We start from the raw sequence: 118,177 nt of genomic DNA, 5'->3' as shown, positions 1-118,177 counted from the left end.
CAACATAGAATACTTCCTGCACATGAAATACTTTACCTATGGCTTCCACTGAATTGCACCCAAAGAACACTTTCCCCTGTGCAAGCAGGGGATAAAAATTACTGCCTTGCAGGGTTATTGATGCAGACAGGCAGCAGGTGTCATTCCTGTCCACACACCCCCTGCTTTTTCTTCTTCCTTTGGAAAGTATGGATTTTTAATGGATACTTTTCCTTTGTATTTTAGCACCTTTGACTGTAGGAAGCAGAAACCGTGTCCTGATTAATATGTATTCTGCAAGAGCACTTTACCTGGCAGAACAAATCACTAGCATTGGAGCCAGCATGCAAATCTTGATTTACAACCACCATCAACGCCTGCCAAGTGACAGTTCTGATGGAGGCAGCCAGAACTACCTCAGTTTGTTGTTCTCACTTCAACACATCCTTTCTTCTCTCCTTTGCAACTTTCCTTCTGCACGGGTGTATTTGCTTTCACTAAGATTTGTGTTCCAGTTACTTATTCAGTTTCTATCACACAGTGATTGCTGCTGGTCCACAAGTGACATCTTTTTCTGGGTGCTGTTCTCCCACTCGCCTGGCTTTAGGTGACCTTGGCTTCATTGGTATTCAGTCAGTGTCAGAGATGGGCTTGCTTCAGCTGCCCGGGCCTCGGTGAGCAGGTGGAGAAATGACCGGCTGAAAATGAGTTGTTAAGACCAGTACAGCAAAAAGATTGATGCAATTAATTTTTCATTACGTACAGTGTCTGTGGATTGTAATCAGCTTGGATTGTTCTTCCTCTGAGGCACAAATAAAATGCAAATGGTTTTTGAATGAAAGGAAACGTTCTTTATGAGGCACTGTACTATTCAGAACTGCAAAATGGCTTGAAATAAATGGGGATTATGAGGAATGTTTTATGAATCCACCTAGGAGAACTTAATATTAAGTTTCATATGAGAAAACCACCGGTGAGTTTCCCATCAGATGAACATATTACTGCTCAAGCAACTAGAAACAAGAAAGAGCCAAAGGCTTTAAGCCTTATTTAATACTACTAATACCTAGCTCTTTCCAGGAGGAGATGTCAATGCTCTTCACAGCAAAAGTACTTGTCTTACAGATGGGTTTAAAATTAAGTATCTTTCCCAAGCCCTGCTCTCATCCCTACAGCAAGGAGTAGAAGGCATGTGTGCTGTGCCCTGCCAAGTGCTTTACCCCTCAGTGACACTTTGGATCATGGCAGCAATCTGTGCAGCTCTGAACCAGCCCCTGCACACTGCAAAGCATCCAGGTGCACAGAACTCTTGTATCGTGGAGTCCTTCAGAAGCTTGGCCAAGAGCCTTAACAGGCACATGCTATAGAGAACAAGATGGTAGATCTGGGAACAAAATAAAAATCAATTCTGCATTTTCCCCAAAACAGAGGGAGAGGGACATCTTGGTAGGAGAAATGGATCATTTCCTCACAAGCACATGAAGGATGAAGAGGAAGTGGGAGAGAATACAATGAGATTTTATTGCCTGCAAAACATGAATGGCTTTGTTGTCAAAGGAATTACCAGCAACGCCAAGACAAGGGTTTGCTAGATTTCCACTATATTTTGTGCAGTCAGTCTTTCCTTCTGGGTATTGCTATAATTTAAAGGCCTCATAAACTACTGGATAAAAGGCTGCAGTGACCACCCACCTATGGCAGGCAATAGAGGATAGCATTTCTGATCCTCTGCTATAGGAAGCCCTAACAGTGCCACTATCTCTTCAGAAGTATGAAGTGGCTGGCTCCCATAAATTCTACACAGGCACATGTGTTTTAAATCATCAATCAAATCCTGGTGATACCAGTGAGCCATACAACTTCATTCACAACTTGGGGACTGTTTTCTTCTTCTGTTGCTTTCTAAGAAATAAGCTAGACTGTCAGGCTAGGAGATGTAGTCTCTGACAGCTACATGCACCAGCAACTCCTGCTGGAGGAGCCCAAGTTGTGAGTGCCATTGCTCAGGTCAGCAGGGGTTGTTGGGCACTAATGGAGGGGTCTGCTCCACTGAAGTCAGTGTTAATTCTCTTGACATAATTCAAGAAAGGCTGCACCAAAGTTGACTGACATGGGGAAATCCCAGAAAAAATTTTCCTTTACTTTCATGTTAAGGCACTGCTGTTTGGTATCACAGTGCCTATTAGCTTAAACCTGATTAATTTCAGATGATTGTGGCAGAGGCTAACTATGTATCCAAAACCTGAGGTTTGTGTTTCAGAACAAAAGAAGAAACATTTCAATCCATGAGCATGATCCAGTCTTTTCTTTCTTTCTTTGCATTCTAGAGCTCTAACAAAAATGGGTGGATATCAGCTGATACCAGGAAGCACAATTCCGTAAGACCTTAATGCTACCTTTGAAAGATCTCACTCACCAGATTTATCTGGGCCCAGTGTCAGATTTACACAGCTCTTGCTAAAGTTTAAACACAATTCAGGAACTGAATTCTATCAAGGACATTTTAGCCCAATGAAGCCCTCTTCTGGCTTGGAACCTTTGCAAGACAACACAGCACAACAAAGATCACAATACCTTAAAAATTTTAAATATCTAAGCACTATGTTTTCAAATTTCATTTGGCTTATACAGTACGCATTTTCTAACACTCCAAGGAACATCATACTCAACAGCTAAAAACTATTTCTTGTCCTGCAGAAAACATGCATGCCAAAGTCAGTTCACTGCTAAAAAAGATGCACTTAATGTGCAGATTAGAAATGCAGATGAATAATCAGAATCTGGATTTCTTGGTATTTTGAAACAAAATTGAATGCAGACTTTTTTATTATACCATTGCTGGATATGTGGCATTGTTTTCATAGGAAGAAATGAACACTCAGGAGAGAATAGAGGCAGTATGAACCAAATTAAAACCTAAGTGGTTGGGAAGCTTGAAAGAAAGACTGTCAATCAGCCTGGGTCATGTAGGGCTGTGAAGTGCAACATAGCTCCACCTCTGCCCCACAGAACAATAAATATATCAGCAAGGACACTGGCCTTTTCTTCATGGTATGATTTTAATTCATAGTTTCTTTTTTTTTTTTTTTTTTTTTCCCCAAAATCTCTAACCTCATCTGAACTCTTTCCCTTCACTCTCCTCATTTTCTTTTATGGTCTCACTTTGCCCTTCAATATCTCATTTAATTAGTTTCTAGCCTTAGTTGGAGACACTTCGAATACTTTTTTTCTTGATCTACATTTTCTTGTTAGACTTCTTAGAAATAAGACTCTTTTGTCACAGTTTTTCTTTGCTCAGTATCAACTTAGAGCAAATGTGCCAACATACATAAGAGCCAAAGATCTGAAGAGCTAAACAGTTACAGACTAGGGAGAATATTTTGGGTGGAATTTCCTGCACATCAGAAAATCCTTGTGTCATTGCAATATTTTTTGGATTCACAAGATAAAAAGCAAATATTTCATATTTATATGTGCTTGATTTTAAAGGAAGCAGTATGTTATGTTGGAAGAAATAAATCATCCTGGGCCTACCACTGGTCAACTTTTGCAGTTTAAATGGAAATTTCCTGACTGACTGTGTGTAAAATTATGTTAAATGATGGCATAAGTGTTTGTGTAGTTTTAAGGATCTAACTGCAAAAGAAGCACCTGTGAAATTTATTCCTCTCCATAATGCAAAAAACTCTACTTGTTTTTAGGTTTTTTGGAGGATAGCCAGTAGCAGATGTACAAGGATAACACCAAAGCAAGATCAAAGTAGTATTTCCCAGGTACACTGAAGCTTACACTAATCCACGGCAGAGGGCCCTGTGAATGGGAGGTAGTGATGTGATTAGCACTCTCCAGTGATTTTTCTATTTCTCTTGAATTTATTCAGTCACTATTTGAGCCTTAGCACCCACACCATCCAATGGCAACAAGCTCTACAGATTAGGTGCATGTTTAGGTGCATGTTGTATTAGAAAGCATTTCCTTATATTTCCTTCAAAGCTGCTCATCCATTACATTGCTCCTCTTACAAAACCTGTTCTGTCCCACTGATCAGACTGCAGACCTTTTCCTGCATGCCAGATTTCAGAGGCTGGAATACCATGGCCAAAAACCCACAAGCTTCAAGTCAACACTGAGCTCCTGCTACACGCCTGGGCTCTTGATACAAGCTCGTATTACAGACATTTCTGATGGGGGTTGGCACACTTGTTCTCAGATGACAATTTGCCAACAGATGTTCCTGAAACACACAGAATAGGTTTAAGTGTCTTAACCTGATCTGAGTGTGTCTGCAACATAAAGCACAAAGAGAAATGATGCTGTCTGTGTGACAGCCAATTGCTGGCAGCTTTAGCCGTGAACATCTACATTAATATTTCTACTTTACTGCTTTGTGTGTATTTGTAGCCCTCAAAAGCAATAAAAGGAAAATTAAGCCCTCAATGTCAAAACCCATAAACTAATTTTGCTAACAAAGAACAGAAAAGGAGGGGTTCAAAAGGAGCAGAATTTCTCTTTCCACTCCTAGGAAGCAGCCGAGCAGCCACGTGGTATTACCCTGACCTTTCTTTAGCCATTTGTTCCTCTCTGCTTCTCCCTTGGATGTGTTTCTGTGTCACTTAGCAGTTGCATAAATAATGTCAAGAGGCCTCATGTGATGGAAAGCTGCAGTGAGCCATGAGACATTCCAGCTTTAATTAGGTACACAAACTAAACCCAGCAGTAATATGTCTGGGGTACCATGAATGTCACAGACACAAGTCCTTTCTTGGTGAGGGCAAAACATTGTTAGAAGGCATAACAAAAGCTACTATTTATTACCGAAGCCATTTTTCTCTCAGGTGTTCTGTTTCAATTGGCAGATATCCATTCTGTTGAACAAAGACCTCAGGGTATTCCTCTCTTCATACTGCTTTTTCTCACCTGCCAGTTTTTAAGGCTGGGTTTTTCTGGGAGGATATGGGGTCCAATGGCCACAACCAGCAGAGATACTGTCTTGAGGCAAACATAACTCTGTTGTCGGGGTCAGCTGGCAAGACCCCAACAGTGTGAGAGTCCTTTCTCCCCTAGCCCAGCAGCCAAAGGATAGGTCTGGAATGCGTGAATTTTAGTTTTCAAGGTTTTTTATTTTTCCTTAGCTATAATAGTTTCTCTCTGAGCTGCCGAGGTCTGGCTAGTACAGAAGCCATGGCAGTCTCTGTCAAGTCCCAGGCAGCTCCCTCGTTATATACTCAAAACTACAAATGTCATGTTACAGTTCCCATTCCAATACCTAAGATCTATGTTGGACAGTGTGTCCCTATCCTAAGCCAATAGAAAAGTGTCACCATCACACCAAAACATGGAGGACAAGAAGAAGGAGAAAAGGCTAAGACACACCCAGATTCCTCTATCTTGTACCCCTGAATTACATTCTAAAAAACCCCAAAATTCTACTTTTCCTCCCTGTGTCAATTCACCTATTACACTTCTCAAACCCTTTTGGCTTGTACAGAGTTGGCAGCCTCTCCCATGGGCTAAAATCAAAGCCACAGGTGTTTTTGACTTCTTGTCAAGGTCCTCGAGCACCCAAAGGGATGTTCTGGACTCTGACACTGTGTGAGCAGCTCAGGCAACATTCCTGCTGTAGGAAATACTTTGGAAGAGTTTCTGGCTTTCTAAATAATTAAGAGCCAGTCGAAGGTTCTTTGAAGCTTGAGGATATTTCAGGCTCTGCTCAGCTAGGCCCTGCTCTGCTCTCAGTGAAACAGGGAACTTGGTTCATCCCATGATCAGTTATTGCAGATGACAGCTGGTTTGAAAGCATGGCTCAGTGGCAGAGCACATCTTTAAAAGGGCAGGGATTGGGGGTACAAAAAAGGATTTTGGATTGTCATGTGCATGGCAGGCCACAGGCCAAACTGCTCTGAAGACAATCTATCAGAAGGCAATGATGCAAGCGAGGACAATCCAAATGCTTTCACAAAATATCCAGTTCTTTAAAGTGTAGAAAAAATTATTTCATAGGTATGGTTAATACTAGAACAAACCTAATGGTCCCCAGTAGAAGCAGCTGAAAACAATTTTCCTAAGCACTTTCATAACCATTGATAACCATTGATAACCATTGAATTTGTAAGCTATGATATTTTAGAGCTAGTTAAAGGCACAACATTTGTAGCTTCTATTAAAGTTACAGGCTTTTTCTTTTTAACTTGAAAAACACTGGTTATTTCAGTGTTTATTACAGCTATTTAAATAACCTAACAGATTTAGATTAATTGAGTTGAGACCTCATGACTCACCTTAAATAAACTAATGCTTCTTATCAACCAGGGTTAATTTAAATTTATCTTTTGTGGTTTGACCAGTCATTCATTCCTGCAGTCGAGAGAAATAGTTGAAGTTATAATTTTTTCCCCTTTGTTTTCCTGGCCAATTTGTCTCAGTTGTGTGTACCAGCTAAGTTTTCTGTACAAGTTTTCTATGCAGAGTATGTCTGCCCGGCCTGCTTCTCTGGAACTTGTCAGAGTATTTAGTGCTGCATAAAAAGGACGCAGGAGGGCCAGGTACATAAGGTAGGGAAGGAGAATCTACAGCTTCCACTGTGGTGTGAATCAGGTCACAGGAGGCTAGGTCATAAAATATATTTTTCAGTGAGGAAATATAAATATAATCTAAATAGTAGAGCTGCACATATCAGTGGGTTTCAGTGAAACAGGCAGCTAAAAATACTCCTATTGAAACAGTTTGGAGGAGGGAAGGCAAAGTTTTTTTTGACAGATGACAAAAGCACTACTTGATTATTCAATATTTGGAAAGCAACTATCTCTTTAATAAAGTATCAGAATGTAAACATTTCTTGTTTTCTTCCTTTGCAGAAAGTTCAAAAGTTTAATTTAATTTTGGAATTTTCTCTGAGCCCACTGAACAGATACACAGTATAGTAACTTAGCTGTGCCTTCTGTGTTGAAGTATAAACGTAATTTACTGTACAGTGCAGTCTCAAAAGCTGACCATATCTTACCCATTCTAGAAAATTTCCTACCTCTTCCATATTTTATGTTAAAGGATATTCTGATGTAGCAAGTCAATTCAAATATGTACAACTAAGCATATGCCAAACATGAAACATTTTTCTAAGTCCGATAGAAGAGTGCTGTACTTGGATTTCAGAGTATAAGCAAAATCTCTGATTTGACTAGAAAAAAAAAGTCTGTCCTTTAGCAGGACTTCTTATTCTTAAGTATAAGATCTGTTTGAAAATTAATTTGGATTTGTACACAAGCAAGTAGCAGGGTCTGCATCCTGATCTCGGTGAGACAGCAGTGTTTGGGATGAAGCCTCGCTGAGAGAATTTGGTGCAGCGAGCGAGGTCTGAGCTGCTTTTCCCAGCTTTGGCTGTGGCAAAGCTGCACTCTAGTGGAACTGAGGCAGAAACACGCTCTGCTCACAGCCCCTCGGCTCCACTACAGCTCTGCCGAGGGGTTCTGTGTGTCTGGAGGCCCTTAGGAAGCGCTCCAGGCTGCGACGACCCCAAAAGCAGACCTGATGTGTGGCTCAGAGAGGAGCTGCTCCATTCGCAGCTCAGCCGAGTGCGGCACGGAACAACGCGTTCCCCAGGCACACCGAGCAGCCCCGCATCTCCATGGGTGCAGCAGCATTACACCCCCAAACGTCCGCGGCTGTCAAGATTATGGACAGCTTATTTCCCCAAAATGTTTCATCTCTGCGGACCCCACTGGTTTTAGTGACCACCAGTGTCGTGTTGTTTTACATTTTCAGAGATTTTAACAGGACATGAGTTCTTTATAATGTGTCCCAAGAGCACCAGATCTTCAGGCTGCTTAAATCAGTGTTGATACACAAAAGTCAAGTAGTAGAGCCAAAGCTGGAGTTATTGCCAGTAAGTGAGGTAAAGTGAGGCTGAGATCAGTCCCTGTTGTCTGGAGAATACAAGATGTGCCTTGGAAAATGTCCAAACCTCACCTGACAGGAAAATTGATTAGAACTAAAGGGTTTTTGGTTGCTACATAGCAGTCAATAGCAACCAGAAGGAATACTTTGTGTTGTATTAATTTCACTTATGTGAACTCTATGTTCCGCACTAAAGTGATAGATGAGAAAAAAAAAAAAAAAAGGCATAAGAAAAACTAATTCAGATGTACAAACAACACAGTAATTACTGCAGAGTTATTAAAAAATACAAGAGGGAACATATTTGGTGGCTGAATATTATATACACGGAAATGAATTTGGCCTTACAAGTAGCACAGGTACCGCGGTAGGTTTTGCTGCCATCTTCTGTCACAGTATGGCCACAGGCAGGAGGTCTGGACTCTGGGCTGTGCCACAGGGAAGAGGTGAGGAGGCCAAAGAACCTGCTGTTCACAGATTAAAGAGGAGTTTGTGGACTCAGCAGAAATTAACTTTGTTTCTTCTTCCAAAACAAATGCAACATTTCGGTAGGATTTGCCAAATATTCTTGGCATGAGAACTAGAATTGAGGAAATGTTTCTTTTTGTGTTTTTAAAATGAAGTATTTTAAGACTTCCTGAGGTAAATTTTGTGCTACCCACGATCTTATTTTCATTTTTGCAGACTGAAAAAAATAACCAGGACTAAATATGGGAATCAGAAATGGATTGTGTGACCACTTGCTCTATAAAAGTACCAAGGGCTCTGGAGTTTGAGGTCTATGCTGTGTTTCTGTTGCACACCTCTTGGATGAAAGGTGCATCAGGCAGGTCAAGCTTACATCTCAGATATGCCCTTGCTGTGTGCACAGCAGAGAGCTTTTGAATCTTCCCTGCTATCTGCATGTGCAGCACTGTGAATCTGGTTTGATGATCTAGAATTCACACTAGTACTGCCAATAACAAAGAAACATTCTCTGTCTGAATATCAAGTCCGCATTTTCTGCTGAACATTTTAGCCTGCAAACTGAATTGCAGATTTTGTGATACAGGCAGCTCTTCAAGATGCTAGTTTCAAAAATACAAAGATCGTTTAAAAGCTGTTCACAGCTGATTTAGGGGGAAAAAAGAGACACACAAGGGACTTTATTTCCATGATAACTTGTGCCTTCATCTCAACTGTCAGTGATGTGATTCTGTCATAAGCTTTCTTTGCCAAACATCAAAATACCTCCCTTTGCAGGGGTAATGTTAGCTATCTCTTTTTGAAATGGCATCAAGGGAATGTGCTTTTCTAACTTCAGTTTCCAAAATGAGAAGCTAAGGTTTGAGCTCTTCTTCTTGCACTGAAGAACCCAAGTGGCTTAATACCTTCTGTTCCAGAGAACACTCTTCTTTTGTGCTTCATATACCACGGTCTCCATCATTACCATTTTTAAAAACAAATTTTAAAACAAAACAAAACAAAAACTAAAATTAAAAAAAATTAAAATACACAAAAGAAACAAAACAAAACAAAACAAAACAAAAAAAAAAACCAAAAGAGACAACAAATTTCTTTCTTTTTTTTCCAGTCATCATAAAGCTGTAGCCCATACATCATCAGTCAGGTGTATGAATAAAACATTACAAAGCAATTTTTCTTCTGCCTTGTCCTGTTTCAGTCCCGTTTCAAGTTGTTGGCTTCAGGCAATAATTTGTCAGTGCAGGAGTGCCATATTTTCTTGTGATTGCAGAAGCTGGAAAAGTGACTTTGAATAAGGAGGGTGGAAATTCTAAGGCCGTACCAGCACTGGGCCTAAAGGTAGAGCTGTGGACTGACAGGGACCATCATCTTACAGCCATGACCATAGAAAGAGATTTCTGCCTTCAGAGAATGGAGGAGAGTTATTCCAGAAACATACAAATTGGTTGAAACACAGTGATGTATTCAGTAAAGGCAATTAAGGTTAAGGGTTAAAGATGATTTTCATGTCTGTCTTATGCTCCTCTAAACATGGGCAATTCCACTCCCCTCTCACAATCCCATTCCATGGTTAGGCAGAGTAGTGAGGCAGAGCAAGGATTGGACCTGGAGCTATGAAAGCAACATCCTATTCAAATCAATTTGTCATAACAAGGCCATAAAATCACAGTCCAAAATAGAAAGCTGTCCACCTTTCCTGAGGTTTCTGGAGGACTGAAATCTCAAGAAAGATATGGATGGTTCTCCAGGTGCTGGCACTCTCCTAAATCTCCCCATTGCTCATTGGCTTTAAAATCTGGCATCAGCACACTTTGAATCAGGCTCTAAAATTCTACTTAAATGCTTTTGTTGTGAGCTTTGAGCAGGAGATGTTGCCTTTTGCAGGAAGGAAAATGTTGAAATAAAATAGAAGGAGGAATAGAGGGAGAATATAAAAAGATATTCAGATTTAAATAAAGCCTATTTTGCAGATGCTAGGGTTAAGGTGCTCAACAATCAATACAGCTGATGTTTTACTCTAATTGTCATCCTCGTTGCTCTTTTCTATCAAGCCCACATGCTATGAGAAGCAGTGAAGAGACAATTTCATATCTACTAATTATTATCATGATGTTATTAATTTAGACTAAGGATAATAATAAGATTGGGTGTGTATAGAAAGAATTCATTATGAAATTAATTGCACTGATTAGGGTCAACACATAAGATAAGGTTTATAAAGCATTTTAGAAACAATTAGTTTTGATGGCTATTTGGCACCCTAAGACATGTAAATCTAGAGCATGCATTTTACATTTCTCCCCCCTCCCCATTCATATGCTAAGTCCTCTGATAAATGCAGCTTGTTCAAAAGAAAATTGAAATCAGTGGATTGAAGCAAAGCTGGATAATGAGGTATTATTGATATATTCTGTAAATGCTTCAATTATTCCTGCTTTTGGGTTTGAAATTATTTCAAAGAAACAAAGAAATATATCAAAAATGGCTTTTTACAAAGTCAATTTTAATGTCTCCATTGCATTTGTGGCTGTTGTCTTTTCCCCTTAATAGATATAGAAAGGGCTTGATTATAGTTATCTTTCTGAATATACTGTTGCTTTTTGCAATTCCTTTCTCTTGACTCTCAAGGGCTCTCTCACAGAATGGTGGCCCTCAGTTATGTGAAGCACCTGTTCCCAATTCATCTCTGTAAATGAGACTTAACATGGCTTTGTCTCCTTGCATCCTAAATGCCCTTTCTTCTTTTCTTTCTTTCTCCTGAATCCTTAAAGAAAACAACTGACAGAAGGAGCTAGCAGAAACATCCTTTAAACCAAAGAGTGATTGTACATTCAGGATGGTCTGCGGGTCCACAAGGTCTGCAGTAGTCTACATTCCTCCCTAATGTAGCTGATTTTTGGCACTTGATTTCAGTGTGGCAATACTTGGTCAATCCTGACAGGTTTCATAGATCTCATCCTAAATACAAGGAGCCAGTTTAACTAAACTTAACTGCTTGTGCCCCAACAGAGATCTGAGCCTCGCTGCCACAACAGGTGGGCATTCAGAGGTTCATCAGCGTAGCTGCCCTGAAAGCAGACATACCCATGTAGGTCTTGCTCATCTCCCTTTCTCACTGTCCAGGCACTCAGACTGACCATGGAAACAACCAGCTCCTCTGTACAACAAATGAGAAGTCCTCAGGCACTTTTTTCCAAGAAGATGTTGTCATTATCTATATCTTTGTCCGTGGGGAAACTGAGGCCCTGAGGTGCATGACTAATGTACCCAGAAGACCAAAGTGCTGCTGGCATCCAGCCTGTTTCCCCAGAGCCCTGGCACAGAAAGGACACGAGGGAGCTGTGGGTACACAGGCACAGCATACTCAGTTTCCTGGATTCAAATCCCTGAGAAATACGGGAGGTGCAATTAGGAATGGAACCAGAGCTTACTGAAGTCAGTGGAAATCTTTCCAATTATTTCACCAGGTATCTGGCACCAGCCCCTGATGGATCCTCTGGGGTTGCCTGTTACCTGCTCTGTGTGGCTCCTTAACAACAAAACTCATGGTGAGCATGCAACTCCTCAACTGGCAGGTTTGCAGGTATCTGTGCTTATCTTTCCATTGCAAGCAGCAGCTAAAGAGACAGGATGGGGAAAAGAATGTAAGAGGGGAGAGATCAGCTATAGCAAGTCACAAGAGGAAGCAGCTTACAAGAGTGGCAGGACCCCTTGTTCATTTTTTTGTCCCCCAGGAGCCTGGCAGAAAGCTGACAGCTCTGTGGCAGTCAGTAGAGCAAACACCATTTCTCAGCTTATATTCTATTGAAAAAGTAGCTTGATCCAGTGACTGATCGATGCTCCTGGAGAGTCAATACTCAGATCACACGCAGTAAGTTCCACGAGCAGCACCAAAAATGCTGTGAGTGTCTCAGAACGCTGCCAAATTCTCTTTCCCCTCCCACACCAGAAACTCACCAAGCTGATGGAACCGAAGTGACATCAGTACACCAGAAGCTAGAGGCTGGCTCATTTCAGTCTCAGAGACATCATGACTGGATATACAGCTCCATGGGAAAGGTCTAGGAAAAGCAGCACGTTCTTTAAAAGAGAAAATAACACAGAGAGGAATTTTGGAGAGCTGCAGTAATGCAGTATAATACCCCAGGTGATATGCCACTCAAACAATGCCCTGCATCAGGGCAAGCTAGACTATTTCATTAGTCTAGTAGAAGAACAAAAAAGAAAATTAAAAAAAAAAAAAAAAACAGAAAAAAAAAAAAAAACCAGATTATACAACAGCAGGCAGCCCTGCCACTCAATACCAAGTGATAAAAATCAATTGTATGATCAATAGTCTTTTCTGTCCACAGGGCTTTGAAGATTCTGCTGTCATGCTCTCTGCTATAATTAGCACTTGATGAACTTAAAATGTTTGATGACTGTGAAATTGCATTCCTATAGAGACAATGCACATCTGGAATAACAGGATTCAATTCAGGGTCTATGGAGTCTCAAGCCATTAAACACAGAACTTTAAATAGTTTTCACTGTGAAAATGGGGCAGCCTCTTTGATGTGCTAACATCAGCTCTGGTCCACTTGCTCCTCAAATCACTGATGTAGCAGACAATCTTCAAAAAGCTCAGGATACACTTTTAAGCAACTACAACATTTGCTTGTTTAGGAATGAATGTACTCTCCCAGCAGAAGAGAGGCCGACTACCCTTACTTCAGTTTCACCTTCACAGTCAGAATGAAAGCAGAATGGGGTATATCCCTATAAATAGCAATAAATGTAGGGAGAGAGAAAGACTCATTAACAAATTAACCCATTCTAGCTTCCATACAAAATAAGCTGCTTTGTGATGCAGATCACAAACTCTTTTGTTGGAAGAAAAAAGAGAAAATGCATTGCAAACATGATTGACTCCAACTCACAATTTTGCAGGGCTGAGAATGCAATGGAGATGTAGAAGAGAACCAGAACCAGTATTTTTCACTCTAAGTGTTTCTGCTTTGCACACTAAATGAAAACAGCCCTCTCTAGCCTAGGCTGGGCACGCACACCTGAAAAAGAAAGCTGAACTGGCAAAGACAAGACAAAGGGTGCAAGGAGAAGCTGGTGTTTTCATTCCCAAGAGCAGCAAATTGCCACACCCTCAGTTTAGAAGAGACCTCTTCACAGGGTCAGGATAACCTGCAGTAATGTTTCCACCTGTGCTAGTCATCCTGGCAAATAAAAGCCCCAAAAGAAAAGGACCATTGTATCAGCCAGCTATTTCCAAAGGGCAGACACACAACGCAGATGAGGTGGTGTCACCAACCCTGCTGTAAGGGTTAACGCCAGAGTTTGAATGTGACTTTTAGAAGACATTGGGTGAGAAGCTGGCCCTCTCAGAGTGAGGGCCCACAACACAGGAGCAGTGTGTGGCTGGCCAAAGCTGCCTTTCACTCTACACAAAAGCCTAAAACCAGCAAAATAAAAAATGAAGACCTACAAATGAATCTTTTCCTTACAGAGGTGGTCAGGGCCAGTCTTCCCTCAGGAGCTTGAATTTATTGTGAGGAATGAAATGTAAAATTGTTAGCACTATTCTAGCATTCATTATGTGACAAGGTTAATGCATGATAATGTTTGAGGGCTGGATTTGAATCTATGGGGCTGATCTCAGACTTCAAGCTGAACCCTTTAAAGGTTTGCCCATGCTAACACTGCTAGAATTATCCAAGTAATTCCCATTTCTGATCTGTAAGGTCTGAAAGCTAACAGTTCCCTGCACATAAAAATACAGTGAAGAACACACATTGCTGAAACAGTGCAGCATCTCATATTTAAAGACATCTACAAAAATGTGTGAATATGAATCAAAAACAAACAAAAAAATCCCTTCATATATGACATAAGAAGTACCAGTGTGTATTTTCTGTCTGCTTTTGTAAGGTACCTATAGAATGTTTTAAAGGTAGGGGTTAAACATTCAACCTTTACTTTGAGCTTTCCTGCCCTTGAAGTGTTTCCATAGATACATAAAATATAAGACAACCTGACCTTTGATGATGCTCTATTGAGTTTTCAGATATTATCTGATTGTAACACTTTACCCCCAACCTATTCTTGGCTTCTGCTTTCTATTATCATGAATCTCCAGTTTGTACCCATAGGGGCAAGGTCTTAGGGTTTCTTCTTCAAACTTTAGTAGCACAGCACTGGGACCAGCTTTTGCTTCACCAATTCTTTGATCACAACAGAATGGCAGCAAAACCATAAAGACTAGAAAAGCTTTTTTTAAGTCCCTACTGCTCTTAAACTCCCCATCCCCCTCTCTATTTTCTTTTTTTCCAGAAAGTGTAGGTGTAATTAGCTGATATTTGCCACTTCAGCCATGACAGGTAGTAAGACAACCTGAAGATGTGGCACATCTTTGCTTGACTATTTTGCAGCCTGTTAAGTGGGTACCAGAAGCTGTGCCAAATTCCTGTGTTGTCCTAAGGGCATATCCAAGCAGGCAGCCTGGAACACCAGTTACTGATCTAATGCACCTGCCTTGTCATACTCATCTAAACTGACTGGATCATCATTCATATTTAGGGAAATGTCCCACATTGTGAGAGCTGGAGGAGCTGGGACACTGACCTCAATGAAGTCGTGATAATTTACATCAGCCAGAGTAGCAATTTTGTGGAACTTTAAATCAGTGAAGGATTTCCCCCATTGTCCCTGGAAATGTTCCACAAAAATATAATGTTCTCTCTAGTCTCAGTTGTCATTGTCTTAAGCAATTACTGCTCTATATTCCCCAGAAAATTGTGTAGCAGTATATATTTTAATCTCAAGGTGACTTTCTGCCTGTTTTTCCATAGCGAGAGATGGGTGCTTTACTTCAATAGCTTTTATTAGTGGTGAAAAAAAGAAAAGGCAGTGATCAGATTTTGTAATTGAATAGAGAAGGTAATTTGCACTCCAGTCTTCTTGGAAATGAGGCTTTTTATTAGAAAAAGGAAAAGGTCTGAAAGGAATAACTGTCTTTCATGCATTGTGGCACAAAAGAAAAAGGCAGGAGAATAGTGGGGGCTGTCCCTTTCTTCCAATGTGTAGTTTTTTTCCTGGAGAGAAAACCAGAGCTAAATCTTAGCCAGATTTCCGTGGCACTGACAAGTTAGTTGGCTCTCAGAGGTCCTGAATACGAGCAGCCCTTTGTAAGTACAGGCCTTGTCTTGCACTGATGACTCAAGACACAGCACTGACAAAAAAAAGGGATTGGCTTCTGGAAGAGTGTGTGAGGACAGTGTGGAAACCTGTATCATATTCCAGGCTGTACCTAAGGACACTTTCCCTCCTGCTGCCAGGCCACAGGAGGCAGCACTGCAGAAACTGTAGAAATAGGCAGAAATAGATCCTTCATTGCTGACATATTTGAGGTAGGGGTACTGCTCCTGCAAAATCAGATGTTGGGAAAAATGAGCATTGTGTACTTCTGAAGAAGTAGAAAGCCTCAATTTTAAATAAAAGGCTTGGAATTTAAAATTGTATCAATAATTTAATGAATGAGACCGAAATCAGTGGCTCAGAGACTTATGATTCCACTTAAGTAGTCTGGAACATGGTTGAAAGCCCAAATACCTTTGTTATATACAATATGACGTAACATTTTTGACAATCTTTGGTAAAGTTTTTAGGTAATGCAAAAAAGCCTGCTTACCAGCTGAATTTACACTTCCATTTCAATATGAAATAGCAATTTCTTTTCATTTGCTTATTAAAATCCAGCATGAAACACAAACAGAAGGTGAAAATGCCAGCTTTACTTTGAATTTCTTCAAGAAAAAGAAATTAATAGCCAAACTGCAGAAGCAGTTGACGATAAAGACTCCACTGTCAGAAAATAAAAAAACCCTGCTCATTTCCTGATTAAGGAACAAAAGTAAGAACAGTGATATTTTTCATAGACTTAAAAAAACCCTAAACCAGCTGAAATACTGTTTCCTCATTTTATGCGATGGAATGGTTTTTCTCACTGTTTTCATCTCAGACTTTTTCTGCAGGCTATTTCCCGTGCCTGCAAAAACCAGAAAATGGCGCTGATACATAAGTAAAGAGGAACTCACTGGAGCAGAGAGGTGTGGATGGTTGAGCCAGGCTTGACAGCAGCTCAGAAGAAGATGATTTGTTGCTCAGAGGGGCACTATATGGTTGTGTATGATGAGATGGCAAGATCAACTGAGCTTACAGTCTGTCCCAAGACTGGAACAATCAACTGTATCACTGCAGCAGGAGAAAAGAAACATAAACAAAACCCTCCCATTTTGAAATATTGAGTAAGAACCTCTACCAAGACAATCAGCTTCTCAAGATTAACATAGCCCAGGATGAGGCCACTTGCACTTTACGTTCATATTTTCAGAGCATGGGAAATACAGCAACAACCACCACCGTCGTCAGGTGCAGCTGAAGAAGAATATTTTAAGCACCATATATAAAGTTTTACATCTCAAAATTACTAGCGGGATCTTCCAGATGGGACACAAATTTGAACTGTAGATTTGAATATACTGGTGTGGTTTTGATTGCCCCCTCCACTTTATTTGGTTGCTGAGTATATGGCATGAATAAATGAAGAGAGATAACCAAGGGGGAAAAAAACTACATTGCAAACACAGTTCAGCCAAGCTTTATTTTTCAATTGGCTAAAGAAGAAAGCTTCTTACACTTAATATGACCTAGAAACTGCACATTCCCCAGCAGCCCTAATTAGTTGAAGAAACTAAGCGTTTTACCACATAACCTTCAAATAATCTCTTTGAATTCACTGGTTTCCCAAGTGTTTCTTCCTTGTCCCATTTCATACAGTTAATGAAACATCTCAATCAAGGAGCAGATTTTTATATGTGAGCACTTTCTGTCTACATTCTAAAGGGCTGAGATCTGAAATAAATTACCACTCTTTGTTTTGTTCCTTAGGGTAAAATGAGTGTCAGCACCATATCCTCGTTCTGACCCAGAAATGATTTCTCAGGTACTTCACCTCCCTTTTTACTCCCTGAAGAGTACTTTCATGTCTCAGGAGGAGGAGAGTATGGGCATGGGAATCCAAAATGCTTTGTTTCTCTCGTACAGCTGCTAACTGGAACATCCAGCCCCTTTCCAGCTTTACCTTTGAGGTGGGTTATTTTGCTCTGAGAAAGTTCTTGTGAATCAAACACACTTCGTACTTGCCAAGGCACTGACATTGCCACAGCTGGCACATATGTATGTAAATAAAATTTTACCCAGGGCAGAGGGTGACAGGGGCATCCTGTTCATGGAAGGCCTGTTCTCCCTTTTTGGCATCCAGCAGCTGTTCAGAAATTGCTTTTCAGTGACCTTTGGGAACAGTTACCTTCTGGGAACAGATCTCTGACATAAATACCTAACCAAAGCTGACCAGAGTACTGTCATCCCACTCCAAAGTCTGGGAAATTAACACACACAGAAAAAGTCTGGAATGTGTGCAGCATTTCTAGAGCTTCTTCTGCCTTTCTCCTTGTTTTTCTTCACTCACTCATTTCCACTATGACTAAGTAGGACAAATACAGTTGAAATTCCAATTGGAATTATTGCTATTGGTGGATCCTCTACTGAGGGGAAAATCTGTTGGAGTTTAATTTATATGACATATCAAGCCACATAGTTCAGATGGTTAAAGTGTTCATGTAATAAAGGTATTTGATGACCTTCATATTTTGGGGACTGGTTGGCTCAGTGAGCTACCCCAGAATCCTTAACATAGTCACTGTTTGCCTCTCTCTCACTTTGAACTGCACTTAGTTAAAAACTTAGTCAAGAGATTTCTAAGCTTACCAGTTCTGATGACAGCTGGTAAGCAATAGAAGATGAAGTCAACTAATCTGTAAAATAATTGTTAAGACTGTTTTTTTATTCTAAAAATGTTCAACCAAAAGAACATTTAAAATATGAAAAATTATTTCTGGATTTTCACTAGAAGTCCAAATTCTGTTTGTGCTGAAGTTGTGGGGGTTTAGAATAACTGAAGAACATTGTATGTGTGAAAGTGTTCCAGTGAAAACATTTGGCCAGTCCCAACATACTCCTAGAAAACTTCTTCCTTTGTCTGTGGGGGTAAGTACATTATGGAGTAAAGAAATTACTTACTGACTAAGGCTTTTATCTGTTCACTTTCTGAAATAAATATACATTGTGGTTTTGAAGGCTATAAAAACTACAATACAAATGCAAGCTCATGATCTGTAGCATAATAACCCATTAATGACTAGGCACAAGGAAGAGAGCAAAGGCCAGAAGGGAAGAGATTAAGGAAAGCAAGACATACAAATCTAACTTCAAGAGCCAGATGGAAATTATTAATCAGAGCATTCCCTAATTGAAAACAACTTCAACAAAAATACAAATTGTATTTTTTACAGTAATTATTTAAAGTCTACAGTGGGAGAAATTGCAATGAAATTATGTTATTTCAACGGTTTTCAACATTTTCAGATCCTACTTCAGGTCACAGACAAATGCTCAAAGGTTGAAATATCCCTTAGAAGGCGGACAAAAAAAAGAAAATAGTAGTCCAGACTTGTCATTTGTCTCACAGCTTTGGCAGCCTCTGTTTTCCTGGATGTTCTTGGAAGAGTGCTGTTCAGTGAAAGTGTTCCTTCCTAGTTCCAGATGTATTTCCTTTTCAGAGTATCTGGGGACACACAGAAACCATCACCATCAGTGTTCTGCACCATGTTCTGACTTCTCACAGTGGGGTAACAGAGTGGGTTAGCATGGGTTCAGTATCACATAAAGATGTCATATACCTATTCTGCTGCAGCTGCTATTCCTTTCCTAAAAGCTGCTCGTTTTCTCCATGTGTAAAATTTTACAGCTGCTTGAAAACGCGATCATATTTCGGGCGCTATTTTTGCCTAGAAGCAATTCACTAACTAGGAACGTTGTGAAAAATGCAGTTGCTTCTTGTTCTCATCTCCAGAAAAATAAGCCGGGCTTGTTCTCAACCGGAGCTGGGAGCTGGTGCTGCTTCAGGCTGCGAGGCGGTCTGCGGCACCATCTAGTGATGCCTGCGGGCTTGCACAGTTCCCTCCTGCCCCGAGCACCAGGGAATCCTGGCTCAGGATGCCAGAGACCTCTGGGAGGAAAAGTGGGGAAAAACAACACCTCAACTACAAATACTGCTATAAGGACTAGAGTTCTATCTTTGGCATCACCATTTTTAAGTGGCTTTTCCCCTGGCACACCATGTAACACTGAGCTACGTACATCTGCATCACATTTGTATGGATATCTAATGAACTGCAGAGGGTTTACAGGGCAGAACAGAGTGGTACTTACTGGAGAAAGCAAGATGCAATGGGAAGGGTCAACCACATTTCCACATGGATTTTTCTGTATATCCAAAGTTTTCAGTTAAAAAAAAAATATAGGCAAACCCCAGGTTTTCTCTCCTCCCTGCTGAAGTTGTCAGCTCTCAGTCTCTGTTTATATGGCAACAAGGAGAATTTATACTGGTTGGAAGGACTTTTGAAAGGCCTTCAGTGGGGACACCAGCTTTGCTCTCAGTCTCCTCATCAGCTGTGAGACTGGGCTTTGGTTCCATTGAAGAAACCAGGGTAGAGGTGCTGGTACCTGTCACCAGCCATGAAGGTGGGCAGAAGCTGAGAGAAGACCTGTCTTGATTTCCCACCTTAGTAACAACAAGTTACTCCATTGTGAATTTCACTGTAGTTTCCTCATCTTATCCCAGTCAGGTCCTTTAGTGGTCCCTTGCCTTTCCTTCCTGCTCTTCTGCTTCCATACTGGCACAAAGCAGAAGGGAAACTGCAGTGCTTGGCCCTCCAAGGACTGATATCACCTGTAAATTTGGGCACATCTTTTCTTTCTTGCTGTCCATCTTCAGGGGGAGATGGTTTTGGTCAGCCAAAGGTTTTTGTGACTCTGCCCCCTTTTTTTGGTCTGTTGTTGTTTTTTTTCCTTTAGAAGAAAATTAATCAAAATCAGGCCAAAATATATTTATAGGGGAGTTGGAAGACAGTTGTAGTTTAAAAATCTTCTTTCTTATAAGACATTGCAGAACTGCCACCGAATGACAAGCTCAGAGTTGAAACCAAGTGTTGAGGCTGACCAGGAATTTCTTTTCCCATCGTTTTCATCCACTGGCAGATATGGGAGGTCAAAACCAGATTACTTTGAAAACATTTCCTTTTCTCTGTGCTCCTTCTTTGTAAGCAGTGATCTAAGTTTTGGTGATCTCTTTAGTGCCACATCACTGTAATAATAGCAGTGAGAGACACACTAAAGACCATAGAAAAGGCAGATGACAGAGAAGATCATCACATTGAAGAGACCCAAGGACAAAGCAGGGGACTTTGCCTGAAGAGGGCTAGCTGGAGAAAGAGGCATCCATTTCCAAATGGGGTCAGCTCGTGCCCTCAGCTCCCAGGCAGGAATTGATCCACACCCATGGAGTGCAGAGTAAGGTGCCACCCCTAGAAAGAGGTTTGCTTAGCTCCAGCCAGCCCAGGGGCATTTCACTGGAGTTCAGCCCTCACCAGGGAAAGAAACATACCCTGGAAGCTCATGCTGTGGCAAGGAGCCTTGCCTGGAGCTAAAGGTTATGTCAGGGAACCAACAGGAGACCCCCAGCCCCTGAGTGGTGCTTGGAGCAGCAGCCCAGGAATGCATACACTCTGTAGGGACTAGCACTGCTAAGAAAATACAGGGTTTGGTGGTTGCTTTTTTAATCAGAAGTGGTAAATAGGAGCCACAAGTCTCAGGATCTGTCCCGTAAGTTACTAAGGCCTTAGTTTAACTTCAATTACATTGCCTGTCTCCATAGACCGTTGTGTAAAATAGGGGCAAGTCTTGCTGGAATTGTTAGAGCATTTCCAGGGTTTGCTGGCTAATGCTTGAAAAAAGGCATAGAAACCTTTGAATGAAAATTGTGTGACAAAGAATTCAGACTAGAATTAAAACAGAGCAAGAGAAAGAGCAGATAAGTGTAAAAAAAAAAAAAAAAAAAAAAACAAAAACACAAACATGTCTCTAGCTCTGCTATGATGAGCAGGGAAGCTATTCACCTAAAAATGAACTTAAAGGCTATTGGCAACTTCATGGGGATTTTAATTTTTTCTTTTGAATTTGAGGGTAGAGAAGATGGAAGGGATGAGAGCAGAAATGAGGTGCTCTCCATTTCTCCTGCTACTGTGCTAAAACTGAGGTTAACATTGTGTTGCCAGACATTCAGCACCTGCACAGTCCAATGTTTTATTAAAATTATCTGAAGAGGTCTCACCTGAAGAGTTAATTTGCTGAGTGACATCTATAGATGAGCTGATAGCTGCACTCTGCAATGACTCGGGGTACTGTCACCATCCCTGTCCCTGGCATTTCCACCAAGGAACCATCACTACCCTTCCACTCAACTTTTTGCTGTAACTCTCCTTTGGCTGTTTTTGATGGAAACAAACCCAGCAATAAACCTCATCTGTCCCTCAGCTGCAGCACAGCCTCTGCTGCAGCTGACAGCAGCTTGAGCACTCTGACCTGAACGGGGCTAAAGGAGACCAAGAAGGCTCCTTTGAGGCCCAGGGTCAAGGGACAGGTTCAGCTGCCTGGCTTGAGCCCGGGTGCATTGCTGCAGGTCTGGTGCTCCCAGCCAAGGAGAACGTGCAGAGAGCTCAATTTCCTAAGGTTGAAAATACAATCTGGGCAACGGGAGGATCTACTGGTTTAGATCTACCTTTTCCTACATAAGTGTGTATATTATATATATATATACACTTATATACAAGAACTGTGTTAAAGCAATTTATGCCAGCATGGTTAAGCTTTAAAAATGAACAAAACACAACTACCAAAGCAAAATCAGGAACCTAGCATTTCAGCTCCTTCAAAGCATTAGCAAAGCCTGAATAAGGCAGTTGAGTTAAGACATGAGCTTGCTTTCTCCCATACAGACCATCAGGAAGCTAAGCCATCCCTCACACAAGCCAACTCACCTTTTGGGCAGCTCACTGTGTGGTCAGGATCTCCTGCTGGCCTGCAAGGTACTGCAGAGCCATGCACTTGTGCTTGGCTACCTGGCTCTGTTAAAAAAACAACTTAGCACAAAGCATGTTCTTAGCATGCTTACAGGCTAGCTGGTTTTATCCTGATTTTCTACTGGGAAAAAAATAGCAGGTTCTCTGCCAGGGTGCAAGGAACCAGTCTAAGATAAGGATGACCTGACTGCAGGTTTAAGGGAAAATGATTTCTCAGGTTGCCAACCCATTTGGATTCTCTAGATAAGGCAGTTTGTCCCAGAAACACCTTCCTGGGGGTGGGGGGCAGCACTAGCTGGTGGTCCAAAGGGCAGGGCCTCCTCTATTGATCCAGTTTGAAATCATTAACTCAGCACATGTGAAGAGGCACTCAGGTACCCAGCCCCTGCCACCTCTGTGCCACACTCTTACATCTTGCAGTCTGTGGGCAGGCTCAGGCACCAGTCCTGAGGCACCCTGTTCCCTGTCTGTACCATAAACTGCTCACATGCAGCCTACAGGAGGAGCAAGCCAAGCCCGCCCCTTGTCTGGGCACTGCCAGCTCCTGCCACACTGCAGCCCCCAAGGCTATGTCCTGTGGCAGCACTGCACCCTGCTCTTTGCTGATTGAGTAACAACTGCACAGCTCACAAACCCACATTTCCACCTGCATTACCTCTGAAACTCAAATTTAAATTCCGCAGCTTCCATCAAGCACTTCTTCTCTGGTGGCAAAGAATATTGCCCTTCATGCCCATTGGGCCCATCCTTCCAAATCACAAAGAGGTTCAGCATTGCATTTGAACCTCATCCATGTGCATGCAGCCCCCACCTTGTGCCCTGTCCTTACTAAAGTGGGCAGGGAAATAAAACCAATACCTTGAAAAGGAAAAAGAACATATTTCTGAAGCCACTATCCCTGTCTGCAGTCAAGTCTGGCATCTCTGTACTGACTCCCCCAGGCCCACCTGCCTGCCTTGAGGTCTTCAGGAGCTCTGTCAATGACACTGGCACTGCTCCTGCCTCTAATGAAAAATGGCTTCCACAGCCATTAATAAGTGGAAGTTGGAAGATGAAGGTTCCTTAATAAAGTTTATTTAATCATAACTATGCTTAGGAAAATACACTTGTAAAGGTTAATATAATGCAATTTAGTTTAACTTTATACTACATTTTGAACAAAAGACTTCTTATACATGATTTAGGTAAAAACAGGAAGTATGATCTGGCTCGTTTTACATCTATTACAAACGCAGAAAAGACTGTCATGCACTACAGTACAGAGCATGAAAAAAATTACCTTTGGTTTAATTCAGAGAATACAAGTATTGCACTGTAAAAGCATCAAACATGGTGCAACTAAACATCATAAACATGTTTCCATGCCAGCTTACAAAAGTTTGTTAGCTAGTGTAATTTTAGAGGGAGGAAAAATATATGTACACATAAAACAATTTCTTTAGCTATTTGGATTCTGTTAATATCATATGCATGTCACATATCTACACAACTGACATTCAAGAAAACTCTTGAATTTAATACCTTTCAGCTACATTAAATCAGTTGAAATCAATGACATTACTGTATCTTAACTGGCCTGTCAGCTGTTAAACATTCTTCTTTAAATGACTGAAGTTCCAGCCTAGATCATCAAAATCCAGAAACAACAATTGCAAACCATGAATTTTAGGTGCCTAGCCAGCCATTTCTTGACCATTTTTCAGGGCAGTTGGTTTGACTGTATATATTCATACAGAAAAAGCCCAAAACACATGACTCGACCAAGGGCTGGCAGTGTAGGGGTATTATCGGCATGCTAATCCTTCCAACCATGTATTGGAGGTTGAACACAAATACAGATATTATTGCCAAAAAACACAAACATGCTAGCATTGGCAAAACCAACACAAAATAATTTAACAATATTGAAAAAGACCAAAAGGAAAAAAAAAAGGGTATTTTTTTATAGGGAGACACAGCAATGTAAGACCACCATACATGGTGGGCTACGTGACCCACTCTCCCCCTCAAATACTCATATTAGCAGTGCCTAACATCTGGGATAAACATAATGCATTACATCCTTGCCTTTTTACTGTAACATAATCCCAAACCTTGCAAAGAATTCCAACACAGTTCTGCACCAAGATTAGCTAGTTCAGGATGTTGTTGATGGGTCTCAGATAGAAAAAATCAGCTTTTCTTCTTCTTAATGTTAATAATTTATTTTCAGTTTCTCGTCTTGTGGTAGGAAACTCTGCCAAAGAAGAGCCGACTGTTGTCTTTGAAGAGTTCTTGTCAGATCAAGCATTGAAACCTTGACCACTTCACAGAAATGTGCAGCACAAATGTGCAGTATTTCAGAGAACCATCTTTGCTTTTGTCTCATAGAGAGGACATTAAAGTCAGTTAACAGCATCGTTTTCATTAAAAAAACAACAGGAAAAAATTATCAGGCCAGTCCATGAGTTAACTTGAACATAGCTAAAGTCCTTGAAGTCCCTCACAAAATGGCAAAGGCTCTTCGCAAGGATAGGAAGGGAGCTTTAAACCTCTACACAGTACTAGAATTCCCAGCATCTGCTCATATCACTCACAAATGGTGGCAACATTTATATATAATGAAACACTATTATGAAAAAAAAAATACATCTAAAACTATTACAACTGGTAGTTTAGGAAAACAATTCAACTAGGTTTGTTTTCTTAATGTTTAACATAAATATAGTTGCAACTTGATCTTGAGTTGACAATGATTGTCACAGCCAAGGTAAGGATTGAACACTATCTATGCAAACAAAATCTCACTATACATTATACAACTTATTTCTGCCATGAGGGATGCCTTCCCTCTCAAATCTTTGGCCTCCTATTACCAATCTCTCCCAAAAGCAGAAGCAATGTAGCATTGTTGCTCTCAATTAATTCACGGCAGTGGGTTTGTTTGGAGGGGAAGATGCTGTGGGGACAACACAGTGAAGAATGGGGTTTATTCCAGAGCTTACACAGAGTTACTTGCAATAAAGTGCTCTGACAAATGCTGTCTGAGCTGTTCAACTCCACTCCCCAAGTAACACCTGCCTCCAAATTTGCTTCTTTGGAGCTGTCCCCAGCTGCTCCCACCGGAAAGGCAGCTAATGACAGTCAGAAGAGTGCACAGATGGGACCTGGAGGGTTTTGCTTCTTCCCTGCTGGTTTGGATTTTGTTTACATTTTGCCACTGGTTGGCTACAAGCAGTTAGGTATGCAATCTCTCTTGCATTTGTGTGTGCTAGAAATGAAATCTGTTTGGAATTAAAAACTCCTGGTACAACATGTCGACCTGAGATGACAATCTGATAACTTGCATGTTTCACTCTGCATGGAAGCAGGATTGTTTTATTAAATGCAACTTGAATTAATATGGAGCAGAAATTCCTACAGGATTTTTAATTCCAGTTTATTGCTTACCAGTTGATTCATCTTTATTTGCTCGTTGGGGTCTTTTGTGTATGAGATGTTAAAATTATATCAGTACTACTATTTTATTTTTTTAAAGCTCATGACATTTGACTGCTGTCCACCACAAAAATGAAAATGGAAGTGGAAGAAAAAAATTTCCAGACTTGCAGAGTCTGCAGACTGTTTCCACTGAGAGTGATTCTTTTCCTGTCTGGTGATCCCAAATTATATATCAGAATTTATTATTCTGCATGTGTATTTGAAGTATTAGAAGGGGCATTTCCATGACAGAATAAATCCTGTAAAAGTGTTTTGGAACTGCATTGGTATAGTTTTGCTCAAGGACTCTACAATTCTAAATACAGTCAAAAATACACAGCCAAGCAGTTCATAATTTCAGCAACTTCATGCACAGTTAATCACACCCCAAGAAAACAAGAAAAATCTGCAGTAAAGAGCATCACAGAAAACTATCCCATGGTAAGCAACAAGTCTGAATGTTTCCAAATAAAAAAAACTTACACATACAAAACCAAACATGCATATATAAAGTGTACATATACTGCACAAGCACTATTCCTAGAAGATTAAACTGCATAGGTAAAAATCAAAAACAAGTGCAACATTTTAAGCCCTTAAAGCACAATCAAAAAACAAAAAGCAGAAATAAAAAATAACAAACTTGCTCCCCCACAACAAAGCCAATTACAAATCAGTGATTAAGATATTAATCAAGACAGAGGTTCTCCAATCAAAAGTTGGAAGGACTGCTCTCAAATTTTGGCTCATCATTCCACTTAGGGGATCTGAAATGTATGTTCATAATTGTAATTAGCTTAAACAGTTATGTTCATCACTAGCCAACTTTGATTTCTTTTGCAAAGTGCTCTTTATGTAATAGAAGCTATCTTCCTGGTAGAAAAACCATCAAGTAGTTTAACACTTTGAACATCAAGATACATTTAAAAGAAGTAAAATAAAAAAAAGGGAAAGGGAAAAAGGGAGAGAAAGAGAGTTGGCTGCTAGAACAAAAAGCAACTTATGCCAGTGGCTCTATAAACATCCAACTTGTATATTGTTAACTCCAGTCTTGTTCCTAAAACTCAGTTTATAAAAGAGCTGCATAAGCTAATAGACTAGAAGCTTACAGTGACTTTATAGGACATAACCTCATACACCCTAATTAAGAGATCCAATAGTTATTAAGTTCACCATGACACATAAAGTTGTCAAAAATATTTTCAACTTAAAAAAAAAAAAAACTAAACCAAAAAAGAAACCAATGCAGACACTAAAGCAAACCGTGCTTTAAAAAATCTACAGTATTTTTACATAAGCTGTGTAAGATCTTACAAAAGAAGATTCCCCAAACCACAACTATTTCTACTCCTGCCCTTTTGCTGCCTTCTCAAGATAATACACATTAACTAAGTGCCTGTTGAGGTGCTTGCTGTATTCACCCTCCTTTTTAAATGAGCGGTCACAAAAAATGCACACATAGTTCTCCCTGGCCACCGTGGTGTCTGGAGCTCCTTGTGACATCTTTGGACTTGTTTCCTCTTGTACAGAGCGAGCACCATTCAACCCCGAGTCATCGCTTCCTTCTGATATGTCGTCACTGATGTCACTGCCTTCATGGCTGTGGATGCCCTCGTCCTCATCCATTTCCTGAGATTCATTCACAGCTGTGTTATCCCGAGGTAAGGACAGAGCCACTTTCGGGCTTTGTGTACACCCTTCTGCAGGCACAGGTGCTGGCACAGCATCTCCTGTTGACTCTGTTGCTGGCAGGCATGTCTTGGTCAGGTCCATCAGGCTTGAGTTAGTCTCAGTTTCTGCCACAGTTTTCTCTGGCTCCTTCTCAGGTGCCAGATCTGGTGCCACATCCATGAGTACATCCAAGCTTTTTCCAGAAGATGCTGTATGGGAAGATTCCTCAGAGCAAGTGTCTTCCCCTTTGTCCACCCATCTCTCCTCCTCTTTTGCACCACCAGTGTCTTCACTCTCTCCTACTGCTGCAGGCATTTCTTGGTCCTTTACCTCACATTCTGTGTTTGCATCCTGAGCTGGCAGACAAAGCTGCCCTGGACCTTGGATGCAGTTTCCTTTGGGATCAGTGCTCTCCTCCCTGAGAGTATGATCACCATTGCTGTTTAATGCCACTGTGTCAGTGGAATCTCGCTCCTTCTCGTCACTGCCCTCAGTGTCCAGCTTCACACCTCCATCTTTTTCTGTGACAGGATACTCATCTGGCATCTCCTCTTCCTCAGTCTTTTCCTGATCAAGTTTACTGCTTTTTTTACTGTGCTTAATTTTCAGAGCTTTCTTTTTTCTGTTTTTCTTGACGCAACAATTTTGCTTTTTAGGCTCTTCCTCTGGTGCAACATCACTTTTTTGAGCTTCCTGGAAGTCTCTGGGTTTAGCTTCCACTTTCTTTTTCTTTTTTGTTACTACTGAGGTATCATTTGCAGGTTCTTGCTTTGAGGAAGTTGCTTCAGTCTCTGCCTTTCTTTTGACCTTCTTTGTTTTACATGTTTTCTCAGTACTTTTCTCAGTTTTAATATCCACCTCCTTGTTTTCTGAAGCTGATTTCCGACTTCTGGTTGTCACCTGGCCTGCAGAAACATTGCTTACTGACTTCTTTTCCTTTGCCGAATTATCTTTTTTCTCCACCTTCACAATTTTCTCTGTTTTCTTTGCAGCTGAGTCCCCTTTTGTTGGTTCCTTCTCCACTTTGTCATTGCCGCTCTCAGAAAAGTCAGCTTCGCTCTTTTTAGTCCGTAGCTTCACCTTCGAGACATCCATTGTGATGTCAGAACAATCAGGATGCCTGGACTTGATGTGATACTGCAGGTTACATTTTTTAGACGCTGCATAATCACAAACAGGGCAGAGAAACTGGCGCGGGTTGATGTGGAGCTCAACGTGCTTTTTGAAGTTACTGCGGTCAGCGGTTTTGTAGTTACAGTGCGGGCAGATCAGAGGCTTCGGCCCGTTGTGCACTTGTCTCGCATGACGAGTCACTTCGTGCTGGTTTGAGGCCACGTAGCTGCACTGGTCACATTTGAATGGCTTCTCACCTAAGAAAGGAAGGATGGAAGGGAACGACGGTGATTATTAAGCATGGTGGTTGTGGGGCAGTCACTTCCCACTAATACAGATATAGAAATATGAAACTTGAAAAGAATAAAAAAAATTATCCATGCGCCTTTAAAATTAAGCAAAGTCAACATAAGAAATCCACAAGTCACAAACACATTCACAAGACACTAAGAACAAAATACAAAAAAAAAGAGAGAAGGAGTGAGGGCTGGGAGGAAGGGGATCCAAAACCAAACAAGCAGTAACAACATCACAGGTTCTGGCTAGGCATACATACCGGCAGAGATCTCTCTACAGTAATATTAGCAAATGGAATCCATACCCAACTGGTCCATTGAATGCATTGTAGAAAAATGGAAATGTAACATTTGATGAATAGCAGTTTCACACAAACGTTTCAAAAAAGTCCAACTTTATACAGATTTAGCATACTTCATGTTTGCATTGAAAGGGAAATAAGGAAAAAGAAGCTAGAAAAAGCCTAAGAACATGAAAGGGGTGCCCAGATGATCTTTACCTCTGAAAAAGTTATGCTCACTGTTTTGGTGCCTCAAACACAGTGCTCTGGCTACAGGCTACTCTTGGCAAGCCAACCAAATGCAGTCCACAGCCATTGTGTTACTATTAAAATCTGCATTTATACTAGTGTAGTGATTTCTTTAGAAGTGTTCCTGAAATGTTCTGCTTAGTGCATGCCACTGCAGCAGAAGTAGCTTTCCCTTACACACCAAAGCAAATAGGAAAAACACTTCTAGTGCAACAACTCAAGTCCAGAAATACTTTGGAGTATCTGTGCATGTGCCAATTTAGCTGAGGAATTTGGGATGCTCCTGAGCTCTGAACCAGCATCTCAAAACTGAACTGCAGAATTAATGCATGCTACTTCTTCAGTATCTTGAAAATCCCCTCCAGTCCTTCTGCTCATGATACAATAATGCTTCTCCCACCCCTGCAAGCCACTGCCCATACTCAAGCATGCTCTGTGGCATGACTCAGGAGACCAGCCAGCCTGCACGGAAGATGTGGTGCCTGTTCGTGTGTTAACCACAAGATCTGCAATACCCTCACAAATTCTAGAAAAGGCTGTGCTGCTTCCTTGGCAGGAAGCAGGGGAACAATTGTTTAAGAGTCTAGGTCATCTCATGTCTGTCTGCAGCCATGCAATAAATACTCTATTTATTATTTAAAGAAGAGCTACCTTGATTCCCTCCCTCTCCATTTTACTTCCTTCTTTTTTCCTCCCAATTCCTGGTGACATTTTCTGCAAGTTTAAGTTTGATGTGTTTATTGCTCATCCTTCCTCCAAGTATAGAGTCTTCATCATCTACACTTCAAATAGTTCTGTACTGCACTGTGGGAGGACAAGTGCCTCTCTTATATACACATGAACAAGCTGTTCTAAGTGCAAAGAGTGCTCAGAGGCAGCTGCAACCTGGTAACTCAAAGACTGCATGTGAAGTTTGTGTCCATGGTCTCTACTAAATCCTGGGGTTTTATTGTTCAAGTGAAAAGGATATGTACCAAGATGGCTAAAAAACAGCTGCGAGTTAGGCTCTAAACCACTGCCATTTGCTGTCTGACATAGGAAGAAAGCTACAGCACCCATGGGCCTTAAACAGCCAGCCTGTCAACTGCAGGAGTCCAGAAATTGCCATAGAAAAGGGTGCAGCTGCCTGCGCAATGCAACAAAACATACAATAGAATTTAGAAGAGCTATTAATACAAGACTCCTGATAGCAAAAGTCATGCCTTCCCTCAGAGACCTTTGAGGCAGGGGTCACAGGCAGATTCCACTCCTTACCTCCTTCGGAGTTGAGACTTCCTTGCACAGAACAAGGGCAGAGCAATATATTCGTGAAGTGGTTTCCAGGTTCAGTATTGACCAAACCATTTGTAAATGTGGTGGTTCATTTGCAAACCAGAGATGATTCAACCAAGTATTATACTCCATTCACAAAATTCTCACACCAAAATACTGACATGCCATTTTAAAGGTGGCTATTTTTAATGGACCCAAGCGCCCCTCCACTACAATTAAAATTGCCTATCTCCTGGCTTCAATTAAAAACCTCATCAATTGAAATCGAGACAATTACTGTTCAGGAGACTTCAACTCCTGTTGGCCAGCATTAGGAATTCACCTAGGGCTGGTCAATTCAGATTTTACAAAAAAACAAATCAAAAGCACAGGCTCAGGTCTATCTGAATTCCCTTATGAGAGTCATAAAGGACAACTATGCTTGTGTCTATGGTGTTACAACTCCCAAAAATGCTGTTAATTCATTCAAAAAGAGATTTGCAAGAGCACAAGAGCAAATGTTTGTAACACCACAGCTCACAACCAATAATGGAAAATAAAGAAAAATAAAGGCTAGTGAAAATTGCTAATTTGGCTTTTAGTGCCCAAAGACTGAGTCACTTGAGAGCATCCTCTGAGCTTCCTTTTTCTCCTGTGTCTCCTTGCCATAAGCAGATACTAATTTACATCACTGTGTCATACTGGACAAAAGCTAAGGGCTCCCTCAGAACCCTTGGATGAGATGCAATCCCAGGCATCACAGAGGAGATTCTCAGCTACTCAAAATGTTCCCAGCTTCACTGATTTGAAATCAGCTACGACAGCAGACAGTGTACAAGAATTTGTTCCTGTATCATCACAATGTTGTATTTATTTCTAGATTAGTAGGAGTACTAGACCAGCCCTGTGAATATCAGAATAGATCTTGAAAAGTAAAAAAATTAAGATATATTCCCATTATCAATTTTTTCATGACACTTAGCATTCCTCAGCAAGACAACTTTCCCCATTAAAAAAGGAGCTAAAGCTCAGGCCTTACTGGCTAACATGGCATCTCACACAGAATGGGCAGACTGCTTTAGGTGGCCCTTCTGGAGGCAGGATCTGGCCCAGATGATCTCCAGAGGTCCCCTCCAACTGCAGCCACGCTGTGATACTGTGACCCCCCCCCCTTCCCTCAGTCACACTGCTGCCACTCCGTACCAACCTGAGTGGGTGCGCATGTGTCTGGTTAAATGGGTCTTCTGAGAGCTGGAATAAGGACACATCGCACATTGGTAGGGTCGCTCCCCTGCAAAAGCAAACAGAAAAGTAGTTACTGAAACACAGCAGATTCCCAAACTTGGTTACCAAGCCACACAGGGGAGGCTGTCACAGATCCTCACACTGTATTTGAGGGCATGTTATCTCTCAGCAAAGACACGGGGCATATGCCTGAGCCAGACCACTGCAACATGTCATGCCTTATGAATGAGGGTAGTAAAAGGGCAGGATATGACAGAAGCACATCCTAATGTCCACCTGGGGTCAACTGTAACCTCAGCCAAAGGATTATGAGGACAGACAACTTAAGCTACCAGACCTGACTTCCCTACAGCATTTTCTCCCAACACTTAGAAGATGCACAAAATATCCTGTAAGAAACGAGGTATGTTCTTGCTTTGCTTAACATCTTACCTGAAACCTCCATATTTAATTTGGATTAAGATGGGATACAACCATCCATTCTACATGGACTTCCATTTACCAGAACACAAGTGCAGATAGAGCAGGTCTTTGCTTCCAGAGTTTTACTGGCAGAGTGAAAATAGCTTGCAGCATGGAAAAGCATGATCAGTGAAGTTATGCTGCTAGCAAAAGCTTATATGTAGCATAAACATTCATTTCAAAGACTCAAAACCCCATGCCTGAAGAGTTATTGGTTCTGGAGAACTAATGGAAACTAACCTGTCATAAATTATATCTCCACTGAGGACAGTCAGCTTGTAATTGTAGCTAAAAATTGTATCAGTACAATGATACTTGAAAATCTTTTTCAAGTAAAGACAAGCTCCAAAGAAAGGCAGGCAGTTTTATAATGAACGTGCTAGGCAGGTCCGGATAAGCACCTGGGGTGTTTGCCCCAGACTCCTAGCACACTGTCTTCCCTACAAACACCTTTTAGTCTTGGGTAGACATCCACAAGAGAAGAGAGGAATGAAGCTGAAAAAGGAAAAATAAGTTACTCAGTCCTAATATTTATTAAAATCACTGTCAGAATTACACTACAGCATTTTGATAAATTTGCTACATATGAGGCATACATCCAAGGTGCTCTCCAAATCACAGAGACCTGGACATCCACAGAAACCCTGCACACAGGGTATGTGTTCACTTTCAGAGGCACAGCTCTATCTGCAGCAGCAAAGATCTGCATCTGCCAGTGTGTGATGTGAGGCCTGTGCCAAAACAGCAGTAGAAGCAGCTTTTGTAATGCAGATTAATTCCACATTTCTTCCTTCCATCAAACATTTAGACTATCGTTCTTGATTAGATCAGCAGTTTAAAGGTAAATTCACCCTAACAACCACAATTCCCCTCCCTTTCCAATTAAAACAAGGTAGGAGATTGGTGCAATACACACAATAAGATTAAGTCATGTTCAAGGGAGGGGTACTTTTGGTACAAAGAAATGGTTTTGGTTTAAATTACTCCATACAATTAAAAAATATGTGGCCAAAGGTCCTGGAATATTCAGTCATATCTTCTTCCCATTACCTGAAATTTCCTATCTGTAAAGTTACCTACAACATTAGGAATGTGAAATAGGTTTTCTTTCATGGCTTTTTTTACATAGGGCATAGCCACAAAATATATTAGATTTAAGTATAATGACCACAGCTAATTCAAAATGTGTTATTGCCACTTGAGAATTAAATGCATTGTACAGGCTGTTCTGTAAAATACTATTATCCAAAGGATTTGTATTGTAATTTTCCAAGCTGGTTCATTATATGTAAACAAGCCATCAAGAAGACCTCTCCAGAAGACACATAATAAGCCCCAATCTAGCCAAAGCTCAAGCAGGCACTTAACGCTGTGCAAATGAACAGGCAGACTGGCATCGGCATACAAGTTTAAGACCATCTTGTTAAATAAATTTCCCCATCTGACCATTGAGAGGGGACTCTCAAGAGTCACACTCCTAAGCCCACACTGCTGGGACTGAAGCCCTTTCACAGTGGGTGGCTCCAGTGACCCAACAGGCACCCCCTGTGACTTCCTGCACACCCACTCACACACAGTCAGACCAGGTTTCCTTACTGGCTCGATCCCAGGTTCCCCATAGCAGAGTCTCAGATGTCTCATTCCATAAAGCCATTTACTCATGGCACAGTAACACAGAAACACCTGGAGCCATTGCTTCCAAAAAGGATCCAAGAGTGGAGCCCTTGCACTTTCATACCCTCACAGTCTACCTGCACACAAGTCTCACTCTTTCTCCCCAGTCTTCTGTTCCCATTGTTAAGCTTCCCCATGTACATCTACCTTGCTGGCCTCCCCAGTCTTCATCTGCTTTATTATCCAAAAGATTGGCAGTTCATGGCTCCTGCTGTGTCTCTCAGTGTCCATCCACCTGGCTGGCACCACCGGTACAGGGTTGGCAATTCATGGCCTCTCTGTGCCCTCACCCTGAGCAAAACCTGATCTGGATCTGCAGAATGCACACTGAGCTACCTGCACCAAAGGTATTCCTCAACAACCTCTTGATAAAGCCTTTTCTTATAATGCCATTAGAAGTCCCATCTGCTTGAAACAAATCTGCTTCCATCAAACTTCCAACACAGTGGCAAGCAAGAAAGTTCCCCTCTCACAACCAAAATCTAAAACAAACAAACAAACAAACAAACCAACCACACCAAACAACCACAAACCAAACCAAAACCAGTCCAAAAACACACGCAGAACATTGTCACTGACTGAAGCAGATGTGTTAGCTATCCAAGTCTTCAGATTCTTTTCAATGAAGTTTTCTAGAAATTTCTTCTAACAAGCAAAATAGAGAAAAAAGAAAGAGAATAATGCTTCACTGTCTTGCACGTAGTACAGCTCCAGAATCAGCAGGTAAATCAAGTCAAAACTTGGTCTAAAAGGTCTAATGAGCACGAACGAGCCCAGGAAGATCTGTCCCTGACACAGAGTCCTTTCTGCCCAAGCAGCAGAGGAACAGATTGTTCTGAACACCTCCAGCCAGCCACTCCCGGACAGCAGATAGGCTCTCTCGGATGAAGCCTTCCCAGGTGACAGGCCTATGACCATCTGTAGGGTCCTTGAAACACCCATCTGCCCAAGGTCCCCAGCATTTGAAAGCAGCCTGTCCCACAAGCTCTGCCACAAGCTGCAATGTATCTTCAGCACAGGGCAGGTTCTGGAACATCTGTTTCTCAACATGAACGCAAGCAACAACAAGCAGGCAGATAGCCTGTGCCTGCCTTCCTGTGGTCCCCAAACATGCCAAGGATTGGTATTTTTCCCAATCATGCATGCAGCCCCCTTCTGCTCCTGGCCACATGCTCTGATATTTGCATGTGTCATTAGTAAGGCAACTAAGTTCACTAACCAGCAGAAAACCAAGCTGGGAAAGAGGAAACTAGTATTTTTACTCCTTTACTCCATTTTAGTGAGCTGAATCAACTAGTCCAAGGATACAAGTAGAAAACTGAGACTGCCTTTCTCCAGCAGCAGCAGCAGCAGCACATTTATCCTGTGAAACTCCACTCTGTACAGTCCGTGTTTCAGAAAACTGTATGGCTCTAACACAACAGAATCAAATCAACTGCAAAGAAGCATTTTCTCCCACAAAAAAAAGTCTGATGAATAACAAAAAACAGGAGAGAAAGAATAGTATCTATCCAAAATTATTTAACCTATTAGCAATCAGGAAACCAAAGAAACAAACAATTCCAACTTTCTTTTTTAATATTCTGAACCCATAAAATAGGAAGAAAAATATGGATGTATCCCATTTATTTTTCCCAACAAATATTTTTTTTTGCTTTAAATGAGAACTACAATCCAAAGCTATTTTAGCATCATTCAGCCAGTTTTTACTAAATTCAATACTGGTATGTAAACAGACTGCAAATACTTTTGATTATAAAATATCTGTGGGTGTATTTTCAGGGTTTTTGGTGAGGGTTGTTTGGTGGGACTTTTAGTGCATTCTGGTTTTGTTTGTCTTCTTTAAGGCAATTTATTACACATTAGTATTGGCAGAGACTTTTAGCCTGGTGTATAAAATATACCTGCCAGGAGCTTATTCATTCTTCTAATACTTTAACACCCTCCTCCACAAAACAAATGCTACTGGAAACAAGGCATATTCCTACATCATTCTACTAACATATTTGGAAGTTTTTGATCAAGCAAGAACTGCCTGAAAGAACTTAACTATGTAGTTATGAAGTAGCAAAGAAACACCTACAAGGGTAGACTAAAACATGCTGAAATCATAAGCATTCATTCCAGCTCAACTACAGTAATGAAACGAAGCAGAAACCCTGACAGCACAGCTGCACAACAAAGGAGAAAAAAGGGGATCTGGATACACTTGATTTTTTTAAATTTTAACACGGTTCATCAGTAAATTGGTCAAATGCAGTGATAACAGAGCATTTCCTCAGCAAACATGCTTTCATGGTAGATCCTGTAAAACTCAACAGAGGAACAGCACTTTCAGAAATCAGAAAGGGGGACTTAATGTCACCTACATGAGCTCCCCACAAGATTAATTTAGATTTTCTACTACTATTTTCCCATTTTTACCTGGTCTCTCTCCTGTTATCTCCTACAAAACACGCACAAAAAAATAAACATGCCATAAACAACACCACTTTCCTAATACCTCTCAAAATAAACTTTGTTTACTTGTTTAGAAAAAAATATTTAGACAGGACTGAGTTTGAAATTGATGGTATCCACTGAACAACAGCACGCAGCTATTCTTAGGAAAGAATAAAGTACTAAAATTCCCAGCAGACCCTACCAGCCCCAACAAAGCAGACACTAAAGCAATCTGACAAACACAAACTCCTGCACACTTAGGCTCAAGCCCAGCCCTGAGGCCTCTGGGGTGCCCACCCCTTCCAGACAGCTGCAGACAACTGAACTGAAACCTCCAAACCATTCATGCCACTGCTGTGACAAAACATGACTTTGAAGGAGAAATTCCCCAGTGTTTTGCTCAGCCAGCAGAGTCTACAATAAAGGGGAACCAAGTTAGGTGAGCACGCTAGAAGATGGCTAGCAAGTGAGCCCTCTCCACAGAAAAGCCCTGACACAGTGGAAATAAAAGCTTCTAAGAAGCAGCAAGGAAGCTCTGAACTGCCCTCTCACTTCCACAAAAAGGGATCAGGAGGCCAAGTAACTGTACCTCATGGCCCGGAGGGGCGAGATGGCTCCGATAACCCCTCCTCTAATGGAGTTCTGGTTCGTCAGAACCCCCCCGTGTGAGAGGGTGGCGAGGCTCTCTGATGAAAAGCAAGGTATTTCCTAAGTCACCTGTGGTCCCAGATCACAGGATGGCAGCAACACTGCAGTCCTCTGAATCCACTTGCTATGCACCAGGGAAAAAAGGGGCCTCACACTGTCTCATCCAATTACAAACCAAGGTTAGAAGAAGTCAGGAAATCAGGCCAGACCCCCTGGAAGGCTTCCTATAGGGCAACAGAAGTATGTGTCTACTTCTGGCTGCTGCAGTGATGCAGGGCCTAGAAAAAATGAAGCCTCTGAGCATTAAAAATAATTAATTCACTGTTCAACTCTTATTCTGACTTTGTGGATGCTGGAGGACTCCTCTGCATGTATATATCAGCTCTTTCTTCTCTGTAAGTACACCTTAGTCAAGTTTCAGCTCAGTCTAAAGGTGACATTTTCAAAACTACCTATGGGATTCAGGCACCTTTTGTCAACCTGTTTGTTTTGGTTTTAGACTACATCAGGTTTCGGTGTTGTGGACTCTGACAATCTTTGTCATTTTGTCATTTTTTATCATTTCCTCTTCAAAAAATTGGCTTAAAATTACTAAAGAGAATGCCCTTCATCTCTTGGGCACCTGACATTTCCTCAGTCCTCTAGGACTATAGACTGGAGCTCAAAGCAAATTCCACTAAGCTATAACCTTGTAGCACCAGAGAAGAGAGCACACGGCTTTATCAGATAGAACAAACTTTGCAAAAAGACTCTGCTTGCTTCATTTATCATCGATTCAGTAGTCTCATTGCACTTAGTCAAAAAAAGATTAAAACCTTACCTGTGTGAGTTCGAATATGTTGAATATAATTGTTCTTCCTGTCTGAAAAATAGGAGCACTCTGAACAGGTATACACTTTCCTGGGAAAATGATTTCTTAGGTGTTTTTTCCAGTGATATTCACTGACAGTAGTGTATGTGCATATGGTACACTTGTAGACTCTCTCATTTTCCCCTGCTTTGTTGTGATGCTTCAAGTGAGCAAGATAGTGATCATATCTGTTAGTGTTATAGCCACAGCGATCACAACGGATTGGGCCCTTAGAGAAATCCACCTCTTCTGCAGTGCAGGAATCAGACTCCTTCACCTGTGCTTGCTTTTCTGCATTTTCTTCTACAAAGAATTTCTTAGCACTATGAACCCTGATATGATGCACAAACTCCTCTTCCGACTCTGCCTCATACTGGCAAGGCTTACAACGAAATGGTTTGCTCTTCAAGTTCTTACACTTGTCCTCTGTGCTTTCTGGAGTACCCGGTGCTTCCAATGAGGCATCTTTGTCCGCACTGGGAGCCTTAGGAGGGGAACAAGCAGCTGGACCTTGACTTTCCACACTAGGAACCTCAAGGGAGCTTAACTCCACATTTTCAGGTGCCTCACGGTCACTCTCTGCAGCCTGGGTATCTTCCATACCCTCTCCATCACTATCTGAGAAGTTGCTGTCTCCCACCGTTGTCAGTTCTGCCATTTGTCTTTCTTCTCCAACCAGGTAATCACAGCAATTGCCATTAACTTCTCCTGTCAAGGCCACATTTGCCAACATAATAAGCTGAGGAGCTGCCAGCTCAGCTTTAGAAAGGTCCTGTAAGTCATACATGTCACTGGACAATGCCATGCCAATATTAGAACTGCCAGGAAAGAGGCTGTTCCCACCAGACTGTCCCAGCACTTGAGTTGCCATGGCAGTAATTCTGTCGGAAGAGAGAAGGAACACCTGTAAGCACCTGAGTGTGGAAAAGTCTCCTCTGCTGAGTACCGTCAAAGCAGCCCTCCAGGGAACATCAAAAAACTAAAGCTCTTCGCTGAGCTGCTGGGGCAGCAGGAAGCAGAACCTGGGGAAGTCTCATTCCTCGCCCGAAGGGGCGGTGGGGTACCTAGGCATGGCACAGGATCCCACCGTGTGGAGGACGGGTGGGAGGCGCTGACAGCGGGGTCCCAGGGCCAGGCGGGGCTCAGGACAGGTGAGTGATCCCGGGCCGGGCCCTGCGGCTCCCGCCCCGCCGGACAGCGGAGGGGCGCAGGGCCAGCCTGCGAGGGCTGCGGCCGGGCTCCGCCGTGCCCGTCCGGCCGCGCCCGCCCCGAGGGCCCCGCCGGGCCCACGGCCGCCAACAAAGGGGGGCGGCCCGGCCCCGCGGCGACCTCCCCGCGGCCCGGCGCACATCCGCCGGGGGAGCCGGGCCGGGCCGTGCCCCCGCCACCCTCCCTCCTTCCCTCCCTCCCTGCCTGACAGGCATGCGGCCATTTTCTGCCTGCCCACACAAAGCGCCCTCCCCGCGCCGCCCCCGGCCCGCCCGCTGCCGCCGGCCGGTGGGGACGCCCGGCTTCCTCCTCCCCCCGCGGCGGGCAGGGCAGGGCAGCGGCGCCGGTGCGGGGGCGCGGGGCGGAGGGAGCGCCTCGGTACCGGCAAGGTCACGGCGGCCGCGCCCACCCGATGCCCGTCCGCGGGAGGGGGAGCGAGCGGCGCCCCGGGCCTGCTCCCGGGCCCCGGGCCCGCGACTGCGCCCGGCCCGGCCCGGCCCGGCCGGCGACGGCTTCGCCTTCCGGCGGCGGCGCGGCCCGGCGAGCGCCCCCGCGGCCGGCGCGGCTCCTTAGCCGTGGTGCTGATCGCCCCGCGGCCCGCCCGCCCGGCCGCCCCCGCCCGCCCGCCGGCCGCAGATCAGCCCTGGACAGCGCCTCTCGCCCGGCTCCCGGCCCCCCCTCCCCGGGCCGCCGGGCCCCGCCGCACTCACTCACCCACCGGCGGCGCGGGGCCGCCCGGCCGCGCGGCTGCTGCGGGGCGGGGCGCGGCGGGCGGGAGGCGCTGCTGGCGGCGGCGGCGGGCGGAGGCGCCCCCGCATTCCAGCACACAGCGCGCAGCGGCGGCGCCGCCCCGCCCGCCCCCGGCAGGAGGGGCCGGGCCCAGCGGGGTCACCCGGCAGCGGCGGGGGCACCGGGCGGGCGGCGTGCGGGGGGAAGGGGCACCGCCCGAAGAGAGGGTTCGGGCCCAGGGGCAGAGCTGGCGGCCGCGGGGTTTGTCCGTGCCCGGCCCGCTGCCGTGAGTTCCTTTGTCCCGTTCAGGGATGATAACGCTGATCTGACCAGCTTCGAGGCGGTGCCCACGGCATCTCCTTCACGAGGCGAGCCCAGAGAAGGACAACGAAACTGGTGAAGGGTTTGGAGCACAAGTCTGATGAGGAGCAGCTGAGGGAACTGGGTGTTTAGCCTGGTGAAAAGAAGGCTCGGGATGACCTTACCACTCTACAGGCAACTGAAAGGAGGTTGTGCCAGATGGGGTCGATCTCTTCCCCCAGGCAACTAGTGAGGAGAGGAGAGGCTTAAGCTGAACTAGAGGAGGTTTAGTTAGATATTAGTCACGGAAAACGTGGTTGGACATTGGAATGGGCTGCCCCAGGAGGTGATCATCGTCTCTGGAGGTGTTTAAGTCTGGATGTGGCACTTCTTGCCATGGTCTAGCTAGCGTGGTGGTGTTCGGTCAAAGGTTGGATTCAATGGCCCCAGAGGTCTTTTCCAATCTAACTGATTCTGTGATTCACCCTGCTCCACCATTACATGGTCTAGGCCACTAAACTACTCAAATTGCTCTCAAAGCATAAAATGCCATATGCAACCACAGGACTCAAAACCTCCATAGATTGTCCTACTGTTCCAAAACCAGGGAAAACCCCCAAAAGTTGCTTTTGCAGAACCCAACCATGCACTCACTGGCTGTAACAGAGCTCAATAACAGCACCCAGTTCTGTTTAGGTGATAATCCCAATCCTAAATGAGGAGCCCAAATTTCTTAGTGGCTCTTTCTTCTCTTGGGCACTTGCATAGCTCTTCACCATAAATATCTAAAAAATTTCCTTGGATCTGAAATTCCTCAGGCTGAGCTGATTTCTAAATCTCAAAACTTTCAGCAGGAGCCAGTACCTCTTGGGCTGATATCACTGGGAGGCTGCAAAAACCCCTCTGTCTGTGTCATCTGGCCAACCTCAAAGCAAGCTGTGCTGAACCACCTGGTAGTGGGTGAAGAGGCAGGGCCAGTCACCCCAGCTGGCAAAGCAGAAACGTCTCTGAAGCTGGGTAAAGCAAATGTGATTTTTTTTCTAGGTAGGAAAACAACTGGAGAATGCAAACTACGTCGGGAAATGTTGAAGGAGTGTAAAGATACTTTGTTAGATATTGAAACTCAGAATCTAAAAAGTATCTGATCTGTTCCTGTGAGTAACAGCCTTCCTGGCCTGGGCAGCAGAGATCTGGTGTGTGTGCTCGCCAATCTTGCCACCTGGCCCTACCTTAGCTATTTCTGTTTCCCAAGTGCAAGCTCCTTTCTTAGCCTCCATATCTGCCTGTCTGTCATTTTCATCATCCAGAAGAGAAATTCTGTAATATACATATATTATACTATGAATTTATATATATATATATATATATTTAATATATTATGCTACAGATTTATTTGAGAGAGGTTGTCCTATAACCTTAACCCAAGGTCCCCTTGCCTAGGCACCACATCCTTGCAAACTCCATGTATCTTTCCTCCCTCTTCACTGCTCTCAGGACACACAGAGTTTGGAGCACGGTGCTTGGACCACAGCTGTGCTCTGGTATTAATGCAGAGGTACAGTTCTGAGCAGCTACCCTGGCAGAGGAACTTGAGCACATGGGAGGACAGACTCACATCAAAGCTTTGCCTTTATGAAATACATGGATGCTACTGGCTCAGACTACTTGGCTCCAAAACATCTAACCTAACTTCAGCTGGGTTCCAATTTCTGTAAGTAGTTTTGGCATTGCCATTGCCTACACCTCTTCCTGCAGAACTTACCTTATTTGCAGACAGTGCTTTCTTTGCTCAACACTCTCTTTATGCCAGGCAAACACAAAGGATGCATTCCCCAGTGAAAAGCTCCTCTGAGATCTGTGTCAAGTCTGACCCATTCCCAAACCTCCTTAATTCTAGGGCTGTTCCATCAGATTTATAGGTTAAAACCCAAGTTACACTACTCCTAAGGTATGCCAGCAATCAAGTGCAGTTAGTTCTCCAGTACTTTCCAAAAAAATCCCATATGTGCACCCCAAGAAATCTTAACAGCACACGGAAGTGGCTACACCAATTATTTTGTGGTCGGGATGCTTTCGAGCAGCTTGAATGTAGATAGTCCTGCAGTGAATATGTATCATGAAAGAAATGTTCCACATCAAAGCCTCTAATGTCTGCAAAAAATGCAATCATAAATAAAAACTTCTGCCAAAACAAGAAAGTTGACATGAACAGTCATATGGATTGTTTCCATCCTGCATCAGCTGGAGAGCAGGGAGCTGAAACTGTGTTTCTAATAGAAAACACACTTCAATATTAACATCCATCTGTTATAAAAATAAAGGCATTGCATTTAGAATTGTTAAAGGAGTTTAGATGATTTGAGGTTCCTACGGGAGCTTTGGTTCTTTCCTTTGTGTATAATTTCACAACTGGATTTGACATAAGCGCCCTTTTAGGTTCATTGCCTGGAAGCAGGTTTTTTGCACTGTCTGGTTTTCCTCTTTTTTTTTTTTTTTTTTTTTCCTAGTGACCAGATTGCTTGCTGAAAGCACCACTTTTAATGTTATCTTAATAGTATTTTAATGTTTATCATTTCACCAGAGATCTCTTTCACCTTTCAAAAACCAGTCTGACCAGATTTCTCAACTTTTGTACTCTGCAAGTATGCCAATGTTAATATTGTAAAATGTGTTTATGGTTCCAGTGTTCTAAAAAAAATCACTGGCAGGAGTAGATCCCATAAGCACTTGCTTTCACAATACAAACACTATTCAGAGCCTCACAACATATATACACTTTGCAGTATTGTGCTCTGAGAGAAATCTTTTTTGGTGCTAATGGAGAAAAAACATTGCTGTCTGGGTTAAAAAAGATCTCCATTTGGTTTGTTTTGCCTTGTTTGCTACTTAGGAAACATGTCATGTTTGAAGGTCAGAATGGGCCAAAATTTCAAGCTCTATGCAGCATCACTTATGTCTCAGAAATTCTTTCCTTAATCCTTTTGAACAAGCTCATTCTACAGCTTTCAGTAGACACAGGTCTCATGATGAGAGGAATCTAATAATTATCTTTTTTTAAAGAGTCAGTAAAATTCTCTGACTCATAGCCAGTGTGGCACCTCCTCCCTCCTTCCAGCATGAAAATTTCCACATCTGTGGTGAACAGGATCAGTAGAACAACACATTAAAACTATTTCTACAAAAAGCTCATTGTCAGTGACCAGCACTGGTTTGTCTCACCTTACAAGGCCAGTGCAAATGCCTTGTTCTCACTTCTGTCTAAGAGGGGTGTAATAGGGGTCAGTTTGAGGGAGTACAAACTTCCAGAAGGCTATCCACACTTAACTACTTGCTCTTTGCTCTTTCAGAAAAGCATACAGAATAGATCGCATTTGTTATGGCTTTGCTGCCTTCTTGGACAGCAGTTGATACTCTGAAGGGGCAAACTTTGGCAAAGGCATTATTTCATACACTACAAAATATCATGTGCAAAGAAGGCTAAGACTCTTCAAAAAGATGTTTACTGAAAGTTACCATTTTTTACTCACAGGGTATTTCTCTACAAGCAATCAGGCTTAATATTTGTATCTATTTAAACACAGCCTTTTAAAAACATCTTTAGGTTCTAACATAAGACTGTTTCCAACTGCTGTGTCTGGGATTTTACCAAGCAGTAAACCCAGTGTTCAGGCTACCAATGCCAGACCTAATCCACCACAGCCATCTGACTCAAATCACGAACCTGGCACAAAACACATCCTGTCAAGTCCTGTTTGTTTCAAGATGCTCTGAATGGTTAATTTTGTGCCATCAGACTGCACAGTTCCCATTTATGTGGTTGGTACCACATGATTTCAGTCCATGGAAGGGAGAGGCATTAGGTACTAAGTGCTGTGGAAAACGTGACCTCAAGTTTGCAGCTGAAAGCTGTGCAGCTGGGTGTCAGGGCTAGGCACACAGCACCTAATCCTCTGCAGCAATTCCTGGCTTCTAAAACTAAAGTTGCCCAAGTAACTCTTTGGAAGGGGAGGGTAATATTGTGCCTGGAATTACAGTGCCACAGCCTAAACAGACGTCCAGCTGCAACAACTCAGAAAACTGTTTTTAAAAGCCTTTCTCGTATGGGAGCATTGGTGTAACTGGATTTGGACATGCACATTTTTTTGTCTTGGGTGATGACAGGATAGGGAATGGTGTTCCTGGTGTTTTACAGCAGTTCCCTGGATGAGCAACTGCATCTTAAGCAACAGCTCTCTGCACTTTACCACTGGCTAATTAACAACAGGGATTATGTGGGGAGAAGATGTAATGTACAAATTGCTGGGTGAAAGGAAGAGCAAGGGAGGAGGAAGGCCCCCTTTAGAAAGAACACATGGCTGTGTGGTGGGGCTCAGCTGACCACAGTTCTGACCCTTCATTTCTCCTTACGTCCCAGCAAGTCAAACTCTGTGCTGCATGTCTGCTCTCATTAAGTCCTGCTGGGAAGAGTCTGTCTTATTCACCTCAGGTTCAGAAATCCCACCTAACTTTCCTAAACGCCTCTGAATTTAAGCCACAGTCCTCTTGCTCCTGCTTCTCACCAGGCTTCCTATGCCCACTGGCTTGGAAATGTCACTCAGCCAAACATATGTGGGATGTTCATCCCTTTCTTAATTGAGCCCTTTATTCCTCTGTTTCCACCTTCACAGAGTCTTTGTTCATCTTTCCCAGAACAGCAGCCGCTGCCTGTTCTCCTACCTGCTGCAAGCACCAGCTCGCCTTCTGACAATCAGGCAATATTCCACCAAGTTTGACTCTGGAAGAGCTGTTCCTTTCCAGTACCAGGGACTGGAAAAGGGGTTCAGGACTGTAGAATAGCAAGGGTACTTTAAATCATGTGATAAGTCTAAAAAAAGACTTTAAAAACTTCCAGCATTCTCTCCAGCCCAGTTCTCCAACCTTTGCTGTTTGCACCAGTGCAACTCTTCTGAGGGCAAAAGTTTAAAACATTGCCTAAATAAACATATAAACCTTTCCACTTAGCCTCCAGTAATTGTTCAGTCAACAGAAACATCATTTCACTAGCCTGAAATAATCCCTAAGAATCAGTGAAGTGTATGAACATTTTCCCAAGCACACTCTCTGTGCACTCCCCTGCAATTGTATGGGCTTTTTCAAATGCTCAACATTGGCCATGCCGTGGCTTTCCTTGCTAGAAAAGCTGCACCATGCAGCTTAAGAGGACACCCTCTTATTGTCTCAAAAAAGCACCCATGGGTGTTCCTTGCCCTTCTCTTCTCAAAGTTATGGGGTTGCAGCACAGTTTCAAGAGAGGTTTCACTGGTGCAGTCACATTACTCAGTAAAACACTGGCTAAAGCTCAGGTTAAGCAAGGCCTAACATTTCCTTTAAATATGGAAAATGTAGTGCTCTACGCAGAGAAAATTACTTTCTTCTTGTCCCCATTTTTTTTTCTCTTAACGGGAAGCCAGGAAAAAACCCGAACAAGCAAAACAAAAGCTGTCATTAACAGCTGCCTTTCACCTTTGACACACAGGTAAGCCTCAACCCCTCATTATTAATGTCTCCCTTTTCACCCTTTTCCTTTAAGTATCTGCAGCTCATCTTAAGCTAATAAACCTCTCCCCGCAAGTTAAGAAAGGAACCAGAAAACCCACCTCCCATCCATCCTTGCAGACTGATCCTTTTGTCTAGGGGACCTGCAGGAAGGGGATTTTGTCTTACTGGAGGTGAAACGCTGCCCAGTATGATCCATCCTTTTCCTCTTTCAGTATGGGCAAAGCATTGTTCAGTTGGCATTACCTTTCTGTGCTAGGAGGCTGTGCCTAGGATAAGTAGATCCTTATCCTCACAGATAATGATGCAAGAGCTGTAATACTGCCTTGGAGGAAAGCTCTGCCTATCCCAGTACCCTGACTCTGATGGAGGTATTAACATTAACACCTTCTCCTTCTGGAATTCAAGTTCTAGGTATTTTTCAGCAAGATGTTATGTAGCTGATGTATTGTTTTTATGCAAAATCAGCCAATCCTTTCCTTTACATCTTTAGTTTTGGCCTTTAGAATGTGCTGTGGTACAAAGTTTCATAAACCAGATTGCCAGTGTTTCAAGGTGCACTCATCTCCGAGCTGGGGAGATTGTGAAAATGCACGGTCAGGCCGTGCATGTGGAGGGAGAGCAAGAGAATGGCCAGCAGTGCTCCAGCACCTGAACCAATACAATCTTCATAAGCCACATGCAGACCATGGGATGCAGCTGCTCCAGCCTGCTGTGTACAAGAACACCCTCCAGTGTGCTGACTGGCTACACCAAGGCATTCTACATCTCTTTCTAAAGGTCTCTGCTGCTGACTGTTCCATGCCTTTAATTTATTTGTCATTCCAGGGCATGACAAATTCCTGTAGCTCAGCTGTCTTCCTGGGCCTCTCCTGACATGCTGTCCAAAGGTCATCAAACAATCTTCTCTCACCCACAGCCTCTTCGCTTGGAAATATGCCAAGCTGAGGCTAAGTGGTAGCACTCATGGCTCCATAAGGCCTTTCAGGTGCTTAAGCAAACAAAGACTGGAGAGGCACAGATGCCTCGGTAGCAGGTTCAGGCTAGAAACACTCACTGGTTTCTATGTGGGACTTCCTGTTCTCGCCTCCTCAGGCTGAATGCTCTTGGACATTGAAGAGTTCACACTGTGTTTCTCTCTCTCAGCTGCTGCAGAAAGGTCTGTTTCTCAGTTATGTCCAAAGCAGCTTTGCAATTTAAAAGTCAGTATCTGCCCAAACACTAGCTTCTCTTTAGCAGCTGCATCAGCTGGGCTAAAGGGAATGTATTAATATCTTAGGTAAAACTGGATTACCCGAGTCAAGTATGGTCTTCCTCTCATCACTTACATTTGCACATGTTTCAGCTCTATACACATTCACTTACAGCCTAATCCCCAGCTCCTTGTTAAAAAGGAAATAAATCCTTCCACCTGTTAATGTAGAATTAACCACCCAAGCCTGCCAACTCAGAGTCACACTGCACTATGACCCAGGGGGGGTGGCTGATTTTCTAATAGTCAGAATGGGGACAGAGGGTTTGCCTACCTAAGGGAAAGAGGACTTCAGTGCTGACAGTAGTTGTCAGCAGCAGATGACAATTTGTGCCGAACAGGATCTCAGCTCAAAGCAAAGATAGGAACAACCTTCTGAGCTGCTTCAGACTGATTGGAGCTTGTTTTTACCTCGGTTACAGAAACAGCACAGATCAGTTTGTTTTTGTTTATGCTAAAGCCACATAAATTCCTATGCTGACCTAACCTCCCTTTTTACTGCTACCAATTCTTTGCAAGCTGTGTGTCAAACTACAAAGAGCCCTGAACAGGTCTGACTTTGTTGAACACCAAACCTGTTACAGTTTTAAGTCTTCCACTCTTGCAGTACAGAAGACACTGAAGGCATTTTTAAAATTCACATCAATAAAGTACTCATCTAACTCCTGGAGAAGAATGTTGATAAAGTAATCCCATGGTGAAGGTTAGCTCTGCAAACTTGTTCCAGCACAACATTTTATCTGCATTCATTGCACTTTTTTTCCCCCTTTTTTCCCCCCCAACTGTAATTGTTGTCTGTCCATTTAAGCAGATGTGGTATGTTTACAGCTGCCAAATGACATGAAAATGACCACAGGAGCTTACTGGGAGATGAATAACTCCCATTAGGCAGCAGCAGCAAAAGGTATTCTGGATTGTTGGTAATTCCAGTGCTGCCTCAATAAAGATATCCCCACATGCTGGTTACAAGGACACAGGAGGCACAGAGAAGAAAGCTTACAGAAACAATGATGTCAGGGCTGTAATCTCAAGGCCAAGTCTCAGAGCACAATGACATCTAAATAAAGTTGCACAGCAAAGACTGAATAAGTCTTGATGCCAGGGAAGTCAAGGCAAATGCAGGAAATGAGGAAAAGATCCTTATGCAGTACTACAGAGACTCTGGTCTTTAAGCAGGCAGTGATTTGTCTCCTCCAAATTTCACAGTGGCTACTTTGAAGTCTGAATTATGGAATGGCTCAGATGACGCTGATAGCAAAAGGTGTCAATTCATACTACTGGTAATTGCCTGCAGGACTTAATTTTAGAGATGCAGGAAAATTCAGTAAAATAATCCTGATACAACAGCTATTAGAACTGCCTACTATTTCCTGCTGTTGTGTGAGAAGAGGGAACAGGCAGGACATACTAGGACACAGACTTCCCCTGCAAGCTTCACTTTGGCCTACTTGCTACCCCTTGTCATAGTTGCTTGCTGCTCTTTCCACATTTGGCCTTCTCTGTTCATTCTAAGTCACACTGCAGAAGGAAAGAAACATGGATGCAGGGCCAAGTCACCTTTCTTCTGCTTGGCATTTTTAGAAGTACCTGGTATCTTTAAACATACATCTACCTGCAGGACCTGCAATGGCATGACTGTGGAGTGGCTGAGCTAGCACATCCTTGGCCAGCTTCCTGGTGCTACAAGTCTTAATCATTCCTAAGTTAGGATGGAAAGAATGTTTTCAGGTCTTCTCCTTTGCTGCCAGTTCACCAGCTCAAATCCCCGGCTGTCATACTGTACTTTTGACAAAAATGCTTTTCTGACAAAAAGCTAAAAAAAAAGTCTTTCCACAGACATACTGCCCATAGGTCAATTCACAGCCTGACAGTTGTCTCCCTTGACTTCATTGCTATCTACTCCATCCATTCCCAGCTCAATGCACTTTCTACAACTGCTCAGCCTTTCCTTGCTAAATAAACATTGACCCCCAGCTAGAACAGAGGGAACCACAAGATGGAAGACAGCAGGAGATAAGATATACAGGCCACAGAAACTGAGTCTGCTGATTATTTTCGTTAGCATTGGCAAGTCACAGCTGCAATAGAAAAGGAGGTGTCAGAAAGTGAAGAATACTGCAGCTACACACAATATTAGGAAAGCAAAAGGACTGGCTGCAGAGGAAGGCCTCAGCAAAATATGCCGAGTGATAAGGAGCTGCTCCCACACAGCACTCAACCCCGAGCTGCCCCAGGAGGTATGAAAGGAGAACGAAGGACCTGACATTATGTTTCAATAGACAGGACACAAGAGCATTGTCTGCTGGTACAGATTGCATTGCTGTGAGATTTTAATGTTTTTGTGTACTTGCTCATCCACCTTAGTTCACAGACAGCTGGGCTACTTCTCCACCACAATCACTGGTTGATAGGGATTCTGAAAATATTAAAATTAAAATACAAATTTGTTTTAGTAATGAAGAAAAAATACATCACTTTTAATTAGTGCTAAGTGGACAACAGTCTGTGCAAGTGCTGCATTTTCAGCTTTTAGACAGCTGTGCAGGCAGGTAGTTATTACTTGCTACTTTACTTCAGTAATTTCTCTGTGCAACAACTCCTAGTGCTGAAAATCGCAGTACCTGGCTTAATTCCCTTTTTGGAACTTAATGATGTAAAGTGATGACCATAGAAGAATTTTATTTTTCAAACCAACCACCTACTGTCTTGCCTTGGTGCTAAGTCAAACGCACATGGCACCCAGGGAAAAGAGCAAGGTGCACAGCATGACACTCCACAGAACTTGCCAAGATCTGACCTGGCAGCTGAGTCACAAGACAGAGCAGCATGAAGAAAGCTTATCAAGCCTATCTCTGTCCATATTTTTTTTTTTCTTTTCATCACATGCTTCATGGGAAGTCAGCTGTAAAACCAGGAGTTTTGTTTCTGCAATGAGTTTTAGCTTTGTGTGAGGATGTAAGCCTTGTCAGAGTACAAGCAGTTCTGGTCCCAGGTACCACATAGAATTGTAACTACCTACAACAGCATTTAATGGTTTGAGCATTTACATATGCCTTACAACTATGAAGCTGCTGTGAAGACGCTGCCAGAACCCTGCCCAGGATTAGAAAGGAGACTAGGACCTTCCAGATCTGATGCTCAGGAAGGAAGCTCAAAGTCTCAGAACTATGAGCTCTATACTGTGGTCCACGAGTTCCTTTTACTCAGGAGCATCAGCATTTGTTGAAGGAAACACTGACAGCAGAATTTGCAGGCTCCCATTTAACCCCAGTTTACACCTGCCAAGATTACATGCTCTGTGTAGACCATGTCTTTGTTCAGCAGTGACACATCCTCTGTGTAAGAAGACAATACATGAGCTTAGGCTATCCCTGTGTAGAATTCTGCTCTCTCCACAACCAGTAACAGCAGTGATGACCATAAATTCTTTTGAAGGGCTCAGCTCACCACTGTGTAAAACGAGGAACATGCTGACGTAACAGCTTTTCTGCAGACTCAGATCCCAAGCCCTGATCTACAAGAAAGCCTTCAATTTCTTATAGGATTCAGTATTTTGCTACTGAAAACATAATCAATACAGTAACTATTCCCAGTATTGTATTATTTTATTGAAACAACATACAGCTTACGCACTTTGCATCCGTGGGGAAAATATGATGTTATTTACCCAGGAAGTAGATGATGAGACAGAGAACTCTGAGAAAACAGACAATGCCATCCCTGCAGGCCTCAAGATAGTGATTTAAAGACAAAAACACTCCTTATTCACTTATTTCATTCCTTTATAAGAGGGAAGGGCAAACATATCCAAACAGATTCAGAAGCTATAGTAGACTTATGTATCATATTTTTGCACATTTAATGCAGAAACTATAAATACATAAATACAAATGAAAACATTGTCTAAAACATTTTATACGATACTGTAATTTAAAAGCAAACTTCAGCTTCCAACTACCCAGTTAGAAAAAAATCCAATTTCATTGTTATGCAGTTAGTTGACAAAGCAAATACTGACTATGACAAGCCTAACCTGAATACACTTAGAAATAAGTAAGAACTCCATATTTAAAGTATATTCTTCTGCTACACTTTGTTATAAAGATAAGAGATTTACCATGAACTTCTTCTCATAAAAGGTAGAACCTTCTAAGAGGACATCAGTAAGGTCTTTGTCACTTCCCTTTTTAGGTTCACAGTGCAGACTATTAATGCAGTTATTTTCCCCCAGCTCTCGGGTAGTTGTGAGAAGCAAAGCACAATTTCACCCTCAAGTAATTTTGAAAGTATCAAATGAAACTGATAATACTTTTAGTACAAGAACTTTCTCATGAAGCATTTTTTTTGGCTGTTGGCTCCATAAAGATTTCTGGAATTTGCTGGTTTGGTTTGCTTGTATATTTTTTCTTTTCTTTTTTGATTTTCTCTCTTTTGGTTGCTTAAGTCATACACCAAACTTGGGTGTTAACATATTAACTAATTCCTTCTATACTCATGAATGGACATGGGTTGCTTTTCCCTGAGTCATGCTGAAGTCACTTTCTTAGACTAACCAGACCTACTTCATCTACTTGAGGAGCTGCAAACATCAGCAGAACATTGCTTTGCTTTCTCTGTAATAGCTGGTATCACAGTATTTTCAGACACAGTATTTTCACAAGGCTGAAAGACAATGCTTCTCTGGCTGCTGCCAGCATACGTGAGCTGTGCCTACACAAACACGTCTAAACTGTTAGAAGGGGGTCTGGAGAAGAACTGGTGATCAAGCATTCTTCACTCTTCCCCTCTCCACACAATCCTGAGAAATTTCTCTGCTTTTCATCCAGCAATGCCTCTTCCAGGAGAGAAGTCAACTGTATGACACTTCACAGAGGCCCCAAAATATCAGAACAAAGCAAGGCCTCTCTGCTTCTCACTCTTCAACAGCATTTCATTTTTTTAAAAAGCACATTTGGGGAAGTTTACATCCTGTTAGATATCCAATTTCCTTTCTTAGCTTAGTATCAAGGCCTGCTGTGCCCCAGAGATTCCATCATCTTTGCATTAAGAATATTCACTTCCCTTTTGCAATGAGCACCTTTGGTTTACTGTGCCCTGGACAGGTGATCTAGCAGGACAGACCATTCACATTTTAAGTTTTCACAGCATTGCCAACATCCACCATTAATAGGAAAATCTGTGGCTTCAATGCAGGCAAAACATCTGTAATCATCTGAATTTAAATTACCTCAGTTTTCCAGAAAAAGGTCCAGATTTCCAGATTTATTTCTTTACCCCAAATAACATATAGACAAAGTCCCCCAGGTTTGTACAGTTACCTTGGATAAACTCTATAACATGAAGAATCCATGAATCTGCACATTTTTGCTCCAACGGTCACATAGCACAGATACAAACATACTAATGTTAATCTCTTTATACACAGTTTTGCTCTTGTCCACTGAGGAAGAACTCCAACATTTACTGCACTTACAGTAAAGTTCACATTAATTCTGCAAAGGCAAACAAAAGTAGTTTCAAAGAACAGCACTCTTTACATATCAGGTAGATGCTGGACTACCAGTAAAGAGGAAAGAAATTAACAGGAATTCTGGACCAAATGAAATGAAGCTCAGAACACAGTAGTAAGATCGATGCTTTGAAAATCTAGTAAGGATATCATTGCCATAATGCCTTAAGTACAGACAGATACACAGTCACTGTAAATCATTCTTCTTGACTTGGATGAGCTTTTTCTGTAGGAGATACTGCTGTTTTGAAATAGTGGATGCTCTCTTAGTGGATGACATCTGTGTTACCCTAAACAGCAGTGCGAATTCACAGAGAAAGTGAGGAATTCTTTGCCTAATCCTTCATACCTCATATCCACTTCTGAAGTATACTACTATTAAAAGAAGTACAAGTACACAACAGGATCTTATTCAATTACTCTGACGTAATAATGTAAGGATTTCATCTTCGCTTTGTGCCCCCAAAGCCTGAAAAAAAAAAAAAAAGTCAGCTCTACCATGGCCTTTCCATTGAACTCTCTAGTTCTAAAAAGGCTAAAGGTGGCAATAGAGATGAGATAAACATATTCACATGAAGCAGAACAGCAAGCAACTGAAGGCTGATTGGCCTGGAAATTATTCTGCACTTGCAGATTAAACAACCTGCATTCTACAGAGAACATGTCTGTGCACGTTTGCTCGAGAAGAGTACGTGTAGTGCTCATCAGAAGGGAAAGCCTTAAACTAATGCACCTTGCGAGTGAAGACAAGCCACATGCTGATGGTGCCATGCCTACCACAGGCCTGTGGGGAATTTCACGCCCTACTTCCATAGGGAATAGAAGGAAGGGACATTGTTACATGCCATCTACACTAAGTGGTAAAATAAAACAAGGATGCTTGTTCAACTGTAATTAACATCTGCATGTTTTTGATAGGTCAAAGTCTCTTGAGCTTCAAGAAATTGAAAGGTGTTTTGCCTTACCAGTAGCAGTTCTTGTTCCTGAACTGCTGCCTTTTATGGAATTCCTTGAGTACCCATGCATAGGAGGTACAGCTGTGGTTTCTGTCCACATACTGTGATAAGAGGAATGTGGCTGTGCTCTGGCATGAAACACAGTAGAAGGAAGGCTTCATTAGTGGCTTTTGGAAAAAATAAGAAGATACCACTCCAAACAAGAGAACTGCACCTCCAAGGGAGAACTGTAAGCATTTATTTCAAAGCTGGAAATATTCCTATTTAATGTAGTTAACACACTGAGAGCAAGGACATCCAGTGCTGTGATATCATAATATGTAGATTTTCAAAAGGAAATTAAGCTTCAAAATAAGGAATTCTAAACAATTGCAAATGAGGAAACTTTTCTTTCTGAAATTTTGACAAGAAAGACGTTTGAAATCTGAAGTTTAAATGCATTTTGGCATCACCTACATCCCAGCCATAGTTGGCAAGAGAAAATATCCTTTTGTTAACTCTTTTGAAAAGGTCATATCAGTAACACTAACATATCATGGTCTTTGACTCAGTCACTTAAAATTACTTGCTTCCATGGATATGGAATTTCCTGTTGTTGAAATGTACAAACAGCTCTCTCACACTTCCTGGCACCAGCATTTTGCAGCACATAATTTCAACAGCCTAAGAAACCAAACTAAATAATAGCGGACCAAAGACTGTTTTAAGCAAAAAGAAGCCCAGGTTAGGAAGCTTGTTTATGTATTTGGATTTACTCACTTAGATCTCTAATCTTGAACAATAATTTGTCCTACTGATATGGGGGTGTGTATAGAAATCAGGGAACAAACCATATGTAGATACTACATAAATAGAATGCCTCAACAGAAGAGCCATGTATTTAAGCCTTAAGAAATACCAGGTCAATAAAAACTTTAACACATTATACATTATACATTAGAAAAATTCTTAGCAGAATTAATATAAGGCTTCTGTTATTAAAAATAGCCCACAGCTTTACAAGGCAGATGGTTAGCATACACTCTTGTCCATATATCTTACTCTCTAATCTGTTACATTTCTACAGGAATCGCCTTGATACTTAGGCAAGTCCTTTAATAAATAGAGAAAACTGCTTAGGTTCTGAAGATTCCCTGCAGGAATCTCATATTTTCTCCATTGAAGCCTAAAATAGCAGCAACTGCTCTCTTTAAACTGTTAATCTAAAAATTATGCACTCTAAATGTCTAAAAGCCTATATAAAATATGGCCATCCAGACTTATTTTAGGAAAGATGACACTGATACAAGAGATCCATATATAGATGATTATATGCTTAATATGACTATGTGTGTTTTAAGGCATTCTGCAGATAAATTGTTTAAATGCTCAATTTAAACTTGCAGGCCATCATGCCAGGTCAGAGGAAGCAGAATAAAGTATCTCAGTCTTTCTAATTCTCCTCAGAAACATGTTTGAAATGTCTCTAGTCCTGGAGCTACAAACAGCTGCTCAAAATTCTTCTAGTGGTAGGATTTTATAATTTGAATGACATGTAGGATTTTATAATTTGAATGATACAGATCTGAAATCTTACTGCCAATATAGCATATGGCATACCCCCTGAAAGCTTAAATGCTTAAAATCTGATAGTATGCATATTTTACCTGTGATTGCCTGCCAAGTAGCCTAGCAAGCTTCCTGCTCCTAATCCAGTCCAAAATCCTGGTCCTGAACTGGTTCCATGATGGGAGTGAGTTCCAAAGCTGTTGTCATCTTAAACAAAATGAAAATAGGAAGAATAAGTTAGTAACAGACTAATCCTCAGGCCAGTTGTTGCAACAGAATTCTCTCCTGTTAAAGATAATGGAAAATTAGACAACAAACTGCTCCTGATTTCAGCAGATTTTCAATCAAGCTTAACTTGAAAGGCCTCACATTTCAGAAAGCAGAACACCCCATATAAACCAACATCACTATAAAGAGTTTTATGTTAAAAATCTGCTTCCACTTCATCTCACAACCCTGGAGTTTGCAAAACATGGAAGGAGGCCCTGCCTGCTGATCTATAAACAGACAAGTTAGATTAAAAATAGAAAAGGAAACTAAGAAAAATAATCTGCTGAAGGTCACCGAGCAGGCCAGAAGCAGATGGAGGAACACAAATCAAGTAGGTAACACTGCAGAGTGAGCAAACCACAAAGACACAGAGCTCCTAATCTCACTGAGCACAGCTGCACAGCTGGAGTCACAGTGGCTCAGTGTAACACTAACATTACTGGTATTGTTCCTGGTAATCCTAGTCTGGAACTCGTTATCAAAAGCCAAGCTAACTGCAACCACATTGCAAAGTTTTCATTATACTTGAGTCGCCAAGCTTGACAAATACCTTGATGAAACTGCAAGCATATCAAGTAGGTTGTGGGGAAATGAGAGCCACTAATTTTTGGCCATGTGACCTTCACTTAACATAAGGTTCTGAGCCAGAATGAATGTTTTCCATTTAGAAAGAAAAAGTACAAACCCAAAGTAGAATAATTTTCTGGTCTAAGATATCATGGATGCAAGAATAAGCTCAACCATGGGCTTAACACATAAGGGAGTATAAAAAGGACTGAATTAGCATTAGGGTCTCCCTGAAACATGCCCACCTGAACAAGTGGGCCAGAGATGACATAGGTAAAAATTAGAGGGCCTACTCTGCCTTCAGACTGATATGGGTTGTTTGAAGTCATAGAATATAAAACAATAATGAAATAATCAGTATCAGTCTAGACTGGATTTGATATTGAATTTAATTTTGAATGTGTGGGGAGAAATATAAACTCTCATTGGGATGATATACCATTAAATTATGCTGATTTGGAACAACAAAAAAATTACTTAATTTGCTGCAAAAACAATCTTAATCGGAGATTAACCATTTGTTCAAAAGCACCATGACTGAACACTGACTCAGAAAACTGAGTAATTTTTTTCTTAAATATCTAGAGCAAACATTAAAAATCATGTCAAAGAACTGAGAGAAAGCAGAATTTAATTAAGATAGTCTAGCTAAACAAGTTCCAACAGGACACATTCTGCATGTTAAGGGGATTTAAAATGAGGTAAATTAAATATTAACAGCAATATGTGAACAACATTGCTTTTCATTACTGTCCAGGTTTCCAAAGACTAATACATTCCTGGAACACATGGACATACATATTCAGAGATGTGCTTTTGCTCTGTTCCCACAATGTAAGGCAGACACTGAATGTATGAAGTAGCCTAACAATTATGGCTGCACGTTTCAGTTTTCCTCCTTACTTTGCCTGAAATCTAAAGACAAATCATTGACATGCCTTATTAAAAACATCACAAGTTAAGCATTATATGGCTCCCAATGTGTATTTTAAATGTCTCAGTTTTCAGCAATCCTCAAGAAAACATTCTCAAGGCCCTGCCCTTGCTAGATTTGTGACTCCTGCAAAGAAAAATGCATTGGGGCAATTAACTGACACGGAACTGAACAGAAAAAAAAAATTTAAATAACCCTTCATTGTTTCTCCTGTGCCCAGTGTGACAGAGCTGTGTGTCATGGCCAGGGCTCCTACTGACCATGACAGTACAGCCAGTGCTATGCCCACATATGGCCACTGATGCCCACACAACACAAACATGCAAAACAATTTGCAAAGCCAACAGAAGCAGATTCCCTTTAATTTTCTGGTGCAGGTACAGCTGAAAGCTTCTGCTGTGCATGCCCAATCCAAAAGAATTATACTGCACCCTCTGTTGGCCAAGCCATTTGAACAAAACTCAGAGAAAGCATTAATAAGCATTATTAAAATATAAACTTTCAACTAATAAACCTAATTCTTGCTACATATTTTCTTGCCAAAACCCCTTCTCTAGCAACAAAAAAAGAGAAAAAAAATTATGTAACTTGTAAGAATGTAATTTAAGTTCCAGTGCTGTGAGCAGCTTGCATGTTTACAGGGTTAAATTAGTCAGACACCAGATGAGTAATGTTTATTTCCCTGAGACACTATGACAGCCTAAGGCAGATCACTTATTATATGACAGAAGTCACCAGTTTTCTGGGAAAAGAAAAATTGCCTCTTTTCCCTGTCTCTGCTTTTGTAATTTTCAGCTTCAGATGAAAGGCCCCACATGAGATTCAGATGCTGTACCCTCTAACAACTGTTCATAGACACTGTTCTCTGCTCTGGGAACCAAATCTTTCAGCTGCTAGGACTACACTGGAGCCCTGTTAAACAGAGGACTGGTACATGATACTCACTCCATCAACTGCTTTGTGAATGAAATCAGGGCTGAAAGGCTGTTCTGTAAAGTTTCAGAGTGCTCCCTTGGCATGGGTTTGTTTCTGCCTGTGTAAGAACATTCTCTTTTCTAGATTGCCTATGACAATTTTTCTCCCTGTCACAATCCTGCTATTTCACAGGTGATGAAAAGAATGCTTGCAGAGCATGGGGAGGTAGTTTTTCAAAGGTTCAAAAGGGCAGCCTGCCCTGAAAGCCTGATGTTGGGAAAGATGGATAAATACAATTATTCACAACAGCCTGTGGAAAGCCAAGCTCTTATTTCCTCTTTTGAACAAAGACCTTCTAGAATACAAAGCTGACCGTAGGCTCTGCAGCCAGTTGGGCAGTTGCCTGCAAATGCTGTGGTTTAACTCTATCCCACCTTCCCTTACCACAGATAAAACAGGACAATCCTGCTCACTCGTTTGAATACTGTAAATGGCTCAGAGCCCTACCTGTGAAGGTGGACTTAAAACCAGGAGGAGGAGGTGCCTGCTGACTCTGCCAGAAGGGCCGAGAGAAGCCATCATTGCCCCCAGAACTCTGCTGAGACTGCTGGCTGCTGAGGAAGAACTTGTATACTCCAAAAGCAAGAACGAGAAGAACAATTACAACAATTGCTCCAGAACCAAAATCAGAATAATCTTTCCTTGACTGGTAATAGCTAGAGCCAAAGTTTCCAGAGTTCTTCATTTTCCTTTCACCTTCTGCAGTCAGCTCTAGCTTGAACAGCAAACTACAGGAGCCTCTCAGTATGTAAGGATCATCTGGGTAATCGTAGCCTTCACAGCTCACTTCCATTTGTCCAAAACGGTAGGCATTTTCCAGGTCTGCTTTGCACTGCCACTGAAAAAATAAACACAGTAAAAAGTAAAACATACTGCCCCAAAGATGAAAACATCCGTCTGTTTCCCCACACATGCCCTGAAATAAAGCAGTAATTGCTAACAAATCATCTACAGGCCATAGGTAAGAAATCTCCGTGTGCTCCTATTTTGAAAAGGAGTAGGAATTTGATGTTTAAATGAACATTAAATCCTAAAACTTAAGAAATATCTTATCTTTCAGAACACTGAAGAATTCAGCTCTGGAAGATTTAGTTTTTTCTTCACTGGACACTTTTTCAAATATCCCTTCCTAAGATACAGCAATACTTCTAAAAATGTGCTGTACCCTGTGCAACAGTTACATAATAAATGCCTGTCCTGTGCAAACTCAATGGCAGAGCTACAGAAACATAACACATGAGCTGGAGATCCAGTGCACCATTGTGTCCATTTGTGTCTGTGCAGAAATCAAAAGAAACTGGGACAGACATCATTAGGCATCTATATGCAACATTTAACAATTATATTGGGAATTCTCTGGTTGAATACAGGTGGATCCCCAGGCTCACATTCCCTTGAGGTATCCAAACACAGGGATCTCTAGTGGCACATGACATGCATTTTGGAGAGGAAATAATAAAGTAGTTGTCTCTAAATTAGTAATTCAGTACAGCAGTACCAACTGCCAATTAATATTTGACTGTTCTTTGACAATACTGAATCAGTTTTAGCAATTACTTTCAGCCTTGATTCCTGGTTATCTATTGACAACAGCATCTTTAACAGCTGAGAGTCAAGAATTTACTGACTAGCACTCACATCCAAAGGTGCAAATGAAAGTCAGGCAAGTCTGAAATCTAGTTTTTAAAAGGTAGAGCTGAAGTGAATCAAATATTAAGAAGCCCTTTCTACGCTAATAAAAAATGCAAATTCACACAGCAATAATAATTAAAAAGTATCCTCTGGAGTTTGCAAGAGTTTGATTTTATAAACTTGAGCACCATTTTATTTAAAACCAACCAAGGTCATACTTTTACATTAGCTCCTTCAAAGACAGATCAAACACGTAACTGTAGTAGTTCTCAAAAATCCAAACCTAAAAGTATTTAGGTTAAGTTTCAGCACAAGAGTTCATCTTAACAAAAAGCATCTTACTGACAACCTAGCTCACTGTTCTTTGCTCCTTCAGAATTTACCAACTTGAGGGAAAGTGATTTCATAAACAGTTTAGTAAGTTTTAAATAGTTACCTGTACATCATAGCCATCCCATCCTTTGTTGTAACACTGAACAACCTCGGGGGCATGGGAACACCCCGCAGAGCCTCCTGTGCACTGCAGCTGAGGGATCGAAGCTGTCCGCCTGGATGTTGTGTATTGCCCTCGGTGGAGAGTGAGCGCCTGAACGTCCCGCAGCAGAACCTTCCCTGAAACAGGCAGCACAAAGACTCACACACTGCCCCAACGATGAAAACATCAGTCTGCTTCCCCACATTCCGCTGGGAAAGACCTCTGTGATCACCGAGTCCAACCTCGATCAAAGAACCCTATCATGTCAACCAGACCACAGCACAGAGTGCCACGTCTAGTTTTTCCCTAAACACCTTCAGGGACGGTGACTCCACCACCATCCTGGGCAGCCGATTCCAATATTTGATCACTCTTCCTGAGAAAAACTTCCTACTGCTTGTCAGAGCTTGTGCAGGAGCACTCCTCTTGTCCACCAGGGCCTCCTCTCAGGAGAAGGCTGGCCACAGAGGCCGAAGCAGTAAGCCTGCACGTTTACGAGTCGAAGCTCTAGGAAGCACCAGCCGCCCGGAGGGAAACATGGCAGGGTTCCCCGTCTCCGTCCGAGGCGGCTCTGGGCTACCCCTCGCAGGCAGACACCGCCGCAGACCGCGGCGCGGATCGCTGCTGCCGTACGAGCCGGTTTAGAGGGAGCCCGAACCCCAACACCTTCCTGCCGCGGACCCCGGCACAAGCCCTTCTTTCCCCGTGCCGGCCGCCGCTAACCGGCGGCACGGCGCGGTGCCGGGCCGCGAGGAATCGCCAACGCGCCCGGAGAGCGCAGGGGCGGCTGCGGCCGCGCTGAGCCCCCTTATCCCCGCGGGTCTCACCCGGTCGGTCCCAGCCCAGCGCGGGCCCCGCGGCGGCGCAGAGCAGGAGGAGCAGGCGCGGAGCGAGGCCGGCCATGGCAGCACCGGGAGCCGCCGCCGTCCGCCCGGGGCGGCGCTCGCGCCGGAACGCGCGGGGAAGCCCCGCCCCAACGCGCCGTGGGGCCAATGGGCGGCGAGGGGGCGGGGCTGCCGCCGCGGGCCCTGCGCGCGCCACGTATGAGCGCCACGGGGCCGGCCCGCGAGGGGCGGGGCACGCCCCTGCCCCGTGCCGGAAGCGGCTTCCGCTTCCGCGCGGCATTTCCGGCTTCCGGCGCGCGCCTCTGCGGTGCCGCGCGGCTGGCGGGACGGGCGGCGCCATGGCGGGAATCAAAGGTGCGCGCGGCGCGGCCGGGAACGGCGGGCGCGCGCGGGGAGGGGCCGGCCGGGCCCTCGGGCGGGAGCGGCCGGGAGCCGCCACGGGACCCCGAGTGTCCCAGCTCCGCTGGAGCTGCGCTGAGCCCCGCGCTGGTCCGCGGGGGCGGTCGGTGCTGTGCGCGGTGCCTTGCCCCCTTCATGTGGCTTGGGTTTGTTCTCGTTGTAGCGCTGATCAGCCTGTCCTTTGGGGGAGCGGTCGGACTGATGTTCTTGATGCTCGGATGCGCCCTGCCCCAATACAAGTACCGTGCACTCTTTCTATTCTACTTTTTCCTGCGGCTGTAACTTAAGAGGAGTCCCGCTTCCATAATGGTGGATTGATGACTTATCTCTGCGTAGGAGGGGCTTCTGGTTTTTGTGGGGTTTTTTGGTGGTTTTTTTGGTGGGTTTTTTTTTGTTTTGTTTTGTTTTGTTTTTTTTTTTTTTTTTGGTTTTTTTTTTTTTGGCTGGTTGGGCTTTTTTGGCTTTTGATTCAGAAGATCGTGGTGGGAATAAAAAAATAGACTATCCAGGATTTAATTAATCCTAAAGAGCAAAGGAGCAAAAGTTAAGCCACTAGACCTGGCTGCAAACCGTGAAAGGATCCATTGCCCTGACTGTCTGGACTGGTGTCCCGCTGTGGCTGGCCATCAGACAGCAGCATCTCCCGAGGTGGGCAGCAGGTGTGGGTTATCCGGGGAAGGATTGGCTTTTTCTGTGGCTGCCTAGGGGTAGCTGGGCTGTCGGTGACTGTCATGCCATCCTTGGCTGTGCCCCACACTTGCAGTACAGCATCTCGAGTAATTGCAGCTGCCGTCTGTACTTTCCTGACATCGATTCCTATCTCTTGGTTTTCAGGAGATACAAAGTAGCAGTCCAAGTGCTCAGATAATAAGGCTTACGGCTTTGACTCTTTGCAAGTGAATGCTGCCTATACAGGAAAGATTTTAAATTTACTTATTCGCTGTTGAATAAATACCAAGTATCCTGTTGATAGACCTGTTATTGGTTGTGAATTGCAGTTTCTACATATATGACTAGAATTCCTAGGCCAGCTTTCTTTTGTTATGAAACCAGTGCTAGTGACACCCTTGGGAAGGAGACCCTTATGCAGCTGCCTTCAAACAATGCAGTAAAGTTTTATTGAAGCAATGTGCACCTGTGTTTGTGTGCCTGAGAAATCTAGTCTGGGGTGCTCCAAGGATATCTCTTGAGTACAACTGGCAGGATAAACTTGGAGTTAAGCTCTCCTTGTGAGGTGGCATTAGATTTAGGCTTGCTTAGTGAAATCTTGATTTGTTAATATCCTGTTGGTGAACTCCGCTGCTGCTGAGGTCAGCTGAAACCACTCGCGCACATGGTCTGTTAGATTAGGGTCAGTTCATTCCAAGGTAAGGGATTTGGCTTCTCTGGGCTTTTCTGTCTTTCCTAAATGGGAATGCTGGTGGGGAAAATGCCTTGCATTGATTTTAGGAGAAGCAGGAAATAAACCCAGTTAACTAAAACTTTTCTTGTCTTTTCTTTTTCAGCCAGTACTGGCCACTGTTTGTTCTGTTTTTTTACATCCTCTCTCCTATCCCGTACTGCATAGCAAGAAGATTGGTAGATGACACAGATGCTACAAGTAATGCCTGCAAGGAGCTGGCCATATTCCTTACAACAGGCATTGTGGTCTCAGCATTTGGGCTGCCCATAGTGTTTGCAAGAGCAGAACTGGTTAGTAGTATTTCAATCTGTGATTGCCTTTTTTTCTTCCCAGAAAACTTTGTTCTTTGTGTTTGTTTGTTTATTGAAGGTAAAGCTTTCATGCACTAAATAACTTATAATTATGTACTTTTGGAACCAGAATAAGATTTTTTTTTTGGCAAGAAAAATCAATACAGAAATGGAAGTGTGGCAGAACATTGTGATTGCCAATTGCTTTACGTGGTCATGGAATAAAGCCTAACAATACAATGCAGAGAAAATGAGACAGAAAATACTGTGAAAACTTTACAGGGAAGTAACCAAATATAGAAGTGTAAAGAATACTTCAAAGACAATTTGTGGAATAGCTGGGCTAAAGCAGCATGTATAAACAAACAAAAAAAAGCATTTTTATACTCACCATAAATTATATTTGAAGTGATATTGGTATAATTTTCTTAAACTTCCAAGTTCTCATTACTTATTTCCCAGTATACAGCTTTTCACTAAAATACTTTAAAAGTTCACTTTGTTTGTGTGAATTTCAGAAAGCACTACCAAGTCAAAAAACATGGAGTGCACTTTCTTATGGAATGTGCAGTTGGAATGCCTCACACCCTCTGAGTAATCCATTTACTCTCCTGTGAAAGCATCCACCTCCTTTTTTGCTACTGGGATATCTGCTGGCGTTTTGAAGATCTTAAATACCTGTTATAAAAAGTCTTACAGCATGGCTTGGGCTGCAGATGTGTTTGATGCTGTTGTCTAGCCTTACTTTGCATACCAAACCAGTTGTGCCTGCTAGCCAATGCTTTGAGTACAGCTAGAAGAAACTTGCAGTGCTGCTTGGCTGGCTGTGAATTTGTCAAGTAATTTACACCAGCCTGCTTGGTGTGACCGCAAATAATGAGATATTGCGTCTTGCATCATGGTTCAGTGTTACTGAACTTTGTCGACAATGGGACAATAAGGTGTTACCTAGTGTCTTGTTAGTGTTCAGCTCCAAATGTGTCTAACTGAATTCCCCCTGTTCACAGATTTACTGGGGTGCATGTGCACTCGTTCTCACTGGGAATACAGTCATCTTTGCCACCATCCTGGGATTTTTCTTGGTCTTTGGCAGCAATGACGACTTCAGCTGGCAGCAGTGGTGAAAAGAACTATCCACAGGCATCTTGTCATGCAGTGGCCATCCATACAAATGAGAGAATGGGCAATAAAGAGAAGTAGCATAGCAAGCCTCTAGATGCTCCTTTTGACATTGTTCGTTCTGAGTGTACTACTGTTGCTGACAGAGTTTCTACATTTTTATGAAGTGGAGGGATGATTGATTTCATTTTTACCTATGGTATATTTTTAGGTGCTCTCTTGGTTTAAAACTGTCATCCTTCTGTCCAATGTTTTATGTGAAGCTTTAAACCAGGAACAACATTTAAACATAGATTTAAAGTTGGGGGTTTTTGGTGGGTTTTTTCATGTTGGTGGTTTTTTTTGTTTGTTTGTTTTTTAAGTTAAGCATTAATACTATGTTTCTTTTTTTTTTTTTTAATACCAGGATTAAATTATATACAAGCTGAATGGAAGTAAAAGATTGTCCACCACCATTGCCAATTACCAGATCAATAGATTGTTGCTATATTTTATTAGAGGCAAGGTGGGTTGGAGAGTACCGGTTGCAGATTTTCTTCTGCCCATACCTCAAACTGGGTGATGAATGTTGATAGCCTTCATTTCATGAGAAGGCTGAGGAGCAGGTAGAGTTATTTGGGAGAAAAGTCCTAAATTTTAACACCACTGGCTTTTACCTGCTTTGTTACTGATTCTGTGGATGTGACATTCAAATACTCTGTAAATGTATTGATGCTGACATACAAAATTGAAGTGTAGTGTAGGGGAAGTGAAAATGATGTTTAAATTCCATTTTTTTAAAAAAATGTATCTTTTAAACTCTATTTATAAGCATTGTATGGTTTTGAACTTTTATGTCAACTTTTTACCACAAAGATGGTAAAATGTTCAGTTATGGAACTACTGGTCTGTGTTAATTTGAAGCATATACAAAGTTATTTGCTCCTCCCCCTTTTTAATTTATTTTATACATAGCATATATATATAAATATATAATAAACCAGCTTTTAAAATGTAGATTAAAACCTTGTGTTAAAAATGCCTAAGAATGAGTTTTCCTGCTCCCCCTTTTTTTTTTCTTCCCCCCTCAATGCAGCTGAGGCACGACTTTTTTGGAAGTCACTGGCTGAACTGATTTCACTGACTGTTTTTAAGTTCTTATGCACTGTTGGTTAATAAGATTTACTGTTATGTCTGTAACTGTAGCTTGTGTTCTGTAAGATTGCACATGTAGCTTCAAGTATTTAAGACAAGTTTTCTGCATACCTCTCAATTGTCCAGATTTTTCATTTGAAGAAATCTGCCATTGGACATTCCATCACAATACAGTTGATGAGTACTGCTTAACCAGGTTTGCCTGTACCACCTGAGTGATGACCAAACCTACTTCTAAATTGTATTTTTCAAATCTTGAAAAATAAGTCTGTGAAACTTTACTATGTGTGAAAGCTTAGGCTTTGCTCAACAGTATGAAAAGGCAGAGAACTGCAGGTCTTGGCTGTAATATTTGTGCGTGGATGCAAATGAAGTATGAAGTTTTCATATATATATATATATATATATATATGTTCACAAATGTATATGAATATATGAAGTCTGATAGTAATGGGGTGTGCTCCTGGAACTGATACTGGCTGGTGGGGGCAGCTGGGGTGTAGGTACCTCCATACATTGCTTTGTTAATGTCCTGGCTGTAGAACACAGGAACAAGCAAGTGCCAAGGCTCCAGAGCAGATGTGTTTTAAGTGTAAGCAAATGCTTCACCAGGCCACTGCGATGGTGGCATTTGGAGCTGCACAACGGCTGTAGGATCACGTTTCTTTCCCCTTTTCTGCAAGATTTCTTTGCCCATGCCCCTAGTACAATGGATGCTTCAAAAAATTTTCCAAACCAGTGGCTAAAATTGCAATCCTCTGCAGTCCTTATGGAGGAGGAATCACTAGGACTTGTACATATATGATCTGTTACCTATTACTTTTTCATGGTCAGGAGCTGTTTTCTCCTTCATTCCTGAAGCCAAGTGATGCTACTCTCTGGATCACCGGTCATGAAGCTGACTCTGTATGTATTGGTGGTGCATTTTTTTTTTGTTAATTGCAGTACAGCATTCCCTCCTTGCTTGCACACCAAGTACATGCAGTATTGCTCTGATTCATGAGCGGGACACTTGAGAGGTATGATCCTTCCATATAATATGCACTGAGATTGTGTTACCATCCTTCTAGAGGGAAAAACTTTGAGCGATACAAATTTTAAATAGCAATCTTGAGTTCTGTATGTTTAATCAAAAATACTCTAATAAAAAGAGTATTTTGTTTAAAGTATTAATTGTTCTTTTTCCTTTATTTAATGTGGTTGTTACTCCAGGGGAAGAGATGACACCAGACTGCTCACTAGTCCTTCAGAGTGAGTATTTGTGTTTTTTACCTGGGACTGCTTTATAAAGAGAGGGTCCAGTGTCCAAGTTGCACTGAGCCAACTTTGTTGATCATATCTCACATTGCAGTGTTTCCTTCAGTTTCTGTTTGAAAGCCAAATCCTGATATGTTGGTGGTGTTATTCAAAGTGATGTTCACCTTAACCCTCTGATATATCTATAACTGCATTTTTTATTTAAAAAAAACCACACAGATATTTGTAATCATGACATTTCTGAAATTTGAAAACTGATGACTGATGCCAGTCTTTTAACAGAAGAAAGTAATAGGACTTGGTGAAAAATCCTTTTGGAATGATCAATCACCCCTTCCCTCTCCACACACGCATTCACTTTGGTCAGAGCATTGTGAGTGGAGTTATTTGGCAATAAGGGCTACATCTGCAGGGCTTTTTCATGAAAGGAAATTAAATCAGTAGAATCATTGAATATGTTGGGCTGAAGGAGACCTATCAGGATGACTGAGTCCAGCTCCAGCCTCTGTGCAGGATGATCTCCAGAGTCACACCCAGGGCCTGAGAACATTGTCCAAAAGGTTCTTGAGCTCTGTCAGGCTTGGTGCCATGACACTTCCCTGGGGAGCCTGTTTCAGTGCCTCAGCATCCTCTGGAAGAAGAACCTTTTCCTGATACGTAGCCTAGACCTTCCCTGACTGAGCTCCATTCAGTTTCCTTGAGTCCTGTCACTTGTCACCCAGAGTGAAGAGGTCGGTACTTGCCCCTCCTCTTCCTCTGCTGAGCCTGTTCAAGACCACAACGTCTCCCTCTCTCCTCAGGGCTGAACAAACCAAATAGCCTCCAGCGCTCTTCATATGGCTTCCCCTCAAGGCCCGTCACCGTTCTTTGGGCACTCTGACAGCTCAGTGTCTCATTGTGTCACCCAGAGCTGCCCCCAGCACTGGAGGTGAGGCCGCCCCAGTGCAGAGCAGAGCAGGACAATCCCTCCCTTGCCCAGCTGTGCCTGATGTCCCCAGGGCAGGGTTGGCCCTCCTGGCTGCCAGGGCACAATGACTGACATTCAATGCCATGGCCCAGGACCCCCAGCTCCCTTTCTGCAGCGCTGCTCCCCTTCCACAGCGCAGAACCCGCGCCGGCCCGGGCACACGGCATTCCCAGCGGCGGGAAGCTGCGGTGCCCAGCTCATTCCCAGCAGCGGGAAGCTGCGGAGCCCGGGCACACGGCATTCCCAGCGGCGGGAAGCTGTGCGGCCCGGGCACAGCTCATTCCCAGCAGCGGGAAGCTGCAGGGCCCGGGCACAGCTCATTCCCAGCGGCGGGAAGCTGTGCGGCCCGGGCACAGCTCATTCCCAGCGGCGGGAAGCTGCGGGGCCCGGGCACAGCTCATTCCCAGCAGGGCGAAGCTGCGCGGCCCGGGCACACGCACAGCGCCGGGGCGGCGCCGGGCAGGGCGGGGCTGCCGGAACGGCACGAACGCCGCTCGGGGGCGGGGCCCCGCTCGCCACTTCCGCTTCCGGCGCAGCGCCGCCCCCGCGACGTGTGTCTGGTCCCGGTGCCAAGATGGCGGCGGCCGCGGGGGCGGCGGCGGCGGCGGGGCTGTGGAGCGAGGTGAACCGCTGCGGCCAGAACGGCGACTTCGCCCGCGCGCTCAAGTCCGTCAATAAGAGTGAGTGCGGCGACAGTGCCGCCCCCCCCCGCGGGTCTGCGGTCTCTGCCCGGGCGCGTTGGCCTTGTGGAGGGTCGCTGCGGTGTGGCGGGTGGGGGCCGCCCGTAGGCGTCGTGCCGGGAGCAGGGCTGCGGGGATCTTACTGTGTTGGGGCAGAGGGAAGAGAGGCAGCTGGGGCTCGGGCTCCGCTGCTGTACCGTGACCATCGGGTCCTTGTGTTGCATTAAGCATCCCTCGCTGTGCGTTAAACCTTCGGAGTTACTCGTGGGTTTTCCTTCCGTTTTGATCATGGGAGGAAGGAGGGCTTTTCCCCCGGGAACTGGAGGAGTGGTGTTGTGCAAATGGACTAACTGACTTGGGAGCAAGAGCAACAACTTGCTAGAAAGGGAGAGTTCCTGTTGAGATGTGTTGTTTTGGTGGCTAGGCATCCAAAACGGGATTGCAGCATAAGGCACGTTGTGGTTATAAATTCTGTCTGTGCTGCTGGTAGGCAGTAGGGATTCATCTCCTGACCTGGAAAAGCTGGCATCCCTGAAAAAAAATCAAATAGCAAAACACATGCCTCTCTTCTAGTTCTCACTCACTGTCATCCACTGGCAGAAAGTTTTACAGTGTACAGTGACTCCCTGACAAGAGCCAGACTGTTCTTCTGTACCAGCTGTTTTCCTTCCTGAGTATCCTTTACGTGGCACTGGGGCATTGGCACTGTGTTCTTTGCCTGGAAGTGACATGCCAAGGAAATGTTTGCCCAGGTCCTTTGGTGCAGCTCTCTTCCAGACATATTAGCACAGTGCATACTTCTGGTAAGTTCAGGATTTATACTGGATTATTTTATCCTGCTGGGGTTTGTTTCATGATCTGGGCCAAAAGCAAACCATGCCAGGATGCTTTAAATTGATGTGACCACTCTCTAAGATGGGATTTTGCAGCTCTAATAATATGAGTCTCTTACAAAGCCTGGGTTTGTATTGGATCATTGAGTTGGTTCATTGAGTTGAAAATGGTTTCTTCTCCAGTACTGCAGATCAACAAAGATGACGTGACAGCGCTTCAGTGTAAAGTAGTGTGTCTTATCCAGAATGGGAACTTCAAGGAAGCCCTTGGTGTAATCAATACCCACACTAAAGTGTTAACCAGGTGAGTTGTGTGCTGCTGTGCTCTACAAAAATATGAAACTACTGAGTCCCTGAGAAGCTGCTGCAGCTTCAGTGGAAAAAATAAGGCAGCAAAATAAAGACCAGGATATGCTCAGAGACATTGGGGTTGGTCTTCTCAGTGACACATTTATTTATGGGTGGGGATGAGACAGGGTCTTGTCGAGTTTGAGACAGTCCAACATCTTGCTGTTGCTGTTGAAGGGATTGTCCCTAACTGAGGTTTTAGCCACCTTCATGTGCTGATTCTGTTCATAGATGTGGCTGGGTATTGTGGCTGGTACAAGGGAAGGGGACAGATCTCTCTGGGAGGGAAGTGGCAGTGAGCTGTTGGCTTTGCTTGGCTGTCTCATCATATGGCTCCTTGGGGTCCTTTGCTTTGCCAGCCTGAAGGAACTGCCTCAGCTTTTGGGGTGGTGCAAGCCCTTTGTGCATCCTCTCAAAACCAGCATGCTGGAGACAAATAGTGTTTGAGAGCAAGTCAAGCTTCTCATTTGTGTTCTTAAGATTCTAATTTTGTTCCTCATAAGGATGGTCTTTGTGCAATGACAAGGATGAAAAGTACTGCCCAAGAACTGGCTGGCAGCAAAATTTTTGTGTTTTAGATGCTGTTGTTAAGGAAATTCCCAGAAAGGTGTGTTGAAGTTATCAGTGTGATGAAACATACCTTTGTTTTTGTTTGCATCTGAATAACACATGATTACCCTGTTCACTAATTCCTCCTTTCCTGGGACAAAAGGAGTTTAATTTGAGTTTTTTAGCTTATTATTTTATTATATGGTGAGGAGAAGGTGTGTGTGTGGTTTTTTTTTGTTTGTTTGTTTGTTTGTTTTTTGGTGTTCAACTGGTTTCAGAGTTCTTCCCATAACTTCTTTCAGCTCACTCTGCTGTGTGTCCATGTCCTGCAGAACAAGGAAAGTGGTGGTTTTTGGTCTGTCTTGAAGTTTTCCTATCCTGCTGCTTTGGTTTAATTCTAAATACCATTAATTTTTAAACTCCCTTAATACTCAGTTTAATCGAGATCATTTTAAATAGGCAAAGTAAAGCTGATAATAAGTGGCCCCAGGTATGAACTAAAGGAATTTCTGATTAATTTTTTTTTTGGTTTAAGTGGTAACTCAGGGTGGTAGGTGGAACATAGCATTCAAGGCTCTGCTTCTTTGAGAATGCTTCCCTGCTGGTGTGAGCTTGCTTTGAAGCCAATTTATGTTGGCAAAAGCAAATCCTTTTGTTGCAGTTCTGCTCCAATCATATTTCAAAATCGGTTAACATTACCTTTGTCTTGGTATCAGCCTCTAAGCAGGACTGTGTTTTATACCTTCTTCTCTCTCTGCGAGTCTATTATCTTTAAAGTTTGCTGTAACAATGTTTCATTGCAATGTAATGCTTTCTCCTTTAGAAAATGCCATGGAATGAAGTTTGCTATTGTTTTACCTTTTAAGCATTTGATTAGCATAATTAGTAGGCGGCCTGGAGGAGAGAGGATTTGGAATACAGTGTGCGTGCAAATGCCATTAAAAGGGAACCTTTTTTTTTGGGGTTATATGTGAGTACATGCTGTTGAATGGAAACTCCAGTGCTTGCTGTCAGCCTTTGTCTTATCCTTGCAGTGATGTTATTGCCTTTGAGAAGGCCTACTGTGAATACAGGCTGAATCGTATTGAAAGTGCTCTCAAGACCATTCAGAGTGCCAGCCAGCAGACAGACAAACTAAAGGAGCTTTATGGACAAGTGGTAATTACAAGCTTTTCTTCCTGGTGGGAGTTTCATATGCTGGATGCCTCCTTGTCCCTCCTCTAAAGGGAGGGCAAGTATGGGGATAGAATTTCCTTCTCTGGCTTGAAGGTAAGGACAGGTACAGTTCCAGCTGCTCAAACTTCTGTGAAGCTTCAGTTGCCTATTTCTGGAGGCAGTGTCTCATCAAGTCCTTCCCACAGAACCAAAGCACTACATTTGTGACTTCTGTTCCATTCCTGGGTCTGGCTTGATACTAGCCATCTGATTGAGGAAGGAAGGAATCTGATGGGATTTGTTTGTGGTTCAGCCATCTGTTTGCATTAGATACCTGTTCAGGAATGGTTTGTGGGACCTGACGTCTCAGGCATTAAAAGTAATGCGGAAAAGAAGTTATAATTTTTCCTCATCTTTTTTTCCTGGTTGATCAGAATGGTTTTGTGAAGAATTGGCTATCTTCTCTCAGCTGCATGAAAGACCATTCATTTAATTTCTTTCTTAGAGAGGCGATCTAATTTGGAAGAAGGCTGTTTTGGGGACAAAACTGAGTAAACTGCTGCTTTTAAAGAAGCTGTTTTAGGAGTAGGAGCTGTGTCATTTTTGTGCAGGTATCTGGTGTCATTGCTTGAGTCCTTGCAAGTGTAGTCTACATAGCTTGCCCTTAAAGATAGATGCAAATGTTAGTAATGTTCAGCTTAAAACATATGATGTTCTGGTGCCCCCAGTCCATGGGGAGGGAGGAAGGAGGCTGTAGTTACCAGCGTGCACAGAAAAATACTGTTCTGAGGGCTAATCCCTTTCTCAGTTGTACAGACTGGAGCGTTATGACGATTGTCTGGCTGCGTACAGAGATCTCATCCGCAACTCCCAGGATGAGTATGAAGAGGAGAGAAAAACCAACCTCTCTGCTGTTGTGGCAGCACAAAGCACGTGGGAGAAGGTGGTGCCAGTAAGTGAGTATGTATGTCTTTGGGTGTAAGAGTGAGAGTCAAGGAATAAAGGAATGCAAATTGTATTGGAATTGTGGATACTGAACAGAACAGAAATGTGTTCCTGTCTCATAAACATTCCTGAGCATGTTGAAGATCACTTAGTAGTTTTCCATGCATGGAGGAATAAATGCTGTTGTTATTTATGAATTATACTTCACCTTCGATCTCTAGAGAGCTTGTACTTTAGATGTTACAGCAGAGCAGGAAGTAGATCTTTCTGAACTGCATTAGCAGAACACTGTGGTGACTAGCACTTTTCTCTCTCATTACCCTCTTGCCCAGGGTTAAAGCCTAGTTGCTCTGATCACCCAGCCATGCTTGGGAATATTTTTGTTAATGAACAGTGAAGATTATAATGTTCACATTTGCTTAGAAATCCTTGTCTTTAGAGGTGCACACAGCATTTTCAGCTTTCTGTTCAGTGCTGTGGATCCGCTTTCTAATTCTCTAGACCAGTAGTTCTTAGTTGCCCTCTTGCACCAGCCTACGTAGTCCCCAGGCTCAGGCTGGAGTTTCCTTGCTGCCTTGTCAGTGGCCTCTGACTTTGTGCAGTGTGAGGGAAGATCCTTTGTGCTGCAACTTACTTGCAGATACATGTGCCGTTAAATTTGCTCTTTAAATTTATTTTTCAAGGATTAGTTTAAATGTACAGGAAGACTCTGGTTTGTGTCTGTTGCCTGTTAAATCTGTTGGTGTTTATGCTAATGTAATGTTATATTTATTTTTCATGCTAGGAGGATTTAGGCCTTCGAGAGGCTACCTACGAGCTGTGTTATAACAGTGCATGTGCATTGATTGGGCAAGGAAAGCTGAATGAAGCAATGAAAAAACTGCAAAAAGCAGAAGGTAAAAGCTTGGTGAGGTGAGAGGGAAGCTTTGTGTGGTAGAAGTAGTTATTTGCTCTCTGTAGACAGAAATCAGAGGAAAAGAGGTTTTGAGAATTTAAAAACTGACCAGCAGCAGAATTTGTTGTGAAGCTGGTGTTTTTGGACAAGTATTCCTCTGCAACTCTTTTGCAGCATGTCCTGGCTCTCCTACAGCCCCCTGTTTTGTATTCAATAAGTTTGTGCATTTTTTTGAAGCAGGAAATAGATGTGAGTGTAATCTCATAAGCACGAGATGAGATTTTGTTAGTATGAATATGTACTTGAATACATGCTATAAAAGTTCAAAATACTTCATGGAATTAATTGGTATAAGCTAGTAAAGGAGCTTTTTAGCAAAGACGATTTTTTTCTATGGGGTGAAAGGGGGATTTTGTGTGTTTAAAAAAGATCTGGGGAGAGAACTAGGAAGGACTAGTTCTGTCTGATCTAATTGCTCTTACAGATAAATAGGTCAGTTCTGTCCCAGTTTTGATGAAGAATAACAAGTGTCCTATACAACTGATAAGCATGTGTAATTTGAGCCTATGTCCTTTGATAGTAGTCCTTTGGAGAGCAAACAAGTGATATTCTGGTGAAGTATGAGAAAGTAAAGAAGCGACCAGTGTGGGTACTGTAAACTAACATAATTGCTGTGCCATAAAGAGTGTTGCCAGCTGAATATTGCAGGCTTGCAGCGCTTAACTCACAAGACTGGTGAGCAGTTGCAACTGATCCCTATGGGAAGAATCAGAAGCTAGGTCTAAGGAAGTTTGCTCAGAAGAGAAAATGAGTGTCTGGGAGGGACAGTATCTTCTGTGCCTTTGATAGTTCTTCTGCATCACCTAGTCTGCTCTCTCATGCTTAGTCCCATCCATCATCAGACTGGTAGTCTGCTGTGCCCTTGTAGTGCAGCAGAAATTTCAGGGATATATGAAAAGGTTCTATGTTCCCTCATGCTTCTTGCCTGGCTTTATTTCCCCTAAAAGCCTTCTGAATTGTGTTTTTCAATTTGTTTTTCTTTGTAGAGCTGTGCCGCCAGTCGCTGTCAGAAGACTCTGTAAGTTCCTGGTGTTGTTCTGGAGAGTGTTTGCTTTGCTGCAGGGGAAGCGAGGGTGCAGTCACAAAGTGCAGAGAGCCAGAGCCAGGGCTGCTCTGCTGGTGCCAGCTTGTGAGGCTGGGGCTGCCATCATGGCTGTTGCAGGAGGGCAGCTGGCACCACAGGCTGTTTGCTGCTGTGCTCCTTGCATAGTTGCTTGTTCTGGTGCAAGTAGAAGGGTTCAGGTTGTGTGAAACCTCCCTGTGACCTATCCCCTGTGACCTATGAACGTGCTGAGTGGGTGGCAACAAACAGGGAATTTGTAGCCAATCGTTGCAGAGTGGCAGATTGAACGTACAAGTTAAGGTAATCTTCAGTTTCTAGCTGGAGTGGGTCAGCTTTCTTCTAGTTTAACTCAGATATGCTTGTGTTTGTGCTGTGGCTGCAACCTTAACCTGTGGTAGCTGGGGCACTTTGCTGCTAATACTGCCCAGGAATGCTCACAGATGTTTGCCAGCAGAATATGGAAGCTGGAATAGAGGTGAGATAGCAGCTTTTTACTTTTTTCTTTGATTTTCCTTCAGGATGTGACAGAAGAAGACATTGAGGCTGAACTGGCTATTATTCACGGTCAGATGGCTTATATCATGCAGCTGCAGGGACGTACAGAGGATGCTCTACAGCTCTACAATCAAATAATCAAGTTGAAGTAAGGGATTTTTTTTTAAAACAAATCCTCAGCCTTCCATCTGTGAGAGACTGCTGTTCAGTAACAGTACGCTTTCTGCTTTTCTTATCTGCAGGCCAACAGATGTAGGACTCCTTGCTGTCATTGCAAATAATATCATCACAATTAACAAGGTATAGAATTACATTGCCACTTATACTGTGGTTAGTCAGCTCGCTTCTCTGCTTCTGTGGAGAGAAGGGAGATAATCAGTAAAGATGTTTTCTTAAACAGTAGTTAAATTGCGGACCCAGGGACCTTTTCTTCTTCAAGGAATGTAGTGAAATCTTCTCATGGTGTGTGATTTCTGCAGGACCAAAATGTCTTTGATTCAAAGAAAAAGGTGAAACTGACCAATGCAGAAGGTGTTGAGCATAAACTCTCCAAGAAGCAGCTCCAGGCGATTGAATTCAACAAAGCTTTGCTTGCAATGTACACTAACCAGGTAGGGGAAACTGATCTGCAATAAGTAGCTATGGATTAAATCCATGGGAGTTTGACTGGGCAAAAATGGAGATGCAGCTGTTCTGTTTCAGAAGCTAGGGTGACTTGATTTAGGCACATAAGTAAGCAGAAAAATAAAATCATCCCTAAAAGCACAACTGTCTGTTTAGTGACTTGGGTATTGCTGTAGGGAGGATGGTGTGGAGATAACTAGAAGACAAAAAGGATGTGGGGGTTCTTATATGTGTCTGAAGGGCCACTAAGAGGACTTCTTGGTTCTTTGTACTCATTTCAGGGGAGTCAACTACTAGTACCTCTTAGATACTGTTGGTTTCTTAGCCCTGTGTAAGGTGCTCACAGACGTTGAGAAAAGTGTGTTCTCTCTTTCCACTCCAGGCAGATCAGTGCCGCAAGCTGTCAGCAAGCCTGCAGTCCCAGAGCCCCGAGCATCTGCTCCCTGTGCTTATCCAGGCAGCCCAGCTGTGTCGTGAGAAGCAGCATGCAAAGGCCGTAGGGCTTCTGCAGGTAGGTTAAGAGAAAGTTGGCCACGCACCATTTAAACCTGTGTGTTGTGTTCTCCTGTGCTGTTTTCCCTTAGTTTGTTTTGTTTGGTTTAAATTTCCAGAGGTATGTGACTCCTTATTTTGGTTTGGTTTAATGCTGCTGGGAAGCCTTCACACTCAATTGAACAATTCTGCTTTTAAATGGAACAATTCTGCTTTTAAATGGAAATATTTCCCTTACACCTATGATTTTTATGCTTACAAAACTGTAGTAGACTTCTAGGGTAATAAGAAGTAGGCTTTGCTACTCTGCTTACAAGCAGTTTGCGATACCCTTCTTGGAGGGAATGAGTGGCCTGGGACAGAAATCTGAAAGGGCACACCTGGTGGTCCTTCTCTGCTGTATGCTGAAACCTGCCTGTGCTGGAAAGCTGTCTTTGGCTCTTGCCAGCTTGCTGTGACTGAGCATGACATATGATTCACCAAAGCATCAGCCTGGTGTCCACACACAAGTTGAATTGTTGTTTCTTCTGACTCTCAGGACTTTGCAGACCAGCACCCTGCCAATGCAGCTGAGATCAAGCTGACGATGGCCCAGCTAAAAATTGCTCAAGGTATCTAGTGTCCTCCTTTGTTGGGAAGTGTCTGCACATGACAAGGGTACAAGGGGTAAGAAAACCAGACTTCAGGGCAATCTTTGCTGCAGTCACTGTTGTGACAGGGGTGCAGAGCAGATACTTTCAATCAGGTAATACATATATTTAGCAGGATGTTGCTGATAACTAATGTCTGGATACACAGGCTCCACAGATTGCTGGCAGAAATGCCTGCAGTCTCTGTGAAATGCTGAATCTCTTCTGGGGCAGGATAATTTTGGGAGCAGTGTGAGGCTCCATAATGGTACCATTATGGTATGCAGTCAGGCAGCACAGACTTGAGCCTGAAGAAAACTCCCTGGTAGCCAAAGCTTGCTCCTGAACCCTTGCAGGATGTGACAAGAGCAGAAGGGTCCATTGTGTGGAGGCCTGTCCTTAACTCCTGCAATGGAGGAGAGGTTGTGAGAAGGGGAATTGTTCTATCCCCACTGTTTGGCTCTAAGTTCACTGGTGGGATCAGGTGTTGTGATGCCATTCAGAGTGTGTTCTTCCTTGTCTCCTAGGCAGTGTCACCAAAGCCTGCATGATCCTGAGGAGCATAGAAGAACTGCAGCACAAGCCTGGTATGGTAAGCAAAACTCCGTCTGGACTGTGTAAGGTTTTTCCCTTGTAGGAGAGCTTTGCACTGCTTGCTCCTTTTTGCCTCCCCCATGGCTGCCACTTGACTTGAGTGTCTGCAGGATTCCTTGTCTTGGACAAAGGTGGTATTATAACTTGCTTCAGGTAGCCTGAATGTAGTTACAGGCAGAAGTACTCTGCCTGTCAGAGAGATGCTCTCTGCCTATGTTCCCACTACCTGGTAATCTCTCAGTCCTGCATGTTGCCTGGATTTACTTGCATAACATGACTGGAGCAGCTGCTGGTTGCTGGTAGGTACTGTTGGGACGTTTTAGCAGCAGCTTTAGGACAGCAGGCCTTAGGGGGAAAGTGCTGTTTTCCATCCCTGCAGCATCACCTTGATCTGCATGCTTATCCACACCTGCTATTCAGAAAAGCTTGATGGCGTTGTAAATGCTCTCATGTTCAGCAGGAGCATCTTGAACAGGGGCTGATAGTTGGATCTGTTCCAATTGTAAGTGTGACTGACAATAATTGCAAGTTAACAATAACAGCTCCTTACCCTGAGTCACCTCTACTTGTGACTGGGATGACAGCAAATGGATGGTATCCTTATAAGCTCTTTAGTGCTGATTTCTTTTTTCATAGCTCTTGGGGTAGAGAATGGTGAATGAAAAAGGTTTTCTAATGAAACTAGTATGCAATCTTAAGCTTGTACCATAGGAGAAAGATGTTGGGGATGTTCCTTCGGGAGTGACTTGGGTAGGAAGATGTGGCCTGGGTATCCTGCCTGTTAGCACAGCTGTTCTTTAGGGACAGAGCAGAAAGCTCACACTGACTGTTTTTGGGAAATCCCATTGTTTAACTGCTGAGACTCTGGCTGTAGACAATTTGCATGAAGATCTACTGTTTACTGCTCTTGAATGTTTGCAGGTGTCTGCGTTGGTGACAATGTACAGTCATGAAGAGGATATTGACAGTGCAATTGAAGTCTTCACACAGGCTATCCAGTGGTATCAGCAACACCAGGCAAGTCAGACCAGAGGAGCTAGTGTGCAGGAATCTGTCCTGGATTTTCTAGCCAGTCCAATTCAGCTTTTCATGTTGATGCATAGCCACAACAGTTATCCAGTTGGGGATTTGGAGATATTTGGAGCCCCTGTTTTGTGAGCATTTATCAGTAATATTTTAGATGTGTTACAAATAGGGAGCAGCAACTCCTGTCAGATTAGGAGGGTGGCATCAATGGATGCCTAAATGTAGCCATCAGGACTTCTCCCTGATTGGAAAATATGGTGGAGCAGCAAGCTGCCTTGTCACATGCAGTTCTGCCTCACTTCCCACAGTGCAAAGGTGGTCTACTTTCTGCATGACAGATGTTAACTCGGTTCTCTTTGGCCAAGCCTCAGGTTTATTAAAGCCAGCTAGAGCTGGGTTCCATGCTGTGATAATAAGGAACTAATTTTGGCTGCTGTGTCTTTCAGCCAAAATCTCCTGTCCATTTGTCACTGATAAGGGAAGCTGCCAACTTCAAACTAAAGCATGGCAGGAAGAAGGAAGCAATCAGCGACTTGGAGGAGCTCTGGAAGTGAGTTGGGTGGTTGCTGAGCAGCAGGTCTCCACCCAGAGTCCTCTGCAAGCTGTCTGGTGCCAGGCAGTGTCTGTCAATTTTGATTGACTAGTAGCTGTCCTTTAGAGTTGCTTTTGCATAGGGGCTTCAATGCAAGACTGTATTTTGTAAGAAGAGGAGATAATTAATTTGATCTGTAGTTGATGTTCACTTGAAAACCTGGTAGACTTATCCCAGAATCCTCTTGTGTGCAGTGAACATTGCTCTGGGGACTAGAATGCATTTTTTTTCTAGTGCTACACAAACATGGTCTAGGTTTTAGTTTCTATTGTGCACTGAATGGGATCTTATATTGGGGGAGTGTTAACTTGCCTTTGCTACTGGGTTTTTCCTCTTCTGTTGCCTGCTTCATGGTACTGTGAACTTGCCTGCACCTCCCTTAATCCACACCAGTGATATTTAGTGGTCTGCTCTTGAGGAGACCACATCCTAACATGCCTGTTCCCATAGATAGCAACTGTGCTGCAGCAGCAACTACTGTGTGGTGTTACCAGTCTTTGAGATGAGTAACATTGGTAACTTGGTCCTTTTCTGATTTTTTTTTTTTTCTCTAAAAAGGCAAAACCCGAAAGATGTGCATACTCTGGCGCAGCTCATCTCTGCCTATTCCCTTGTTGACCCTGAAAAAGCTAAAGTGTATCCTTTTAATGGTGGTGAAAGAGGTGTTTCCACGGTATTGCTTCCTTGGATTTTCAGCTGTGCAGGGAACTTGAGACTCACTCTTACGCAAAGAAAGGCAAGGAACCTCTTTGGAACAGCTACATATCCAGGTCAAGTTGTCTGGAGCTACGTTAGTTCTAATTGGCTTCATTACTGTGATATCTCAGGACCCTTTTATCTTTGGCCTCCTTGTCTTTGAGAATTAGTAAGACAAGGTGGAACAAAAAACAAAAAAGAGCACCTGCATCTTTTCTGTTGGAATCTTAAATCTGTGGTAATAATGCAGGACTGATACAATATGGTGAAGCTCTTGCTTTCCCAAAATCTCGTTCACATACTGCTTTTTTCACCTGAGCTGCTTTCACAGGAAACTGTTCCGTGTATTAAAGAGGGAAAAATGAGGCAGATGGTGATTAAGCAGCTCATCCTAATGTGTGTAAGAAGCTAGTGAGAGAGATGGAAATAGTTCTGTAGGCCTGTCTGGTGTCTGAGTCGTTAACGGACAGAATTTATTTAAGATGAGGTTGTCTCTTGCTGTCTGGAAAAACATGGGTGTTTATGCTTGTTCGTTTGCATCCCTGAACTCTTCCCTTGCAGTCTTAGCAAACACTTGCCTTCCTCAGACACCATGTCACTGAAAGTAGATGTTGATGTGCTGGAGAACTCCCATGGAGCAACCTATGTTCGGAAGAAAGCTGGGAAGCTCACTGGAGACAACCAGCAGAAGGAGCAAGGGTAAAGCAGGCTGCTATATTTTTTATTTCATTTTATTACTATAGCTTTGGTGCATTCTTCTTTGGGGTGCTTCAAGAACCACACTTGGTGTGGTGAAGGCATTGCTGTAGAAGGCAGGCTGGTGGACAGGGAGTTGTTTGACTGCAAGGAGCTTCATGTAGCAGCAGACCAAATTCTTAGAGACATGGGAATGGTTTAGCTTCTTCCAGAGCTAGTTTTTAGTTAACTTGTCTGCTTTGTGTCTGCTATGTCACAATGTCTTGTTTTCCTTTCAGACAAGGGGAAGTGAAGAAAAAGAAGAAAAAAAAGAAGGGTAAGTTGTATTTCCTAGCTGTTGATACAGCACAGCTCCAGAGAGCTCTCCAGATCCTTTCTTCAAATAGCCAGCCTCCAGGTCCCTAGGAGCTGGAGCCCTTTGCTAGGACTGTGTCTCTGGGAACCTGGATCTTCATGATAGCTTGTTTGGTGGGGCACTTTTCCTCAGAAGTGGGAGTAACATCCTGATAGAGTGATGTAGTTGCTGGTCTCTTTGTACTGCCTGGCTACTGACATCCCATGCATGTCCTTTGGTGATGCCTGTAGTGTGTTGACCCTGATCTCGTTTCTTGGCACTGGATGTTCTGCAGGAAAGCTGCCCAAGAACTACGACCCCAAGGTGACTCCCGACCCTGAGCGGTGGCTTCCAATGCGAGAGCGGTCCTACTACCGTGGACGGAAGAAGGGCAAGAAGAAGGATCAGGTTGGCAAGGGGACTCAGGGTTCAACCACAACTGGCTCCTCTGAACTGTAAGTACCTGTTTTGCAAGGATTGATGGGGGATTCACTCCTGGGCAGCTGGGAGGGCTGTGTTTCTGCTGCTCTGCTGCAGCTCTGTCACCACACCAGCTGCGGGTGACATTGTACTTTGCTGCTTGAACCTGCTACCAGCTGCTCTCCTTGGAGATCCCTATAGGTTCCTGAAAACCATTGTGATAGGATAGGCATGCTTGAAGGTGCCAAGGTGCAAATTAAATTCTCATAGTCTTTAAATGTGCTTTTCCTTTGGCAATGAGATGAATTTTGCATGCTTTCTCTTGAGCAATTTGCTTTCAAGGCTTCTGGCAGCTGCAGAACCATTAGCCATGATTTGAGAAAACACTGTACTTCCTTCTAAACTGACATTGATGATTTGAGCTGGAATCAAGAATTACCATTATGTATGAAGCCTGACAGCAAGATGGTGCCTAGCATCTGAGAGGAAGGATGCTGGGTTTGCATTGCCTAGGAGTGGGACCTGAAAGGCTTCTTGTGTGTTGCATGAGCTGTCACATGTCTATTAAAAAGTTAGCATTTCTTTCATTGTCAGTGACTTACACCATCTAGTGAACATCAGTTAGAAGATGATTGCTGCCCTTTGAGACATGCTCCCATCCTCTGCCAGCTCCTTCTGTATGTTGAAGCCTCTCCTTGCATAAGTGCCCTCTCATACTTAATACTTGCTACCTAATGGGGCAGCTGCTGCTTTTCACTGTCAGCTCCCTGCATTAGTACCACGTCTTGCAGGTGGTTGTTGAACCCACACAGTGCCTTTTTCTCTTGTGCTTTCTCTTCCTGCAGGGATGCCAGTAGAACTGCCAGCAGCCCACCTACCTCCCCTCGGCCTGGCAGCGGGGCAGCTGTATCGGCTACAAGTAACGTCATCCCTCCCAGGCACCAAAAACCTGCGGGTGCCCCAGCCACCAAGAAGAAACAGCAGCAGAAAAAGAAGAAAGGGGCTAAAGGAGGGTGGTAAAAAGCAGGATGTGTAACCTCCCTCCTTCAATACGTGATGCTGGTTGCAGAATAAAGGTCAAAAGCGCGTGCTGGCGAAAGACTTGGCATCTGGATCTCTGTCCTGCCTGTCAGTGGTCTGGGGGGAGATGGGCTGGTATAGATGCCATGATCTGTCTGCTCACCAAGTTCACTTCCTCACATTTTACCCCACTGTGACTTGGGTTGTTGCCATCAAAGTCAAACATAGCCCATAAGAAGAAATCTGTTTCTATGTTGCCAGACATTTAAGAGATATGAGATAACCAAGAATTTCTTAAAATGCAGTTTCATGCTCCTCTTCCATATGTCAGTTTAGGCCTTTAGCAGATTTATCTATGCATGATGCAGGCACTGTCTTTTATGTCAGTCAGTCATTGACCACTAAAGAGCAAAGGCACAAAGCATTTTAGAAAACAACATCTGGGCTTTATAATACAGGATAAGAAGGGGGATAACGGGTCTGTTGGAAGAAAGCATGGTGAAGTGTATGGCAGCAGATTCAGTGTCCCATTTTCCGCAAGCCAGCTGCCTTATTCTAAAGGGCTTGGCAAAACAAAGGTGAGCAGAATGTGTGTGGTTGTCTGACGTGCGCTTCCTCCTCTGGCCTTGATCCTACGTTCCTACAAGTCTTAGGTGCTGGGTTTATGAAAATAAAGAGTGGTACAGCAGCAGGTCAGCTTAAGCTTTGGTGACTCTGGAGAGGGACCCAGAACACAGGAAATCCTCAAGAAATTGACACCTTTGAGACTATAAGTGCACATCCTGCATTCAGCTTGCACATGCCTCTTGGCACAATGGTTATTTTGGTCTGGATCTTTAACACCTTACTGAGGTGTTTCTCTGTGTCTGTGCAGGAAGGCTATTGATGGTTCTTGTGAAGTTGCAGCTTTGCTGATTGTTGTGTCCTTATCTTCTGATGACCTACTTGCTGGTAGAGCATGGGAAGCAAAAGAAGCCCAGGAGTTAGGATAAACACATTTTTCAACAATGAAAACAACAGTGTGTTATCAATATTTTTCTTGTACTAAAGACAAAACACAGTAATATGCCAGCTACTAGGAAAATTACTAGGAAAACTAATTTCAGCTATGGAGGTGTAAGTTCATGGTTTGCAGCATGAAGCTTCAGCAAATCCAGCTACTCATCCTGAGCAAGTAAAGCTAAGCAAACAGCATACTAAATCATACAGAATTATGACTATGTATCTCATTCTGCTGAAAACTTATTCATGCTAAACTACTATCAATTCTGACAGATAAAATTCTGGTTTGATCTGAATGTAGCCAAAACATTTTTCCAGACACAGACTGTCAGTGGGTAGAAATGGTACCTTGGAGAGAGTTGTCAGATGTCAGCCCAAAGGCAAAAGCTTCTGTCTCTGAAAGAATTTAAAGCAAAGGCCTTAAAAGGTAGGGACTAGGGGTCATGTTACTGCAGCTTAAGGGAAAAACAACTCCTGAGTCTCCTGGCAGTAAAAATCTACTATGCAGAATCAATTTTTTTTTACCCTGCCTGTACAGTGGGAATATCTGAGAAGGGGGCTGAAAGAAAGTGTGTTGTCTGAAAGACAAAGGAACAGAGCATAGAGTAAGAAGCCAGTTGTATGAATGGCTGGCAGGCACTTGCTGCCAACTGAGTGCTGAACAAAAAGTATTGTTTTAAATTATTTCCCTGGGAGCTATGCCTCCACTTAGCAGCTGATGACTACAGGAAAGCGACCACTGTCCTGCAGCAATCCCATGTTTGGAGGGGAGATACCGGAGGAGAACGCAGCTCTGTTCTTCAGGCATCTTCTCTGGTGAAACCTAGCAGAAGCCCTGGCCTGATGGAAAGGCTGACTCGTGACAGTGCTGGAGCTCTGTCCCGGGTACCTGGACAGCGTCCTGAGCGCTGCGCCGAAGCTGGGCGCGCAGGCAGAGGCAGGCTGGGAACGGCTCCCGCGGGGGCGGGAGCGGGGGGGTGCAGCAGCGGGTGCGCGGAGCCCGTGGCTCCCGCTGCCAGCGAGGAGCCGCCCGCGGCAAGGCTCGCTCTCTTTCATTGCCACTGGCGTGTTCCAGCCTGGCGCTGGGAGCCCGGCTGGCTGCGGGGGGCGCTCTCCGTGCGCGGTGCGGGTGCGCGCTGCCCGCGGCCCGCGGCCGGAGCGGCGATGGACCCCCGCCTGCGGGCGGCCGCGCTCTGCGGGGCGGCGCTGGCCCTGGCGGGCGGCACGGTCGTGGCGCTCCGGGCCTGGGCCCGCTGGCGGAGCGACGTCTCGCTGCCCGCACGCTCTGCAGCTGCCGCCGCCGAGCAGGTACCGGGGCCGCGTCGGGGCGGCGAGCGAGGCCGCGGGGTCGGGGTACGCCCGCTGGGCCGCCCGGCGTGGCAGCAACGCCCGGCCCGGCCTGGGCCTCCGCCGCCTCGGCCCCGGCGGTGCCCTGGGCCGCGGCGGGGCGGTGGCCGGGCCAGGGCGGCTCTCCCCGCTTTGCTGCCCCGCCATGCCCGGGGCCGGCTGGTGTCCCGGGGATCCCCCGTCGCTGCGGCCGTGCGCTTGTGCCGCGGGAGCCCCTTCACCGCGAAGGGGCTTTTGCTGTGCCCTCCAGGCCCCTTGTTCAGCCTCCTTCTTTCCCCCAGCCCTGCTAAGCTTTGCTCTTGCCTCGGCTGCCCGGCTAATTGCGCTGCCCGTCGCTTTGCAGGGTAAAGGACGCGGCAAGCAGATCCTGGTGCTGGGCCTGGATGGGGCTGGGAAGACTAGCATTCTGCACTCCCTGGCAACTAACCACGTCAAGCGCAGCATGGCTCCCACCGAGGGCTTCAATGCCATCTGCGTAAACACCGAAGAGTCCCAGATGGAGTTTCTGGAGAGTGAGTGAACCTGTTTTAGTATTGAACGTATTAAATGAGTTCCTGTCTTGTACCTAAGGGATCAGGCACATAGTTTTAAAGCTCAATGTCCCCACATGCCTGCTTTGATAATGTGAAGTTGTGATTATTTTCTCCTTGGGGATTCTTCTTTCTTACCCAGCCTCTTTGAAGGAGAAGACACAATGGTGTTAGAAACCAGTTTTCATTCAGCCCTGACATTCTGGGAATTCTGCTCCCAGAGAGAGATGAGTAATAAACCTGATTGGGTGAAACCAGCAGAGGTTTCCCCAATAAGCCCCGTGTTATGGTCTGTAGCTGTTGTACTGCTTCTCCTTGGTGCTCATGCCTGGCAAAGGGCAAGAGCTACAGAGAAAAAAATAATAAGTGAAAGAAGAGAGGGGCAAGAGAAAATCTTTGTACCCTTTCTGTTCAAAAGCCTCATAAGTGGTGTTTTATAGTATTTAAACAATCTTTTGAATGTCTGTAGCATTTTGTTAAAATTTCTGTACCGTCATTAGCTCTGATTAGCTTTGTGCCTGCAGAGGGTGTCTCCTGTGATGCCTTTGGTGCATCACAGCTGTTTGAGGTGCAGCTAGCTGATGGGAAAGGTGGAGTCCCTGGGGTCAGGTCACTTCCTGATGCAGAGAGGCTGACATCCAGCCTCATCAATGCCTGCCTTCTGTAGGGGCAGGAGCTGTTCATTGCTTCCTGCTGTTTCTTGCACTATGCTGTACCAGTGCTCAACTGGCTCAGTTGGCAGTTAGCCCATAGATGCCTCTGTAGCTTTAACAGGTCTAAAGGAGTTGTGCTGTTCCCAGGTAAGTTTTTGTGGTGTGGGGATAAGGCCACTTAGACAGAGTTTCATTCCCAGTCTTACTGCCATAGGAGTTTCTGCAGTGGCTTGGGGAGATCAACTTTAGAGAGATGCTTGTAGTCTGTGGCCCTTGTCTGGTATGTAAGAGGGTGTCTCCTACTGGGATGTGCTTTGCCTGTCTGAGCCCAGAGAAACCCACAGCGTCTCTTCTCCTCCCTGGGGATGGTCTGGGCCCAGCACTGCACACACCACAGCAGAACCTGTTGTTTCTGAGTCGTCCTTCCCTCTCTGGTCCAGGTTGGTAGTGCCTGAGATGTGATGGCTGCGATCTGACCCATGGGAAATGCAATGTCTCAGGCCAGTTTCAGCCAGGTAAATCCGTGCATGGCTCTCTAATCTGGTTACTTATGCAGTCTGTACCATTGCCTAGTCCAGGGGTTAGCAGCCTATGCTGTGATTGCATGGTACGAGGTGATCAGCAAACAGCAGGGGTTTTATTTTGCTGGCTTAGACAGTGGAAAACTGTTTTTTTTCTTTGTACCAGCATACAGATAACTGGATGGTATCTTGTCCTCTGCAGGTACTAGCAGCTCCTGGCTTCTGCTGAGTTCCTACAAGTTTGGGGGAAAAAAATGTTCTCTGTGAGGTTGCTGACCCCTGGGTTATGCTATGCATGAATACACATAACAAAGGGAGCAGTGCTGAGCCCTGCAGTATCACAGTACATAATTGGGCTTCTGTCTCAAACATTACATGTCAGTCACAGCCCTTTGGCTCCTTTCCACAGTGGCAGACTGGCAGGTACATTGGGCCACTTGAAGAGGCAGGTATGCTGTAGTGGGAAATGCTACTTCCCTTTCCATATTCTTGAAACTACTGAACCCTTTTGACTTAAGTGAAAGCAAAATTGTTTTGACACAAAGCAGTCAAAGAGGGCAATAAAAGATGGCTGTATAGTCAGACAATTTTGAAAAGAGCTTCTGTGGATAGGGAACCCCAGATATATTGCTTTGAAAACTTGCTACTTTTGAGAGGCTTGCACATGCCTTTTGAGCACCTCAGTACTCTTTGAGCAAGTTGTCCTGCAGTGTGCCTGGAGAAGACCTAGAGACCTGAAAACAAATCTGAAATACTTTCCCCAGAAAATTGTTTTAAGACCTAGTTTTGAAGGTGAACAGCTTTCCTCTGTATCCAGCAGTGATCCTCTGTATCTCATTTCTCCATGAGAAATGGAGAAATGGATGCTGTGCAAAGATTACTCCAAAGGGTTGCCTGAAGAGTCTGCTGGGATTTGATTTTTCTCTCTTTGTTAAGCACCTCTGGTTATTTACAAAACTGTGGGAGTTTTGAGCTAGTTCTTAGTGTCATACAAATACAATGAGAGCCCTCCACACCGCAGAGCTAAATTTCTCCTTTGGAAATTATACACCTTCTTTGTCTTAAAATGAGATGGGCATTTGGAGACAGGCTATATGGGGACGTTTGGTGTTTATGGACACTGAACCATTTTCTACTCTCCTTACTTACTTGAGAGCAAGAACCAACAAGGCAGAAAGCAACCGTGAAGAAACTGAACCCAGAATCTTCTCAAGATAAGAGCTTAAAAAGGAAAGACTTTCCCCCCCCCCCCACCCCCCCCCATACTTCATGGGACATGACTGGGAAAAATAAAGCTGTTTTCAGTCTTGTGTACAGTAGCCAAAATACTTTGATGTTTTGGTAATCCAAATATGTTGTGGTTTTGGCCCAGGGCCTGCTGTCTGCACCTCTGGGAGCAGTGCTGCTTGAATTACTTGGTGAATTCTGTGCTGCTGTCTTCTCTTCCAGTCGGGGGCAGTGAATCTCTGCGTTCATACTGGAAGATGTACTTGCCCAAAGTGCTGCTGCTGGTCTATGTCGTGGACTCGGCTGATCATGCCAGACTGCCTATGGCAAAACAGCTGCTTCATCAACTAATCCAGAACAACTCCACCCTGCCTGTGGTAGTTTTGGCCAACAAGCAGGTAAGAGTTCCCTGCTGCTGCCACAGCTTGGGCTGGCAGCAACTTTGGAAACAGCAACAAAGCCTTTCAAGAGAGGCTTAATGCCTTTAAGGAGGGCATAAGGCTGGGAGTCTTTCTGACACACCTGTTGACCACAAAACAAAAGAATCTGAGGTTGTTTTGGATCTGCAAAATGCAGGTCCTGTGCTTGGTGAAGATGCAATCAGAGCTGTGGGTGGAAACTGCTGTACAGTTGCAAGGTTTGGGAGGTTCAAGGGAGACCACAGTTAGATCTGAAGTTAGGTTTCTGTTCTGAGTATCTGCCTAGAGGTACCACTTCACCTAGCAGCTAAAACGTGAAGCACTGTTGTTTGCCTTCAGACTGTCTGGTTGGTTGCTCCTAAAGCTGCTTCTGAAATCTGAGAGAAAGAGCAGCTTTCCTCACAAGGCAGTGCTTCCCCCTAAGATCTTTGTGGAAATCTCAGTGATTGGTGCTGTACCTGGAAAAGAATTGGGCCTCTGGTACAATCAGATGACAGAAGGGCCCAAGGGTTTTAATCACAGATTCTTTTCTGTCAAGGTTGTATGCTCAGTTTGCTCTACATTGTTACCTCCTAAATTTCTAGTAACTGAGTCCCGTTACTGGTAGTCATTTATGTTACTCCTGAACACAAGTTCAGGCTTGGGTTTCATCAGACTCAAATGGATCAGAAACACTGGTGTCTGAGAAGGTAAGCAGGGCATGACTGTTGTATATTTGCCCTATTCTTGTAACTCTTTGCTGGGCACCTGGGGTCTTGGGCCATCTGTGCTTTTGTCTGCCTTGTGCAGGTGGTCTTAGATATCAGAAACAGTGGAATTAGTATAGAAATAGAAAACTGTACCCATATTTCTTCAGGAAGAAATTAGGTTAGAAATTAACTCTTTTCCCCAAGGCATTTTAGGACATGGGAAGTGACCTCATAAAACGTACATAAGAATGGTGCCCCAGAGCCTTTGGGACTCTTTCCCTCCCTGGACAAAAGCAGTGGCTCAAAGTAGGAATGGTGCCACCACCTCTTGCAACTAACAGGCTTGTTTTATTTTTGTGTAACAGGACCTCGAAGGTGCATATTGCATCACTGATATTCACGATGCTCTGGCTCTGTCTGATATTGGGGACCAGAGGAAGATGTTCTTGATTGGTACCCATGTGGCAGAAGATGGCTCTGAGATCTCCTCCAGCATGAAGGATGCCAAGGAGCTGATAGGGCAGCTGGTTTTGGAAACACAGTGACAGCTCTTTTCTTACAACATGGTGTCTGCAGCTGAGGGAGAGCAGGTGTTAGTATATGGTCAGTTTGCTTGTGTGGCAGCTGAAATGAGCAGATATGCTTTCCTGGTGGGTGTGGAATTCCTCTTAAAGTGGTATCTAGTTGGTAAGGAAATCGTAATTTATAGTGGTTTGAAAATACATTTGAGAAGTGGTCTATTTTTAGCATATTTGTAGGAGAAAAATAGTCTGTCTCTCAGGCAGCAGATTTAAGGGAAAATATAGCTTATGGGTTAGATAATTTCATGTCAGGTAGGAATCAAGCACTGACTTCCATGGAAGAAAGTTGCATCTAGTGAATTTAACATGGCTTGATGTCTCAGGTTAAAGTGAAATATGTTTACTTCACAGATTTTACAGAACCCTTCCAACAGTGGTGTTCTGTTAAAAATGAGTCCTCCCTTCTTGACAGTGTCAGAAATTTAAAGTGCTGCAACTAGTGTTTTTGACATGACAATTCTTGCTGCTGTGTTGGACCCAGTTGTTATGAGAGTGGCAAACTGGTAATCTCTGGAAATTGGGTTGGTTACTGTTTCTTCAGTGGGTAAGGACAAGAAAATGAAAGCAGTAATATATTAACTGTTTCTTTGCCTACAGGCAAAAGACCAAAATGGTGTAATTAGAGGTAGTGACTGGATGCTTTTAATTTAAATTGGCAGCAAAGGTGGAAGACTCGTCCATCAGGTTGAGCAGCTTATTTTAAGCTTAGTCCGAGATGTCCTCGAGCAAGTAGTCTTACTTGTGAAAACCCTGTTGTTTCTTGACAGTGGTTTCTGTTAGCATAGTAGGTGAGGAAGGTGACAAGCTGCTGAGGAGTGTCACTTTCCCAGTGTCCTCCTAATTATACTCAAAGGACATGACCCAGGAGCTGTCCTGTAAAGGACCTGTTTTGCACCTGCATCTATTGTACGAGGCTTCTATAGTTTTGTCCTTTGTAACAGATGCATAAAGCAGAAAATTCCACCCTAACCACTGGTCCGGACTGCTCTCTTCTCTTCCAGTTGGGGAGCAAGATGTTGGGGTGCGGGAGGCTCCCGAGGCCTCCCTGGGACGGCCAGCATGACAGGGGTGCTTGTCACCCGTGGGCAGAGGCCGGGCCCGAGCGGCCGTGCCCGGGCCCGCCGCGGCCGGGCGGGGCGGGCGGAGCCGTTGGGCGGGCCGGGGCGGCCGGGCCATGGCGGCGGCCGGGGGCCCGCACGGTGCGTGGGGCCCGCACGGTGCGTGGGGCCCGCACGGTGCGTGGGGCCCGCACGGTGCGTGGGGCCCGCACGGTGCGTGGGGCCCGCACGGTGCGTGGGGCCCGCACGGTGCGTGGGGCCCGCACGGTGCGTGGGGCCCGCACGGTGCGTGGGGCCCGCACGGTGCGTGGGGCCGGGGCGGCCGGGCCATGGCGGCGGCCGGGGGCCTGCACGGTGCGTGGGGCCCGCACGGTGCGTGGGGCCGGGGCGGCCGGGCCATGGCGGCGGCCGGGGGCCCGCACGGTGCGTGGGGCCGGGCCATGGCGGGACTCGCGGGCGGGGGCGGCCCCTCCGCCGAGCCCCGGCCCCGGTGGGCCCGGGCAGGGAGGGCTCCCGGGCACGGGGGGCTGGCTGGCTGGCGCCGGCAGGCCCCGGCCACCGCGGCGGGGACTGCGGGATGTCGGCCCCGTTTCGTGGCCATCGCTGCCGTCAGGGCACGTGGCTGCACGTGTCGCCTCGTCGCTGGTTTTCCTGTCATCCCGTATCCCCCACCCCCCGGTTGTTTTATACTGGCACCCAGTCCCAGTTTAACACGGCTGCCATTTGCCCCAGGCTCTAAAAGCCTCCCCTGGAAGCTGCTGAAGGCAGTCATAACGGGTGGCTGCACAGAGTCAGGGGGGAGCCTGCAGGCTGGTGACCACTGGTGCTTGTGCCAGGAGGAGGATGAGGTGCTGGGGGTGCTCTGTCCTGCAGCCCTGGACGCTGCCAGCAGCCCCCGTGAGGAGCAACCACTGGAGAGGAAGGTACCAGGGAAAAGCAATACAAACATCTGCTGAGCAGCTATCCTGAGGAAATGCACAAACTTCATCTGCCATGTGACCGTTGCATGCTGTAGAACGGCAGTCCAGGCTCCAGGTGTGATCAAGCTTTTAAATTCACCTGTTCTTGTCTTTGCAGTGTCATCTTATACACCTTGCATGTGTGCACACCCACGCAGCAGGTAAGAAGCCCTCCCCTCCTGGCTGGGTGTTCAGGCCAATGCCCCGTGTCTCTTGAGAGGGCTCAGTTGGGGATTTACACCAAGCAGTGAGTCAGTGTATTGGATGACGCTGTGATAAACACTTGAGAGGAAATTATGTCCGGTTTTGCCCTTACCTCAGCTTCTGAAAAACATCCGACCATCCTGCCCCTTCAAAACGGAAGCTGTGGCTCTTTGCTTTACAAGGAATTGATCTCAAAAGGAGTTATCTCCCTTAAGCAATGAGTTTGTGAAGGCTCAGGCAGTGGAGGGGGTGTTTCTGTGTTTGGCTGAAGCAAGGCATTGCTGGGAAGCATGAGCAGGCCCATACAACAAAGGCTCCACAAGGGCTGTCCTGTCAGTGAGGTGGTTTAACCCCTTCAAGTTGCAAAACTGCTGAAGGTACATCCTGAGTGAGGTTGCCCGTCTATCTAGAACTTTTGCCATGATAAATATAATCTTTCTTTTTGTAATTGGAAAAAGAACAAAAAAAGATTGCCAAGTTGAGTTGAGAGACCTGATCTGAATGTATGTGTGCCTCATTCCTTGGCTGGATCATGATGCAAGCTTTGTACAGCAGTGTGGGGCACTAGGGCCATGTGCTCTATGTTGTGCTAGATTTGGCTGTGGCTGTGTGCTGGATCTGTGCCAGCAGCTGAGGAAAAGCAATAAGCCTGCTTGCAGAGATAGTGCCAGCTCTGCAACACAGATAGGCTTTGGGGGACCTCTGTGTGCTAATCCTTCACCCCCTTTTACTTTTGCAAGGAAAACCCTCTGGGGACCCACTTGGGAATAAAGAGCTTAAACTGGGGTTTGGCTCCTGAAATTACGTCTGCCTTCCTGACTGTGTCCTGTCTTGAACTGGTGGCAGGGGGCCAAAGTCCTACAGGCAGTTGCCTTGTGGGATCTCAGCAGGAGCAGTGTTTGCAGCGCTGTGGCCCAAGTTAGGCGTGACAGGCATCTCATGCAGTGATGATGCTGTAACAGCAGCCTGCCATTTCAGGGATCTCTGTGGTGCTGAGCTTTCTGACACTCATTTGCCAGGGCTTGGCATCTTACTAACAGTTTTAGCCCCATCAGAGGAACCACAGGTGTGTCCCCAAAGCACAGATTGTTTTCTATTGGCAAGTATCTCTCTCTACTGGTGTCCTTGCTCTTCTCTGAGCCATGCTGCTGCATTGCCAGGTGACATGGAGCAGAGAAGCAATGCCTCAGTCTTCCACGTTCTGTATTTTTTCCCATGGTGGAGCACTTCCACAACTGCCTGCACAGTGTGGTTGTTCACCAGCTGGCTGTGGGTAGGCCCCTGTGGCCCCAGTGGGTGGGTATGGGCTTGGTCTGTGACATCAAGGAGTTGTGTAACACACTTGTGGCACTGGATTATCTTGTTCTCTTTTCTGTACCAAGGCTTATAAAATTCAGACATTGCAAGTCACTGGGATTTCAGGCCTCAGAAGTGATACCTGATCTTCATTAAAGTTTTTGGTCTGTTGTGTATTCAGTAAAAACATTTCCAGAGCTTCTCCTAGGGCGGAGACCATGTATGTTCCTGTGTCTATACAGCATCTAGGACGTCTGTGCTAAATGGACTGAAATAAAATGTGCTCCTAAAGCTATGTGGAAACACGGTGCTGTCTCCATGGTGCCTTTTAGTAAACCACAATGTGGTGATAACAGGTTTTTGTTCATATGGGCTCCCGTAGGCTGGGAGATCATCCTTCCTGTACGTGTTTCATTGTATGTTATTGACCAGAAAAGTTCCTTCCCACTCTCCTAGCGATCAGGGGAGGCAAAATTGCAAATCTGTGTCTCTGCAGTCCAAGAGAAAACACAAAAATTTGTGGGCTGGTGAGTTTGCCAGATTAAATGAGTGGAAAGTACTTGAAGAGAGAGGTCCTTAAACATGTTCTCTCAAGGGAATGGAGGCAAAAGCACAGAGCTTTGAGAGTGTTTGTTTAGCTTTGAGTACAGCAGTAGCTTCTTTATGCTTTGTTGGTTTAACTGTATGGTTAATGGCATGTTTGTCCTTTTCTGCAATTTTGGCAGGATAGAGATCCTTGCAGACCCCAAGCCACTATTTTGCCAAGACAGCAGTCCCACGTAAGTAGGTGCTCAAACAGCGCTTGCTCAGGGGCTGGGGACTGATGGGACTCAGCTGGAGCAGACCCTTGGCCATTGTCTTGCTATTCCTTTCCCCTCTATCCCTAGAAAAGCAGACTGAGATGTTCCATACTTGAAGGGAACCCTTCAATTTGCTCTTTCAAGTTCTCAATCAAAAACCTGGGCTTGACTCAAACCTTGCCTTTATTGCCCCATCTGATCTGAGCTGTCCAGCTGAGGTGTTGTGGGGTAGGATGGTGTGTGGTGTGACCGGACCATGGGAGCCAGGCTGCTCTGTCTTGGAGGATACTGCCCAGCTTTAGGAACAGAGTTGCTGTCTGTGTGATGTGATCAAACTATAGCTTGACAAGCCAGGGCAACAGTCTCTTGATAACATCTCTTCTCCATTATCTGTATGGGTCTTGAAAAAGGCTCCATAAACCCATTGCCCTGCTGTTCTCTGTCCCAACTACCCCGGTACCCTCTCTCACCGTGGCCTCTCAGTGAGAGATGAGCAATTCCATATTTGCCCTGGGCACAGGAGAGTAACCACTAACCTGCTGTAAAACCTCACCCACTTTCCATGGCACACCCTGACTGCAAAGTTGTTACTATTTTCACTGTCATACCTGTGGTATAGTTAAGTGGGAATGGTGAGGCAAAAGAAATGCAATGATGAAACTCCTCCAGGGGTTTCAGAGATGTAATTAAATGACCCTCTCTGCACATCTACTGGTAACTAAAACCTATCACTTTAAGAATCGTTTCTTTTTAGTTGACAACAACCAGCAGGAGAGTGTTGGGAAATTCAGACCTACAGAAGGAGAATACTCAGGGGGTGCTAGTGGCATTTTGCAGGTGTGGGGAGCCATAGGACATGTGTGTATGTGTGTGTTCCATCCTAGGCAGGGAAGGATAGCCCCAGCAAACACATTTCACACTTGTGCCTGTTTCTAAAATTTGACAACCTTGCTGTTCATGCTAGGCTTATATGGGGAAACCAAGAGACGATATGGACCCTCTCATCAGGTGCTATGACAGCTCGACCATCTGCAAGAATACTGCATCTGTGCAAGCCCAAGAAAGATTTTACCATCTATGGGCGCAGGTCAGTCACGTGGTAGCACATCCTGGGGAAGGAGACAGCTCAGAGCATATTCTCTAGTGGGCTATACTGGCTCCCAGGGAAAGGGGAGATGCCATCTCCTCTCCTGAAAAGGCTGCCCTGCAGATAGCTCCATGGCACTGAAACCCATCGGCTGTTTTGTGCTTGGAACAGGGGCTGTCTGAAGCAGGGAAGAAAGTACTATGGGAGTATAGTCACCCTGAGTACTTGACTTCCAAAATGGGGAGGAACTGTGGAGTGCTAAATTTTGGTGACCTTTTATCTCCTCATACCCGCTTCCCAGCTGTGAGAAGGACTTCTGCAACACATAGTTGCAGAAGCCTGATTAGAGCTCTGGATTCCCATCAGCTGCCCTAGGAGCTTGTCTTGATCTCAGTATCCAAGCACAAGAGAGCATGTTCCTGTGCTGTAACAAAAATACCCATCCAACAGCTCTCCTTTGGTTTGAAGTAAACATCATGTGCATGCATGCATTTCTTGATGGAATGTGTGTTGCACCTGTAAGTAGAGAGGAACTATCCTTAGTATGTTCCATGTCCCACTGGGGCTGATGCAGCCCAGCCAGGCACCTGGAAAGTCCTGCATCCTTTTGGAGTGTGACCTAAATCTTTAAGGTAAGATTAGGAATAGAGAATCTTGCAGTGTTCTGCTGCTGGAAGGAATCCAGCTCTCTTGCCTTGAGTTATACATCTGCTGTCACTGCATGGTGTAAAACCTAGATCATGTTTCGGAATTGGAATGAAAATTGATGTAAAAAGTATAAATGACAGTGGTGCTGCATTACTTGAAGCAAGTAATTTGTAACTCTTTTGAAGGAGATGAAGCTCTTTGGAGCAAAAATGGTGTTTGCTAGTCTGTAATTAGTCCTAGCAATGAGAATGGAGGTGAACCTGTGTTGCACTCCTGGCTTTCCTCTACCTGGAGGAATGTCAAGACGTGCATGTCTGTAGTTTTCTCCCCTCTGCCACTATCACCAGTTATAGGCTCTCATCCTCCTGAGAGCTACTGTCTCTTGCTGAAGGTGTCCATACGACAGCACTTCCTGTCTTTCTGCTTACCTGTGCTTCTTTCTTCCCTGGTGATGACAGGCATATTCCAACAGTTATACTTGTTTTAAAACTGGATGAGCAAGGCTGGATGAACTAGGGGAGACAACAAGATGAAAAAAGCTACAAGGCCACAAAGTGCTATCAAGCCACTGTAACAAAAAGGTCTATAAATTGGCAGAGCTGACCAGAGCTGACCAACATAAATGCTTCCTGATGTTGTGGGGCAGCTTCTTTAAATGGTCCAGGAAAAGCTTAGACTTTGAAAGCAGTGCACTGAGAATGCTTAAAAGGGGACTCTTCAGATGCCAACAGCATTTAAAGTGAGGAAAGCTCAGGTCTAAATGCCTAATTGTTCATAGCTTTTCTATGTGCACCAGTGCCAGATTTTGTATGTGCAGTAGGCATGGCTTTTCAACCCGACTTAGGTTACCATCTGCCAGGATCATGTTCTCTGTCAATTGCCTTTTGCTAGCTCTTCTGTGCTGCTCCTCACAATCCTTCTTTCTGTACAGCTGCAGACCAGTAATCGGTGGGAATCCCCTGCTACCAAAGTTTGGCTACCCTTCTGAACGGCTGCTGAGGTTGTCTGAACCTAAAAAATATCTTCCTGCTTTCCTGGAGCAAAGGTGAGAAAGCCTATAGGGTGCTATAGGTAGAGCCTTGGGTTTTTCAGCATCAGTGGTATGTAATAAATGCAGAACAGAGGATGGGTAAACAAAAGGCAGAATGCAGAGCAGGGTCTCTGCTGGGATTAGAACTTCTAGATTCTCTCATGGGATGAGTTCTACACTGGAAATGGCCACAAGATAAAGCTGCTTTCTACTGCAGCAAATGTGAAGCTTAGACATCCCAGCTGCTGCCAGATTGGAGAACATCTGTGAGTGGCAGTGCCATGACTATTTACTTCCAGATCCCGTGAGTCCCCCGAGTGGCCTGTGTCCCTGGCTGCACAGAACTATAATGCCTCCAAGCGGATACTGCAGCTTGCCCAGCCAAAGGGGGTGCACCCAGACTTTGTGCCACCCAGAGAGGTGAGGAGGAGGTTGAGTGAGATTTGGAGGGTACAGGGATGCAGCAAACTGTCCTGAGTTTTTAGAGCCCATGTCCCACCCCTGGATGTACCCAGTGTGTAGAGGGGAGAAGCTGTCTGGTTCTGCTGTGGTTTATGACACTGGAAGAAGCTGCCTTTTCAGAGAAGAATGTTGTCTTTGCAAATCTCCTGCTGAGAGACAAAGAACAGCCAGGTTGGAGCAGCCTAGTACAGCAAGAGAGCCAAGGGAGGTATCTGGGCTGTGTCCTCTGATAAAGCAGCCTGGGAAAGTGGAGAAACCTGATGGAAATGGCATGTTTAGTTCTTAGGGAGTAGTCAGGTTTGTAGTTGGGCAGCTGTGCTCCTATTTGAGTACAGAGGGGGCATGAGATTGCAAATACTATATGTATTTTAACTAGAAGCCTAATTTATACTTCTGAGCTTGTTCCTTTTAGGTGGGTGATAGCTTTAGCAGGGGTGAAAGGGTTTGGAGCAATCTCAGATTACACTTATTTCCATGGCAAAGGCTAGGTTTTCTGGATGCAGCCTCTGCGGCTGGGAAATGGGAGGCTGGGCTGGTGCAGGACTGGGGAGCCATAACCCTGTGAAAAATTTTGGAAGAAGTCTCCTGCTGGAGAAGTAATCACATTTTCTGTAGGAATGCAGTTAACTGTAGCAGCAAATTTACCCTAAAATCTGAATGTCTCTTCTTAGCAGGAAAGTTACTTGATTCAGCCAGGAAGATTAATATAAAAAACATGGAAGGAATTTCTCTGTAGTTTTACCTGGCTACACAGGCAGTCATTACAGGCACTCCCCTCCTGACTCTGAGTGGGCAACAGCTGGGGAATCCCTATAGCGCCAAAATTACTTAATAGTTCAGGTGAAAGAAAAATAATGGATTCTGGAAAATTAAGAGTGATCATGTCTGCAGAGGAAGGGTGCTGGGATGCTCATCCTTGTGGAGAGGGAGCATATCGCTGTGGGCTGCTGTACAAGCTCTGTGTCTGCACATCCCTTCCCCATTCTGGATCCATGCAGGTGCCAACACAGGTTTCCAGCTTTGCAGTTTCGGCCAAGGCATCAGCGCGAGTCGAGAAACTCGCAGAGCCCTTGATCAGGGAGATGACCTGCTGCTCTAAGCACACCAAACCTGGTGTTGTCATCTCTACGGTAAGGCAGCATCACCCAGGACCCTACATGGATGGGACTTCTGGCAGAGGAGTGGGTACAGGTGCTCAGTCACTTGTGGCTCTCTTCATGTCAGCCCTGGAATGTGCTGCTCTCTATGAGGCTGGTGTAGCTGCTTCCTGAGCTGGAAAGCAGGACTTGTGCTCCATTCAGAGCATGAACTGACTCCGAGCACATATCCCCAGAGAGTGGCAGATCTGTGCCTAACCTGCACTTGTGGGAGCAGGGAGAGGTGGACAAGTGCCTAACTGGGATCTCCAGTGCTGGGGGTGGATTGGACAAAAGGCTGTGAGTAATAGGAGGCTGGAGGGCAGGCTGTGGGACTGGCCAGGCAGTGGTTTCTCCTTCTACAGTTTTCTTGGTGCCAAACAACTGAGGACATGACCCAGTCCCATCTACGTGTGGTCAGTGGCTGTGAACTTGGTAACACTGAATTGGTTGCAGGTTGAGCACCCTTGAATGCCAGGAGCATCTCTAAGGACCTTCCTCCCCATTCTTCCACAGGTTTCCAGGTCATCTCAGAAGGTAGTTGCAAGCCCTCGGACCATTGAACTGTCGAAGCCCAGACAAGTCCACGCTAAGTTCATGCCTCCACGGGATCCTGAGTGGCCTGTGACAGCGGCTGCCAAGCGTGCAATGGCTACAGAAAGGATTGTGGCCCTGGCCCAGCCTACTGCAAGGTAGGTACTGCTTCCCTGTCGTGGGGAAACAATCAGCTGCCGGCCCATTCTGTGTGGCTCATGGCACCTTGTTCATTTGTGTTTGGCCAGAGAGATTAGGCCAAGATTAGGAAGTACTCTTCCACTTCCAAAATACATGGGTTTTATATGTTTGGATGTGTTAATGCTACATGGATTGCGGTTTAAAAAGCCCTTTTGTGGTAGAAGGGGACTCAAGAGAGAAGGAACAGGAACTCTTTTATTCCAGCAGAATTACTGGCTGGGACTTGTTATTAATTCCAACTATAAAAAGCAACCAACTGGCAAAAGGCAGAGTGTGATACACTCATGTTGCCCAGCATGTTGCAGCTGACCTCAGCCCAGTCTACAGGAAGTGCTGGGGAGGATGTTTCACAGAGGGTGAGGGAATGCCTTGCCATAGTGGCTGTGAGAGATACTCCTCTCCTGACAACAGCAGTGGAGGTGTGATGCCTTTTGTCCACCCTTGACAGTGAAGGGCAGGCTTAGGTGGACGTGTGGGAGCTTGCAGGCAGCTGACAGCTGGCCTTGCTCCAGCCAGGATTGACCATGCCTACCTTCTCTCCTCCAGACCTCGAATGGGCTTGACTGCACTCAACCCAGATGCATTCAAAGTGAAGGAGGCTGCTCTGAAGGCAGTTTGTTCTCCACGGCTCGAACAACTAGCTCGGCCAATTCAGCGCTAAGCTCTGTCAGAAATGCTCCTGCCATCTGCCCACATCACCCCTTGGAACATCCCTCTCTCTGGGCTCTGCTGTGGCTGGAAGATCTCTTTGAACACAGCACAGAGGCAGCACTCAGCAGGAACGCTTTCTGGGAGTTAAAATAAAATCATTCCTTTAGAAAGTCATCAGGGAAAATTACGGAATTCAACTTAATGTGGGAAGACTCTCTTCCTAGGATGGGTTATGTCTAGAGTTTCTCTCTTGATTGTTTTGTTGTAATAGTTTAAGAAGTAATGAAACAACTGCTGGGGGAAGGCAGCACAGGAACTGTCCTTTCATGCAGGGAAGTGTGGCAAACCAAACCCAAGAGCATGCAGTAAGTTGATGCAACATAACTCCTGAATTTGGGTTTAAATTTTTTTGCTAAAATTTGAATGTCTTCTTACTGATACTCAAAAGTTTTGTGCTTGTGACAGAAGTAGAAAGACAAAAGGCTACAATGTATGTTGAGTTGGCTTGGATTTGGGACCTGTTTTCTCAAATGCCTGGAGAACAGGCAGATCCACTTACATAGGTGGGTTAAAGCTGTGTGGTTCAGATACTCAGTTGTGTGACCTTGGGCAAAATAAGAGAGTTCTGTGCTGGGATTTTTGGAGCCTAACTCAAAAAAGCAAAGTTCCCCTCAGTGTAAAAGAGAGGGCAAGTTGCAAAGGCTAAGCAGAAAGCAAGTATTGGTGCCAGAGTCTGCAGACCAAATTGTGAGCTCCAGTCAGGTCTGTGGGTCAGTCAGTTTGGCAGCTGGGTTGCAGGGGAGCAACACAGTCTGTGCAGGGCATGACATAAAGGAAGAATGCTTTTATCTGCTTCCTACAAGGTCAATGTGTTTGCACTGGCTGCCCAACCACTGGTGACAGGCTGGAGATACTGAGGCAAGAGAGATGCTCAGTGTTAAGGGACAAAAGCCACAAATGAAAGCATATGGCAGTTTCAGAGCCAATGTATTTTAATCTTGTCCTTGTTAAGCTGATTTTCCTTCCAAAGGAGTAGAGGCAGGTGACCACAAACCAGAAGGGGATTAATGAGATGATCCATTAATTGATTCAGTAATCCACTAAGAAGAGGAGTTTCGAAGCCTTTTGAACAAGGTAAGGTCATTGTGAAATGGTGCTAGTTATTTTTAGACCAGGCATTATCCTGTGCCAGGATGGATGAGAGTTTGGACTTCGTGCAAGAGCCCCAATGCAACTGCATTCCTCAGGCTTGAGAATGACCAGGAGGAGACTGGGGTCTCTCCCTAAAACCCCCATGCTGTGGGGGAACCCCAGCACCACCAGCATCTGCCACCCTGGGGATTAAGGGGTGTGGGGTTGTGTGGGCTGCCATGCATGGACCCACAGGTGCCCTAGGAGCCAAGGCTTCCCATGACTGTCCCTGTGGCAAAGGGAAAACCCATTGTGCCCACTGAGGCTGCCTGGGAGAAATATTGCCCATCCAGAGGAAGGAGTCTGCCTCCTATCCTGCACAAGCAGAGACATAACACAGCTTCTCTCATCAAAAAATGTTGCAATTTATTACTGCACTGGGAAAAAACCCATGAGTTCTTTCTCTTTGGTGACCTTTAACCAAAAGGTTAAAAAGGCATTCAAGGGTGCTTGGCTTGGTCTGATTATGGTGTAGGCACTTGGTTTGCCAGTATTCAGAGCTGATTCAGGCATGTCAAGCCAAACCAGGTCACCTGAACAACGCACCTAGTTTTCCAGATGCCCTACTCTCCGCACCTTAAAGCTAGCACACATATTTTGCCTCTGGGGATTTTAAGGAAAAGGAATCTTTATTTCTTCCTTCTATATTTGAACATATATCATGGCAAAATTTCTACAAGCCTGAGACAAGGGCATGAAATTGCCTTTTCTTGTGCAGCTGCTTTTAATGGGTTGGAATCACTGGATAGGTTATCAGCCATCAAAAGTTGTATACACACATGTATATATATATATATATATAATGGGTTTTTTTCTGGTTATGTACATATTAAATAATATTTCTGTTAAATAGCAGAGTATTACTTAGTATTGCAAAACCTATTGCAGCAGAAGAACCCCAAGGAAACCCACTCTGAAGAGCTTCACCATCCTTTATAAGAGGCAAGGGGATTGGAGCAGCATCCTCTAGTCCCTTACAGACCCGCTTTCTGAGGGCAGCCCTTCAGACTTCCTCCACTCCGCCAGGCGCTGCTTGAACCATTTCTGGAGAGAAAGAACAAAGCAGAGACTGAGTGCACTGAGCTGAGTGAAGCCTCCAAATAACTTTGCTAAAAGGGCAGATGTCAGCACGTGGGAAGAGGTGAGGGGAACTCATGGTGCTGCTGTGTTGTAGCAAGGTGCTGTTCCCAGGCAGTACAGGCAGCCAGGATGGTGGCTCCTGACCAAACAGTCTTGTAACCTACACGTGCACCTCTTTCAAACTAATTTCTCTAGCTCACTTCAGACCTTGACAGTATGAGTGAGTCCTTTTTTTATTGCTGTGAGCCCAGGTTTTTCTTCAGACCTTGACAATATGAGTGAGTCCTTTTTTTATTGCTGTGAGCCCAGGTTTTTCTTTGAGCAGAGTAAGAGACTGGCTAAGGAGCTGAATGGTGTCTGTTTAAATGACTGGAGAAGTCAAACAATCATTTGCATGTCCAAAACTGACAGGAATCGAAAGCTCACCTGTTTCAGAAGGCATGAGAGGTACATTGCACATTGGGTCTCAACAAATGTAAGAACAAATCTGTTTTTTAAATTGTTTAAAAACTGTCTTACTGTTAAGGCAATATGCACATGTTAGCAGTAACTTATCACTATGTCTGTTGTAACTTAGCATCTGGAAGCCTATTCCAAGAGCTGCTGATGCCACTTCAAGGCAGCCACAATTTAAAATATTAGATAAAATGTATCTGGTTAAAGCTACACTACCTAAGAAGAAAAGAAAGAAAAGAAATATTACTCCTGTGCCGGAAGCACAGCTCAGCCTTTTGTTTGGCAATGTGCCTGTGATTCCTTTTGTTGCAGTTCATTTTGTTGCTATATTTGTTCATGGTTATTTTTGAAGCTGTTATGGTCCATAATGATACAACCACAGTGCTCTCTGGAAGTGCCTCTCAGTCTCACACTGCCTTTGACCACATCCAGTCATATGATTGACAGCCTAGCCTCATCTCAAAAGTTTCACTTTCTGTCCTAAACCAACATCTCCTCTTTGCATCTCATTGTTACTGAATTTTTAATTAAAATGGCTGTTATTTATAGATGATAAAACACTCCAGATGTCAGGGGCAATGATTCCCTGTGTTCTACGCAATGCAGGCACTTTGCAGTTCACCCCAGTGTTGATCCTGTCCCTAATATGACCTCCATCTCCAAATCTCTCAGAGCACACTAGATCAGTGGAAAAAGGGAAGATTTTAAGACATCTACAGAGATGCCTTTGGGTATATATACCCTGTGTTTGCAAGTTGCTTAGGAAAAAAGAAAAAGGAACAGTGCCATTGCTATGGAGAAAAAGGTATTTTATGGGTACTGCCTCGTCGCTGCCTCAAACAAGCAGTGATTGATGCCTGCCTGTCACCAAAGCACAGTCCACTCCAGCTGAGGACTATTGTGCAATGGATGCTGCTCCTGCATCTTTCCCTGGGACAGCTAAATGCTGACACTGCCAGCTTGGCTTTTATACCCCTTTGGCTTTGCTGAGGGAGAGCTTGGCAGCTCTCTGTAAACTGCTGCTAACTTTCCGATGAGTTGGATTTCTTTTCTGTACCCCTAAATGCTGCTATGGGTCTAGTAATCACCTGCATCACAATGAGCTGCACTGCCACCTGAAGGAGCTGGGAAGAAGCCTTTTGCTTCTGAAGCCTACGGTAGCCTGCAGCTAGCCAGTTGGAGCCCAGGGCATGGTGGAATTCCCAGACAGCGGCAGCTTGTCCCTGTGGAGGGGTATTTGGGAGCCTCTATGTCTCCTGGAGAGGCTGACAGACTTGCCTGACATCGGGGCTTAGCGACGCTGAGGGGGAGGGTGCACAGCCTGAGCATGTCCCACAGCACATCCTGCAGGAATTGCATCTATCCTCTACAGATTTTAAAATTACAGTGGTTTCTTCAGACCTTAAAACCAGCAGTAGTTTGTGCATCCAAGACTATCAGAAAGGGTTTGGAAGAACAGCATGCACGGGTTGTACATTCAGGAGCAGAAACACGTGGAGCACAGGAAGGATGTGGGGTACAAGGAGGTGCTGTGTTGAATTAAAGCTCTGTGGGTGCAGTTAGGGGTGTTCTGGGGGTTGCAGAGGTGCACAGGAGATTTGTGGGTGTAGTGAGGAGAGTGCAGGGGGCACAGTGGGGCAGGGAGTGCAAGGAGGGAGCACATGGGGCACAGAGGAGTGCAGGTGGTGTGGGGGAAGATGAGAAGGGCAGGGGCTGCTGTAGGAAGCCTGTGGGGGGACAGACGGGTGCAGGTAGACCAGGACAGGCAGGAGACAGGCACAGAGGCATGCAGGGGGAGTGGGGCTGGTGCCAGGGGCAGGATGAGAGGCATGCACTCACCAGAGTCTGCTCCTCGGAGAGCCCAGTCTCAGCAGCGATGAGGCACAGTGTGGTGGGGTCAGGATGCTTATTCACCTTGCAGAAGTGGTATTCCAGGATCTCCAGCTGCTCCTCAGTGGGAATCACTGGCTTTTCCATGGCTATCTCCTCCTGGGACAGGGCTATGGAGCCTGGCACTGCCGAGAGGGACTGGTGTCATTGCTCAAGCTGGGAGTGGCCAGCGGGGCCACACTTGCTGAGCCCCAGATTTGCCATCCGTGTCCCCACCAACCTCCCCCCATCCCTGCTCCGGCTGTGGGCTCTGGCTGCAGCAGGGCTCTACTCCCCAAAGGCATGCCAGGGAGCTCAGCTGGGAGCACCAGCCTCCCAGCAACTCCTGTCTCAGTTTTCTGCAGCGACCACATGCCAGCAATGCCCAGCACTGAGCTGTCTCACCATCCTCAGCTGGCAGGAAGCTGCAGGCTGCTCAGCACTCCCCTGGTGCTGTATTTATAGCCAGCGTGACTCCCATGGGAACGATTCCTGTTTACAGCCGTATTTAGGCCTGGGCGTCACTTAGTAGTGATGTCACAGCAATGGCTATGTTCAGGGGGTTAATTTAAAGACAGTAGTTGAAAAACATTATTTATCCTCTGGGTGAAGGGACAATATCTGACATCTAACCTAGTGGGTTGTTATATTTTTTTTTTTTCCCTACTTCCCAGTGATCAGGCAAGTCTGTGCAAAGGAATGGTAAAAGAGAGTATACATGATCTTCTGGGAGCATGGTCTATGACCCAGGTACCACGCTATTTCCCCTCCTCAGGATTAGTGTCCTGGTCCTTCTCTTAGCAGTATGGAAAGACATCACACAATGGTTGCCATGAGAAGGTGAGCTGCATTGTTTTAAGTAATATTTAATGTTACCACATGTGGGCATTAGCAGTTAGTCCTATTGTTCCTGAGCATCACTGAACTGGTTAGTTGATTGGTTGGATTTTGCTGTATAAGTGTTCAAATCCCTATGGCCTGTACCCTGTGTATGTTTGTTGCTCAAGCACTTGCTGCTTCTAACTGTGGTCAGTCCTAGGTGCTCCCAGCAGAGGCAACACCAAGAAGCCCATGTTTTCCTCCAGAGTAAGACTTGTCCCACTTGTGCTTTGCATAATCTCTGGAAGATTTGGCCCAAAAGAACAATCAAAATAAGTGCCTCTTTGATAAATCCCACACCTCTCTTCTGCTGGGCTCCAGGTTTGCTTTCACATGGTAGGGGGTCGAACTTGCTAATTCAGTCAACTAAAACACAAGGCACTGCCCCCACACAGCATGCACAAGTCCCTTGACGCTGAATCACTGTGGTGTTTCTGAAACTAGGCTGTGGGGTATTGGCAGGGGAGGAGCTGGTTGCAAAATGTGGCGTTTCTTGATCTGCTCTCCTGCTGTCCCAGTTGCTTGGCCCATCTCTGTTGGCTGGTTGGTTTTGCTGGCTCTCCAGTGCTGCCAGGAGCCCTTGGCCCTTCTTGTGACTCCTGTGGGCCATCTGCTGCAGACCTGCCCTGCCTCCACACTGCAGTCCAGCTTTTCCTTCCCTTTGGCTCCTGCAACATCCATCATGCTGCACTCCTACTGCATAGGTTTAAACCCAACTGCTTTCTTGGTTGACTGGTAACTCACCTTTAGGTACCCTGGGGTATTGAATGCTCCATGGCTTTCACTTGCTGACAGAACTGCTAGGATAGAGCTCAGCTTCAAAACTGTCTTGCAGCTTGTGAAGAGCCAGGCACAGTGAGAGGCTGGAGAGATCCTCTTCTTTGAACTTGATCTCATAAAACAAAGATCCCCCCTGAGCTCCTCTGCAGAAAGTGCTTTGACTAATAAAAGAATCCTTTGGCATTTGAGTAGGGGCTTATAAATAGACCAGGGCTGGTTGTGAAACAGCCCACTGTGCTTGAGTCACTTGGTAAATAATGATTGTAACACAGTGGTTGTGTAACATTGGAGCACCTCTGAGCTCGATGGAGTGCTGGTAGACAGTATAGACAGTATCACCCACCAGCCCTGGGTGGACTGAGGAAAAACCATCTTTAACCCCAGGTACTGCAAGCCAAGCTGGCCTTGTCTGTATTACATTGCAGCTGCCTGGGTTTCCTAGGGTTGGCTCAGTTCAGAAGCATCCATATAGGAAGCGGGCATCATCATTCAGTTCCTCATTCATGTGAGGTAGTAGGAGTCTGCTGAATGCTGCTCACCTACCTTAGATGTTTGTAGACCTCTGGAAAAGATGCAGGGGTAGAAGGAGGTCCCCTGGATTTGAGGTGCTACTTTCCAGCATTGTGGCTGCCAGACTCTCCATGAGGTCAAAATGCAGATGAGGCCAAGCTCAGGCCACAAGTCCTGCCTCTCTTTTTTTTAGCACACCACTGAGCCACCTGCCCTTCCCATAGAAAGCCCAGCCACAAAGGGATCCTCATCACCTCCAGATCATGCATCTAGCCCAGGCCACCAGCAGCAACAGGCCTTGGCAGCTCGTAAATCATTGTTTGCAGGCTGCCACATTAATGTGCATTGATGTGTGTGCATGGATTTGCATAGGGAACACATGCTTCACCTTTCATGTTTCACCTGCACAGCTATTTCTGCTTCTGATTATCTCCAGGTTCCTGAGGCATTTCCCCATAGGACACAGTATCTTCTACCTGCTGGCAGCTCAGGGTGCCCCAGCATGTGGGATGTGATGCTTGATGGTTTTTCTTTGTGTCCCCTTTACTCCTGCTCTGGAAGGAGTAGTTTTTTACCTCTCAAGGTTGTGAGATGGGTTTCAGGAAAAGGCAAAAACTCTGGGGCTCCTGGAGGGTTTTGCAGGTCTCCCCACATCGCTCCACTATGTCCTAGAGGCTTTCAGGAGCCATGTGACCCCTGTGCAGCACATGGCCTCTAGCACTTGGCATGTTCAGGTTGCTAAATTTGGGGGTATATGACATGACTTGAGGGCACTAGGAGTGCCTAAATGGACTGGCCCTATCGAGACCACTAATCACCTGCCCACTAAATGGAGCCTTGTTTAAGCCCAGGCATGCAGCTGGGCTTCAGGCTGTCCATCCAACATCTCTCCCTTTACAGGAAAGGTGATTGTCTCACATTTCTTTAAGCCTGGCAGAAATATGGAGACTCACAGCTGTTTGTCTTAGCTGCTGAAAAGCACCACTTCTCATTGCTTTTTTCCTCTTAAATTTTTAACAACATTGAAAAAAAAAAAAAAAAAAAAAAAAAGCTTTTTCAGTGCAAGGAATGTTAGCCATTCAGAAGGGCTGTGGGGCTGCAGCTGTCATTCAACTGGGGTTTATTCACCCTGGCAGAAATGACAATGCCAGATGCACTGTCACAGGGAAACCACCACACCTGCTCTGTCCTAAGTGTCAAGCTAAAGACCCCTGGGGAATTCACACTTGGCTCTGACTATCCTGGTTTTAGGTACAGTGATTTTGGAGTGAGCAGACAAAAGGTAATGGCTGATGGACACAAGTTACAGCAAGAGAAAATCTTATTATAAATATATAGTACTCTGCCCATGTCTTGTGGCTGCACCCAGCTCCCCAAAAACACTCTGGGGTTACTAACAGGACTCCTAGCTCTGGCCTGAAATGGGAGAGGACATCTTTCTGTTCCCCAGCATCCTTGTCCAGCACTGCTAGTGCAGTCAGCATTTACTATCCTGGCAGAAATCTGCCACTTTTCCAGAAAAGACATGATCACTGTTTGCTCAGCTTTGCTTTTTTGAACAGTAGTCAAAATAGCTGGCTGGCTGTGCAGCTTTCTAATGATTTACTGCACCCGAAGCCCCTAGAAATCTCTCTCAGCAGTAGCTTCTGCCAAGCTGATGGGGTTCCATAGCCTCTGCTGGGCTTCTTGACCCCTTTCCCAGTGCTCCCAACTGTCAGGGCAGAGATGCAACTGGAGGCATCTGCATCTGGTTTTAGCTTGCAGATATTTCCTGCCACTGCAGGGATCGAAATAGCAGTTCTCAATGCAGAGTCCTCTTACCCTCCCTTGCTCTGGTGCAGAGCCATGTCCTGTCCTGAGCTTTGCTCATCCTCCTGCTGTGCAGTGGCTGTGGATAACATCAGCCAGCATGGAGCACAGGATAAGGTGGGACAGAAGCTTTAAAAATAAACCGGGCCCTGCCATAAATAAGGAAAAAACACCTGTCATGCATCCTGTAAACTACCCGTCCAGACTTTTAGAAGATAATATCGGATGGGAACAAAGCAAACGGGAGCACTGTAGCTGCTGCAGCAGAGGCAGGACCCCGTGGTGGCCCCTGCCTGGGGTCTCTCCTGCCTGGGTGCCCTTCTGCCTGCCCCGGGCATGAGCCTTTCTGCCCTGCTGGGTGCAGCTTCGCCCTCCTCAACATCAGTACTCCCAGGAGAGCTCCTCTCTCCATCCCCCCATCCCCAACTGCAAACCCACCCCAGCACCCCCAGCTCAAGGCCTGTGCTTACCTGGAGCTGGCAGGGACCAGAAGTGTAAAACAAGAACCCCGCAGGTCCTTGGGTGACTGCTTAAGTATCTGCGTGTGTTTGACAGGCGGGGACCTGAAAAACCTGCCGCAAATCACAGGAGCTCCCGGGATCCACAGGCACTCTCTGGGCTGGTAATTCAGGTTTGGCACCCGCTCCCTTGGCAGGGCTCCCTCCGCGCGTGGTCGTGCGCGCCGCGGGCTCTCGGTGGCCCGGCAGCCGCCGGGGCGCGTCCGCCGCGCTCGGGGCGCAGGACGCGGTCCCGGCCGGGGCTGCTTCCTGCAGGGGTACAGGAAAGGTGCAGGCGGGGTGCGGCGGAAACTGCGCTTCGTGCAGCGGAGCTGCAGCCCAGCCCGTCCCTCCCGGCCGGGATGCATCCCGCTGCGCCGCTGTAAGGAGCCCCGCTCCCGCCTTGGCCGATGGAGCCCGGCAGCGCTCGCCGCTGCGCGCGGCTGGATTCTCACCTCGCTTTAGTGTCTTGCAAATGATGTGTGCGGGTTTAACATTCCTGAGTCTGCTGCCACTTTAGTCAGCCCTGTGATCCCGCCAGGCTGGGTGTAAGGGCAGGACGGGGTCTGGCTCTGTCCTGCTGCTGCAGGCCTCGGAACGCAGCCTGGCTGGGGATGGGGAGGAGAGCAGGGCGTCCTCCTCTGCCGAAGCCGTCTCCTCGATTGAAGTGCCAAGGAGCCTGCAGTCTTCAGTGTGGTGGTCTGGAAGCATTAGACAGCAGCTTAAAAAGAGGCATCTTGTGGAGTGCAGTGGGGAGGGGCTGATTTATCTCTCAGTTTATAGACAGCTGGAAGGGGATGCTGGAAAATCAGAGAGGCTGAAGAAAGGGCTTATGAAAAATTGAGTATGGCTTGCAGTGGCTGAGATTATCTGCCAAATCAAAACTCAAATTGGCACAGAATGCAAAAGCTGTGGAGCTGGCTGGAACCAGAGGCAGGGAGCCCTGACACTGAGGAAAAGTGGCTGGACAAACCCAGGCAAGAAACCTGCCATATGTTCAGCAGTGAGCCAAGACTGTCCTGAAGAGGTTTTATAATGTTGGTGGAAACACGGGCCAGGGCAAGGGGATTGCAAAGGAATTTGGGCCAAAGGACAGGCAGACCCGTGCCAGTTTTCCTAGCAGGATGGCATTGATCAAGCAAGATCAGGGGATAGGTTCAATGACTGATAAACCAAATGGTGCTGTTCAGTGGCTGCCAGAGAGGTTTTTGGGGGAAGACTTGATCCTGCATGCCTTGGGCAGGCACCTGGCCAAAGGAATATGTCCTGTTTATCACTGGTGCTAAGCAACAGGAGCACGGCTAGCAATGGGTGCACACAAGCAGATTGGACGTGTCTGGGGGATGTCTCCAGGAGCCATGGCTGGGGGCACCTGGGTGCATTCAAGGAGGCTGGGGCAGACCCCTGCAACAGGACTCAGCCTCGGATTTCAACCCCAGTGTGGGAAAGTCCAGGCAGAGGTCCCAAACTGCATACTGACATGTCCTTAGGGCAGCTCTCAGGGGTATTGCTACTTATCTGCCCCATGTCTGTGCACTGCTCTGGCATCTGCTCTTGGCCAGCTTCAGTGACGGGATAGATGGGAAAATACTCTGGTCCAGAAAGATTTTCCTATGTTTGTATGCTGTAGTTTTTTTTTTTACTTCCATGCATATGCCCTGAGCATTGCAAAATGTGAGTAACGTGGCCTGCAGGAACAGGATAGGCTCCTCTCTTTCCTTGTTTATTACTGTCAACGGAGAGAAAGCCTTTCATGTGGAAAAACCCTTTTCTCTTAGCCTGAACCCAGCCCAGGCTTGCACTGGGAGCACTGGCAGTGACGTGTTTCAGGCTGTGATACCCCGTTGAAATGGTTTCAGAGGTGCTCGGAGTCCTGCAGTGACAGTGTGAAAGTCATGTCACAAATCTCTTTGCATCTGGCTGGCACAGGTTAATGCTTCTCTGACCTTTTCTATAATCTTTAACACTCCATTTCCCCTCCTGGGAGAGGGTCAAAGTACTGCTGGAATTTATGGCTCACCTGATATGAAGAGATCCTGTTCCCATACGATGTCCTTTGTCAGCAGAATTAGAGTAAATTGAAACAAAATGAAGGGTGCATCCAGGCCCATAGCAGAGACTTTCTTCCTGTTGAGAAGAAGTACAGCTGTTGTGATGTGCATTTGACAATTTTGCATAATACTGTGGCATTGCAGGGAGGGGTTGGCAGCTGCAGCCTGCATTCAGCCCCCCACTGCTCTGGACCACTCTTGCAGAGGCTTGAATATCATCAATATTGCTCCACGGCAAGATGTTGGCTGAACTCACTTTTGAGGGGGTAGGTGGGGTGGACATTCAACACACAGCTCATGCCCATGCTGGCCCAGTTGTTGTCCCTTTAACACTGCACGGAGACAGAATGGAAAAAAACATGGAAAGGAGAGGGGCAAAGCAACTTGTCAAGCCATCAGGATAGAATGGGCTATAACATAGCTTTTCTGACTTGTTCCTCCTTTTCATGTATGTGTCTCACTTGAATCTTGCCATGTTTTCTTTCCTGAAAATGAGGCTTAGCACCAGCACCCCTTGCTGGGGATTAAGCAGAGATTTTTTTTCCTTTTTCTGAATATGTGAATTAAAAAATATGTGCTTCCCAGACTCCACCCCAATCCACGTGCCAGAGAGAGCACAAAAGCTTCCTTTCTCCCTCTGAACACCCCAATGCAAAGGAAAACCTCAAAAGCCATCTTCTGTTTTGTTTACCAGTGTTTTTTTTTCCTGATGCGCTGGGGGTCTCTGGCCACGAATAAAAAAAAAAAAAATGGTTGGAAACAAGGCTTTCCAGAATATTTTGGCTTCCATTCAGTTAGAGAAGAGTTTTCTAACTAGTCAGTACTGACTCACAGGACAACTCTTGCAGCTAAGCAGATGAGACTTCTACCTCCATAACCCAATTACCCCATAACAGCACAAGAGATCGGTTGTTCTTCAGGGTGCAGCTGGCAATTGCCTTTGTTGGACGTCCCAACACACAAGAACTCGACTGAGTCATTGTTCTTTTGATCATTTTCCCCCTAGGAGAGCAGCAACACTGGTTGCATCCCAAGAGCCAGCAGCACACCGTGCTTACCCAGCCCATGCCCTGGGCAGGGGGAAGAGGAGGAGGGCACAAGTGGCTCCTGCTGCTGGAGCAGGGCTGCTGGCCTGGCCTCAGCAATTGCCTCTTTGCTCTCTCCTTCATGCATTTTCCTTTGGTTTTAGTGGGCAGGGTTCAGCCTGTCTCTCCTCAGCAGTAGAAGGGATCCAGGCCAGACAGATACTAATCAGATGTGACTTCCAATAAGATTCCTGCCTTTACTTTATCCGTGGGATACATTTGTGTGGATGGAAATGGCAGTGTTTTATTATTCCTCCCGTTGTTCCTGCACTTCTCAGAGAACAGTGTCATCTCATTGGTATTTCCATGTGCAATCTCTGCCTGGGGTACAGTCTTCCTCCCTGCTCTCTTACTAACCAGATTGTTTTGAAGTGACTAAACCGGGAGTTGATACGTGCAGTTCCTTGCCGGGAGGATTTTCAGCAGCGCTGCCATAGCTTGTAGGCAGAGCGTGCTGCAGCACGCAGAGGCAGCCAGCAGGGCATCGTCACACGTGGGAGCTGCTGCCGTGCCCAGCCCAGGAAAACACGGCCCGGCACTGGTGAGAGGCAGGGAGGGAGGACAGAGTGGAGCTGCAGATCCACTCTCTACCCTGGGAGTGCCAGGCGTATGTGCAGGGGAGAGAGGGCCCTGACACAGACCCGGAGGGCTGTGTGCTTTCTAGGGAGCAAGTCAGGGAGATGGGGGCTGGAAAATGTCTGCTGAAATCTGTTCTGTTCTGAATCTCTAGGCTGAGGTTGCTCAGAGAGCTTTTGGAGGTCCTGACTCAAATACTTCAGTGATCAAATACTTCAAGGTCAATAAAGGGACTTTATCCCTCCCCAGAGGAGCGATGAGCTCTGTTCAAACACTGGCCTGCCACCAGCATGGCTCTCAGTTGTACCAGGAGTGTTACTCTGAAGACCAACTTCAAGGGTCCTAGCAGGGTGAGCACAGGTGCTGACCATCCCATGACTACTCAGCCCTCAGCACGAGGGACAAGGACCAAGTTTTCCCCTGTGCTGTCCCATGCCACAGGTTGCTGGCCCTTGTGCCCACCTCATGGCAGCAGTGCCATGCAGCTGGCAGCCTGTGCTTTCTGTTGGACCAGTTTGGGCAGGCACCTGTGGAGAGGTGCCTCTGGTGCCACCAGCTGCTGGGCATTGCCACAGGAGGTGAGCAGGATGGGTCATCTCTGTGTGACACACACCACAGCCCCTGTGGCACCTGTGGTGCCCTGTGACACTGGCAGACAACTAGAATGACTCGCAGAGTGACAATGAACAGGGAAGGAACCTAATGGAGACTCTGCTCCACCTGCTGGGTGTCAGGGAGTGGCTTCAAGGGTCCTAAGCAATTAACTTTAAAATTTTTGTTCCCTTTAACAACCTAGTTGCTAAAGAAGGCTCCTGGGAAGCTGGCACTGACAAAGGCTGCTAGCTGCCCATTGTCTTCTCTACACAGCCAGCCATGGGGACAGCTGAGTGAGCACAGGAGTCTTCCTCACAGATGCCTTCCTCATCGTTCTGACAGCCTCATCACTCCAGGGAGGGGTCACCCTCAGTGGGACACTCCCTGCTCCTGGAATCTCCCCCTGCTCCAGCTCTGGGGGGTCTGGCACTCCACTGTCAGAGGGTTGTTCGTGTCTAGTGTGCCTGGCAGAGAGGCTGCAGGGAGGAGGAGGGTGCCCTTGCCATGTCTGTCAGGGTATGGTGCTTGGGCTGGATGGGGGTGCTTTCCAGGGAAGGAGTATGGGAGCAGGGTGCAGTGCTGCACAGGCAAGCAGCTGGAGAGTCCTCAACCCATGGGAGAGCCCAGCAGGCTCAAACAAGCACAAACAGCCCCAGAAACCTGAGCTAACTAAGCCGTACCTGCACCACTGCTTAGGGAAGTCACACTCCTGTCACAGCATGTCTTTTAGCCTTGTCCTGATGCAGGGACGTGGTTTGGGGGACACTCAAGGCTGGGGGCCAGTTCCCATCAGTGGCGAGGGCAGGTTCTGGAGGCTCACTGCCAATCTGAGGCTGTTTGAAGCAGAAGGAAGGTTTCTGGCACTGGCATGAGATTGCTCTTATGTTGCTCCAAGTGTCTATGTGCCCATCTCTTGGCTGGCTGGTGCTACATACAGCCAGCCTGCCTGCCTTCTCTGGGTGGGCTTTTCTCCCTTCTTCAAAGGCTGTTTCTCATCCTAGGCCTAGTCCTGGCTAGTAAGATCATTTCCAGGGAGGGCTTTATGCAGGGCCATGTCTCCTGTAGGTCTCTGGCCTGCCTGCAGAAAGCCCTGCTCTGTGGGGTAGGCACAGCAGGGCTGAGCTCAGGGAGCCCACTGGAGAGTTGTGCCCCCTGAGCTACTCCTGCTGTCCAGCACAGGCCTGTGTGCATGGCAAGGGAACACTGGAACACTGTCAGGGGTTTCCAGAGCCTCTTCCCTTGAAATGCACTTCACTTACCAGCTATTGTAAAAGAATACTAATAGATTAAATTATTTTAGCAAGATACTAATTCTAACCTCCGCTACGCATTCACATGTTCTGTGCATAGAAATGGGTTTGCTGACTTGTGTGCCCAACCATGGCAAATATGAGCCATGGGGAAAATAAAATACAGCAGGGACCAGCTCTGCTCTCTGTGCCCAGCCTGCTGTTGCACTGGAAATGTTGGTGACCTGGGAGTAGGGACACACAGGAGACACCTGGTGTATATCTTCTCACAGCCTGCTGGTCTCTGCCAGACGTTTTTCAGTCCTGTCATTTCTGAAGACCTGGAGGCTCTGAAAGTATTTTATCTGTTCTGAATAAAGTACTCTTATCACTCCCCAATGGCAGACTGTTGACCCTAAACATTTCATGGTGCTTTCACCCAAGGAAATTGAATGCAAGAGATGGGAAGTTAGGCAGAAGGCTCAGAGGCATTTTCCTGCTGTGCACCTACACACAGCACTCCAGATAACTGAGGTGCTTTCTCATAAGTAGTCAGACTTGTCGGGGTGGTTCTGGTAGTTCTGATAACACCTGACTTTGGGCAGCACAGGTGCTGGTTGCAAATGCACCAGCCTGTGCTATTGGAAACTGCAGAATAAGTGAGGTGGAAATGACCTCTCCAATCTCTAGTCCAACCTCCTGCTCCAAGCAGGGCCCTCTAGATCAGGTGGCTTAGGATGGTGAGCAGCAGAATTGTGAACATTTCAGGAATGTTGTTCCTAAAACCTCTAAATGTTCCTGTTCTGGTATTCCTCATGGGAAGTAAATTTTTGTTGGTATTTAACAAAAATTTTGCATATATTCAAGATCCCTGTTCTGGCACACTTGTATGTGTTTCTTACTGGTGCATGGCAGAGTCTAAATGCAATGCTTGTCAGGGGACAGCAATTTTTTTTCTTCCTCATGAGCCCAAACAGTTTTCTTTTCAGAGTTAAAAAAACTCCTTTTCCTCTTCTGATGACTTTTTAAAAGTATATCCTTCTTTCTCTGTGTAGGAGTGTAAGAAGTTGCAGGTTTTTGCTCTTTTTGGGCTTTGTCACATAGCAACAGGTGGTCCTAGTTTGCAGACCCTTGTGCCCATTTTAAGAAGTCTTATTTTGGCTGATCCATGGAGATGACTTGCTTATTGCCTTGTTCTATTTGATTCTGACATTAATACAATCTAGTTCTCAAGAGATAGTCAAGTTCCAAACTTTGGTTATGATTGCAGATCACTAAATTCCCCTAGAGAAACTGGCTGATCATGACATGGATGGGTGCACTGCTTGCTATGTAAAAAACTATCTGTGGCACAACCCAGAGAGTGTTTGTGAGTGGAGATGCATCCAGCTGGTGGATGGCCACTAGTGGGGTTCCCCAGGGCCAGTCCTGTTTAATGTCTTTATTAATGATCTGGCCAAGGGGGTTGAGTGCATCCTCTGGGCAGAGAGCAAGTTGATAGTCAGAGAAAGCACCAGGGGCACAATTTGCATTTTGCTTGATTGCCAGGATTTACAGTTGGTAACACAGCTTAGTGGGACTTGGCATGTTAGGTTTACAGTTGAGGATCTTAAAGGTCTTTTCCAACCTACATCGTTCTATGATTCTTAGCAGATAAACTTCATCATTGATGTGACCTCTCATTCACAACCTCACATTTCACTACAGCTTTGTGCACCCAGCTGTGTTTATGTCCTCTACCATAGGCCTAGGAACACTTTGGGGAAAGAAAAGCTATGAATCCCATGTAAATGCAAAGCTGATTTTTAGAAATTCAGAGAGAAGCAAGCTACTTGGAGCTTCCCAAAGCTTGCCAGAAGGTGAGAGTGTGCATGGAGATAGCTACTGTACAACAGCCCCAAAGCCTCCTACAGAAGCCACTCCTCTTTGCCAGATGCTCTTCAAATTAAGAGAGGGTTCACTTCACGTCTCCATTTACAGACATCTGCAAATTGCTGGATATCCAAAATATTTGAAGGGGACTGGCAAATAAGAAAGGACTTCCAGAAAACCCAGGCTCTTCCAGTGCAGCAGTTTGGGGCTTGCTACACTATCCCAAAATATCTACAGTGACACCAGATATTACTTGACAAGCTAAAGACCTCAGTCCCAGCCCTATTCTCTGCTCCAGAGTGCTTCACAGTAGGATTTTTCACTGAGGAAGCTGGAATAGACTAGCTTATATAAGAGCAGTTTTAGGTCAACTTCTAATGTCAGGAAGAAATATTCAGAATTGCTTAAAAGGTAAAATTGAAGGTGCCAGATTAAAAAAAAAAGGTAAAATTAAGGTAAAAATAAAATAAAAGGTAAAATTAAACATATACCAGATTCTTGCATAATTTCTCACCAGCTGACTGAAGAAGCTCTTAAAAGGGGTTAGTTTTTACTCAGTGTAAAGATGAGGCACTTTCACAGAGAATAGTTGGGGTTTTTCTCTGAGGTTATCTAGCTAAGAATTCCCCAGAAACCTACTCTGCTTCTATAGATGTTTAGAGTTTAGAAAATGAAGCAGTTGCTACGTGACCAGCTCGAAAATCACAAAGCTAAGATAGAAGCCAGTGCAATCCTACACATAGCAATGAATGCCACAGCTTCATCTGTGAGTCATCTGAATAACGTTTCTATCAAATTGTGTGCCATGGAGTCTCCTCCAAAAATACACTTGGATTCAATGATCAGGAAAAAGCAAATTAACTTTGCCAAGTAAATGAAATTGACCGTTTATCACTGACACTAATAATATAATACAGTTGAAAACAAACAGCTCCTAACAGAAGGTTTATGCATTCGAACGATAATGATGAATAAAAAGCCTTTCCTACACCCCCTACTGAGAACACAAAATGAGCTGAGCTTTAAAAGAAAACAAATGCTGCCGCCTAGAGAGCAAGCTGGAAATCCACAAATCCAAGCTCTTTGTACTACACTGTCTCCCACAGGATTCAGACATGGCTTTTCCCTCTGCTCTTGCTCATGGTTCTGTGCCACCCAGGAGAGAATTCTCTTTTCCTCTAGATACCAGTGTTACTGAGCAGTTACACCTCTGGAGGAGAAAGCCTGCATACCCTCCAAAGGGTGCCTGAAGCAAGGGGCTGAGCACTTCCAAACTGCCCCCAGCTAAGCTGGGAGCTGGAGCCCAGCTGTGCCAGACAACACACTGTGCCTGCTGGGTGACAGTACATGGAGTTCAGGGAACTTTTAAAAGCATTTTTCCTGGGCAAATTTAAAAGAAATTAAAATTCCACTTTAAAATTTTTAAATTAAAATGAAAAAGGAGGGAGAGTTGGGAATTTAATCAGTTAAATAAAAAGCTGGTTTTGCAACTCATCCAGAGATAAAAAGCCATTCGTCTCCACATTTCATTAGCAAAAGGCAGTAAGACATCTTCTGACCTTCCTTTGATCTATATGGATGGCTGCACATTCTCCTCCCAGTGAGATCAGGGCTGTGCTGACCTTGTGAAGCTAGAAAATATCATAAAATCCTAATCAATCAAAATATTGTTCAACCACCTGAGCTCAGACAGAAAAGAGATCCTTTCTTGATTCACAGTCTGCCATTCAGCTGGCATTACTCCTTGTCAGCATTTCACACATGTCATGGGCTAACAGGAATGTTTGCCATAAGGTTGTTGATGTCTAAAGATTACAGCAACATCCCTCTATGACACCTACAGTGTCATATGAAATGTGCTGTGAATCTGCTATTATTCTGTTAATATTATTATAAGTTATGTTGTGAAGTTGTGCCAGGGGAGGTTTAGGGTGGATGTTAGGAAAAGGGCAGTTAGGCACCAAAACATGTTCCCTGGGGAGCACCAAGACTGTCTGAGTTCAATAAGTGTTTGGATAATGCTTGCAACATGGTCCTAAATGTAATTTACAGTTTTAACTTTAAACCCATTTTATTGAAGTTCACCATCTTTTTCAGCTATAAAGCTTCATAAACATATAACTGGGTTACACTACTGTCTGAGGGTTTTTTTGTTTTGTTTTGTTTTTTTTTTTTTTTTTTTTTTGCTTCCAGCCCTCCAGTGATTAATCTTTGCTCAAAGAAAATGAAAGCAGGCATGTGCTGAAAGGTATGGATAATTTTGACCCTTCAAAGGTACTGTAAGGCGTAAACATTATTGTTTTTCAAACCCAAAGTCACTGACCTGAGAATGTTCCTCAGGCATGAAATGTGCTGTACATCTCTGCCTGCACTGCTGACAAAGCCATGGTCTGGGGCCAGGGGTAGAGCAGGTGCTGCTTGGCTGAGATCAAAGGTAAAAGCCACCTGTGTATTACCAAGCACTGTAGGACAACCCAAACACAGTTAATTTCCATCAGCATGCAAAAACCAGCTGCTCAGTGAAACAGAAAGAACAAATCTAAGATATGTGCCCATATCCATGACAAGTACAAGGAAAGGACCAAACCCCAGTTCCTGCACACCCTTCCTGTGGGAAGGGCCACCAGAGCCATTCTGGAGTGCACCCTGTCACAGCAGCCTTGAGCTTTCCAGCTTTGCTTTGATGTTTGCCATAGGAAGTGGTTCTTGGGTGCCAGTCAGGCTGGTGACCTCACGGCCCCAGAGGGGACAGGGACCTGGGGGGGCAGTCCCCTGCCCACGCCTCCAGCATTCCAAAACAACCCTTACTTGCAGCAAGAGCAGGGGGTGCCCAGGTCACTGCCCACCAGCAGGACCTGCAGGCAGGGAGCCAGGGCAGAGGCTTGGCACGTGTCAGGTTGCCATCACCAGTTTGGTAGCTGCCACAGGAAACCCCTCCAGGGGCAGCAGCACCTGTGGGCTCAGAACAGCCCAGAGCCCAAGAGCACTGCCTCTGACAGAGATGCTGGGGCCTCCCTGATCCCAGGAGGGACTGTGGGAATGGCACTCGGTACCCACTCAATCCCTTCTCTGGACAGCTGATCTTCTGCTATAGAGTGAGGACATCCTCTTCTTATGATCCATCTTTAGTCAGAAAATAACAGGGTTCAGGTTATAACTGTACTATGGGTATGTTTACAACCACTGGTTTTAATACAGTAAACATACTT

The 118,177-nt window shown here is 44.9% G+C and overlaps 8 protein-coding genes across 19 annotated transcripts in view; 4 read left to right on the top strand and 4 right to left on the bottom strand.

Moving 5' to 3' along the window:
- Positions 1–23,422: 23,422 nt before the first annotated feature.
- On the bottom strand, positions 23,423–40,049 carry REST (RE1 silencing transcription factor). Of its 2 annotated transcripts, none has more exons than XM_021532600.3 (4): positions 39,929–40,049; positions 37,976–38,886; positions 31,892–31,975; positions 23,423–28,864 (listed from the first exon to the last, which is right to left on the bottom strand). In XM_021532600.3, the coding sequence occupies exons 1-4, from the start codon at positions 40,030–40,032 to the stop codon at positions 27,168–27,170; spliced, it is 2,796 nt and encodes a 931-aa protein (XP_021388275.2). In that variant the 5' UTR covers positions 40,033–40,049; the 3' UTR covers positions 23,423–27,167. The 2 variants fall into 2 exon arrangements, with proteins under 2 accessions (XP_021388275.2, XP_021388276.1); XM_021532601.3 differs by having other exon boundaries at positions 39,933–39,978.
- A 10,567-nt stretch (positions 40,050–50,616) lies between these two features.
- Positions 50,617–60,855, bottom strand: SARAF (store-operated calcium entry associated regulatory factor). Of its 2 annotated transcripts, XM_021532599.3 has the most exons (6): positions 60,724–60,855; positions 59,858–60,033; positions 58,237–58,627; positions 55,142–55,250; positions 53,505–53,623; positions 50,617–53,008 (listed from the first exon to the last, which is right to left on the bottom strand). In XM_021532599.3, exons 1-6 carry the CDS (start codon positions 60,797–60,799, stop codon positions 52,983–52,985), a joined length of 897 nt encoding a protein of 298 aa, XP_021388274.3. In that variant the 5' UTR covers positions 60,800–60,855; the 3' UTR covers positions 50,617–52,982. The 2 variants fall into 2 exon arrangements, with proteins under 2 accessions (XP_021388274.3, XP_085434223.1); XM_085578097.1 differs by lacking the exon at positions 53,505–53,623 and having other exon boundaries at positions 50,792–53,008.
- A 180-nt stretch (positions 60,856–61,035) lies between these two features.
- LEPROTL1 (leptin receptor overlapping transcript like 1) lies at positions 61,036–64,040 on the top strand. Its single transcript, XM_021532652.4, has 4 exons — positions 61,036–61,095; positions 61,304–61,379; positions 62,646–62,832; positions 63,840–64,040. The coding sequence occupies exons 1-4, from the start codon at positions 61,080–61,082 to the stop codon at positions 63,954–63,956; spliced, it is 396 nt and encodes a 131-aa protein (XP_021388327.1). The 5' UTR covers positions 61,036–61,079; the 3' UTR covers positions 63,957–64,040.
- Positions 64,041–67,855: 3,815 nt separating this feature from the next.
- Positions 67,856–81,534, top strand: SRP72 (signal recognition particle 72). 2 transcript variants are annotated; one of them, XM_085578088.1, is made up of 20 exons: positions 67,856–67,989; positions 69,006–69,126; positions 70,022–70,057; positions 70,754–70,877; positions 71,683–71,826; positions 72,604–72,715; positions 73,761–73,792; positions 74,356–74,480; positions 74,575–74,632; positions 74,812–74,943; positions 75,339–75,467; positions 75,987–76,059; positions 76,605–76,669; positions 77,593–77,688; positions 78,144–78,247; positions 78,848–78,925; positions 79,547–79,684; positions 79,960–79,997; positions 80,311–80,470; positions 81,281–81,534. In XM_085578088.1, the coding sequence occupies exons 1-20, from the start codon at positions 67,884–67,886 to the stop codon at positions 81,453–81,455; spliced, it is 2,046 nt and encodes a 681-aa protein (XP_085434214.1). In that variant the 5' UTR covers positions 67,856–67,883; the 3' UTR covers positions 81,456–81,534. The 2 variants fall into 2 exon arrangements, with proteins under 2 accessions (XP_085434214.1, XP_021388273.3); XM_021532598.4 differs by lacking the exon at positions 70,022–70,057.
- A 2,072-nt stretch (positions 81,535–83,606) lies between these two features.
- On the top strand, positions 83,607–89,393 carry ARL9 (ARF like GTPase 9). The gene is made up of 4 exons (XM_021532651.3): positions 83,607–83,765; positions 84,148–84,316; positions 86,958–87,133; positions 88,209–89,393. The coding sequence occupies exons 1-4, from the start codon at positions 83,622–83,624 to the stop codon at positions 88,386–88,388; spliced, it is 669 nt and encodes a 222-aa protein (XP_021388326.3). The 5' UTR covers positions 83,607–83,621; the 3' UTR covers positions 88,389–89,393.
- A 178-nt stretch (positions 89,394–89,571) lies between these two features.
- Positions 89,572–98,989, top strand: SPMAP2L (sperm microtubule associated protein 2 like). 8 transcript variants are annotated; one of them, XM_085578090.1, is made up of 9 exons: positions 89,572–89,641; positions 90,560–90,602; positions 92,667–92,720; positions 93,706–93,828; positions 95,408–95,521; positions 95,806–95,926; positions 96,967–97,098; positions 97,621–97,796; positions 98,386–98,989. In XM_085578090.1, exons 1-9 carry the CDS (start codon positions 89,599–89,601, stop codon positions 98,498–98,500), a joined length of 921 nt encoding a protein of 306 aa, XP_085434216.1. In that variant the 5' UTR covers positions 89,572–89,598; the 3' UTR covers positions 98,501–98,989. The 8 variants fall into 8 exon arrangements, with proteins under 8 accessions (XP_085434216.1, XP_085434221.1, XP_077639059.2 ...); XM_077782933.2 differs by lacking the exon at positions 89,572–89,641 and adding an exon at positions 89,779–89,836; XM_085578089.1 differs by lacking the exon at positions 89,572–89,641 and adding an exon at positions 89,798–89,854.
- A 471-nt stretch (positions 98,990–99,460) lies between these two features.
- HOPX (HOP homeobox) lies at positions 99,461–107,804 on the bottom strand. 2 transcript variants are annotated; one of them, XM_085578096.1, is made up of 4 exons: positions 107,535–107,804; positions 107,077–107,213; positions 103,057–103,232; positions 99,461–100,725 (listed from the first exon to the last, which is right to left on the bottom strand). In XM_085578096.1, exons 2-4 carry the CDS (start codon positions 107,123–107,125, stop codon positions 100,648–100,650), a joined length of 303 nt encoding a protein of 100 aa, XP_085434222.1. In that variant the 5' UTR covers positions 107,126–107,213; positions 107,535–107,804; the 3' UTR covers positions 99,461–100,647. The 2 variants fall into 2 exon arrangements, with proteins under 2 accessions (XP_085434222.1, XP_077639058.1); XM_077782932.2 differs by lacking the exons at positions 107,077–107,213; positions 107,535–107,804 and adding an exon at positions 103,328–103,470.
- Positions 107,805–118,172: 10,368 nt separating this feature from the next.
- SPINK2 (serine peptidase inhibitor Kazal type 2) overlaps positions 118,173–118,177 on the bottom strand; it is a 5,236-nt gene continuing 5,231 nt past the window's right edge. Inside the window, exon 4 of the mRNA XM_021532650.3 lies at positions 118,173–118,177. This exon is cut by the window's right edge and continues 162 nt beyond it. The gene's annotated coding sequence lies outside the window, so the exon portion shown is untranslated.

This window comes from Lonchura striata, chromosome 4, assembly GCF_050655825.1.
Source record: "Lonchura striata isolate lonStrDom1 chromosome 4, ASM5065582v1, whole genome shotgun sequence".
In the NCBI taxonomy this organism is placed as follows: Eukaryota; Metazoa; Chordata; class Aves; order Passeriformes; family Estrildidae; genus Lonchura; species Lonchura striata.
This window is presented reverse-complemented; position numbering and strand designations above follow the sequence as displayed.

What these genes read in the sequence shown, in the direction of transcription:
- REST (XM_021532600.3), bottom strand. Translation starts at nt 40,032, where the DNA reads ATGCGGGGGCGCCTCCGCCCGCCGCCGCCGCCAGCAGCGCCTCCCGCC. An exon ending in ACATATTCGAACTCACACAG is followed by an intron (nt 31,976 to 37,975) that starts GTAAGGTTTTAA and finishes TTGCTTTTGCAG; the next exon opens with GGGAGCGACCCTACCAATGT. An exon ending in ACACATGCGCACCCACTCAG is followed by an intron (nt 28,865 to 31,891) that starts GTTGGTACGGAG and finishes TTCCTTTCTTAG; the next exon opens with GTGAGAAGCCATTCAAATGT.
- SARAF (XM_021532599.3), bottom strand. Translation starts at nt 60,799, where the DNA reads ATGGCCGGCCTCGCTCCGCGCCTGCTCCTCCTGCTCTGCGCCGCCGCG. An exon ending in GCTGGGCTGGGACCGACCGG is followed by an intron (nt 60,034 to 60,723) that starts GTGAGACCCGCG and finishes TGCCTGTTTCAG; the next exon opens with GGAAGGTTCTGCTGCGGGAC. An exon ending in TACTTGGCAGGCAATCACAG is followed by an intron (nt 53,624 to 55,141) that starts GTAAAATATGCA and finishes GTTTCATGCCAG; the next exon opens with AGCACAGCCACATTCCTCTT.
- LEPROTL1 (XM_021532652.4), top strand. An exon ending in TGCGCCCTGCCCCAATACAA is followed by an intron (nt 61,380 to 62,645) that starts GTACCGTGCACT and finishes TTTCTTTTTCAG; the next exon opens with CCAGTACTGGCCACTGTTTG. An exon ending in TGTTTGCAAGAGCAGAACTG is followed by an intron (nt 62,833 to 63,839) that starts GTTAGTAGTATT and finishes CCCTGTTCACAG; the next exon opens with ATTTACTGGGGTGCATGTGC.
- SRP72 (XM_085578088.1), top strand. Translation starts at nt 67,884, where the DNA reads ATGGCGGCGGCCGCGGGGGCGGCGGCGGCGGCGGGGCTGTGGAGCGAG. An exon ending in CACACTAAAGTGTTAACCAG is followed by an intron (nt 69,127 to 70,021) that starts GTGAGTTGTGTG and finishes AACTTCTTTCAG; the next exon opens with CTCACTCTGCTGTGTGTCCA. An exon ending in AAAGAAGAAAAAAAAGAAGG is followed by an intron (nt 79,998 to 80,310) that starts GTAAGTTGTATT and finishes GATGTTCTGCAG; the next exon opens with GAAAGCTGCCCAAGAACTAC.
- ARL9 (XM_021532651.3), top strand. Translation starts at nt 83,622, where the DNA reads ATGGACCCCCGCCTGCGGGCGGCCGCGCTCTGCGGGGCGGCGCTGGCC. An exon ending in CCAGATGGAGTTTCTGGAGA is followed by an intron (nt 84,317 to 86,957) that starts GTGAGTGAACCT and finishes CTTCTCTTCCAG; the next exon opens with TCGGGGGCAGTGAATCTCTG. An exon ending in TAGTTTTGGCCAACAAGCAG is followed by an intron (nt 87,134 to 88,208) that starts GTAAGAGTTCCC and finishes TTTGTGTAACAG; the next exon opens with GACCTCGAAGGTGCATATTG.
- SPMAP2L (XM_085578090.1), top strand. Translation starts at nt 89,599, where the DNA reads ATGGCGGCGGCCGGGGGCCCGCACGGTGCGTGGGGCCCGCACG. An exon ending in TGCCAAGACAGCAGTCCCAC is followed by an intron (nt 92,721 to 93,705) that starts GTAAGTAGGTGC and finishes TGTTCATGCTAG; the next exon opens with GCTTATATGGGGAAACCAAG. An exon ending in CCTGCTTTCCTGGAGCAAAG is followed by an intron (nt 95,522 to 95,805) that starts GTGAGAAAGCCT and finishes ATTTACTTCCAG; the next exon opens with ATCCCGTGAGTCCCCCGAGT.
- HOPX (XM_077782932.2), bottom strand. Translation starts at nt 103,460, where the DNA reads ATGTGGTCGCTGCAGAAAACTGAGACAGGAGTTGCTGGGAGGCTGGTG. An exon ending in CGGAGCAGGGATGGGGGGAG is followed by an intron (nt 103,233 to 103,327) that starts GTTGGTGGGGAC and finishes CCCTCTCGGCAG; the next exon opens with TGCCAGGCTCCATAGCCCTG. An exon ending in TCTCCGAGGAGCAGACTCTG is followed by an intron (nt 100,726 to 103,056) that starts GTGAGTGCATGC and finishes CTTTCTCTCCAG; the next exon opens with AAATGGTTCAAGCAGCGCCT.